The sequence below is a fragment of the Oreochromis aureus genome, linkage group 3 (genome assembly GCF_013358895.1).
Source record: "Oreochromis aureus strain Israel breed Guangdong linkage group 3, ZZ_aureus, whole genome shotgun sequence".
Taxonomy (NCBI): Eukaryota; Metazoa; Chordata; class Actinopteri; order Cichliformes; family Cichlidae; genus Oreochromis; species Oreochromis aureus.
In genome coordinates, this window is record NC_052944.1 from 105,796,206 (window position 1) to 105,917,642 (window position 121,437).

The window sequence follows — 121,437 nt, forward strand, 5'->3', positions numbered from 1 at the left end:
ACTCTGTGTTCTCTGAACTGTTCAAATATCTCTGTGTGTAGTCACACTGAGAGTTTTTACAAATTATCATCAGACTGAATAAAATAATAATTAGAGTGCAATAAAAACATTTCAGTCTCTAAAATCACACAATAATCATGATGATCATTTTGGCAGTGCTGATGCATGCTGGACTCCTGCCTCACACAACCTCAGTGAGGAGTTAATCCAAGTTAACTCCTGCAGGAGGAGAACGTGAGGATCATGGGTCAATCAGATGATCATGAAGGAGTCCACAGTTTTATGATTTAGCTGATGTCAGCACTGACAGCAGAACACAACATCATCATCATCATCATCATCATCATCATCTCCTTATTAAGTGGATTCAAAGACTGTTTGAATTTACAGATACAGCTTTAAAATACTATAAATATCAGATAATCATCAAACGAGCAAAACTGCAGATGCTGATCATCTAAATCCATCAGAGTTCATCACGACTGAACATTGAAGCTCTGAAGCTTCTAAACACATTTACACATCAGTGTGTTTGTAGCCGCTAAACTGGTGACCTAAATCTTCGCCACCACGTCTATATACATACAAGCAAAGGGGGAGAGAGTGAATCAGCGCTCGGAGTACGGACACTGGGCCGGCTTTAAACACACCATTTATTTTTTAAAAGAAGAACAGCCAGAATCACAAGTAGAGTTAAAATCCCCACTATACAATAAAAAAAAATAAATGTTCACAACCCGCTAAAAGTCCTGCCGGCAGAGATTAAAATACAATTAAAAAAATCAAAGCTAAATGGATGTCCTTTTTATAGGATAAAACGTCCCCCCCCCCAGAGTCCTCTATTCCCAGTGTCCAACACACACACTCGGGCAAATGTTCCTTAGCTGAAAGACGAGAAGGGGAGCTCCTCTTCGGGATGGGGAAATCTCGCCAGCAGAAGGCCAGGAGGAGGCTCTATCCCCACCTGGCGGCGTGACGTGTGCAGTCCAGCCGCTCTCCGCGCCCACACACGGCTTCCCTCATAACCCGGCCCTGATACAGGCAGAGGCGTCCCCTCTGCCTTCTGTGAATTTCACACATCGCCTCCCGCTGTTACTATTCTGTCCGTCGGAACTGGATCGCCGGAAGTCTCGCGACGCCTCACAGGCAGGCCAGTCCTTCTATACATGTGCTCGTCTGCACCCCACGTTCGGTTTCCTGTTCTTCGCTGTTCATGTGTCTCTCTCCCTCTCTTTGCGCTCACCATCTCCCTTAAGTCCGTTTGGCGGCCAATAGGTCACCTCGGGGCACGCCCCCACCTCACAGGTGCACGCAATTATCTGTCCAATCCACAGTGGAATAAAAAAGAATACTATACAGCAGGGGTCCCCAATCCCAGTCCACGAGGGCCGGTGTCCCTGCAGGTTTTAGATCTCACCCGGGGTCAACACACCTGAATCACATTATTAATTCCTTACCAGGCCTCTGGAGAACTTCAATACATGTTGAGAAGGTAATTTATCCATTTAAATCAGCTGTGATGGATCAAGGAAACATCTAAAACCTGCAGGGACACCGGCCCTCGTGGACTGGGATTGGGGACCCCTGCTATACAGCGACACAAAACACAGTATAAGTATGGGGATAAAATCATGCAATAAGAACATCAATAAACAATCATGCAATAGCACTATAACAATAAAACATGCAAATAAAATCACTATGTAGCAATACACAGTCTAATTCAAAACAAAATATGAAAACACAATTTTCCACTGTGTGACATGTTCAGCTCCAACTACACACTGTTTTTCTTTGATTTGAAGCTTCAGATTTATGGAAAAACGTGTGTTGGGATCAGCATGTTAGCCTGCGTGCACTCAGCTCCCTGTTTGTTGGAGAAACACATGGTTTACACAGGCAGAGGGTCAAAGGTCATGGGACAAACTAAGATCATTTAAAATATGAGGATTATTTTTAATGCTAATGAAAATCACATGCAGTCAGTGACTCAGTCTGGAGCTCCTGGACTGTGATTCCCCGAAATCTGTGATTCAGTTCTCTCCACTACTACGCCACTGCTACTCATGCATGAGGGAAACCTACCTGAAGCCAAGTGTCGTTCCACCCACTTGACCTCCGTCAGACTCTCAGCCAGGTTCCCCATAGCACTCCTTTTATTGTGATTACATGAATATGCATAGGGTCATTAACATATAACGTCTTACATAGGTATACATGTGAACAAAGAATACCTTGTCTGTGTGTGTGTGTGTGTGTGTGTGTGTGTGTGTGTGTGTGTGCGTGTGCGTGGGGTCAAAGTGTGACCCCATAAGCAACTTCCCTAAACCTGCTGGCCTGGAAGTCCAGCAGTTCATCTAAATAAAAGGCACTTAGAGTAAAACAGATATAGATACGTTTATCCCACCACAAAACAATAAGAGAAGGTACGACCTCTCCCATGCTCCCAGGATGTGGGTGTGAATGCCAGAACACTCTGGAATGCACACAAAGCCTTTGCAGACTATTAAGGATCACACATCCTATCACTGCACAATCGATTATACACCTCTAAGCATATATGGTTAAATATTTCTAAGCATAAATGACAATCAACAATACAAATCTGACAGGTGCACTGCTGGTGTTTCAGGGTCAGATGGTAATGTTTGCAGAACAATAAAGTTTTTCCAAAATTCTTCACAGCCAACAGAAAAAAATGAGTCCAGTGATCCTGTATTTTTGTTGCTGATGCTCATTATTGAAGCACAGAGACTCAGATATTAAATCACTAATACTGCAATAATATTAAAATACATAAATAACTGATACTGCAATAACAGTGTGACCTCCAACATGAATGTTTACAGCTTCAGGTCACAGAGGTGGGCCTGATGGTCACTTTCTAAAATGATTTTCCATCTTTATCATTTTTCAGGGCTGAAAACCAGATTTATTAAAAACTGCAGCCAAATCAGTTTTACTGAATCATATTAATGCTGATGGTGGACCGACATTAATGTGATACTAACACAATATTGACAAACATAACTCACTCAAATTTGGATATTATATTATAGAGTATTGAATATGATATATAATATATTATAATAATACTGAATATTTCCTGATCAAACAGGAAGTATGTTGCAGGAAAGGAGACCCTGTTTAATTACAGCATACTGACATGTAACACGGAGACGTTTACTCTGTTCTACAGTTACCATAGAAACACACACTATTGACAATATCAGTATTTCTCTGTTACCTGTAACACCTGACTGACTCTACAGCTGTGCTACCTGTAAGTGTCTGCAGGTAAATATCACATAATCCTGTTAATTACAGGGGATCAGCTGTGAGGCGTATTATAAAGAGTTTCACAGTGAGGGTCTGATACTGTGACACACATGGAGACTCGCCTAGGGGTCACCATGGCAACGGGTGAATAAAGAGCACAGCCTCCATTGGATGGTACCAGTGCAGCGAGAATGAAGGTGTAGGTAATGAGCATATTAATGTCGAGAGGCCTGATAAACAAAGTGACCAAAGACAAATAATCCCTGATGTTAATCCAGAATCACAGAGATTATTCTGCTGTTTACCAACTGCTGTGATGAACACGCCTGTTTATGATCAGTATGAATGTGAAAACTGTAAAACAGCTTGAACTTCAGGCCTTGGTCAGCTGCAGAGAGGTGATGAGAGGTGAGTCACATCAATGCAATCAGGACATATTCAGGGAAAACCTCATTTAAACACCAGCTTCTTCATTCTGCAGACGTCAGCTGACTGAGGTCAGAGTGGACTGACCTGCTTCAGTCTGTTTCAGATGTAACAAAGCTGGAAACAGTTTGTTGAAGCCTTTTAAAAATGACCAGAATTAGCTGATGTACAGAAATAACACCACGATGAGGCTGAAGGTATAACATCCACCCACCAACACACCCACCTGTTGCACACGCTGTGCAACAGGTGGGTGTGTTGTTACAACAGGTGGGTGTTACAGCCAGCTGTGAGGACAGCTGTGAGGCTGTGAGGACAGCTGGTTGTAACACCCACACACAGACAGTAGGTGACAGCAGAGTGTGAGCACAGACATCAGTGATGGAGGTGGTGGTGCAGTGACAGGTGGAGCTGTGACTGACTCATGAACACATGATCAGATCTCAGGGACCTGAGTGAGATCGTGTCTGCATCACAGAATTATAAAGACAGATGAACTTAAAATCACCATCACAGCCTCCTTTGTTCCTGTGTGCTGGCTCAGTGTGTGACACGTTACCCAGTCAGCACCTACACCTGTTTAAACAGAACCATCATGGCTGATTAACGTGTGGCAGGTACCTGACAGGTGGGTAGGTCATATTTTTATACTTGATCTCCTTAATTTGAAAGGTTATCAGAGACAGATGCTTTATTGATAACACAGGGGAAATGTTTGTGTTACAGCAGCATAAAAAAGGGAGGGGCGGGGCCATCTGCTGCGACCGGTTGGGGTGAGAGAAGGAAAACAGGATAAAGACATGCATCATGGGAATCCCCGGCAGCCTCTGTCTATTGCAGTATAACTAAGGGAGGATTCAGGGTCACCTGGTCCAGCCCTAACTATATGCTTTAGCAAAAAGGAAAGTTTGAAGCCTAATCTTGAAAGTAGAGATAGTGTCTGTCTCCCGAATCCAAACTGGAAGCTGGTTCCACAGAAGAGGGGCCTGAAAACTGAAGGCTCTCCCTCCCATTCTACTTTTAAATACTCTAGGAACAACAAGTAGGCCTGCAGAGCGAGAGCGAAGTGCTCTAATAGGGTGATATGGTACTACAAGGTCATTAAGATAAGATGGGGCCTGATTATTTAAGACCTTGTATGTGAGGAGCAGGATTTAATTAATTAATTAAATAATTAAATAATTAGTGTGTGACTGTTTCACTGGTTCAAGGAGAGATTTATATAAATGAGCTTTTATGATTTAATATATTATCTGATCAGGCCATTTGCTCCTGTTAAAGATAAATGTGCATCAAACTTTGTGGATATTCTTGAGTTCAACAGTTTAAACCTGTGTGTGACTTTGTGTCCTTGAACGGCCCTGACAGTCTGCTGTATTCCGTAATATTAACAGATCATTTTCCTACTAACTAAAATAAAGCAGCAGCTCTCTGAGGGGAGAGCTGCTGCTAACAGGTGAGTCTGTTACCTGGACTGAGTGAGCTGCTGTGTCACAGCTTTATCAGTGACACACTCAGTGTGTGTGTGTGTGTGTGTGTGTGTGTGTGTGTGTGTGTGATATGTCATAGTGCTTGAAACACACATGAAAATATATTAAAGGTTGATTCTTTTTTTCTTTTGGTTTGTGGAACAAAAATCAGCAACAAAGAAACGCTAGTACGTGCTGCCTTTATGTGCACCTGGTAAATTCAGGAATCTCTATATGGGCAGAAATCTGTGCCATCAGAAACTGAATTTGAATAAGTTAAATTTGAATTTGAATTACTCAGATTGAATCTGAATTGTAACTTGAATGAAAGCTTTTTAAAACTGAATTTGAATTAGTCTAATTTGAAATTGAATTTATGGTTTGAAAATGAATTGATTTGCTTTGAAACTGTATTTTATCCTTTAAAAATTCAGCTCTCGAATAATTTCAGATTCACTTCTCACCATTCAGTTTCAGTTCTACAATTCAATTTCAGTTCCAAAATTCAGTTTTTGGGACTTACATCCGGTTCGGTTCAAGCGCAGATTAATAGAACTACAGACTGATAGCGTTACTGAAGGAATCTACAGCGTCTTGAGCTGAATTAAGACTTCAGAAGTCATTCGTCATGTCGAATGACCAGCGGATAAACTCTCAGGTTGGTAATAAATGTATTACATGTATAAGAACAAGCGTCATGTTAACAATTGATAGCCGTACAGTAACCTTTATGCTTATTGTAGCTGTTAGCTAAAAACGCTAATTTAGCGTAGTTTGCCCTAAATTCAGCTTTGACAAACAAATATGATCGACTGTTTCTAGTAGAATTCCAAAGTTGTCATCTTGTACCCTGTCAGAGCCCTGTATGCTTGCAGAGACCCCTACAGTAGGGAAACATGCAAAACGCTGTCCAAACCTTTGTATTTTAGCTTTATTTATGTCTTACACAGCATCCCAACTCTTTAGCGAACTTAATAACTTTAGCTAAAGTGAATAGTTCGTCTAATTCATTAGTGCAGCATTACTGGATCACCTCATACAGCTCATCCTGATCTCATCCCCTCTGATGATGGAAAACAAGTGTATCATAGTGATGTGAGGAAGAATCTTCCAGACAACCCAGAGAGATTTTCTCTGTGTGCTAATGTTTTAGGAGAGCAGAGTTTCTCTTCAGGCAGATTTTACTTTGAGGTTCAGGTTAAAGGAAAGACTGACTGGACTTTAGGAGTGGCCACAGAGTCGATCAACAGGAAGGGACAAATCAGACTGAGACCTCAGGATGGTTTCTGGACTGTAGGGCTGAGAAATGGAAATGAGTACAAAGCTCTTGCTGACCCTTCAGTCCGTCTCTGTCTTCATCCTGGTCCTGAGAAGGTGGGGGTGTTTGTGGATCATGAGGAGGGTCTGGTCTCCTTTTATGATGTAGGTGCTGCAGTTCTGATCTACTCCTTTACTGGCTGCTCCTTCACTCACAAACTCCACCCATTCTTCAGTCCCTGTATCAATGATGGTGGTAAAAACTCTGCACCTCTGATCATCTGTCCTGTCAATCAAACTGAGTCGATCAACGACTGATTTTATTTGATGAACTGATTGATTTTTAATGAAGGAAATATAACCCAGCTGGAGAAACGGTTAAAAATAAGATAAGCTTTATAAGGTATTTGTTTAGTTTCAGAAACATTCTTTTATTTGTTTTATTTTATTGTCACAAGAAGTGATAATGTGAAAAATGTTTTATTTTCACGCTTCCTGCTGCTGGGCCTAGGAGGAGCTTTTATTTCAAGGCTAACAGGAAGTTGTGTGTTTACGTGGCGTAGTGTTAGTGTTACCATCCGAGGAAAAAAAAAAATCTGACGCTATCTTGATTAGCAGCAGAAACTGTCTCGGTTAAGGAAGCAAAGCTTCATAAAAGTTGTTAAAAAGTTAATAGTGTTCCACGTGTCTCGGTAAGCTAACTGATTTACCTTCTGTGTTTAATGATCGTAACGATGATGCTAATCATAGTAGTTGATGCATATTTGTCTACTGTATGTGTCATGTCAATGATGAGCGTTTGTGTTATGAGGGAACAAATGCAATTTGATAGCTTTTGTGCCGAATTTAGTGTAACGTATGTTCTGAAGAAATTTAAGCTTTAACATTTGTATTTCATTTGTCTAATAAATGTGTTACGTGTGTGTCTATTGCAACTATGTTGGTTGACAGAAGTTCTAACATGAGTTACAATTTAATCTGTTAACTGAAGAGTACTACACTTTTCCAGGATGTAAGTAATTGCAAATTGCAGTTATTGTTGTTGAATTTATGATTAATTTGAATGCTGAAATAAGTGATAGATAAGAGACTATAAACCTGTTTTTAAATACAGGTCAGGTCTTTTAGTGAGCTTTGAGCTCCACGAGAAAAGACCAGTGATTCCAATTGATGGCGAGCCATCCAGTGTGATTTCCAGGACCCAGATCTGCACAACCAGTCAGACGGCCAATGGTTTATCTGATTTCTGGTAGGATTACACCAGTCACCCCAACTGGGAACAGTGAACAGACAAAAAGAGTGCACTCTAGACTATAAAAACACTAAGTGTGAAACTTCACTGGACCTTTTTTTGCTGACTGACAGATCATTACAGGTCATTCCCTCATTCGATCTGTGTTTTGACTTGACTGACCCTCTACTCTATAAACTCCGAGGAACAAACTGAACTATGAGGTTGCAACCTAACAAATACTTTCAAAGGGATGATTTCAATGATTAAGGACAATGCATTTTATTTCTATTTTTATTTTAAGGGCCCTAGTTGTTGTTTTGCTGTGAAACTGTTACTGTTGAAACTAAAGTCACAGTTAACTGAAATTTCCGTGTATTATGATTATTCGCACTCATGTCCAGCTCCTCCCCGAACCTAGAGTGAGGTGTACTTACCCAGGAGCGGGTTACAGAAACAAATGAACATATTGAGTGTAAATCCTCTACAGTCTCCATGTTTCTATAGAATCTGATCATCAGGACTCTGATTCACACTTTGATTCTCATGGAGTTTGATTTGAACAGAAGAAAAGTTGAATCAGGAAATGTTCCCACTGATGGAGACTCGAGCTGAAGAGCAAATATCAGAGAATAAATGTCCAAAAGCTTCATTTACAATAAAGTTTGTTCAATGCTTTGAGTGAATCCAGACTCATGTGTGGCTGTTATATGGAGCATCAGAGTCCAGCTGAGTTATGTTGGATACAAACTGCTTATTTTGGCTCTGTGAGGATTTTTGTTCACTGAAAACTGATAAGACGGATAATATTCAAAGAACTCTGTAGAGATTCATGCATCCATGTTCTCCACCTGCAGGTGTGGAGGACAAAGGTGGAGCACAGACTGCTGCATCCTTCCAGTCACATCATTTTGATGATTATATTTCCATGTTGTGATGATTTGGGTTAAAGAGAAACAGAGTTGAACGGCTGCAGTCACAGCATGAATAAGATGCTGAAGCTGAGCTGTCAGTGAACATGTTTCACTCTGATTTGATTTGAAGAATATAAAGTGTGTGTGGCTGCTGACAGCTGCAGTCTCTGTTAGTCTGCATGTTCAACACACACACAACTTTCCCCCTGAGGCAACGATCCAGCAACAACACAACAGCTGCAGACACACACACACACACACACACACACACACACAAGTTCTTGCACATGCATACACGTGCACACACATACACACACATAGTGCCTTGTCTTTGTAACCAAGGGGGGTTTTACGTTGGGAGGTGCTTGTGTTGTGTAAACTGTAACTATCATGGGAATAAATAGCTGCGAGGACAGCTGCTCTTTGAAGGATTTGGGCTGGAGACAGGTGAGGAGCATTATGCTCCACCGCCTGGTTCTGACCAAAACTTCCCTCGTTAGCGAGTTAAAGACCGGTTGAAGATGTTCTGTCTTGTTTTCGTTCTTCATGTGGAATAAGTCTCTGAACTAGCGGGGCCTGTGGAAACACAGACACAATGTAAGCATTCACTGAACCTACAGCATCTACACCTGTGTGGCAAATGTGTGGTAAAGACACAGATAATGAAATTTAATTATTAATACAATATACATCATGAGAAACAAAAGCTGAAATTGATTTAGTTTAGTACTTTTCTCTGTCTGCTCTTTGATTATAAAGGCCTTAAATTCTGTGATATATACTGTAAATGATTTTCACAGAGGTCTTAAAGTAGTTAAATCACTGCTGATAGTCTGGTTGTTTACATTTTCACATGTTTTTGTGTTTGTAGGGCTGTTTGATGACGATTTGGACTCCTCTGGGAGATGAGGACACACCCACATCTGTTCCATACTGCAGCCATTGATGGTGTTACGGCTCAATCAATGCAGCCATTGCTCTAACACCGTATAAATGTAACAGGCCTCAGTGCTGGTTCTAACAGTCTGAGCTGCTTCCAGCTTTATTTGTGAAGAGCACAGCAGCTTACAAAACACGTAGCTAGCTTGTACAGCTGCGACGTAAAACTTTCATAAGCTAAGATGACCTTAACATAACGGGGCTACGTGCGGTGATGCTAACATTAGCCATGTTAGCACGTTACCTTCAACAGGTGGTCAGACTGAGTAAACAGGCACTCAGTCAGAGGTTGGCTCTCCGTTTCGCTGCAGGGTCCCTTCATTCTTCACATATCCGTGTTGAGCCGAGTGTAAATCCCGACGCTGAACGGCCTTTGTACAAGCACACACGCTTCTTAGCAGGGAGAAGCTATGAGCTAGAAAAATCCAGGCTGGCAGACAGCCTGTGTCTGTCCAACCAATCAGAGAGCTCCTTACATCCCACGGTGTGGCTAATTTGAATAGCCGCAGGATTTTTAAAATGAAGTTGTTAATCCAGCAGCTAATCTAAAAGTTAATCCCTGTGCGAACAGGAAAGGGAAATGGATTTTGAAATGCAGTTTTTTAAATTGGAATTCAAAAATGAATCTTATCATATAAACACTCGATCATTTTGACTGAGAGAACTGTAACCACTCACTGCTCACATTTTAATTTGGTTTCTGCCCAATTTTGCAGCTTTTGATATAACAGGCTCTGCGTACCTTTATTTTGAAGGCCTTCTGTGAGGGTGCAGCAACTCTGTCAGGAGCCTCTCCAATCCTCCTTTTCTCCTTTCAAACTGAAAAATCACTTCGGGTCACCAATTTGTTGTGTTCAAATGTTTTCAGAAGGAATTCAGGAGAAAAAGATTTAAAAAGATTTCCTTCAGCAGGTGAAATGACAAGTTTCCAGCTCTGGATCCCAGTGTGACAACAGTCTGCCTCACACCAAGGATCAGCCTGAAACAGTCGTACAGCTTATATACTGTGACAATAAGAAAAGATTATTCTGTCTCTCTTCTCCCAATATGAACGTGGCAGTCTGCTGCCAATCCTCCCCATTCAGTCCCTGTGACCTCATACACTGTAAAACCTCATTAGTTCCCACAACTTAAACAAACTAAGTAAAGCTGACTGAAGGTGACTCTGTTAGGACAACTTGTTCATTGCAAGTACACAGCTGGACACAACATCCTGGACACTGTTCTGCTGAACAACAAACAATTATGTTTCCATCATTGTTATTATCTTACAATGAAACAAAGTCGCAGATTTAATTATTCTGAAACTAAGTTTAGACTTTCCACAGCTTTGTTTTGTACTTACATCACTGATATAATCAATATAAATGTATTTATTGTTCAGTCTCCAGATCAAACAACACATTTGTTTTACATTCAAACACAGGAGCTGGAATGTTGTAATATTTTAAGGATGCTTGTTTCCAGTCCAGGCATCACTGCCTGAATGACTGTCATGGATCGAGCTGATCCAAATGTAAGTGCAGCAGAAAGTCTTTAACTTCCCTTCAGTACAGTGGCAGTGGATGTGGGCTGGAGATGCAATGACCTTTGACCTGCAGGTGACCATCTTCACTGACCACACCTTCAAGATTCAAAGATTCAAGATTCAAAGTGTTTATTGTCATGTGTCACAAGACAAAAGGCATTTCTCTGTGCAATGAAATTTTTTGCTGTCCACCCACAGATGCTGATTAATATATACAATAGAAATAGAAGACATATAAATACTTCTGTGACGGAGGACTCATCTCTGCTGGTGTCCTGCAAGCAAACAATCAGATTCTTTAGAACTTACTTTCTTTATTAATACACATATTTTTTCTTACATTCAGTTTGCCCCTGGTCAGTCTGGATAGCCCTGACCACCACCCCACACACGATAATATCCTAAAAGCATCATTTTAAAAAGGGCTCTGCAAACAATAACTTTTCATTCTGATGATCTGCAGAATAATTTGGCCACAAAACAAATTTCACTGTTCAAAAACTTGCAGACTTCACTATATACAGTGCAGACAGTGTGGACCCTCTAAACTAAGTCTGTGGGATATGAGCTTTGAATAAATGCAAACCAAACTGTTGTTGATTGTTTACTTACACAGCATGTCTTGTAGAGTTTACTGGAGTCAACAACAACAGCACAGAGCAGTCACATCTCAGGTCTAATAACAGAAGACAGGAAAAGATCAGGAAAGAAACAAACATGTTCTCAGTGAGGACATGTAAACACAGACACCTCTGTGACCCTGTAAACATACCTCAGCTCACCTTTGACCTCAGAGTTTGGTGCCCTCCTGCTGAGACGTGGAAGCATGTCTGCCATGGCTCCCACCAAGGTTGCTGCAGAGGAGGCGTCCATTACCTCCTCTGTATTTTTATTAGTTTAGTTTTTAGAGTATAAGTGAAGCCATTTTGCTTTTAGTTGGTGTTGTGCTGTGTTAACATGTGTCTTCTTTAATAAAGTTTTCCAGTCCATGGATACATTTTATTCCAGTCTCGCATCATATTATTGGAAGGGACATATGACCGCCGGCCAAAACTGACACACATGTAAATACAGGATTATAACATCAGATCAGGGATCATGTTGTTCAGTTCATGATGCTGTGTGTGTCGCCGTGGGAACAATCATCATAGATTATATGGAAAAACAGAAAGTTTCTCCTGTAGAGGAGGAGGAGGGTGGAGCTGCTGTTGATGCAGCATTCACTGAGACCTGTGATGTGTTTACTGACCTTTAACATTGAGAGTCACCACTTTCTGCAGCAGGACATATCCATCCTTACTGCTGACGGTGCAGGTGTAGACTCCACTGTCAGTGAGGTGGAGGTCTTTCAGGGTCAGACTGAAGTGGTCTCTGTGCGACCTCTGTAACCCTGGTCCTGTTTATCTGGCTGATTGTTTCCACTCTCATACACATGGACCTTCATGTGTTTGGGTTCAGTGAGTGTCCACTCCACTGTGACGTCCTGAGGAAGGCCAGGTGTGGTTTAAAAGGGCCACAGGACAGACTCCTCCCCCTCTGTCACCTCCACCATCCCCACCCCTACTGATTCAGTATTGATTTTAGTGACCTCTGATTGACGTGACCAGGTGTCATTACTGCAGTACCCACAGTACAACTGTAGTACACACAATACTGCGTCTCCCCCCATTATCACTGCACACTTCTTCAGCTGGTGATGAGCGCCCCCTGGTGTCACAGTGTTGATGACGTCATGCAAAGTGAAAAATAAACAGTGTCTGTTAATAAAAATCATTTGTTCATTCTCATGTTTGCATCATGTTTCTGTAAAATCATCAGCTGTTTTTATAAGAACAGAAACATGTTAACACAAAGTTTCCTCAGACTGAGCGTGTGACTCTGTGTGAACATCAGAGGACCTGTGACCAAGACTAAACACTGTTTGACTTCTGTGGACGCAGGATTGTCTGATGTCCTATAAACACATCACGACTGCAGAGGCTGAAGCAGCGCTCACACTGGTACACAGGTGTTCAGTGACATCACACAGGTGGGCTGTGACCTGAGCCATTACCTGCTGACAGCCCTTCACAGCTTCATATAACTGAACGTCTGAAGCTGTGTTTCATTAACAGCTAATAACACCGTGAGTCCTCAAAGGCTTCACACACATCACTGCACACATTTATACATCCTAGTTGAAGCTTGTGGATCATGCACGTTAATGATGTTTCAGCCTCAGAGGGTCATAACAGAGGGTCAAGGTGACAGCTGGAGGATTTAGATTTAAATAACAGCAGATGCAACAGAAAACAAGGTTATCATAGAACTCTACTGGTATGCTGTTCCTAAGCACAGGTCCTGCACACAACATAAAGTATTGAAGCTCTGTTGTTTTCCATCTATCAGTTTCTGATTACTCTGATTACTCCCTTGGCCTGCGGTTAAACTGGATTGGTGTGTAAGTTCCCAGTTCTTTCAACTTTACTGAAAGTTCCCCGACAGTCTGCCTGGACAGCCGAGCTGCAGGTACTTTGGCCTTCATCCACATGTTCATGAGTTTTCTTGTAACTCCAAGACAACATAAATGCATATAATCCAATTTAAACACTGTAATCATCTGAACTATACCAGCTACAGGAGACAATGTTTGATGTTGTATGTCTTCCATTTTCTAATAATTGCTCCCACAGTTGATTTCTTCACACCAAGCTGCTTACCTATTGCAGATTCAGTCTTCCCAGCCTATGATGAAAATTACAGGCCTCTCTCATCTTTTAAATGGGAGAACTTGCACAATTGTTGGCTGACTAATACTTTTTGCCCCATTGTACATCTCTATCTTTCACCACACTGACCTGCAGTAAATCCTTTCCAGCTACAGCTGTCTTTCCAGCCAATTCTCTACATTGCATGCCCAATAGAAATGCAGGGAATTGGCTACAGTGTTGGTTCGATCTGGTTGTAGAGATTTCTTCCTTAGTGTCCTTTCCTATAAAATCCCTGGATGTTTGGCAAGGCTAAGTTACCTCAAAACATGGCCTGTGCCTAAGAAAGCTCAGGATTTTTCCCCATTTTGAAAGATGGGAAGGAAATCCTGTACTTCCTGAAATATAGGTAGAGCAGAGCTCTGATAGGAGGATCCTTTGGTTAATGAAGATCTCAGAATCCCAAAAGCTGGATTTTGTCCATCTGCACGTAACATTTTCAGTGGAGGAAACATTTTGTCATTTCATCAGAGTGAAGAAATGTTCCTCCCACTGAAAACGCTCCAGATGAACAGAATCCACTTTTTTGGGATTTACTCACCTGGATGATTGAGCATCAAGCATCATCAAGCAAAGGAAAAAACAAAGATGATGTTCCTCAGGACGTCAAAGTGGAAACACCGAAACACGACGGTCCATGTGTATCAGAGCAATGAACACAAGCATCTCTTACAGGACCAGGATCACAGAGATGAATGGCAATCCTCTGAGAAATAAAGACTAACTAAATAAAGACCAACTTAGACCATGGTGGCTACACCTGCACCGTCTACTGTCTCTGTGTATTACAACACTCTCTGTCTTATGTATATAGCAAATATAATGATTGCACCACTTCTTACTGTATTTCTACCTTTCTTTTTTAGCTGCTCTGTCTTTATATTGTAAAAAGTGTGACTTGACCTGGAAAGCTCTGCACAAGAATTCCAATGTGCATGGACTGTTGGTCCTGTGTGCAAATGGCAAATAAGATCTTGAATCTTGAATCTTGAACACACAACAGTTCAGCTCCAAGTCAGAGAAACACTACAAAACAGGATGAAGAGCTGCTGGTTACACAGCAGAGGACATGATGGAGGATCAACCTCACTGATGTCTGTCTTTGTTCTGCTGTCAGTTCTGCAGGTGGAGATGGTGGAGGTGACCCAGGGGGAAAAGTCTGTCCTTCTAACCTTCAGAATCAAAGACGACCTGCCTGTGGATGTAACTCTGCTGTGGAGATGTGAGACTGTGACGGTCCACACGTATCAGAGAGGCCAATATCAGCCTGACATACAAGGGCGCACTGAGATGAACAAAGACCCACTGAGAACTAAAGACCTCAGTCTGACCCTGAAAGACCTCCGCCTCACTGACAGTGGAGTCTACACCTGCACCGTCTACAACAAGGATGGACACATGCTGCTACAGAAATCAGTGACTCTCAGTGTCAGAGGTGAGTGTTACAGCTGTTTGTCCACAGTAACTGAAAACAGGAGTGAAGATCTGAACTCTGTCCTGTGTATGAGTGCCTCGTACGTATGTTAAAACAAATGATTCATCTGGTGATTTTTGGCTAAAATAAACATTTTAATTGAAGTTAATTATTTGATCCCTGAGTGGCTCTCAGTGCTGCTGTTTGTTTCTACGCTGGTATTCATATCAGGGTCTGAACATTTAAACATTAAAGCTTCCTGTCTGATGAACACATGACAACATTCAGCTGCTTTTAAATCAGCACATTAACACAGAGACGTTCCAGAGACGACCACAAACATATTTTATTCGTTAGTTTTAGACTCGCTGCTGTTTATTAAACATACAAACAGAATCAAACATGGTGTGAGGACAGGTTTGATATTAGGTGGTCAGCAGGTACAGTGCAGGTGTCCTGTTATATTATCAGATATTAAAGCTTATGGAACAATAATACTGCTGTAAAGCTAATAAACTCTCTTTGTTACTGATGCTCATCAGGAAAACATACAGACTCTGTAGCCTCCTACTCTCACTGCACTGCAGTTTATACTGATATAAAAATAAATATATATATAAAAAATCCCCCCTCTCGCCCCTGTGGGTGGTCTGTCCTTCAAGCTCAGGTCCTCTACCAGAGGCCTGGGAGCTTGAGGCTGCTGTGCAGTATCTTAGCTGTTCCTAGGACTGCACTCTTCTGGACAAAGATCTCCAATGTTGTTCCCGGGATCTGCTGGAGTCACTCACCTAGTGCTCTGATTACTACTGGAACCACTGTTACCTTTTCTGCAGCTCTTCTCTGAGCCCTTGGTATTTCTCCAGCTTCCTGTGTTCCTTTCTTTTTGATGTTGCAACTACACACTGATCTCTAATCTGGAACATAACCAGCTCTAGAGCAAGTTAGATCTACAGCATCTGTTACCATGGCGATTTATCCCAGTAAGAGGTGAACACCTCCATCGTACAGAAATCCCAGAGTGGAGCCTGAAGTTACCTGGATAAGAACACATCCTGTTCATAGTACAGACCTCTGAGGGTTACACAGCAGAGCAGACTCACAGTTTGTGACACAGACACACAGAGACCGACTAAATAAACCAAAGACACACTTTAAAAGTTCAAGTCCATCAGAAACACAAACACAATCCAAACCCTGCTGGAAACACACAGAGGAGGCAACACAGCACAATAAACACACACAAGGACCATTAAAGAAAGTGGACACAGCTGAAGGTCATGATACAGGGAGGAAGTGAAACTCAGAGTAGAACTATCAAAATAAAACAGGAAATAACCCAACAGCAGTAACTGTAGATGATGGAGGATCACCATCACTGACATCTGTCTGTCTCTGTAAGGAGTTTTCCTGTAATGCAACTCAGATTGAAATAAATGACACTCAGACAGGTTTTACAAATTAACGTGCACGGGAGAGAACTGGACAGGCGCCGTTCCTTCGCTTGACCTCAGTTGCTCTCGTCCGCTCTCCCGTAACACTGCTCTTTTATTGTGGTTACATGAACATGCATAGGTTCATTAACATATGACGTATACCGTGTGTGTGTGTGTGTGTGTGTGTGTGGGGTTGAGATATGACCCCGTGAAGACTCCCCAAAGCTGGTGCCAGGAGTCTAGCGGTCCATCTAAACAAAAGGCACTTAGACTAAAACAGATATACGTATGTTTGCTATACCATATATCAGAAAGAGAAGATACGACCTCTCCCATGCTCCCAGGATATGGGTGTGAAAGTCAGAGAGCTCTGGAATGCACACAAAGCTTGCACAACGTAACTTCTCTAGTAAAAAGAGCAAACACATCTAGAAAACCTTAAACAAAATGTACTTCTAAACATAAACATAATAAAATCTTTTAACATTCCCTCCTGTTGTTTGATCTTTTCTCCTATATATATACATAACAACTCACTAACACTGTATCAGTCTATGGCCACTTGTAAAACATTTTTAGCCAGGACATCATTAATTAGTGGGTTTTGTGAATATGTTATATCCAAATGTCTATCTCATTATCATCTTCTTCATTCTGTGGTAGGGTGATGTAAGCATTAATTGAAGCAGTTACCATTTTTGACACCATGTTCTTCAAACAAGGTATGTATGACGCATGAAGTAAAAAGACACAATAACAATAGTAGAACACCAACTAAAACAAGTCCTTTAAACAGCAGGGATTTCCAAGAGCCGCTTAACAACCACGTGAGCCAGTCTTCTGTGTTTGTGACGTAGTCTTGTTGTTGTGCATCCCTGAGTTGTCTAAGTATTTTCAGAGCATCAGTCATGTTGGATGAGTGCACATTATCTGGAATGTACGTGCAGCATGTGTTGTTAAAGAGGACACATAGTCCTCCTTTTCCGGCCAGTAATATGTCTAGAGCCACTCTGTGCTGCATTACTGAGATTCTGAAAGCATCTATTTCCTGTGCCCACCCAAGGAAACAGGGCATGAAGTACTTTCTGTCCAGTGGTCCAGAGTTTGAATTCCTGTGGGACATCGGAGCCCCATATTCGATCGTGTGGTTCTGGACCGGTGTCAGTTGAACGCCGTCGTCTGTTGCGTTGGGGGGCAGCATGTAGTACGTTTTTGGTCCACACACCCAAGCTGTCCCCTGGACCCAGTATGTGCCACGCTTAAAAGTCATAGCTGCATTGTCCTTCCAGACTATACTGCAGTTCTTGGTTCGACCAAGTTTTGTCCTTCCGTATGAGAAGTCGAAACATATCGGGTGACGTTTTTCACTCTGCAAGAAAGCTGGAAATGTCATTATTCTTTTGTTTGACACGTTCACCCAGTGTGCTTCGTCACAGTCCAGTTTGTAGCTGTTAGGTTATTCACATCGTAGGTCAGCAGTGAAAACGCTAGGGCTCTCACTATAAACATGTCTCTATGTGAACAAGTTCCATTTATGACTTTCATGTGAATGCACATGCTGTTTCAAGTGACGGAACCTTCCCATAAATAGTTGCATGGACAGAAGTTGCAGGCATGTGTGAGCAAACAAAGTAGTTCTTTTCTGTCGTGCGGTTGTATACATATCTGTACCACGCATTGTTCATCCAGGGATGATTGTGGTCCTGCGTCATCTTGTCCAGGTGTGAGTTGTCATGTGTCCAAGCTTTCTTTGTTCGTTCCCTTGGCCACTAGGACTGTCAGAGTTAGTGAGATTAAGAGCGACTTCATGTTTACCTGGCTTACCTCACGTCTCAGGGGACTTAGGCAAGAAGAAAAAGTGCGGGATATACCCAATCGGCACTTCCTTCACCTGACGAATCACCCGAGGGTAAGGAAGTCAGTGTCCGGTTAGTCTATGCTCTCGCTCACTCTTTTACAGTGGCTTTGATGGATCCAGGACGGTCTTTCTGCTATTTTGCAGGCTGTTGGTGTGGTCAGGAGTACTTGGTAGGGTCCTTCCCAACGGGTGAGCTCCCATTTTCCTCTGGAGCACCCTTATCAGGATCCAATCACCTGCCTTCAACCTGCAAGATACTGGAGAAGAGTCACACAGCAGTTTGTTGTTCAACACAGTTTCTGTATTTTCTAGCAACTTTGCCATCCACTCTGCTAGAGTAGTCTCTCTAGCTGATTTGTTTACTGGTTCACTCAGTATTAGTAGTGGGAAAAGATCTTCCATGAATTATTTCAAATGGCGTCAATTTTTGTGAGCCTGCCTTGTGTTAATCTCATCCACATTTTCACTAGACCTTTACATTCAGCCCATAGTCTCCCTGTTTCTTCCATGCATTTTCTCAGTCTCTGTTTTATCGTGCCATTAGTTCTTTCCACTAGTCCGGCACTTTGAGGATGGTAAGCACAGTGGTGTTTGATGCTGAATCCTAGTGCTTCAGAGAACTTGCTGATTACTTCATTAACAAAATGTGTCCCATTGTCTGATCTTATCAGAGTGGGGATGCCATATGTTGGAACAAAATGGCTGCATAGGCAGTTTGCTACAGAAATTGCATCTGCCTTTTTCACAGGATAAATTTCTGGCCATTTTGAGAACACGTCTATAATCACTAGAGCGTATTTCTGAACCTTGGCTTCATTTAGTTCAATAAAATCCATGTGAATGGTATGAAAAGGATGAGGTGGTGTGGGAAAGTTACCTCTTCTAGGTCTGAGGTTTCCCTGTGCATTATGTTTCTGGCAAATCATGCATGTTCTGACAAATTCTTTTGCTGAATTTTCGAAATTTTGAGTAAAGAAATGTTTAGAGATTATATCTACCATCTCCCTCCGGTTGACACATGAGTGGAACCGTGTGTCACTAATGCTGCTGTTTTGTGTAGGGATTTTGGTAGTATTGGTTTACCATTACAGGTCATCAAATCATTTTTTAGCTGTGCACCACATTTTAACCATTTCTTTTGTTCTGCAGTTGGTGCGGCTTTTTGTTCGGTTTTAAGCACATCAAGTGGTATTTGCATTGAGGGTTCAGACATTAATGTGTCTATTGTTTGTTGTGCTGCTGCTTTTGCGGCTTGATCTGCGAAGTTATTGCCTTTAGTTACCTCTGAGTTGTCCTTCTGGTGTGCAGCACATTTACATAATGCTAACTGTTTTGGCAATGTTATCACTTCCAACAGTGCCTTTAAAAGATTTTCCATGTTGCACTGGATTTCCAGTAGAAGTAATCATACCTCTATTCTGCCAAATTTTTGCAAAATGATGTACTGCTGAAAAAACATACTAACTGTCTGTGTGTCTCTCTGTCTGTCTGCGTCCTTGACACAGTCAGCTCCTTTTATGGGCATGTAGTTCCTGTTACACATACCACAGGCACACATATTTCTTGTTTCTCCAGACTAACCAAACTCTTTGTTGAACTTTCCATATAGCGACAATAAGTGTCCAACATTTGAGAGTTGTCTCACATGTGTCAGGTAAGACAAATTGGCTTAGATTTAAAACTGAAGTCACTGCATGGGGCACTTTGATGATTAAAGTGTGTCCTAAAACAATGTCAGCTGACTTTTTACTGCCTCTGCTGCAGCTACACCGGCCTGCACACAACAGAGTCTAATTTGCAGAAGTAAAATGCAAGCAAACGTTGTTTTTCTCCAAATGCCTGTATTAAAACAGCTTTCATGTAACCTGCACTTCCATCTACATGTAAGTAGAAAGGCTATTTCCAAGTTACTGAATGCTTCTTCTTTCTTTTCTCTGTAGATACAGCACTACATATTTTCTTAAGGCATTTTGGACAATTTCTATTTCGTTTTAAAATAATTCATATATCTCATACATGTTACATATGTCAAACTTCTAAGTTGGGAAAAACTTTGCATTGCTTACAGCTCGTAGCTCACAGCTCTAAAACTAGGCATCAGTAATTCATGTGCCTAATCATTTCGTGTCACTGTGATCCACAAGTATGCTCACAAATTTGTTTTCCAAACCAACAAAACAAACAAACAAAAACAAGTTGCTGATGGCATGAACGCTTTACACACGAGTTGGGACACAAAAGAAAAAGAACTGCTGTCAGAAACAAAGCAGAAGTGTGAGGGAAAAAACTGAGATCACAGACTGCTGCATGTGTGAGCTTTTAATATCATGCAGCTTCTGCTCTGAAAAACAAAAAAATTAATACAAAATAAAGAGTGTGTAACTTGCTCATTAGCTTGGTAGTGTCCACATATTTAATTCAACTTCTCAGTCTCGTAGCTTTAGCTGTTGTATACAGGGTTTGGCTCATTAGTTGTTAGTATAGGTTTGCTCTTCATCTTAACAAAATCTCCTCTAGGATGACAGGTTTACAAGCAGGTCAAGTGTCTCTATACACCTGATTAGATTAGATTAGATTAGATTAATCTCTGTCTCTCTTCCACAGCATGTCTTTATCCTGTTTTTCTTCTTTCACCCCAACCGGTCGCAGCAGATGGCCGCCCCTCCCTGAGCCTGGTTCTGCCGGAGGTTTCTTCCTGTTAAAGGGAGTTTTTCCTTCCCACTGTCGCCAAAGTGCTTGCTCATAGGGGTCATATGATTGTTGGGTTTTCTCTGTATTTATTATTGTGCTATCTACTGTACAATATAAAGCGCCTTGAGGCGACTTTTGTTGTGATTTGGCGCTATATAAATAAAATTGAATTGAATTGAATTGAATTTGGTATTTTCTTTATTTTCTTCATCTCATATATCATTGTACTGAGTTTGAGCAAACCTTAAGCTTGATTCAGACTACTTTTAACAATCATTCACCTCATATCATAACTGACTGAGGTGCCTCTTCTTATTAATATTATTTCATTATTAATGTTATTATCTTTTTATATAACAGCAATAGTATATTACAATATTTTATTTATATTTTATTTTGCATCCATCGAGGGATGGGGGTGATCTGCAGTTTCACCCTTTCCCAAGCTGGAGACATTTTCCTTGGCTGAACAATGACACAACCTTAATATACCTTATGCATCTCTCTATTTCATTTAATATGTGTTTGTGTGAGTTATCTGGTTTCATGCATTCTATCCATTCTAGGCACGGTCGTCCTGCCAACTATGTTTCATTGTTAATACCAGTTTACAGGTTGTTATCCTTCTATTATCAATTTGAATACATTAGATAGGCTCTAATTTAATTTAACCTTTTGTTTATTCCACTTCATTCCTCTTTCCATGCTTTAAAATATTACAACTCTTGTGTATGCTTTGTTTTCTTTTTAGCATCCTTTTCAGTATTTATTTCTGCTTGGAGGGTTTCTTATAATTTAGTTATACATTTTCCCTCCCACGTGGGACATTTAGGTTTTCTTTGGATTTCTCCATCTATATGCACTAATTTGTCCGGCGCCTGGACATTTTTTCTCTAACCACTGCTCGTCAGCAGTGAGTTTTGAAGCTTCGTTACCCATTTTAATCCTTTACAACTACACAACTGCGGCACCTTCTCTGGTACGAGAATCGAGAGAGGTAGTTGACACGGCCTTCTACTTTCAAGCTATTCTTGAAAGCGGTGTCACCTTTACGTGATGAAACATGACCTGTTTCTCTCTTTTCACCAGTACTTGGGTGGCCAACAGCAAACAAATTAATGGAATAGTTCAGCCTCCTTATTGTGCTGTAAAATCAACTTATTCCATCAACACAAAAATAAAACAATAAATACCTTTATGCGCGCGCTAACTTTACCCACTACAGGGGAGCTACCAGTCCTAGACGAGCTCTATTTTATTTTTTGTTTACCCACTACGGGGGAGCTGCCAGTCCCAGACGAGCTCTATCTTTATTTTAAAATGCTACCAGCCTCTCTGGGCGAGCTTACACGGTTTTACGCAACGTGTCTCAGAGTGTCAATATTCACCTGGTTGCTGATTCACTGCCGGTCTCTCAGGTCCGCCTCATCGACCCCCACCGTCGTGGACCACTTCTAAAAACGCTGGCCAGAACCCGAATTCACGTCTCTGGTCTTTTATCCTGTACCTAGACAGGAGCTGTCGACAGACTTCAGCGCGGGCTTCTCACGACGTCAGGACTCGATGAGGTTTTCCCGTAGGATCACACAAAAGTGTTATGTTAATCCGGCTCGGAGGACCAAGAAATGTAAGGAGTTTTCCTGTAATGCAACTCAGATTGAAATAAATGACACTCAGACAGGTTTTACAAATTTTTTTTTTTTTTTTTTTTTTTAACCTGTCCCGTTTGGTTCTTTTGCCATCAGAATTATTGTCTAAAGGCGAAGAAAGATGCCCAACGGATTTACTTTACCAAATTGACCATCCCAGCCTTGCCGTAATGGTCTATTTGATTCACCTTTATTGTTTATTTTATTTTCACTTGCTGAATACGGGACAGACTTAACTGGGGGAAAAAAGGGAGAAAGAAAGAGGGAAAGAAAAACAGCGGGGAAGAGGGACGGGAAAAAGGGCAAAAACCAAAACCAACAGAATAAGCAGACAAAAAATACATATATCGATCATCTGGATCACCTGTTGAGAAAGAAAAGAAAGCAAGCAGAAGAAAACGAGAGTAATAAACAACATCACAATGATCTATGGGAATATGACAGTAAATACTAAATATTAAACATTATTGTGCAGCACGTAAGATCGACAGCGCACAGTGTGCTTTGAGGTAAGAGCCAAAAAGGGTGTAGTTTGTGTGTGATCACCTGTGTGTACACCTGTGAACATGAAGCGCTTGTTTTTAAAAGGTTCCTTCATGTAATGATCTGCTAGAGGGTGTGGGGGCCACTGCCCCGTCCTCCAGGGCATGAAGCAGGTTTGGAGGAGATCAAAACTCCAGACATCCAGAGGCCCCCAGAACACAAGAGACCAAGGAAGACCAACAGAGGGCAGCAGCGTCACTATCCCAGAAAGAGCTGAGGAGAGTCCCAGATGAGGGGTCACTCAGCAGCCGCGGAGCAGAAGCCAAGGGGTTGCAGTGACGTGCCCGTGAGCTCCGCCGGCAGCCAGCTGTGCCTGAGTGACCGAGCCCCGGGCCGAGGCCGAGGGCACCCGCCTCCAGTGGCCCGAAGCGAGCCCCAGGCTCCAGGCCCCGATAAGCAGCCGCCAAGGAGTGAGCGGTGTACCTGGGCGCCCACCCCCGGACACAGAGAACCACCAACGCACCGATGTCTGAGGGCGTCCACCACCGGCAGGGGAAGTGGTGGGTTTTACAAATTAACGTGCACGGGAGAGAACTGGACAGGCGCCGTTCCTTCGCTTGACCTCAGTTGCTCTCGTCCGCTCTCCCGTAACACTGCTCTTTTATTGTGGTTACATGAATATGCATAGGTTCATTAACATATGACGTATACCGTGTGTGTGTGTGTGTGGGGTTGAGATATGACCCCGTGAAGACTCCCCAAAGCTGGTGCCAGGAGTCTAGCGGTCCATCTAAACAAAAGGCACTTAGACTAAAACAGATATACGTATGTTTGCTATACCATATATCAGAAAGAGAAGATACGACCTCTCCCATGCTCCCAGGATATGGGTGTGAAAGTCAGAGAGCTCTGGAATGCACACAAAGCTTGCACAACGTAACTTCTCTAGTAAAAAGAGCAAACACATCTAGAAAACCTTAAACAAAATGTACTTCTAAACATAAACATAATAAAATCTTTTAACAGTCTCATGTTCTCCTCTCAGTTCCTGAGGTTCAGATGGTGGAGGAGAGAGAGAGTGAGGAGTCTGACATGCTGCCACTTATAACCAAATCTGATATTTGTCAGGGCGTCATGATTGGAGACTCACTGAACCTGAACAGATGAAGGTCCACGTGAATGAGAGTGGAAAACATCAGTGAGATAAACAGGAGCAGGTTCACAGAGGTCGCACAGAGATGGGGAGAGGTCTGTCCTGCTGCTTCGTCCAGAATAAGTTACTTAAAAAGGAGTGAAGAGCTGCAGAGAAGCCCGACAACATCATTATATTTAATCAAGACTTTGAAAAAAACATTTTACCAAAATGGTAAAAAACTGTTAACATAACTGGCTGCAGCTCTGATCACTGTTACTGATTGGTTCACTCAGTCCTCATTTCAATATTTTCTATATTTTAGAAAATAAAATGTCGAGAGTCACATGATGTGTTCAAGTGTCGGATGTAGAAAAGGGTTCATTGGGACTCGGATATAAGACTCACTCTGTTTGTCTGCTCCTCAGACAAAAATTAAACTTCCACACCTGGACAACCCAATGAATCCACAGGTCAGTGATGGAGCTCTTTACTTATTGATTATTAGTGTGCTAATCGTGGATAAGCTAGTAAGCTTGATAATTAGCTGCCATGCTAAGCGGACTTTGGTAATCAATTCTGTATGTTTTCGTATGTAGGTTTGCACTGCTTTTAAGATGTAAGCTAAAGGGTGTTAAATGTGTTTTATAAAGGACCTAAGTCAGTGAGCGATGTGTGTTTAGTTTACAGTAAGTTGTAATTCATGTTGTACATTCAAACTAGCACACTGCACTGTTCCTTAGGTGCCTATGAGCTCACATGGCCTGTAGCCGAGTCAGAAGCAAGCTTTTTGAGCCAGGGTTTATATCAGTACATGCACGTTACCTGATGCTGCTGAAGTGAAGCAGAGCAAAGTTACAGAGGTTTTATTAGAGACACAGCTGAGAGTTTTGTAATTTGGCATCATTTTACATTTCTTCACTGTTAAACAGCAGAAATGAGGCTTTCTTGTTGGAGGTCATTTTCGGGGGGGGAACGACGTAATAATAATAAGTAGGTCAAAGGTCAAAACAAGAGTACAGTTAAGTTAAAATTAATAGGTCAAAGGTCAGGTTAAACTGATTAAACAGGATCAGCAAAAATTAAACCAGGATAAAGAAATAATACATCAAACAAGGAAATAAATTAAAAGTTAATGAGAAATTAAAGGAGTTTAAATCAGGTTAAGAGTTAAATTTTAAGCCTTTGTTAGTTAAACTAAATAAAATAAGCGGAATAACCGATTGGGGGAAAAAACATTGCAAACTGCAAAGATGTTGTGATCAAAGCTCTTTTAAAATAGTTTGTACAGCATAAATAAAAACACATGTTTCAGTATATTGTATGTTGAGCTAAAACCACTGTAGACACTGGTAGTGACCTCAAATCATTGATATCATCAAATCATTGTTACTGAGGAAGGAGGAATTCTGCCTTAAACAGTAAAGTGTTCTTTAACAGTACGACACTGATAGAGTTTGTTTGTTTGTGTGTTTGAGAGTTCAGACTGAAAGGGAGCACACAATCGTGTGTGTGTGTGTGTGTGTGTGTCTGTGTGTGTGTGTGTGTGTCTGCAGCTGTTCTTTGTGTTGTTGCTGGATCGTTGCCTCAGGGGGAAAGTTGTGTGTGTGTTGAACATGCAGACTAACAGAGACTGCAACTGTCAGCAGCCACACACACTTTATATTCTTCAAATCAAATCACAGTGAAACATGTTCACTGACAGCTCAGCTTCAGCATCTTATTCATGCTGTGACTGCAGCCGTTCAACTCTGTTTCTCTTTAACCCAAATCATCACAACATGGAAATATAATCATCAAAATGATGTGACTGGAAGGATGCAGCAGTCTGTGCTCCACCTTTGTCCTCCACACCTGCAGGTGGAGAACATGGATGCATGAATCTCTACAGAGTTCTTTGAATATTATCCGTCTTATCAGTTTTCAGTGAACAAAAATCCTCACAGAGCCAAAATAAGCAGTTTGTATCCAACATAACTCAGCTGGACTCTGATGCTCCATATAACAGCCACACATGAGTCTGGATTCACTCAAAGCATTGAACAAACTTTATTGTAAATGAAGCTTTTGGACATTTATTCTCTGATATTTGCTCTTCAGCTCGAGTCTCCATCAGTGGGAACATTTCCTGATTCAACTTTTCTTCTGTTCAAATCAAACTCCATGAGAATCAAAGTGTGAATCAGAGTCCTGATGATCAGATTCTATAGAAACATGGAGACTGTAGAGGATTTACACTCAATATGTTCATTTGTTTCTGTAACCCGCTCCTGGTTAAGTACACCTCACTCTAGGTTCGGGAGGAGCTGGACATGAGTGCGAATAATCATAATACACGGAAATTTCAGTTAACTGTGACTTTAGTTTCAACAGTAACAGTTTCACAGCAAAACAACAACTAGGGCCCTTAAAATAAAAATAGAAATAAAATGCATTGTCCTTAATCATTGAAATCATCCCTTTGAAAGTATTTGTTAGGTTGCAACCTCATAGTTCAGTTTGTTCCTCGGAGTTTATAGAGTAGAGGGTCAGTCAAGTCAAAACACAGATCGAATGAGGAATGACCTGTAATGATCTGTCAGTCAGCAAAAAGGTCCAGTGAAGTTTCACACTTAGTGTTTTTATAGTCTAGAGTGCACTCTTTTTGTCTGTTCACTGTTGCCAGTTGGGGTAACTGGTGTAATCCTACCAGAAATCAGATAAACCATTGGCCGTCTGACTGGTTGTGCAGATCTGGGTCCTGGAAATCACACTGGATGGCTCGCCATCAATTGGAATCACTGGTCTTTTCTCGTGGAGCTCAAAGCTCACTAAAAGACCGGACCTGTATTTAAAAACAGGTTTATAGTCTCTTATCTATCACTTATTTCAGCATTCAAATTAATCATAAATTCAACAACAATAACTGCAATTTGCAATTACTTACATCCTGGAAAAGTGTAGTACTCTTCAGTTAACAGATTAAATTGTAACTCATGTTAGAACTTCTGTCAACCAACATAGTTGCAATAGACACACACACGTAACACATTTATTAGACAAATAAAATACAAATGTTAAAGCTTAAATTTCTTCAGAACATACGTTACACTAAATTCACAAAAGCTATCAAATTGCATTTGTTCCCTCATAACACAAACGCTCATCATTGACATGACACATACAGTAGACAAATATGCATCAACTACTATGATTAGCATCATCGTTACGATCATTAAACACAGAAGGTAAATCAGTTAGCTTACCGAGACACGTGGAACACTATTAACTTTTTAACAACTTTTATGAAGCTTTGCTTCCTTAACCGAGACAGTTTCTGCTGCTAATCAAGATAGCGTCAGATTTTTCTTTTTCCTCGGATGGTAACACTAACACTACGCCACGTAAAACACACAACTTCCTGTTAGCCTTCAAAATAAAAGCTCCTCCTAGGCCCAGCAGCAGGAAGCGTGAAAATAAAACATTTTTCACATTATCACTTCTTGTGACAATAAAATAAAACAAATAAAAGAATGTTTCTGAAACTAAACAAATACCTTATAAAGCTTATCTTATTTTTAACCGTTTCTCCAGCTGGGTTATATTTCCTTCATTAAAAATCAATCAGTTCATCAAATAAAATCAGTCGTTGATCGACTCAGTTTGATTGACAGGACAGATGATCAGAGGTGCAGAGTTTTTACCACCATAATTAGGACAGGGTTCGAAGTATGGGTGGAGTTTGTGAGTGAAGGAGCAGCCAGTAAAGGAGTAGATCACAGCTGCAGCACCTACATCATAAAAGGAGACCAGACCCTCCTCATAATCCACAAACACCCCCACCTTCTCAGGACCAGGCTGAAGACAGAGGGGGACTGGAGGGGAAGCACCAGCTATGTACTCATTTCCATTTACCAGCCCTACAGTCCAGAAACCATCCTGAGGTCTCAGTCTGATTTGTCCCTTCCTGTTGATCGACTCTGTGGCCACTCCTAAATCCCAGTCAGTCTTTCCTTTAACCTGAACCTCAAAGTAAAATCTGCCGGAAGAGAAACTCTGCTCTCCTAAAACCATAGCACAGTAAGAAAATCTCTCTGGGTTGTCTGGAAGATTCTTCTTCACATCACTATGATACACTTGTTTTCCATCATCAGACAGGATGAGTTTAGGATGAGCTGTATCAGGATCCAGAGTCACATCCACCTCATACTGCTGCACCCTCTTCAGCTCAGCCTCAAACAGCTTCTTCTTCATGAGTTTCCGGATTTTCTCCTCCAGCTGAGCCACAGCTCTCCCCACAGTCCCCTCAAATGATGGTGGATGAACTCTGACCTCTGTCCAGTCCTTGGTGGGTGGAGCAGCTTTCAGGGAGGAGAAGCTTTGGAGGAGGTGGAGGTGGTCTTCAGAGCGTGAGAGCTGCTCCACCTCAGAGCTTCTCTCCATCAGCTCAGAGATTTCCTGTTCCAGATCTTTGATGAGACCTTCAGCCTGTTTCTCTGTAGTTTCCTGTTTGTCTTCGATCTCCTTCATGAGCTCCTTCAGGCGTCTCTCAACAGACTCCATCAGAGCAGTGAAGACCTGAACACCTTCTGCTTTCTGTCTGTCTGCAGCATCTTTACTCATCTTCACCGACTCTGTGATCTCCTGAATCTTCAGTCGTCTCTTCTGGATCATCTGCTGAATCTCAGCCTCTGTCTTCTCCAGCTCTGCCTTCTTTCCTTCATATTCTTCTCTCAGAGGAACAAACTCGTGGTTCTTGTGGTCTAAAACAGAGCAGAGCATGCAGACACATGTCTGATCGGTCTTACAGAACAGCTCCAGAAGTTTATCGTGCTTCGTACACATCCTGCCTTCCAGGTTCTCCACAGCATCAATCAGCTGATGTCTTTTCAGACGTTTCACTGTCAGATGAGGCTCCAGGTGAGTCTGACAGTAGGAGGTCTGACACACCAGGCAAGACTTCAGGGCCTTCAGTCTGGTTCCAGTGCAGACGTCACAGGGAACTTCTCCTGGTTTGGCAGCTTGTTGCTCTGAGCTGCTGCTGCTGGCTTTCTGCTGAGCTTCACGTCTGAACTGAGCAACCATCTCAGAGATGAAGGTGTTGACCCTCAGCTGAGGTCTAGTGTAGAAAGTCTCTTTACACATGGGACACTGACAGCTCTGGTTCATGTCCCAGTGCTGACTGATGCAGGTTTTGCAGAAGTTGTGTCCACATGATGTAGAGACTGGATCAGTGAACACATCCAGACAGATGGAGCACAGAAACTGATCTTCAGATCGCAGATTGCTGGCAGCAGACATGTCTGCACTCTGAGGGAGAAAGAAAAGAAACATTTGATTCAAAATTCACTTTAAATTTCATTTTTAAAAAGAGAGAAACAAGCGTCGGTAGTCTGAGGAGCTTGGAAAGAAAAGCGTCTGGACTTCTTTAAGTTTCTTGAAGACGTTTCATCAGAGAAGCTTCTTCAGTTCTCAGAGTAACTGGTGGAGACCCAGCAACACACTCAGAGACAAACTGGTTCATCCCAAACACAAACTTAACATCGTAGTGTCTGCTGTACAGTGCAGCGTCCAGATGAACAGAATAACTTTGGGGATGAAGATAAATACAGTCGTTAGAAAGATGTGAAATTGTTTCTCTGACTGTTTCACAGAAGGTCCAAGATTCATCCTGATCATTTTATACTTGAATAAATCAGTTTGTTGGATATATTCCATCAATTACTGTGAAGTAAACTTCGACCTTGTTGGTGACTAAATACTTCTTATTGTAAGTCCAGATCAACGAGCCATTAATATTAAACAGTGATTGTTCCAATAGAAGTGACAGTGAGGAGGACAATGAATCATAAACCTCAGAAATGTGTTATTAACTGTTTGATCCAGTATATTAATGGCATTTATGAGAACATGTTTATTCAGTGGTGTCTGTATATTTGGTCCATTTGTGCGTCATTAAAAACTGTCCTGTTTTCTCTCACAGATACTGGAACATCACAGCTCCTCACAAACTCAGGATATGGAAGAAGATGAACTTTTCCAGTCACTCGCTGGGATACATCATTCAGTTATTCTGGATCCTCAGAAAACATTGATTTATTTTTGTGTTTCATATATTTGTTTGTCCAAATCAAAGGTGTATGTGGGGAAAATGATGTTTGTAGAGAAGAAGCCACCATGATAAAGCCTGTATGTGAAAATGAGATCAGTGGATTTTGTTGATCAAAATCACATTTAAGGAGGAATTCTGTCCTCCAGTTTGTTTAAATAAGCTTTGGGATTAAACACCATCATCTATGTTTGTGTCTGATGACATGTTTGATCCAGTTCAGCTTGAATATCACAGCTGATGTGTGAACTCTGACATATTTAAAGCCTCGATTATCAGGATGATTCAAACACATCTGTTTAAATAATGAGATTTATGTTTCCACACAAAGTTATAAAGTGCAGCATCGACTGTTTTCTGAATGATTCAGGAACATCTGTGACTCTTACAGGATACACTAAGTCAGATAATCTCTCTTTGTAAAATGTCTGAATGACTTTTTGAAGTACTGACCAAAATCTGCTGGTTTACAGTATCAAAGGCTTTATATCAATAAAGAATAAACAGGTGTTTTCACGTCTGTAACCCTTATGATCAATCAGATCCAGAATCAATCTAATAGGAACAGGAAGTGATGAATAACCAGGAAGTGTGGAGTCAGTCTGAAGTCCAGAGCACAGACTGAGTCCACAGTCCTGAGCAGAGCCACAGTGAGACTGAAGCAGCAGCTCGATGTTCCTACAGTGGATCTGTGGTTACATGAGCAGATCTCTATGGATCCAGTGTGACTGTGATGAGTCAGCATGAAGTGAACAGAGTGAAGATTTGTGTAGAAACAGGAAGTGTGATCAGCTGCACTCACCACTGTTGCTGAGAGAAACCTGATGGACTCCAGTGAATCTTCTTTTAGAGACAAACAGGACTCGACTGCAGCTCTGCTGCTGCTCTCTCACACGTTGACTTCTGCAAAATGACGTTGAACTTCTCGTCTTTGCTCCGCCTCTTCCTGCCTCTCCCTTTATCAGCCGGTCTGTACTCAGTGACTGTGTGCAGCGGGTGGGAGGAGTGAGGAGTGGTGTGTGGGTTCACACAGTAATGACGGCCTCAGGTGATCAGGAGAAACTCACCTGGATTTCCTTTTTCCACAGCAGACTGAGAGCTTCAGGTGGACCCTGAAGGAGGTCTCAGACACAGGTGGTAAAAGTACACACAGTCTGTACTGAAGTAGAAGTACTACTGTTAAAAATACTTCAAGTACTAATTCAACTTCTTTACTGAAGTAAAAGTAAAAAAGTCCTGGCTGTGAAATGTGAGAGAGTAAAAAGAGCTGATTGAAGAACATTTCTAACACATGTTTATACAAAGCTAACTGAACCATGTGCTACATCAACGTAATAATAAAATAATATTATTCACTTTATTTCTGTCTAAATTTGAATTCTAATAAATATTCCCAGCTTGAATCAGACAAGTTGAACATGAGCAGAGAAAAAGGAGGAAAATCCAAATATTCCTGTGTTCAGTTTTCTCCATTGTACAGACTGACTGTGCCTCTAAACAGGAACATGAGCAGGAAGAGGCTGAAGTGGATTCAGCAGGTGGAGGATGCCCAACATCAGCTGGAAAGATTTACTGTGACGTTTGTTTGCTGTTTTCGCCTCGTGCATGAGAACATCACCAAATAAACTCGAGTTTTTATTATTTCATTGTTCAAGAGCAAAAAGACTGACGGACTGTGTTTAAGGCAAACTCACAAATGTCACACATGAAATATTCAGTGTTTATTTGCTGGTTTGTTGGCAGCAGCTCCTTAAAGTCTGTCACACATCTGTTTGACCGTCTCCAGTTAATCTGAGCATCAGGCGGCTCAGCTGATCTCTGGTGTGTAGCAGCTGTGCTGTGGTCCCATTCCTCAGTGAAAGTAACAGCAGAACAAAAACTCTCTCGATCCACATGTTTGAGAAGAAAGCTTTTAAACAGATGAACACACTCAGTAAAGGAGAAAGAAATAAAGTAAATAAAGTAAAAAGTAAAAAGAGGAGCAACTGAAACAGGCTGCATGCTAGCTGACGCATGAGCACTAGAACTGTTAAACTTAATTGTTATGATTTTAGCAGCGAGTTACATGAAATACTGCATCAAAAAGAACAACACAGCGATCACAGACATGTTTATGCCAACAAACAAACATTAACCCAGAAAAGCCTTGAAAACAACCTGCTGTGGTTTGGAGTAGAGATTCCTGAATTTACCAGGTGCACCTAAAGGCAGCACAATTTAAACCGTAAATAAGGATGTAGGTGCGCAAATCCTTTTCAAGCATCACACCATCAGATGAGCCGGCTTACATTTGTTGCACTTCTACACCAAGTTTTACGCCAGCGTTTCTTCTTTGCTGATTTTTGTTCCACAAACCAAAAGAAAACAAGAATCAACCTTTAATATATTTTCATGTGTGTTTCAAGCACTATTACTATTTTAGATTAGATTAGATAAAACTTTATTAATCCCTCGGGTGGGTTGCTCTGGGAAATTCGGTTTCCAGTAGCACAGCACCAACAGAAGTTACAGAATGTGAGCTGAAATATACCAAATATATACATATACAGGGAGTGCAGAATTATTAGGCAAGTTGTATTTTTGAGGAATAATTTTATTATTGAACAACAACCATGTTCTCAATGAACCCAAAAAACTCATTAATATCAAAGCTGAATGTTTTTGGAAGTAGTTTTAGTTTGTTTTTAGTTTTAGCTATTTTGGGGGATATCTGTGTGTGCAGGTGACTATTACTGTGCATAATTATTGGGCAACTTAACAAAAACAAATATATACCCATTTCAATTATTTATTTTTTACCAGTGAAACCAATATAACATCTCCACATTCACAAATATACATTTCTGACATTCAAAACAAAACAAAAACAAATCAGCGACCAATATAGCCACCTTTCTTTGCAAGGACACTCAAAAGCCTGCCATCCATGGATCCTGTCAGTGTTTTGATCTGTTCACCATCAACATTGCGTGCAGCAGCAACTACAGCCTCCCAGACACTGTTCAGAGAGGTGTACTGTTTTTTCCTCCTTGTAAATCTCACATTTGATGATGGACCACAGGTTCTCAATGGGGTTCAGATCAGGTGAACAAGGAGGCCATGTCATTAGTTTTTCTTCTTTTATACCCTTTCTTGCCAGCCACGCTGTGGAGTACTTGGACGCGTGTGATGGAGCATTGTCCTGCATGAAAATCATGTTTTCTTGAAGGATGCAGACTTCTTCCTGTACCACTGCTTGAAGAAGGTGTCTTCCAGAAACTGGCAGTAGGACTGGGAGTTGAGCTTGACTCCATCCTCAACCCGAAAAGGCCCCACAAGCTCATCTTTGATGATACCAGCCCAAACCAGTACTCCACCTCCACCTTGCTGGCGTCTGAGTCGGACTGGAGCTCTCTGCCCTTTACCAATCCAGCCACGGGCCCATCCATCTGGCCCATCAAGACTCACTCTCATTTCATCAGTCCATAAAACCTTAGAAAAATCAGTCTTGAGATATTTCTTGGCCCAGTCTTGACGTTTCAGCTTGTGTGTCTTGTTCAGTGGTGGTCGTCTTTCAGCCTTTCTTACCTTGGCCATGTCTCTGAGTATTGCACACCTTGTGCTTTTGGGCACTCCAGTGATGTTGCAGCTCTGAAATATGGCCAAACTGGTGGCAAGTGGCATCTTGGCAGCTGCACGCTTGACTTTTCTCAGTTCATGGGCAGTTATTTTGCGCCTTGGTTTTCCACACGCTTCTTGCGACCCTGTTGACTATTTTGAATGAAACGCTTGATTGTTCGATGATCACGCTTCAGAAGCTTTGCAATTTTAAGACTGCTGCATCCCTCTGCAAGATATCTCACTATTTTTGACTTTTCTGAGCCTGTCAAGTCCTTCTTTTGACCCATTTTGCCAAAGGAAAGGAAGTTGCCTAATAATTATGCACACCTGATATAGGGTGTTGATGTCATTAGACCACACCCCTTCTCATTACAGAGATGCACATCACCTAATATGCTTAATTGGTAGTAGGCTTTCGAGCCTATACAGCTTGGAGTAAGACAACATGCATGAAGAGGATGATGTGGACAAAATATTCATTTGCCTAATAATTCTGCACTCCCTGTATAAATACAGAGTATACAGAAGGGATCAATAGAGTAAATAAGAATACAAGGGAATTCCACATTTCAAGTATTGTGAGTCTATTGCACCGTTGGATATTAACAAAAGTATTGCACCGTGAAAGGCACTACAGCTTTTTTTTTTACGCCAGCGTTTCTTCATTGCTGATCATCATCATTGTAAACTTCTAATGATAGAGAAACAGCTGCAGCACATCTGGCTGAGGTTAGTTAGCTGTTAGCAGAGGAAGGCCAAAGCAAAGCTGCATCTTCATCTTCCAACGCGTCGTACCATCAGATTATGCCTGTGTGTTTCCGTGTCAGTGCTTCAGTATGTATATATATATACATATACATATATATATATATACACACATATATATATATCCATACATATATATATATCCATAGGTCCCTCATCCTATTCATGTAACCCCTTCCGCCAGGGTTACTTGCGTAGTAGCATTCCAACAAGACCAGACTGACCAACCTGTGCACTGCCTGGATTGATTACAAGAAGGCCTATGACTCAATGCCCCACAGCTGGATACTGGAATGCCTAGAATTGTACAAGATCAACAGGACCCTAAGAGCCTTCATCAGGAACTCAATGGGGATGTGGCGTACAACACTAGAGGCCAACTCCAAGCCCATAGCACAAGTCACCATCAAGTGCGGGATCTACCAAGGAGATGCTCTGTCCCCACTGCTGTTCTGCATAGGCCTGAACCCCCTCAGTGAGATCATTAACAAGACTGGCTACGGATACCGACTACGGAACGGAGTGGTTGTCAGCCACCTCCTGTACATGTATGACATCAAGCTGTATGCCAAGAGTGAAGCGAGACATCGATTCACTGATACACACTACCAGGATATACAGCAATGACATTGGAATGTCATTCGGACTGGAGAAGTGTAGTCGGATGGTAACAAAGAGAGGGAAGGTAGTCAGAACTGAGGGGATTGAACTACCAGAAGGCAACATTGCAGACATAGAGGACAGTTACAAGTACCTGGGGATCCAGCAAGCGAATGGGAACCATGAAGAGGCCGCTAGGAAAGCTGCAACCATCAAGTACCTGCAGAGGGTCAGGCAAGTCCTGAGGAGTCAGCTGAACGGTAAGAACAAGATCCGGGCCATCAACACCTACGCCCTGCCCGTGATCAGGTACCCTGCTGGGGTAATAGGCTGGCCAAAGGAGGAGATAGAAGCCACTGACATAAAGACAAGAAAGCTCCTTACCATGCATGGAGGGTTTCACCCCAAGTCCAGCACCCTGAGGCTGTACGCTAAGCGGAAGGAAGGGGGCCGGGGACTGGTGAGTGTCAGCACCACAGTCCAGGATGAGACAAGAAACATCCACGAATACATCACGAAGATGGCCCCAACTGATAGTGTGCTCAATGAATACCTCAGGCAGCAGAAACCCAAGAAAGAGGAGGAAGGCGAGGAACCATCATGGAAGGACAGGCCCCTGCACGGTATGTACCACCGGCAGATAGAGGAGGTGGCTGATATCCAGAAATCCTACCAGTGGCTGGACAAAGCTGGACTGAAAGACAGCACAGAGGCACTAATCATGGCAGCACAAGAACAAGCTCTGAGTACAAGATCCATAGAGGCTGGGGTCTATCACACCAGGCAAGACCCCAGGTGCAGGCTGTGTAAAGATGCCCCAGAGACAATCCAGCACATAACAGCAGGGTGCAAGATGCTAGCAGGCAAGGCATACATGGAACGCCATAACCAAGTGGCCGGCATAGTGTACAGGAACATCTGTGCCGAGTATAACCTGGAAGTCCCGAGGTCAAAATGGGAGATGCCCCAAGGGTGATGGAGAATGACCGAGCTAAGATCCTGTGCGACTTCCAGATACAGACGGACAAAATGGTGGTGGCTAACCAACCGGACATAGTGGTGGTAGACAAACAGAAGAAGACGGCTGTAGTGATCGATGTAGCGGTTCCGAATGACAGCAATATCAGGAAGAAGGAACACGAGAAGCTGGAGAACTACCAAGGGCTCAGAGAAGAGCTCAAGAGGACGTGGAGGGTGAAGGTAACGGTGGTCCCCGTGGTAATCGGAGCACTAGGTGCGGTGACTCCCAAGCTAGGCGAGTGGCTCCAGCAGATCCCGGGAACAACATCGGAGATCTCTGTCCAGAAGAGCGCAGTCCTGGGAACAGCTAAGATACTGCACAGGACCCTCAAGCTCCCAGGCCTCTGGTAGAGGACCCGAGCTTGAAGGATAAACCGCCCGCAGGGGCGTGCTGGGTGTTAGTGTTATATATATATATACACATATATATATATATATATATACACATATATACATACACACATATACATACACACATATACATATATATATACATATATACAGGGAGTGCAGAATTATTAGGCAAATGAGTATTTTGTCCACATCATCCTCTTCATGCATGTTGTCTTACTCCAAGCTGTATAGGCTCGAAAGCCTACTACCAATTAAGCATATTAGGTGATGTGCATCTCTGTAATGAGAAGGGTGTGGTCTAATGACATCAACACCCTATATCAGGTGTGCATAATTATTAGGCAACTTCCTTTCCTTTGGCAAAATGGGTCAAAAGAAGGACTTGACAGGCTCAGAAAAGTCAAAAATAGTGAGATATCTTGCAGAGGGATGCAGCAGTCTTAAAATTGCAAAACTTCTGAAGCATGATCATCGAACAATCAAGCGTTTCATTCAAAATAGTCAACAGGGTCGCAAGAAGCGTGTGGAAAAACCAAGGCGCAAAATAACTGCCCATGAACTGAGAAAAGTCAAGCGTGCAGCTGCCAAGATGCCACTTGCCATCAGTTTGGCCATATTTCAGAGCTGCAACATCACTGGAGTGCCCAAGAGCACAAAGTGTGCAATACTCAGAGACATGGCCAAGGTAAGAAAGGCTGAAAGACGACCACCACTGAACAAGACACACAAGCTGAAATGTCAAGACTGGGCCAAGAAATATCTCAAGACTGATTTTTCTAAGGTTTTATGGACTGATGAAATGAGAGTGAGTCTTGATGGGCCAGATGGATGGGCCCGTGGCTGGATTGGTAAAGGGCAGAGAGCTCCAGTCCGACTCAGACGCCAGCAAGGTGGAGGTGGAGTACTGGTTTGGGCTGGTATCATCAAAGATGAGCTTGTGGGGCCTTTTCGGGTTGAGGATGGAGTCAAGCTCAACTCCCAGTCCTACTGCCAGTTTCTGGAAGACACCTTCTTCAAGCAGTGGTACAGGAAGAAGTCTGCATCCTTCAAGAAAAACATGATTTTCATGCAGGACAATGCTCCATCACACGCGCGTCCAAGTACTCCACAGCGTGGCTGGCAAGAAAGGGTATAAAAGAAGAAAAACTAATGACATGGCCTCCTTGTTCACCTGATCTGAACCCCATTGAGAACCTGTGGTCCATCATCAAATGTGAGATTTACAAGGAGGGAAAACCGTACACCTCTCTGAACAGTGTCTGGGAGGCTGTGGTTGCTGCTGCACGCAATGTTGATGGTGAACAGATCAAAACACTGACAGAATCCATGGATGGCAGGCTTTTGAGTGTCCTTGCAAAGAAAGGTGGCTATATTGGTCGCTGATTTGTTTTTGTTTTGTTTTTGAATGTCAGAAATGTATATTTGTGAATGTGGAGATGTTATATTGGTTTCACTGGTAAAATAAATAATTGAAATGGGTATATATTTGTTTTTGTTAAGTTGCCTAATAATTATGCACAGTAATAGTCACCTGCACACACAGATATCCCCTAAAATAGCTAAAACTAAAAACAAACTAAAAACTACTTCCAAAACATTCAGCTTTGATATTAATGAGAGTTTTTGGGTTCATTGAGAACATGGTTGTTGTTCAATAATAAAATTATTCCTCAAAAATACAACTTGCCTAATAATTCTGCACTCCCTGTATATACATACACATAAAAAACACCCAGCACGCCCCTGCGGGTGGTTTATCCTTCAAGCTCGGGTCCTCTACCAGAGGCCTGGGAGCTTGAGGGTCCCATGCAGTATCTTAGCTGTTCCCAGGACTGCGCTCTTCTGGACAGAGATCTCCGATGTTGTTCCCGGGATCTGCTGGAGCCACTCGCCTAGCTTGGGAGTCACCGCACCTAGTGCTCCGATTACCACGGGGACCACCGTTACCTTCACCCTCCACATCCTCTCGAGCTCTTCTCTGAGCCCTTGGTATTTCTCCAGCTTCTCGTGTTCCTTCTTCCTGATATTGCTGTCATTCGAACCGCTACATCGATCACTACAGCCGTCTTCTTCTGTTTGTCTACCACCACTATGTCCGGTTGGTTAGCCACCACCATTTTGTCCGTCTGTATCTGGAAGTCGCACAGGATCTTAGCTCGGTCATTCTCCATCACCCTTGGGGCATCTCCCATTTTGACCTCGGGACTTCCAGGTTATACTCGGCACAGATGTTCCTGTACACTATGCCGGCCACTTGGTTATGGCGTTCCATGTATGCCTTGCCTGCTAGCATCTTGCACCCTGCTGTTATGTGCTGGATTGTCTCTGGGGCATCTTTACACAGCCTGCACCTGGGGTCTTGCCTGGTGTGATAGACCCCAGCCTCTATGGATCTTGTACTCAGAGCTTGTTCTTGTGCTGCCATGATTAGTGCCTCTGTGCTGTCTTTCAGTCCAGCTTTGTCCAGCCACTGGTAGGATTTCTGGATATCAGCCACCTCCTCTAACTGCCGGTGGTACATACCGTGCAGGGGCCTGTCCTTCCATGATGGTTCCTCGCCTTCCTCCTCTTTCTTGGGTTTCTGCTGCCTGAGGTATTCACTGAGCACGCTGTCAGTTGGGGCCATCTTCGTGATGTATTCGTGGATGTTTCTTGTCTCATCCTGGACTGTGGTGCTGACACTCACCAGTCCCCGGCCCCCTTCCTTCCGCTTAGCGTACAGCCTCAGGGTGCTGGACTTGGGGTGAAACCCTCCATGCATGGTAAGGAGCTTTCTTGTCTTTATGTCAGTGGCTTCTATCTCCTCCTTTGGCCAGCCTATTACCCCAGCAGGGTACCTGATCACGGGCAGGGCGTAGGTGTTGATGGCCCGGATCTTGTTCTTACCGTTCAGCTGAGAACATATATATATATATATATACACATATACATATATACATATATACATATATGTATATGTATATGTATATATATATATATATATATACACACACACACACACACACACACACAGGAAAAAAGAACCACGTCAGTTCAACATTGTTCACAATGATTTATTTTAACCAGCTTTATTGTGAATCACACATTTAGCAGATTCCTTCTCTGAACACAGTGAGCTGAAATCTGTTCTACATTCAGTGGATAAAATTTGGATAAAATTTCAGTCACAACAGCCTTATATAATAAAATTGCATCCAAATTGGCATGCTTGATAAAACTCTGTAAAACTGGCATATTGATGCTAACAACAAGAAAAATGTACCTGCCATCCAAAGAATAAAAGTGGCTCAAGTGAACGCAGTGCTTTACCTTTTCAGAAAAGGTCAAATGACAAAAATAAAATTAAGATCCCCAAAAAATATAAATCCTGAAAAAAAAAACATTTGCACTGTGACATAGTTTTTGAACATCTTATTTTGATTCCAAAAAAATTGGGAAGATTATAACTAAAGAGTGACCAAAAAACATCCATAATTTAAATAAAAGGTTTCAAAAAGGATTGCACTAAAAAAAAAAAAAAAAAAAAACATACAGAAGATACTCTCCCATTTACACCTTAATGTGAATCTGGAAAGTTAATACAAAAACACAGTTTATGGTACAAACATTATTTATGAACAGGAATGTCAACACAATGTAATGCCGCAACTGAACCTTTTGATGAGCATTACATGTCACTTAGTCTAACACTTTAAGAACAGCCCTGTGAAATTTTGTCTACAATGAACAGAGGTCATTTTTCAGTCTTTGAACCTTGACAGAAAGGTTTCCTGGATCCAGCTCCATGAACACTTTTTGAAATGCTTCAAATGTGCATTTGAGATTCTTGGGGTATTTCAGATCCAGAGCATAGCACAGTCCCAAAAGATAGCAACAGGCTTTGCTCAGATTCCCAAGTTTGCCCAGAACAGTAACGCCTTCAATAACAATACCCACATCAGTAGGTTTGCCTGACCTGTCTTGATTCTGCAGCAGGTAAATCTTCATCACCTCCTCAGCCAAAGCCTCTTCAACAAAGACAGCATCAGCACCGTCCTTTAAAAAGAGAAACAACTGTTTTAAGCTCACATATTTCCAAACATTGAAACAAAAAGTTTCATTTGTATGACATCACCGGTACTCATAATATGTGGACACTGTGCTCCAAAATCTTTGAGCAAATGCTATTCTTTTGTATGCTTTGAAGTGTTTTTTTTTCTTTAGAACAGTATCTTAAAACTTTTCTATGATCTCACAAGCTAAAATAAACTACTAATATTCCTAAAACAGATTTATTGCACCAACCTCAAAGGTTTTGATTAAGGCACTTGGATCCTCTCCCAGATGGTCAATGAGACATCTGATGATGACTTCTTGTTTTTCTCGATGGAATTTCCACTCTGTAAAACAGGAAGTCTCAACTGAGGCAAAATTGGCACATTTAAAACATGACTTACCATTTCTAGCTTAAACATAACTATTTTTTTCTGTTGTTGACCTGTTTTCCACCCACCATCAAGGTAAGAACACCTGTGGAGGTAAAATATTGAACAGAAACCTAAGAAAAGCCGTTTTTAGTGGAAGGGCCTCTTCAATGCTGTGTTGGAACGTTTTTGTGGTTAGAAAATGCAATCTTCCTTACCTGAAGCAGAAGGTTTCACTGTGCCCTGTGGCGTTGTCCAGCAGCACCTTTCTTGGCTTGAAACAAGGACAGGAGTTTGGATGAATACAAGTCCAACGATGACATGAACTTTGGTTCAAGGTTCAGGGTCGTGATCCTATGAAACTCTGCACTGACCTGGATGGGAGAGGACAAAAAACCAAGGACAAAAAATCTGAAGGCCAAAATTCTGATTCAATCAAAAAAAAAATCTTTAAGTGAAACTACCATTTTTTGCAACCTGGACCTTATTTTCTAACATGCAAAAGATTAATTTACTCATCCAGACATAAATCCATATAAGTGGAGTTGTTCAGTATGCAGACTAAAGCCTTAACATAAAGTATTATCTTCCACTAAGCTTCTAAATTTTATGTTATGAATTGCTTGCACTATTTCCCTGTGAGATTGTATAATCTTGGAGGGAAGAGGCGGAGCCAGGTTGCCCTCTGAACCATCGTCTGCCAGGCAGCGATGCGAGAGGAACACACCGCTGAAGTGGCGCACATATTCAGAATCGCGTCAGCGGCTTTACAGAGAAAGCCTTTCAGCTCCTCTGGCAGCTCTGCTTCCTCCACCTTCCTGGAAATGACAAACGCTAGCAAGGCAGTGTTGTTAGTCACTGCAGCTGACTGAACAGTGCATTGATGTGCGCGATCAGTGAACCTTGCTATCAGCTGGTCAAGTTTGGCGGGATGGGCGGTCGCTGTCCAACGACCTTGGTCATTTTGGTGCCGAAAACTGAAGCGAGGCTCGGCTCTAGAGGGGGAACAGGCGGAAAACTCCGGTCTGTGAAGCCCTCCGTTTCATGCGAACTGTGAGACCTAGACAAGTGTGAGCATAAGGCACCCCATGTCTTAAAAGAGCAAGGACAATTCAAATGAAGACAGGGTATGGAATAGCCATGACCAAATGTACCATGTTTCACTCGATAATGTTTGAGTAGTGACACTTTTGATGACTCCTCATGTTTGCAGAGTTTACACTGCCATCTCATCACCTGTGACCTAAAAAATTGTGAGAAAATATGTCTCACAGTATGAAGATGACAGAATGGTGTATAACCATATTTACACAGTTTTTGTATGATTAACTGATTGAATAACCAATACTTACTACCAATTCAGGTGGAGGATACAACTTACAAATAAGTCAACATGGAACAAAGTACAATACTTAACCACATTGAAATAATCTGAATCACATCACCACGCTGTATAAATAAAAAGATAGTATGCTGACACTAGATGACAGACCATGAACTCATCAATATATTTACCGAACTGAAAAATTCTCAACATTTAGATTTGGCATTTGTATGACTAAAATAACCCACCACAAAACCAGTATAAATATTTAGGTGGTATCACCATCCACTACTCAGCTTGTATAAAACAATATCATATCATTCCAAAATTTAACACATCAAGTCCTCTGAGTAAAATTACCTGCTTTACTTTGTAGTTGATGCAGATTTTTTTCTCCTGGTGGTGAAGATGGTGCTGAAAAAATACAAATCAAAACTTTATCATTACAAAACATGTCACTGAGTAATCTGCCATAACATCAATCTCTTATAAGAAATTTTAGCTTGGATTGAAATAAACATTTATTTATGTAAATTGGGAGTAACTATACTGGAAATGATGGTACTTTTGGCTTGACCCAAAGGACCAAAGCTTTTTTTTTTTTCATTATTTTCTGGGATCTGAAAGGAAGTAGGGCCCCGAGTCTAAATTTACTTAAGGCTCCATAGTACTTTGGACCGGCCCTGGATGAGGTAATCTGCTGACCCGGGCGGTCCTCTCAGCGTTCTCTCATAAACTGGCCCTGTTCGGGACAAAGCTGAAAGCAGCGTCTTATATGCTCTGAAAGACCCCACATAGAACAAGAAAGCTAAGCAGCATGGTTGCTGCTATGAACTGTTCCGCGGGCAGGTCTTCTTAGTTATCAAAGCCATTGATGACGTCTGTTCATCTCCTCCTGAACAACCTGACAGAGTGAGTCAGGCCGCGTGACTACCGCAGCTCCCGCACCGCGACTCAACAGGGCCATTTTCTAGAAATGTCTGAGCACACCTGCTTTCACGTGGTTCCTAAAATGCCCCCGATTAAACGGTCAGGTCGCTGGTACCGGGACATTCCGGTCAAATTAACGCAGATAGCGACTCAGAACGTAAAAGGATAAAAGGGCGCGGTTTCCCGCCGCTTTGACTGGAAGACGGGTTGAAAACTTAAATTAACTTGCACAAACACGCTGCGAAAAGTGAGCCACCATGACAAACGCTTTCTTCAGAACATGTTATAAAAGAACGGTGTGGATAAAGACAGCTAATGTAAGAATTGGTCACTTACCTGAAAACGTTTCCAAGTCTGCAGTGGATGTGTGTCTGTCTCGTTCAACGTGCAGAAAATCTCCCATGAGGCCATGCTCCTCGCACGCGGTACATGCCAAAGGTCATTAGTCTTACTCAAAGTTTTAAGTTAGTATTGGGGGACAAAATTATATTGATTTTGAACCATTAATAATTAAAGTTCAAGACAATGATAAGTATGAATACCAGTGTCTCAGTTATTTTGAGTACTTTCTATGAGATATATTGAGTAGATTTAAATAATGCACCCTGTGTTTCAAATACAGAATTTTTTCTTTTAAATAAACTTGAAAAAAGGGCTCAGTTCAACTCAAAACCTGGTGTTGAAAATTTAAGCATTCTTTTCAGTATTTTCAACTCAAGATAACACTTTTGTGATTTTCAAAGATTTAATCAAGGTCATCTAACTTAGAATTATAATGATATTTACTAAGCCCCTGAATAATTTTTTAGGGTGTATGGGCCTGCATGAATAAACTTTCTGAATCCTTTATCATCTGCAACTGAAAATAGTTGTTGATGATTACTATACCTTTCTAATCCCTCGCTCTCTTTCTCTCTCTCTCCCTCCCGCTCTGTTCCTGTGCTACTGCGAGTGTAACTACCGCCCCTCCCCCCTCTTCCCAGCGCAAAGCACAAGGCTCACGAGTGACGCGGAAAAAAAGTGCGAGAGAGGGTGAGAGAAAGAAAAAAAACCAACGGCTCGCGATAAGGAGCCGGCTCGCGTCGTTCACCTCAAAGATCCGGCTCTAAGAGCCTTTTCGTTCGCAACCAACACATCACTAGGAAACAGGAACAAACAGAACAAAGACAAACATCACACCTCCAAGTAAGACGAGTCCTCACAAACACAGAGCTGATCTTATCATGACGGTCACTCCTGTTTTTAATGTGAAAACAGCTCACTCACAGCTGAGCTGTCAAACTGTCCTTCACAGGACTTCTGCTTTTCTGTAGTTTTAATAAATTAATTGTTTGCACATTTTTATCTTTTCAACTCTGAGACCACAGAGAAAAACAGGAACAAGACTTCTTAATCTGTCTTAAACTGACAGGAAGAAAATAGCAAAAACAACCTGCAGCTGTTACCTCAAATACAGTGGCTTGCAAAAATATTCGGCCCCCTTGAACTTTTCCACATTTTGTCAGATTACAGCCACAAACATGAATCAGTTTTATTGGAATTCCAGGTGAAAGACCAACACAAAGTGGTGAACACGTGAGAAGTGGAACGAAAACCATACATGATTCCAAACATTTTTTACAAATAAATAACTGAAAAGTGGGGTGTGTGTAATTATTCAGCCCCCTGAATCAATACTTTGTAGAACCACCTTTTGCTGCAGTTACAGCTGCCAGTCTTTTAGGGTATGTCTCTACCAGCTTTGCACATCTACAGACTGAAATCTTTGCCCATTCTTCTTTGCAAAACAGCTCCAGCTCAGTCAGATTAGATGGACAGCGTTTGTGAACAGCAGTTTTCAGATCTTGCCGCAGATTCTCGATTGGATTTAGATCTGGACTTTGACTGGGCCATTCAAAAAGTTCAAGGGGGCCGAATACTTTTGCAAGCCACTGTAAACTGTTTTTAAACTGAAATCCTAAAACAACAAAATGTCACAGCATGTAAACCTTTTACACTGAGAAACAAAGAACATGGATTTACACCACCCAGGTCCTGATGGAGGGCCTTCACTGCTGAGGCCAGTGAGAGTGATTGATCCATTTAATTCATTCATCACAGACTTGTCCATCTCCACAGAGTTGATCCAGCCCTAACTATATGCTTTAGAAAAAAGGAAAGTTTGAAGTCTAATTTTAGAGATAGTGTCTGTCTCCTGAATCCAAACTGGAAGCTGGTTCCACAGAAGAGGGGCCTGAAAACTGAAGGCTCTGCCTCCCATTCTACTTTTAAATACTGTAGGAACAACAAGTAGGCCTGCAGTGTGAGAGTGAAGTGCTCTAATAGGGTGATATGGTACTACAAGGTCATTAAGATAAGATGGGGCCTGAAAACTGAAGCCTCTTGGTGTGTCCCAATTCAGGGTCTGCATCCTTGGAGGAGGCGGCCTTCGTGGTCTACGTGGGCGTGTCCTCGAAGGCCAAGAAGGCCGGAAGTGGGAGACTTGTGAAATTCAGATTCAGACAAGTTTATTTATCCCTGAGGAGCATTTGAGAGACTGGCCTTGCCTGTGTGTACGGTCGGTACATACAAAACACAAACATCACATTGGGGAGACAGGTCAGGCTGGGTAGCTGGCCGGTCAGCCGCACGAGCAGCGACCAGGAACAGTGGAAAATAACATCCACAACATCAGGACAGACAAGGAGAAAAAAATAACTCCCCCCAGACTGAGCTCCAAAAGGGAGATCAGTTTGGGAACAGAAAAAAAAAAACACCTCAGCACATAGCACATGAAAAACTCTTAATACACCAAAGAAACACATGACAAGCAACAGGGATGGTAAAGGGTGAGAGACAGCCAGTGTAGACAGCACATCTGTGCCTGCAGCGTATGCGCTGGTCTCCATGATCCACCGTCAGCATCGGGAGGGGATAAGTGTCGAAGGCGTTTGGAAGTGGAGGGGGGATGAGTGTATATCTGCATGTGTGTGTGTGTGTGTGTGTGTGTGTCCAGAGTTCAGCTGAGACAGTGTCCTTCGCCCTGCCAGGCTAAGTAAACAGTCTTCCAGCCAACCCAGGTGGCCTTGCATAGAATGGGAAGAACAGTCTAAACACAGTCGTTATCAGGGTGTTTTTGTTCAGCTCCAGCCTTGAGATCACAGCTGGCACTGAAGGGGTATCCGCATGAAATGATGGTGGTTTAAACTTTAGTGCGAACAACTCATGTGAATTTCAAAGCTGTTCTAACAGTCTGACACTGGTCTCTCAATCTCCCGTTGGAGAGCCGTGAGCTTCTCCATGATGTGATCCAGTTTGCACTCAGAGGTCTTATTCTGAGTGTTCACGGCAGCCGTGAGCTTCTCCAAGATCTTATCCGTGCTGCACTCAATGAGCCCATTTTGAGAACTCACGACTCGTCCCATCGTTTCAATCCCAGCGGGCAGCCTTGTGGGGTTTGAACAGCCGATTCTGCTTTCTTTAATCTTTGATAAGCCAGGGCCAAGCCAGCTCTGATCAGCAAGAACCCTGTTATCATGGTTCAGAACAGGCAGGTGTCTTCAATGTGCTCAATACAGGCCCGCCAGGCACACGACCCTCCAGTTATGCCACCCGTCCATCGTGTATCCGGCAGGTCATGCATGATTGTTGCATGACCTCATGCAGCATAAATGTTCAGGAAACAACCAAAATACCATAGTGTGCCTGAGACCTGTCATTATATTTAATGTTTTCATTTCCTCATATGAGATAAAACTGAGATTTGAATCAAGAATGAAGATATCTGCATTAGTGTCATGATCCTGGGTTTTGTACCCAGTGCTGTCTATTATGTACCCAGTTTCCTGTTTGATGTTTCCTGTCTTATTTTGATATCCTGTTTTCCTGTGCCTTCTTTTTCCAAACTGTGTCTTTTCCTGACTCACTTATGTGCAGTTAAGCCTCAGTTTTCTTTAATTCTTGTTGTACTCGGACTGTTTAACTACCTGATTTTAACCCTTCCTTCTTCAGCCATCTGGATTTACTATCTCTGATAATAAAGGTTTATTTTGTGTTTAATAAATGCTGTTTTGTGTCCAGATTTTCCACAACAACTACAATTTATATATTCTCAGCCTGTCATGTGAGGGCTGTGTGCAGGCAGGAATGGTGGACCCAAAATGCAGACTCAGGGAACGAAACGAAACATGAACTCAAAGGGTAACAAAACTAGGACTACAAAATAAGCTCACGCAGACAGAACACACAGCAAGATGAGGGCAGATGGCGACACGGACACAGAGAAACACAGGGCTTAAATACACAGAGGAGCAATCAGGGAATGAGTAACAGGAGGGAAACACAGCTGGGGCAGATCAGGCCTAATGAAACAGGGGAAGCAAAACCAGATACATTAACATAAGACATGGACCTTCAAAATAAAACAGGAAACAGACTGAACTTATAGACACAGACTCACAAGCAGGCACTGTAACAGAGACGTGGGAACAGGGCAGACACACACTGACTGGACACAGAATAGAGGGAGAAACCCAAACCTGAGAACTACATAATCAAACATCAAGAAGAACTGGGGAGAAATTAGAAATGCAAAACAGAAACCAAAACCTTCACAAAAACAAACTAAGATAAGAACACCAATAAAAAGGTACAAAACTGAAACCACTGGTTCAACGACCCAGGTACCCTAACATGAGGACAATGTCTGCTCCAGCAGACTGTCTGGGTTTAGAGGCAACGATTCAATTTAATTGTATTTATACAGCAGCAAATCACAACAACAGTTAAAGCCGACCCTACAATAATCTAAAAGAACATCTAAGTAGCGCTGTCACTCAGCTCTGTGCTGTTTCCTTCCTCAGTAATCATCTATTTTTGTTGTGGCACGTCCTCCTTTTCTCTTGTGTTCCTGTTTTCATCTTCTTACCACTGCAAATCATTTTTTCATGTGACATCATAACTGAGCCTCCTGCTTAGTTCAGAGTCACTCGGGTAAAACAGCAATTTCAGTCACAGATCAGGGTGACTTATTAGACTCCTCACATATTGATTTAATTATTTATTTATTTTGCATTTTTTAAATTAATTATAAGTGACAAGTTTGTGCCAGCTGGTGTTTTCTGTTTATATTTAATGGACAAAGAAATTTGGAGGTGTGTCATAAATTATTTATCTGTATGTGAAACATGAGAGAAACTGTGTTTTAAAAAAACATTTTCTCAGCAGACATAGTCTCCACTGTAGTGTGGAGAATATACTGCTGATCACATGTACAGATCCCACATTAGGGACTCCACACACTGGCTGTGTCCCAATTCAGGGTCTGCACGCTTGAAGTACGCATTTCAAGTGTGAGTACGTCACCGCCACGCGACGACGGCTGTCCCAATTCAAAGTGTACTTCAAATGCATACTCCAAATGCGCCGTCGATTTCCCCAAATATCAAGCGTGGTCCGTGCACGCTTCGTGGTCCCATATATCCCACAATCCATAGCGGCGGTGGGTGTGGATAATTTTGCCGCAAAATACGGCAGAAGGGAGCGGCCAAGAGTGAACTGTCAAAAGTAAGTACTGAATATTATGTCACTTATTTATGTGCGAATGTTTAAGAACATTAAAACATTACTGTTGGCCACATGTCGGCAAAGTCATGTGACATTAGTGATGTTTGTACTTTCAGCGGTAACTTGGTTTTAAAGCCTCTACTTCTAAATATATATATAGTCGACCTTAATCTTACAGAGAATGTGATGATTTTATGGATAATTAAAGTCAGTCATATATCCACAAACACAACAAGCTGAAAGTCAGTGATGCTGCTCGGTTTGCAGTCCTGAATATGACGGCACAAGCAGGATTCACTGCACTGTTAATGTTAGCTATGTTATATTGCTGCCTCTGTTCGGTGGTGTCGAGCCAAACGGACTTTAACGTGTGTCTGAACGAGCTGACGGTTCACTCGTCAAGCTGAAAGAAAGATGCTTTAATCACAGGAGTCACACATGTGTCCACTGGACCATCTGGAACTCTTCTTGTTTAGCACTCGTAATAACACAAACACTAAATCCTCCTTCTCTTGTGCTGTTTTGTAGCAGTGTGTACACCTGAGACTGTCACCTGTCTGTCTGTCCTGCACTCTCTCTGTTTCTTTCTCTCTGATTGTGGAATAAAAGTATGAACATGTATTTATAAGTTACACTTGTGTTTGAATCCTGCAGCTTATCACACATTTGATTTCCATGTGTGACGACTGCAAGTGTCCAGAGTGAGGACAGACTGAGGGACCCACTGCTGCACAGCATCTGTGAGGCTTTGCACCCTGATGATCCACCAGGACAAACTCAGCAGTGTGTGAGGAAGAGGAGGAGGAAGAGCCAGCAGCAGCTGACAGATGGAGAGAATAGACAGACTGTTCCCTGTTTGTGAAGGACTGCTAGGAAAGTTTAAAATAACTAATTATCTGTCCTGAATCAGTCTTATTAGGTAATGTTCAAATAATGTTATCATCCCAGTGTTTTCAGTGTGGGAGAAAGTACTCAGGGCCTTCAAGTTACACACTATGAAAGGCAGCAACAAGTTTAATATTCAGAAACCTAAAGTATGTATCAGCAGCAGAATGGAGCTAAAAATAAATGTTTGTTTCAGTTCTATGAAGCTTTGAGTATTTTGGATTAGTAGCACTGCTGTGTTTGTTGCATCATATTGCTGTAATTGTTTATATGCTTTATATATTCTGAGGTAAGTTGATCTATAGTGTTACATCATATTCTATAAGGATGTTATGTGTTTGTAGACTTTCTGCCCAGTTTGACCCATTTAGCAGAAGTCAGCCTGTTTAAGGCTCTGATATCTATTCTGTATGACTTAAAGCAGTTATGACATGCTCTGATTTTCTCACCCAATAAAGGAATATTTCATATATCAGTCTGATCTTCATTCTATCAGAAACAGTTTTCACAGCTCGTACATTTGCTTTTTACACATATATGTAAGCATTGAGCCAAATTTAGTAATGCCAACATATTAAACAGACAATATTTGTCTCTTGTATTTAATACATCTATATATACACTGTCAGAGATACTTGTCTTTGAGTGAAGATTTAAGGTGATAGGAAATATAATTAACTGCTGCTTGCATCTTTGACCCAGAGTTCAAGCTCATATATATATATATATATAATCTGACAATACATATAATATTGTCCATATTATATTAACATTATCACAGTGAGATGACTTTAGTCTCATGAACAACATTAGCTAATTATTATTTACTAACTAATCTTGAAATGACTGTTCAGTACAGAAATGAAGCCCAACTATCATGTTTTACAGTCCTGTGGTCTCAACTAATCAAAGTGATGTCATGACAAAAATGAATGACCAACAAAACATTTTTTCTCCTTCATTTCTGTCACACAAAGCTGTATGAAACATTTCTCGCGGTTAGTATCATGGTTGCTAGGCAACCTGAACAGCGCGACGAAGGCTAGACCATCCTATTTCACAAGCCTCTCACTTCCGCACTTCCCATACTTGTAGTACGCACCGTACGTAGTACGCGTAGTGTGCGTACTTCAAGCGTGCAGACCCTGAATTGGGACACAGCCACAGTGTCCATAAAGCTTTAACTAAACCTCTGTCATGGCGGGGTAACAGTGGGATGGACCCACAAACAGACACTAGAGAGAGCAGCTGAAGTTTTAAACACAAAGCCAGCCTTTTATTGTGGCTGATGACACAAAGTGAACGGGAACAAAACTAAACTAAAGCCTAAACTGGAATGACTGACTATTAAACAGTGACATGAACACAACTCTGCACAGGTGTGTGAGAAAAACTGTGAAGAACATGAACATGAATATAACCTGAGCATCGTGAAAGTCCTGACGTGACGTGGTAGGAGGAGAACAGACGAGCTGACACTGAACAAAACAGAGGACTTAAATAAAGGGAAGTGGAAACACCTGCTGACAGATGTGATGATGATGTTGATGATGCATGGGGGTGGAGTCACTGGTGTAGATGGTGTATGGGAGAGGACTCAGCACACACCCCTGTGGTAAAGTCAATCTTTATTGTCACATGCAAAGTTTACATGTTGCATGTTACATGTACAATTACTTGCAGTGAAACTGGACCCCTACCGACCACACATACACAGCACAAACATTCACATAGTGAAGACAGGTCAGAGAGGTGGAATGGTAGGAAAAACAAAGGAAATTACCCACATCAGGTACAAGAGGAGGAAAACAGAACTCCACTCAAACTGAGCTCCTATGGGAGGCAGTTTATTGCTCTGAACACAGTGAACCTGCTGTTCTTGGAGGCTAAATGTGTGTTTGCTGTGCTCACAGGAGGCTGTGGGCAGTGTGCATGGTGGGGGTGACTGCAGTTCTCTCAAAGTGGAAGTTCCTCTGCTAATGAGATGTCCATGTTATCTGTATTTGTCCCGTTGCCTTTGTAGTTGGTGATGTTTCAGGCCCTCCCATACCTTCCTGGAGTCGTTATCAGAGAGGAGATCTGATAACTTGTTTGAAATGTCCAGTTTTGCTGCTCTGACGCCTTTTTTAAGGTCTGCTCTTGCTCTGCTCTACATGTCCTGGTCCCCAGATTTGTATGTAGAGTTGCCTTTAACATGCCTGAACCTGACTTGTCATCCAGGGTTTACGGTTTGTCGCACTTTTCTGTGGTGACAGTGTCCATGCAGTGTTTGATGTAACCCAGCACTGCGGTTGTGTGAGTCTCTAGGTCATCCTGTTCAGAGACACTCTGTGAGCGCAAAACAGTCCTGCAGCTGAGCCAGAGCTTCCTCAGAAAAGGTGTTAATGGTTCTGATGGTGGGCTTTGTCCTTTTCCTGAGTGTGTGTTTGCTGGGACAATGATGAACTTTAGCTTGATACATGATAACTACAGGCTGCGGCGCAGTAAAGTAAGCCCCGCCCTCACCAACCACACAGTGTGGCCACATGGAGTTCAGCCAGTGAAACACTTCATGTGTTAAACTTGTTAAAGGGGAAGTGATGAAGCTGAAGGCGTCTCGCTGCTGCTCAGACTGATGTTCACTCGTCATCCAGACACGATGAAGACTCCGTGTGTCTCTCTGCTCCTCGGTGAGTCAAACTCAGAGCTGCTGCTCATTTATTCATCAGCATTAAACTGAATGGAACCTCTACTACACACAGCCGGGAATGTGGGAAACTGTGATGCAGGACAGACACAGACACTAAATCCACACTGTGAAATCTAATTAGTTCCCAGAACTAAAAAAACTAATAAAATTGTTGCCTCAAAAAAACAGAGTAAAGCTTAAGATGATTATATTAGGACAACTTATTCATTAAGTGCACAGTTCTAAGAATAACTTGATGACTGTGTAACACTGATTGTTCACCCACTGACAAACATGTCAAGTTCTGCTACATTAAAGAACAACTTGTAGTAACTTATATTAATATAACACTGTATGCAAATGTGATTCAAAGAGAATAATTAACAACACTTCTTGTAATGGTGTTTAAATCAGCCCAACTTTTATTTTGAAATGTAAAACAACAGCCAACATCCTGGACACTGTTCTGCTGAACAACAACAGTTATACTGTCATCATTGTTATAATGTTACAATGAAACAACGTCTCAGATTTAATTATTCTTATTATTAGTTTATTATTATTAGTTTATTAAGTTTGTTTGTAGTTACATTACTTCTATAATCAAAATAAAATGTATTTATTGTTCAGTCTCCAGATCAAACAACACATTTGTTTTACATTCAAACACAGGAGCTGGAATGTTGTAATATTTTAAGGATGCTTGTTTCCAGTCCAGGCATCACTGCCTGAATGACTGTCATGGATCGAGCTGATCCAAATGTAAGTGCAGCAGAAAGTCTTTAACTTCCCTTCAGTACAGTGGCAGTGGATGTGGGCTGGAGATGCAATGACCTTCGACCTGCAGGTCACTGACCAACCATCTGTGATGGAGGACTCATCTCTGCTGGTGTCCTGCAAGCAAACAATCAGATTCTTTAGAACAACAACTTATTTGCTTTATTAAAACATGTTTTTTTGCATTTGCTATAGAACAGACCTCAGTTTAGACTCAATCTCAGGCTCCACCCCCACCAGAGAGGTGACATTCACTGACAGCTCTGACCACCACCCCACACACGATAATGTCATGAAAGCATAATTTTAAAAATAGAATAATTTGGACACAAAACAAATTTCACTGTTCAAAAACTTGCTGACTTCACTATATACAGTGCAGACAGTGTGGACCCTCTAAACTAAGTCTGTGATCTTTGAATAAATGCAGACCAAACTGTTGTTGATTGTATTTACTTACACAGCACGTCTTGTAGGATTAACTGGAGTCATCAGCAACAGCACAGAGCAGTCACATCTCAGGTCTAATAACAGAAGACAGGAAACCAAAGCGTAAAGGAAACAGCAACTAAAACAGTTTGATCTAAATTATGATTAAAGTTCAGATTAATATAAATGTGACAGCTACTAATATATTGTGGGAAGTAAACTGTAACCAACATAGTTCCCACTCAGCTGATGTCTTTCTGTCCAACAGCTCCTTTTCTAGACGTGTAAGAGTTTGATGTAATGTGAAAAGCTGCCACAAAGAATTAAAATAAATACAGAGGTTAAGAAGATGCAGTTCATGTGTTATAAAAGTGGGCTGAAAACAAGCCCCGCCCCTAACAGCTGGGCTCTTATCTGGTATCTGCTCACGTTTCTGTTTCAAACAATCAACAGAAAACTTCACTGAGAGATTTTATATAATGTTTTTAAAGCTGTGGGTTAATTTTTAAGTAACATGAGCCCAGAGGCAGCAGCAACGCTAGGCTAACACTAGCTAGCTAGCAAGTTTACAGGGCCGTTGCTAGCCATTTGGGTGCCCTAAGCACAAATGCTTTATGGTGCCCCCCCCCCGCCACTTAAAAAAAAACAAAAAAAACATTAATACTTTTGAATTTCTCAGTGGAATTTGTTTAATTAAATAACAACAAACATGACAGTTAAACAAATAAATAAGGTTAAAGGAGGTTAAAAATACTGTTACAAATAAATACTCAGGCCCCTTTGGAAAATTAAAATCAGAGCTGACATTAAAAGGACCTCTCCGCACAATTTCAACACGATCAGCATCTACAATGTGAGCTGGCCAAAGAGCAGGATCGGTTGAAGGGGCACACATGTCTCCACAGTGTCACTTTCTGATAGTCTCTCAGTGACAGGACTCTCAGTGGTACTTGTGTATGGAACTGTACCTGAACTGGTGGTTGATGGTTCTTGTTCTTCTTGGCTAGGGATTGTTGCAGGGTCTACAATGGCTGGTGGTTGATGTCCAGGGATGGCACTACTACTGGATGGTTCATCCTGTCCTTGAGATCCTCCTTGAACATATTTAAGCATTGACCCTGCATACAAGAGAAAATATTCAGGGATTTTACAGAAATACAATTTTGAATCTACAGTAGGCCTACGAAAAATTGCATTATAAGACTAATAAATTAAGTAAGTCACTGGTACATTTTAAAATTACTAACTATATTTTACATGTATAGATTTTCATAATGGCAAATGGCAATATAAACATGCTGTACATAATTTGATATAAATGCGCAAGTAGGAAATCTATATTACTGGAAGATATAGGTTTCATATTACACTGTAATATGAAACCTATATCTTATTTATGCCGCATAAATAAGATATGCGTCTTTATAGATATCCTGAAATGCAGCAACATACAAAGTAATCTTGTCTAATCTGATAATAATACTTGACTGCATCACTGACCTATCCCAAAGTTAAGGTTAATCAGTAGCATGCATGACGTTAGCCAGCTAGCAACCTGAGGAGGGAAATGCTAGTCTCACGATTGCTAACGTTATCTGAAAACCGTCAATTGAGTGACCATGATGAGTTGCTTTTAGTAGTCCATTCTATATTCATATCCACAACGTAAACAAACTACCCAACATCAATCATTTGCAACATTTGTTAACACAGTATGAACACTGCTAACAGGAGCTATCACAGAGTTGACGGACATGAGCGTGCAAGCAAGGGCTACAATAATGAACTTTTTTTATTGTTATTATTTAAACATTGCCTTACCGGCAAGCGACGCCTGAGTTTCATCACGCTTCCTCTTCTTCTTTCTTTTCTCCGCTCCCGACTCCTGTTGCCGTTTCGAGGCCATGTTCAAACAGGTGTTTACCAATACCGAATTGAGGCATTATAGAACAGACCACTGGGAGTGGGGGGCACCAGGAGGAGACTGGAGACAGGGCACAAAGCAGATTCACCCCTTTTCTCGGGAAAATTGTTTTATGTTGCTTTTGTATTGTTTAACCATATTAATGCATATGATATTTATAGTATTAATATGGTTTACTTTTTTTTTACGACGACCCTGATTTTTTTGGTGCCCTACCGGCCATTTGGTGCCCTACGCAGTGTGCGTTATGTGCGTTTGCGGAGCTACGGCGCTGCAAGTTTATAAACCTGGTGCTAAACTGAGAGAAGGCACAAAAACAGTTTGAATAAGAGTAAACATTTACTCACTGAGTCAGTGTATCAGGTAAAGATCCACAGCAGTGACAACAATGATCTCTTGAGCTGAAGCTTCTCCAGGTTTGCTCAACATATTCCAGAAAAAGATGGCGGCACCATAAACATGCGGACTGATCTGTGAGAGGAGGAGGATGGTAGTGACGTGGCATTTTCAAACCATATAGTCAAAATTTCCAGCTTACTTAGTTTTTCTAATTTAAGACAACTCAAATAAACTGAGTTGATCAGCTCTTTGAATAAAAAGTACAGGTAACTTACCTAACCTGAGATCTAATAACAAACTGATGAAAATTGAGTTCAGTCTACTTAATGTTTACCGTCGTTTAAGAACAGTTTACAAAAACAATGCCATCAGGTCATGAATTTAAATAAAAACTTAGGACTTTTATACACATTAATAATTCTCCAGTACACCAGAGTGACTACACACTAATAATTATGGTTAAACAAGCAGGAAAAGCATTTTAAAATACTGATTTCAGTGGTCTAGGACACTGTGTACATGAAAAGGTGTAAAACACAACACCTGGTGATTAAACCATAAACTAGTTTCATTAAAAAACATCCCTTTGACTACATTCAGTGTGGTAGCCTGACTATATGGAACTGCCATAATGAATTAATTAAATACACCAATGAATAATTAATTAAAATTGGAATTAATTAATTAAATAAATAGTTATGACACATGTAGTTTTAATAATTTAAATAATAATAATAATAATAGTAATAATAATTTAAATTTAGTAATTAATTATTGACACATTTAATTAATTATTTAATGATATTATATTATTTATTTCATTTTGCCAGTCCTGGCGTTCATCTTGAATTAATTTTATCTGTCAGCCTCACCCATCAAGGTAAAGAGGTGGGGTTAACACTTATCGAGTCAAAACTATTGCTTTGGTCTGGATTGGCTCCTTGCAAAACATGTCTACCGTCATTTTCGTGAAATCTCTCTCAAGTTGGTATTGGGTTGGGATATTTTAGACCTAGCAGATAATGTTGAAGCAGAAATTGCTCAGCCGGAGCATGTGACAAATAAAACTGAGGAATTTATTGAAATTCTTGGACTTATTTCCGCACTTTCCAACCAAGACATTGGTAACTGTCTGTGTGTGTGTGTGTGTGTGTGTGTGTGTGTGTGTGTGTGTGTGTGTGTGTGTGTAATAATCATGTAAACCAGGTGTATTAAACTATAACTATAAACTGTCTTGAAGCTAAAGTCCAGAGGATCAAACATAAACACACAGATACAGATATGTAGATGCAACATAGAAGTAAACACATATGTAAGACTGTTCATGTGCATAATGCTCCATTTTAACATAATACAATGTGATGCATGTTCAAAGGGAGATAAATAAAAAGAGAAAGAACTTGAATTTCCTCTTTTCTGTTTCACACACTGACTGTGTCTCAGTTATACTGGTAACACATCTCAACCACAGTTTCCACTCTCCTGTGCTTTTGCATGTTTCTGCTCTGTGAGTAAACTGAGCTCCAGCTTGTGCTGCCAGGATTTTAACCCTGGCTGACTCAGAGCCTCACACACATGTGGAGGAGCTCACTGATGAGCTGGGAACCATATTTAGCTGTGATTATGTTGACTGTGGAGAAACTGCTTTAGTGTGTGGAGCCAAACATGGTGACGATGCTCAGAGTCAAAGCTGAGAAACTCGTCTCAGTGGTGGAAGGTCACCTCTTACAAGCTTCAGGTCCACGTTAGTCACATCAGTTGACTGCAGGCTGGAAAATCTGATTTGGTTGTTGGTTTGGATCTGACAGGGTCTGGGTCCAGACTGTGGTCTGCCTGTTTGTGACCTCTGACCTTTAGTGACCTCTGACCTCCTGTTGCAGGTGTGTGTGTGCTGCTGCTGTCTGCACCGACTGTTTCTGCAGGTGAGTTGATGAAGTGAAAACAATCAGTGAGACTCCAACAAGAACACAAACACATTTACTCTGTGTGTGTGTGTGTGTGTGTGTGTGTGTGTGTGTGTGTGTGTGTGTGTGTGTGTGTGTGTGTGTGTGTGTGTGTGTCCTCCAGTGTCTCTGTCTGTCGGTCCAAACCTTCAGCAGTTCTTCAGAGGATCTTTAGTGTATCTGAGTTGTGTTGATGATGGACAGACAGCTGATGGATGGACAGTGAAGAGGACCAGAGGAGGACTCACTGAGGACTGTGGAGCAGCTCCAGGCTTTGGGGGGCTTCTTGGTTCCTACTGTGTTGTGGATCTTTCTGCTCCCAGTGAAACCTTCTGGTGTGAGGACTCCTCTGGACAGCAGAGTGACAGAGTCTCCTTCAGTGTCCAATCAGACACTACAGGTGAGATGTTCCAGCTGTGTCTCTGTCTCTGTGTGACTCTGCTCTCATTAACTCTGTTTGTCTCTGCTGGTCTGATGAAGGTGTCATCCTGGAGATCCCTGCACTTCCTGTGAGGACAGGAAGTGATGTCATTCTGCGCTGCAGACAGAGGAATGGTGCCACAGTCAAAGCTTATTTCTTCATCAAAGGAAGTTCTGTTGGTCCTAAACCAGAGCACATCATCACTAACATCACACAGGCTGATGAAGGTCTCTACTCATGTTCTACTGATGAGAGTGGAAAGTTTCCTCAGAGCTCTCTGAGGGTCAGAGGTCAGAACACTGACATCACTTCCTGTTTAAAAGCTGATGTAACATTGTGACCTGATAATAAACTGACTGAACCATCTTCATCATCTCTCCTGCAGATCCTCCCAAAATCATCCATCCTCCTCCTCCTCACTGTCCTCCTCCTCCAAGCACCTCCACAAACTTTGCTCCTCCTGTAGAAACTGGTCTTACGTGTCCTCCCTGTCCTCCTCCTCCTCCTCCTCCTCCTCATCCTTCCTCTCTCGTGGTCCCAGTTGTAGCAGGTCTGGTCTCTGGGCTTCTCCTGGTTCTGGTTCTGGGTGGAGTTCTGTTCCTCTGCAGTAAACTAAAAGGTGATAAACCTGCACAGAAGTAAAAGTCTTGTTCCTTTAACCCTTAAAGCTGACGAGAGCAGCAGCCAAGGCCCCATCAACTCTTTTAAAACCTGCTGCAGGATGAGTTGGAACAATAATGTTTGTGCGTTTGAAAACAGAGGAGTTGTGTTTACACATCACACATTCAGCTGGTCCCAGGTTTCCTTCCACTCATGTGTCTGCAGGAACAACAAGTTCACAGCACTTCCTACTGTCTAACAAACACCATCACGCTGTCAGCACCAACCATCACATGAGTTTGATGTGCACCATTACTCCTCCTGTGCTGATGTTTCTCTGTGTGATGTAGGAGGTCGGGGAGCAGACCTGTGGAGCTGTGGAGGTGACGGCTGTCTGAGACGGAGCGTCTGCCTCTGCTGTGAGTCTCCTTCATGTTTCTCCACATGTATTATCTGTGTTTCCACCACTGGAGGGCGCTGTGGGTTATTGATGTGTGGGAACAGTAACCAATCACTGCAGTCTGAATGCTTCTCTTTGGTCATGTGACCATTTGATCTCTGATCAGTGTGTTCTTCAGTTTCAGGCCTGTTTCTGCTGACTGCTGCAGGTGAGCTGATGTTCCTACACCTGTCTGTCCTCATCATGATCTCTGACCTTTGGTGACCTTTAGTGACCTCTGTCCTGTTGCAGGTGTGTGTGTGCTGCTGCTGTCTGCTCTGGCTGTTCCTGCAGGTGAGTAGAGGATGAAGAACAAACACTAATAAATGAAGGAGGAGGGAGAAAAGTCCTCTGGAGGAAGAGCCACAGACAGAGTCCTCCTTCATTACTGCTGCACTTAAAAATATTGTTACCACACTCTGCTCCTTAATCAGGAGGCTTTCTTTTTCTTTCTACCGTCTTGTCAGCTGTCAGCACTGCACAGTGTTTACCACCTGGAATGCACAGAGCTGATTGGCCGAGTAGTATCCCGTGGGATGCTGAACCACTACTGTAAAGACCAGAAAGGCTGTACCAGTTAAAACAGAAGTGGCCTCTCAGGTTTTGAATCTGTTTTGGTTGCAGGTCCAAGCCTGTGTGGGACAGCCTCTGGGTCTGGACCCAGAGCACAGTCCACCTGTTAGTGTCTTAAAGCCTGTTTGAGTTCACGCAGTGTAATATTCCCACAGAGATTTTCTAGTCTTACTGACCACTCAAAGTGTTTGGACTACAGAAATATTAAACAACCTAACTAACAGGGTTGTAACTCCCAGCAAAAAAAATAAATAAAAAAATGGGGAACCGCCCCCCAACCTCTGCTTCATGTTGCTTAATCGACATAATCATCTTTAATTTAATGCAAGTGTAAAACAAATGCACTGAAATCAATTTTTTTCTACAATAATTAAATAGATTCAACGTTTTTCTTCAACAGAATTGCAGACTGCACAGATTCGATCTTCCCAAAAGTACTACAGCTTACTAGGGTATATTAGATTTAATAGTTACTATATACAGTAATGGACTTCTATACATTTTACATCAGATTAATAATAATAATAATAATGGATTGCATTTCTATAGCGCTTTTTGGGTGCAAAGTGGGCGATAAACAAACGAGAGACGGAGTCGCGACAGAAAAGCCGATCAGCTGATCATTGATCAGTTTCATTATTGAAACAGGAGAGAGAGGGGGAGAGAGGCAGTCGCTCCATATATCAGTTGTTAAGCTTAAGGTGGGAACGCTTTACAAACATTAAGAGATGAACTCACACACTTGCTTTACTTCTCTCTGGGATAACTTCCTCAGAGATGAAATGCTGGTTTGGTAGCAAGGCTCCAAATGCTCAACCAGACCGCCGAGAGGTCTCACACGCCACAGCCGCTCTATCACGTGATGCATACTGCTCCGACGTGCTAAGGTTATGAGCTGAGTTACGCCGTGTCGCGAGTTTTCTGAGGTGCTTTTGTGATATTTCATGGATCGGATCACATTTTTTATTTCTCTCCGATATCCGATCCAGTAATTTAGGTCAGTATCAGACCGACACTGATACGTAATATCGGATCGGTCCATCTCTAGAACATACCAGACAGAAATCACCCAGCTGGGGCTAAAATCAACCTCCTTGCTGTGAGGGGACAGTGCTGACCACTGCACCACTGTGCTCTCTTCAGCTGATCAATACACTGATATCTGCACCAGTCACAGTAGTATCTACTGCACTCAGGTTCCTCTCCTGCTGAGACCTGATCCATGATGGGAGTTTCTTTTTTCTCTGATCTAAAACTCTGATGGTCCACAGTAACAGTGGAACCCCCACATCCACAAGTTTGGATCATCTGACTTGGAAACTTAGGGTCAAAGGTCAGAGCTGCACATAGATAACAGGTTATTACTGTGTAAGCATGAAATAATTCATGTGTGATTACAGTGTCTGTTAAACACAAACTACTCTGCAGCAACAATGACACACAATCCAAAGTGTGTGACAAATTGTGTCCAGCTGTGTGTGCACTGAAACAAAATCATGTTTAGAAGCAGAAGATTTTATACTCCTGACTCCTCCTCTCTGCTTCCTCGTCCTTCAGCTCCTCCTCCCTCTGAGCTCAGACTCTTCTGCCATCTAGTGGTCTTCTGTCCGTACTGCATCTCCACCGGTCTGCTGCTGTCCATCTGCTGGAGCAGGAAGAACAAACCAGCCGTCTCCATGGAGATGACCCAGCATGATGGAGGAGGTCAGGGATTGGACAGAGAGTATGATGATGTCACCACTGAGCATGCCTTCTGAGCTGCGGAGCCTGTTAGTGTTTAAGCTGCAGATGATGATTTTTCACTGCTGGTAAAGACTTCACTGGTCTTTAACTTCTTCTTCAAACTCTTCCACTGGACTGCTCCACATCAGCTCACAGTTGTTCATATTTGTTGTAAACTGACTTCTCCTCCCACAGTCCCACAGCCAGGAGTGTTTATGATGGAGCAGCAGGGCTTTGGAGCGTGATGTCACGGGGGTGGGCGTTGAAAGGATTTTGGCTCGATCCGCCATTTTGGGGGTCTAAAGCTCTTGAAACAAAGCGCAAGCGAAAAGGGAGCGAAGGCTGTGTGGTCGGCTGCAATGTTCGATCGCACGACCAGCAAGAGAATAAGCTTGAAAAGGGTTTATCTTTTCATTCTTTCCCAACCTGCAAGCAACATGAGGCAGCTCGTGTATCGATGTTACCAAACGAAGGCGTCTAGCCTGGATAGCAGCTGTGAGACGAGCTGATATCCAGCTCTCTTCCATCTCCAAATATCTGTTGGTGCTCCAGACATTTTCATTCCGGTAAGTTCTAAATATGTTCGTATCACTCTTTATAGCCTATTAGTTTTATTTTCGATGCGCTCTGAGGTCATAGCAAAGTAGAACAAACATCCTACTGAGTGATTTTGCAGAACTACCTTCTCTTTATAGAGTTGCTAATTATTTGGCATTATTGTAGCAAACCAGCCTATGAAATGGATGAAACACATCGTGACTGGGTTCCAGCGCTACACAAGGGACCTGCTTCAAACATACCACCATGCCAATCAGATTACTTCTTCCATGTGAGGGTGAAGAGGTGACCCTTCTGGATAAGATGGTGAAGGTTTGCTGCGTTTGGGGAACAGTGTGGTAGTAAAACCAGGGAAAATGAAACTTGCTCCTGTTAAATATTCTTAAGTCTTTTGCTGTATAAATAGTTGTATTTATTTTTCAAAAGATACAGTAAATAATGTTAGTAGTGGGTGATATCATGTAAACACTGTCATGATTTTATGTAAACATGTTGTCTTTTATAAACTATAAATGAGATGGATTCTACATTGTAACTGATGTGATTTTCTATAAAGTGGTTTTAATAATAAAAAAAGAGGCAAAAATTAGTTTGTTTCTTTATTAAATTTTTGAACAGTGGGACTCAGTCAGTACATATTCAGTAAATGCAAATTATTTACATGGCAGTGCACTTCAGGCATAAATCTGGACCCCTAGATAAAACATTATGGCATTATAGCAGTGACAACTCCTCCACAGTAGCAGGTGGGATTTTTCTTTTTTGAGGACAGCTCCTTTTACCTTTCACTACGGATGGTCTGTTTATGTTTTGATCAAGAGCCTTTTTTTGGGCAGCTGTAGAGGAGAAGTCTATCTTATGGCCAACCTCTGACTGTATCTTGGTCATATTGCCCAGCAAAACCCAGTATGCAGGTTCATCTGTAACAGTCCTTGTGCCACAGATCCGCACTGTTGCTTCTACATTAAACAGAAGAGCAGCGACATGGATGCAGGTCTCCACGACTCCGGCCATACAGGTGCAGTGGGCGGCTTCAACCTTCCCTGTGATGCTCACAGTGACCCATGGCTGCAATGCTGTTCATTCAGTCTTTGAGAGTGCAGCACCTGAAACACACACAGACAAAGTTAATGTAAAGACAAGAACTATGAGCCAAGGCCGACACAAATGTGTTTTATCTACTTTATCATAAATGTGACAGTGTTTAGAAAGTTAGCACATAGATGTAATTTTTCATTTCTTTATGTGTCCATCTATAGAACGCTGCATTTTATAGGGTAAATCTGCCTGTTCTCTGTCAGAAACCTGCCTGCAGAAAATGAACCTAAAGTATGTAATGCAAGGATGTAATCACTTTAGAGATGGAGAAAGCATAAAGTGACAATTATGAATCACTTAATATGATAAGGAGATTCTGCAGGTCATTAATATATAAAATTAAAATAAAATGTATTTTTAGTGACACAGGATACAAACACAGAAGCAAGATGTATAATTAGAATTATTTATAATAAATATGAATAAATCATTGCAATTTCTTTAACCATAAAGAATAACTAAATCCTTCAGGACAATGTCACATCAATGCACTGAACTCACTATGTTATCCCTCTAACAGCCTCCACATGTTCTCACTGTAATTTCCCCTCATGAATGAATTTATGCTGCACTAATCTGAATGTTTGCAGGGAAATCAATCACATTTCACTCGCAGTACTCGAGCTGACTCACCTTTGTTTGAATGACAACTTGTAAGTGCTGATTCCACAGACAAGGTACGACAATATGTCAGGCTACGTCCATAGCGGTTGGTCTTCATGGTTTCTACTCCACGGCCGTGTTTCATACGGCTCCACATTTCCAATGCACGCTATTTTCTGTAGGTACCGCTGCTTCTCCTCTGAACGCAATCGGTCTCCATACAGTCCATTCTCTTTTGAGCTGCTTTTAAGCATCTTTCTTGTAGTCGTTCGTAGACCCCGAAAATGGTGCCACGCTCCCACAATGCATTGCGGCGTGACGTCAACTCCAAAGCCCTGCTGCTGCAGCCACATTTATGGAGGGTCGGGAGTGCCAACATGAATTAAAGAAATACACCAATAATTTTTTTATTTAAATGTTTCATTAATTTCATTATTTATTTCCAATTTTCATTAATTAATGACAAATTTGAATAATTACAGATTTAATTATTTAACCCTCTGGGTTTGTTCAAAATCACGACCCTTTCAGCTTGTTCGTGGCCAACAGTGGCCTTACCTTACCCCCGATACCATGAACACCTCCATTCACCCATTTCACCTTTGCAGTGATATCAGGTTGCAGTTTAACAGTGAAAGGATGAAACTTGACATTTTCTGACACAGTATCTTGTTTCTTTCTAGATTACACGTCACAATTCAACACTTAGATACTTAAAAATAAAAGAAATAAAATAAAAAGTAAAAATAAAGTCAGAATTTTCTATCACAACATCCTGTTTCTTTATAGATTATACACTACAATAAGGACTTTGCTACTTAAAATAAATAAATACAATTACTGAGTTCTAATGCAGCATGATTACATTACATTCACATTACAGTTCACGTCACACTGATATAGATAAAAAGTACATGCATGATCATAATATTCTTCTCTGCTGTTTGCTGAAAAGCAAAAGCAGGGTCTGCTCTTCATCCATCAGCTGGTTTAACAACAGAGGCATCTGTGTTTTTACTCTGTGCTCCAGTCGGACTCTTTGTACTTCCTGGAGGAGCAGACAGAGGAGAGTCAGAGAGAGAGCATCAGATGGATCCAGGCTGGTCTCATAATGACACACATGTAACATCACATGTTCCAGTTTCACACAGAGAAGTGGGCAAAGCTTTGATCCACGTCATGTGATCCCACTCAGCCCTCGGGTGGTCTACACCTGATCATCGTGCAGAGACTGCAGCATCCCTGGACATGAGGACAATATTCCAGAGAAAAGCAGAGACTGCAGGGACAAAGCAGCTGTCTGTCACTGTGTTTGTACATGAATCAAACAGGAAGTGCTGCTGTGGTTATCACTGCAGGTTTAATGTCATATTAAACAATAACTGCTCCATACAGTTCATGCATAGATTATTAGTGCTGTGTTAATTACATGTTGATGCATTTTAACAGCAGCATTAGTGACATGATTGGAGTGAACATCCTGCTGTGTGTGTGGTTGTTGGCTGTGTGCAGTCACAGAGCTCTGGTGGACATGTGGAGTTTGGCTTCAGTGAAACAGTTTTTATACTTCTGTTTGTTTGGAAACCTTTGAAACTGGCTCATCACAAACTTTCAGGGTCGGGAAAAAACAATATTTATTTCTTTTATTTAGAATTTCACAGAAACAAAGAAGATTTTTTAAATAAGGAACGTAACATAAAACAACCTATAAGAACAAAAACCAACAAGAAATCAAAAATAAACAAGCGCGTGTACCATCTAGTTAATATACATGTATATGTGACCTCTATGTAGTGTCTTCTCTGGTCTGCATTCACAACAAAAAGGCAATGATTAGAATGCTCTCTTTTAATGGCGTGGGCAAGCAGCACAAGATCTCGCGGGAATCCTCCATTATTCTGAGGATTACATTTCCACTTGCAGTGCGATCGTATAGTGATAAATTTATACAACCAAAATAGAAAAAGCTCAACACCATTAACATTGCATGTTAAATTTCCGAAATGAAAGGAATACAGAAATATATTTCAAAGCTGTACATGAAACAATTTGAAATTCTCTAAACAGTGTGGCACAGTCACATACCTGCATTCACAACAAAAAGGCAATGGTTAGAATGCTCTCTTTTAATGGCGTGGGCAAGCAGCACAAGATCTAAATGGGAAAGCAACAACAGAGTTAGCTAACTATGCTCCCATTTTTTTCCTCTCTTCCCAATAAAGAAATCTCACATAAACGTGCACTCAATTCAACATAAAGACTGGAGAAATGACCCGCAACAAATGATGTATAAACAACAAAAAATAATCGGGTCAGATTGTATTACTTTAACAACCTGCAATATGATTTTTCTTCCCACGACATTTGCGCATTCCTTACCTCATGGAATCCTCCATTATTCTGAGGATTACCCAGAATCCCTTGCCCTTTGTGAATGTTGCAGGGTGACTTTTACAACAATAGGTGGCGCCAATGTCCCATTTAGCGGGATTTAACTTCGACTCTATTTAACTATGTTACATATACACACATATACATACACACACACACACACACACACATATACACACATAGCAGTTCAAAAACATGGCGTACAGAATTACAAAGATTCAAAATGTAATGTTTCCATTTATCCCAAATCTCAATAAATGTATCATATTGAAATCTGTTAGAGAAAGTAATTCTTTCCATTTTAAACAACATAAACAGTCTCGTTTCAGTCATTTAGTGATGGGATTTTCACACTTAGCCATTTCTTAGTAAAAGTCTTTGGGGCAGCCAGACTCAGAATACCATATAACAGCTTGGACTTTTTATCTACATTTACTGAGTATAAATATCCAAACAAAAGTTCATCCCAATTAAAGGGGAGTTGCAGACTAAAAATGGTCTGTAACTCCGAGTGAATCGATACCCAAAAAGTGTTGATCAATGGACAAGACCAAAACAAGTGGAAGTGTTTTATTCCTTGGGCCTCACAGTTTCTCCAGCAGCTGGAGTGATTAGAATAATGTTTACTTTGTGCAGGTGTAATAAAAAACCTACAGAGACTCTTCCAACCAAAACATCTCCATCTATTAGAACTAGAAATTCTCCACTGAAAGGCACACTGCTGATACCAGGTGTCATTTGAAATTACCATATTTGTTTCTCTTTCCCAACTTTGTTTAATGTAGATAGTATTCAGCTTCTTAACCTCCTGTAAACCCTTGTGCAGTCTAGAAATCACCTTGAGGCCAGGATCTGCATGGTAAGCCTTTACAAATATATTCAAAACAGGAAGAGAGAAAAGATCTGTTCTCTTAGGTATAAAGTTATGTAGATGATGCCTGATTTGAAGTAACCTGAAAAAAATCCGTATTGCTAACTGGTATTGATCTTTTACTGATTGGAAGTCCCTAAGAGTTCCCTTATCATAAAACACTCAATATGCCATTAAGCCTTGCCCTGCCCATTTTTTATATCTCACGTCTAACTTATTGTGCAAAAAAATCAAGATCATAAGCGCATCATCTTAAGATCCTGGCCTCTTCATTCCAATCATTCTTATTAAGAAATTGTAACCAGAGATTTAAAGGCAAGTTAATCTTTTGTATTTCTAAATTCAAATTTATATCTGCGCTTATTTTATGGCCATCTTCAAGATATTGTAATTGCTCCTTTAATTTTGACATTATTTTGCTTCTTTTAATATGATTCCCCAAGCCATTTACATTAAATGACACTACTTTAGTTACCTTATGAGGCATTATTGTATGACCTTATATGCTTTTAACCTCTGAACATATCGAAAAGTACACCCCTATGGAAAAAAAGAAAACAAAAAACAAAGAAAAAAAAACAACACTATAAAAAAAAAACATTGTACAACAAAAACATACAATCATGTTGACTTCCAGAAACAAATGCTATATTAGCTGTAATTGGTGAGGGAAAAGCTCTTCTATCGACTTGTGGAAGAGTGCCCTCTTCGGCATGCAGGCTGAAAGTGGTCTGTAGGGTCCAGCTTACTATGCATGTAAATGGACCGACTTTAATGTACTTTTATATGCCCTCTTTATGGAATTACCAAAATGTATAACTAAAACATCTTTATCAATATAAAGTTCGTAGTCTCAGTTCCTCTTAAGTCTCTATACTCTTGAGTTTACCTCTAATATGATGCTCCGTCACAAGCAGCCTGGTTATCCACAGTCATCTTGGTGCCTAAATACCTGGAGATGCTCCTTGAAACCCTGCTTTTGGATCGTGTTTCCACGTTTCTTCTTCGTACTTGTTTGCCAAGTCTGCTGTTTTATTTGATCCAAGAGTGTATCCCTGTCTTTCACAACGTCTACTGATAATCCTCTCTTCACCATGTCCATAGTCGCTTCATGCACCGTGTTGTACGTCGCGGTTCCATCCCTGTAGTAAAGGCGTCTGGAAGTGAATGTTATTCTCCTTAAGCACCTTCTTCGCTGCCGCATATTCTTTTCTTCTTCGTTGTATCTCCGGGGCATCATCATTGTCCACATATATCCTAGTGTCCTGAAAATCAAACCCCCTAGCCTGCCAGGCCTTCTTGATAATATCTTCTTTGATACGATAACTTGCGAGTTTGACAACAATTGAGTGTGGAGGGGCTCCATCAGGGGGTTTCTCAGCACCGGCCCGGTGTGCTCTTTCGATTCCCAACGCGGTGGGAGAAGAGAGACGCATTGTCTTTTCAAATAAAACCTCTAAAAAGTTTACAGATGGGAATTTGTCCTCTTCCCTTTCCTTTACGCCATATATTCTGAGATTCTCGCAACGTGACCTTCCTTCTAAATCCAGTAGCTTAGTTTCGCATCGCATCTGAAGATTTGCTAATTCCATTAGCAGCTCCTCCGAAACCTGAATTCAAGTCTCCACAACATCTATGTGTCCCTCTGCTTTATCGAGTCTTTTACCAATGCAGTTCACATTCTCCCTTATGGCATTAAACTGCCCATTTGTGTCTTTTCTGAAAGCACGCAATTCTTTTAATATCATATCCATCGTAGCTGGGTAGTCTTTCGCACTAGCATTAGCATCAGGTTGCTGGTCTTCTTCCATATGACTACTAGCTTGCGGCGAAGCATCTTCTTCCACTTCACTACGTTCTCTTACGTCCTTTTTCTTAAATTTTCTGGGCATTTTTATTCCAAAAACAAATACCCCACACTATCAATCCGAGCTTTTTCAGTTTCGAGTTATGCTGGGCTTACACTGTGCGATTTTTGGCCCATTTTGAGCCGATTTTTGAGTCGTGCGACCGTTTTGGTGATCGGCCCGAGTTTGGCCTTCATCGTGCGTCGTTCATCGTGTAGTATACGTGGGGTAACGAGAAGCGATTAACACCTCACGACCAGCTCCCAATCATCAATCGCTTGGTCGGGAGGATTTCAAACCTGTTTCAAACCTGTTTGAAATCCTCACAACCATCGTGAGGGTGTCACCACAGCCGCTCACACTGTGCACGCGCAAACACATAAACGTCGGTGAAAAGACGGAGCAGCACGGCTGTGCAGCGTGTGATCTGGACACAAGCGATGGAGGCACTTGTAGGACTTTGGAAAGCTCATCCGAGCCTTTTCGATGTGGCCTCACAAAATTATCACGACCACAACAACCGTGAAAATAGTTGGATTTACACTGCTGCTCAATCACAGCTGCCTGATCAATGTTTTTCATTAGCAATTTAGCAAAGTTGATGGTGGTGATGTGCGTGTCTGTGTGAGCGAGAGACAGATTTTCTGTTATAACCTTAATTTTTATGGACGCACAGTGTGAGCACTCAGGTCGCATCAGAGCATTGGGCCGTATAGTGTGAGACCCTGCATCGTGACCTATGAACTTGTAACCCCTGCGAGTCAATTGTACAGTTTGAGCAGGAGCTGAATCGCGCGACTGAAAAAATCGCACAGTGTCTGCCCAGCTTTAGATAAATTGGGGGAAAAAAGTAATAAGGTCGGGAGCGATTACCCTACACAGCCATCACAAGACCCGCCAGACTGGAAGTCCAAGGTTATCAGGTTTGAGTTCCGAAAAAACAATATTTCTTATCTGATTTAAATGATACAGATGATCTCTTCATGCACTTCTTGGACCTTTTTTATCACTGCTGCTGATTTTATTTCTTTTCCTCACAGTCCTGTTCTCATTACTTACATGAGTTCACAGCAAAAATGCCAGTGTTGATTTTTCAGTGTTAGTAGAATTCAACAGAGTTCCGAGTTAGTTCAACACTTAATCGAGTTAAAATAACACATCGGGAATTGATTCCTGAAAAGTGTTGGTGTGGATTTCAGTCGTTACTGCATTTTAACACTGTGGGTGTTAAATTAGACCACACCTTCATTTCCTGTGGAGCTTCGCATTTCAGAATCTTCAGTCGCCATTTTTTCTTGCTGCTGCGGTAAGTTTTATTCGGTTAAATATTAAGTTTTAGATTGATGTTAGAACAAGTAACATGATAAGTAGTTAAAAAAATTGTATTTATATCAAAATACATCATCTTTAAGTGTCATATTTGAATTTTAACTGTTTTTTGTTAAGCTAGGCTACTGCTAGCTAGAACTCTGCTACTTTCCTAATATTCATTTAGCATAATCTGGCTGTTGGCAGACTGCAATGAATATTACTTGTTAATATATGTCACAGGTTTTATTAAATGCCTTTTATTTATTTTCGCATTAAACTGCCAAAGCCTTAGGGTCAGTGGTCTCAAACTCGCGGCCCAGAGGCCACTTGCGGCCCACGTCACCCCTTCTTGTGGCCTGTATATTGAGGTGAAGAAGTATAATGCAATTTGGCCCTTGAAGTGACTTTTTTTGGTCATTAGCCAAAAATGATTTAATATGAAGGCAATAAGGGCAGAGTGTTACAGGCCCTCATGGGCAGTGTAGTCCGTGCTGCAGGTGTTCCAGATCAACTGGCGTTTAGATCAACTGGCGTTGGTCGAACAGATGTGTGGCAGTCTTGCGTTTCAGGAGCTGCTACCGACAAACCAGCAAAAAAAAAGGGCCAAATGTGTCATCTGTGAGGTTATCTCAAACACACTCCGTCAATCTTGATGCCGTTGAACAACAAAATGTTTAAAAATGTCACGAGTTTACCTGGTGATATCCTCATGCGCGATGCGATCGCAAAAACAGCAAACAATTAACACCACGCCAATGTTGTTCACAGGACAGCAAGAGTAAACGATCGGGTGACTCTTGTCGTCGTTATCGTCCCCCTCGCACGTTTTATTTCTCCGGTTTCAGCGTTTTTGCTTCACAACTAAAGCGAGCAGTTTACTTTGTGTGCACTAACATGGACCACTAGTCAACTAGCGCCACCTCTGGCCAAGTGCCACAGCCTACAGCCAGATCAACTTGTGACACACATCTGCACCATGTTTGAATTCGTTTCATGCACAATACATTTGTACCTTTTAATTGTGTCTGTTTGTGCGTCATGCAAATAAACCTTTGAAAAGAATGAAATGACACTAATATTTCACTAGTGTTGTCACATCACATGTCATTAGCGTAGTCTGTCTGTGTCTTTTCTCTGCGAACAAACATTTTAGAGTTGGTAGTTATATACAGTCTGTATAAGTGTGGTCAATCTAATAAACATTTGTAAGGAGATGTCAGTTACTGTGAATTTACAGCAGGTGATTAGTAATAAACAGTCAGACAATGACTCTGACAATCTCATTCAATCTCCAAAAGTTGAATCTGTTCATCTGGACGTAGCGTTTTGTGGGAGAAACGTTTCGTCACTCATCCAAGTGACTTCTTCAGTCTCAGCTGACTGCAGGTTTCCCCAAACCTTATAAACAGTACATTTGCATAATGACTGAAACCAGCCCACTGAAGGAACAATGGGCTGTGAGGTCATTGCCCAACGTTCTCAGTTTTTCAATGTTCAACATTTTCAATTTTGTCCACATGATGGACAGAATGTAACTGTGTGCTTCCTGCAGATGTACTTCTTGCATTTCTCACAAAAAGTGCTTGTTTTAAAACAGGAATTTTCCTAACTTAGATTTAAAACAAAAGATTTCTACGTCTCCTCCAGTCCCCAAAACAGATGACAAACCAATCGACACACCGGAGTCACTGACTTTCTTAAATCCACTCACTCTCACTGGCTCTGTTTGTTACTAATCACTTTGTAACTGCTGTAAATTCACAGTAACTGCCATCTCCTTACAAATGTTCATTAGATTAACCACACTTATACAGACTATATATAACTACCAACTCTCCAGCCATGTTGATGGATTGCCTATATTGGCTGGAAATATTCATTTCCAGAGAAAAGACACAGACAGAAGATGCTTACAGGATGTGATGTGACAACACCAATGAACTATTGATGTGTCATATATTTGTCCAAGGCGTATTTCATTGTTATGGGAAAAGAGAATATTAAAATCACTATGACCAATTGGAGTGTTGATTTCTGTGACTTTGTGTATATAATTTGGATGTAGGCCAATAATAAATATATGATATCATTTCATTCATTTCAAAGGTTTATTTGCATGACGCACAAAAAGACACAATTTAAAGGTACAAATGTATTGTGCATGAAACGAATTCAAACATGGTGCAGATGTGTGTCACAAGTTGATCTGGCTGTAGGCTGTGGCACTTGGCCAGAGGTGGCGCTGGTTGACTCGAGTCCATGTTAGTGCACACAAAGTAAACTGCACGCTTTAGTTGTGAAGCAAAAACGCTGAAACCGGAGAAATAAAACGTGCGAGGGGAAAGATAACGATGACAAGGGTCTCCCGATCGTTTACTCGTGCTGTCCTGTGAACAACATCGGCGTGGTGTTAATTGTTTGCTGTTTTTGCGATCGCGTCGCGCATGAGGATATCACCAGGTAAACTCGCGACATTTTTAAACATTTTGTTGTTCAACGGCATCAAGACTGACGGAGTGTGTTTGAGATAACCTCACAAGTGTCACAGATGACACATTTGGCGTTTTTTTTGCTGGTTTGTCGGTAGCAGCTCCTGAAACGCAAGACTGCCACACATCTGTTCGACCAACGCCAGTTGATCTAAACGCCAGTTGATCTGGAACACCGGGAGAACGTGTGGGACTGCCCCTCCCATTGTGTGTTTGAGCGCGAGAGAGGGAGAAAGTAGGAGCTGTTACCGAGGACAAATGGATAGTGATGGCAAATTTGATTCTTTTTACTGAATCGAGTTTTAATGAGTCACTCACCAAAGTGAATCGGGTTTTTTGAGTCATTTGAGTCACTGAGTCAGTTGACCAGAGAGTGCAAAAAATGTACATTTTCACTCAAACTTAATTTGTTTCTCTTTTAATGTAAATCCTACAGCTAAGATGAGTGATTCTTAAAGAAAACAACTATTTTACATAGCAAAAAAGAGCAAAAGAATTTCTAAAGGGAACATTTCTTTTGTTTATTTTTATTTTATTAGTATTTTCCTTACATGTGTCAAATATATATGTTCTCATCTAAATGTCCACTGAGCTGTGAGCCAGGGGGCGGTAGTGCGCCTTAACATTGGTTGCCAACCAAGAAGAAGAAGAAGTAGCTGCGAGCCAGGAGGGAGGGGGTGAGTGAGTCATGAGAGATTCGCTCGCTCTATGATTCAGCACAGGAGGGAGGGGGTTAGTGAGTCATGAGTGATTCACTCGCTCTATGATTCAGCACAGGAGGGAGGGGGTTAGCGAGTCATGAGTGATTCGCTCGCTCTATGATTCAGCACAGGAGGGAGGGGGTGAGCGAGTCATGAGTGATTCGCTCGCTCTATGATTCAGCACAGGAGGGAGGGGGTTAGTGAGTCCTGAGTGATTTGCTTACGCTACGATTCAGCACAGGAGGGAGGGGGTTAGTGAGTCCTGGGCCCGTATCCCTAAAGATTCTGAGAATCCCCTCAGAGAGCTCCTAACTTAACCTAAAAATTCCTTGCCAGGAGTTTTAGCTTAGAAGTGATTCCAGAACATTTTCAGTGAACTCTGAGCAAGGAATGGATGGAAAATCATATCTTAGTGAGGAGGTGTGGTTGACCCCGTTGCTAGGTATGAGTCATCATTTCAAAAGCCGTGATTGGTTGATCCTACAAGTTTGATGGAAATGAGCTTTTGGTGAGAATGAGCAAAGGATGTACCCTCAAATCAATAAACATAATTATACACTCTAATCTTATGCTGACTGTAATTGTAAATAATATTTCACATTCAAGAAAATATCTGGAAAATGAATAGTAAGCTGTAGGGGTTATAGCCTAACATTAGAATCTAAAATATGTGAAAACTTAAACTCATTACACCCTGTTCAAATAATGATTCGTGTCTTATTTGCTCATATCAATATCCTAGCTTGCATATTTTGTACTTTCACTCCCATATGGACCCCATTGAAAACAAGATGGCCTATCTCAAGGGGCTGTCCCTAATGAAGTAGAAATCACAACGTTACAAGTCCAGTGTGGTCTTAATGAGGGTAACACGGCTCAGCTTTTATCAATGTCTGTGATTGCTGGCTGGTCTATTTATAAAGGCTTGTTAACAAATATCCTACAAACACAGAAAATGGAGAAAAAAAGGACTCGCAAGCCGAACTGGACTGAGGAGCAAGGTTTGTTGCTGGCCCAGTTGGTGAACAAACATAAAGGTATCTCTCCTGCCTCTTCTGTTGGCCATTTTGTGCAGCTGCTTATGGGAACTCCTAAGTCCTCTTCCCTGCTCTTAGCAGATCTCGCCTTAGGAGCCCTTTTAAGCGCTAGGAATCTTGAGGAATAGCTTTTATATTAACTGGGATTATCGTGTCACTTTTGGGGGAAATTCTAAGAAAACGTCATGACTCTGAGAATGTTCTTAGAATTTGGCCGCTAGGAGCCACTTTTTGCACAAAGATTCTTTAGGGATACGGGCCCTGAGTGATTTGCTTCCCCTACGATTCAGCGCAGGAAGGGAGAGGGTGAGTAGCTCAAATGTGGTGTTAGCATGTTAGCAGAGCGATGCTACTGTGAACCGAGGAGCTATTGTCTTGATGTGAGCTTCTACTCAGGGTTTTTTCTTCCAGTTCAGAGCAGAAATGTTTTTGTTAAGATACTGGATGTTGTGTTTTTCTTCACAATTTGAATTATAAGCTAGATATATTTCTACTAATGAAATTAGCTTGCTAACAGCAACAGGGATGAGTCAGTGAGTCAGTTGCGCTTGTGAATCATGATTCACGAGTCAGTAAAGTGATTCTTGAGTATTGAACGATTCGTTCATGATTCGCGCATCACTACAAATGGAAGAAGAAAGCATGTAAATATAATAACCACTGCCACCAAAAGGAGTGCCTGGTTGTAAGAAAGCTGTTAAGACTCGACTGTACACTGTGTTCGCTGACAGTAAAGCTACAAGCCCGACAACCCGACGTATTAGCCAGAGGTCTCTTTACCACGGTTCAGAGCCGCGGACCTGGCCGAGGTAACAAGAGAGTACAAGCATGTGGAGGGATTGGCTTTGTTAGGGGCGATCGTGGCTCAAGAGTTGGGAGTTCGCCTTGTAATTGGAAAGTTACCGGTTCGAGCCCCGGCTCGGACAGTCTCGGTCGTTGTGTCCTTGGGCAAGACACTTCACCCTTTGCCTACTGGTGGTGGTCAGAGGGCCTGGTGGCGCCAGTGTCCGGCAGCCTCGCCTCTGTCAGTGCGCCCCAGGGTGGCTGTGGCTACAACGTAGCTTGCCATCACCAGTGTATGAATGTGTGTGTGAATGGGTGAATGACTGGATATGTAAAGCGCTTTGGGGTCCTTAGGGACCATAAAAGCGCTATATAAATACAGGCCATTTACCATTTAGTTCAGTGAGAGTCAAAAACTAATGTGTACACTTATTTCTGCATTTTTATTTTGTTAAATATGAACAAAATTACAGCAGAAGTGCTGCAAAGTGTCTGACCAGAAAGAGAGGACCATTGTGTTCATTTGGTAGTTCAATTAAAGTCATCGGTTAGTTAAGAGTGAGAGGGGGGGGAAATGTGTTCATATTTGCAGTTTTGTCTTGTTATACAATATTTGAAATTTAAAAACAAACAAACCAAACGCTACATTTTCAGGAATATTTGTGGGTGTTTTCTTTGTGCTTTCTGGTTTTTTTTTTTTTTTTTTTTTTTTTTTTTTTAACTACTTGAACACTTAAGTGGCCCTCCAATGAGATGACAGCTCATTTAAGTTTGAGACCCTGCCTTAGGTGAACTAGGATGCTTAAGGGTAACCTGAGAGTATTTTTACATTATAATGGCCCCTACATCTTGTAAATTAAGGGAATTATAGTGCGCATTTCTGTAGCCAGTAGGTATTTTTCTTTTTTTAGATTTAAAATTTTTCATGGTAAATTAAGCATTTTCTAGTCTAAAAATGAATAAAAGGGTTATATTAGGGTCTGTTAGAGAGTGGGGAGGGTTTTTATGGCTTAAAATATATAAAAAATAATAAAATAGAAATATGGTTTCTACTGACCCCTGCGATAATTGAGAGTCATGTTACACAGCTTATACTACTTACAGATGGACCAAGGATGTTTTTTCTTAACAAAATAAATTTTAGCTCAGTCTAAAGGGACTAGACATGCTAGATATTTTGCAAAGAAATGGTGTTATATGCTTGACCTTATTCTACTCTTGGAAGGTGGTGATATGCTGGTTCCTGCGAAGAAATGAAGAAATCAAAGTCAGCTTTTCAAGACAGCCCCAAGACTCTTCGCAACTTGTGTTCAAATGTGAGGCTGTTGTCAGGTGATGAATGCAAGGAAGAGGCACTCAACTGACATGAAACATGTCAAAGACAACATGAAGGTGACATTTCAACATAGGCAAAAAGTGGTTCAAGAACCTGCCACAGCTTCTACTGTCCTGGACCATTTCCCAAGATTTCTGGATACACCTGGCTTGGTAAGGCATAAAATGATTTAGTGACAGGTTTGTGGTTCCTTTGTTTGTTTTCGTGTTAATGTGTTGTTTCTGTTGTTACACTTTGTGTTTAAGATTGACCAAGACTTCACAATGCTGTTTGCTGGGGAGGGAGTGTCTGCTAAGTTCCTTGCAAAGTGGCCAACCAAGCCAAGGATCATCAGAGATTGCAAAAATCTGTGTCAGAGTACAGAATTGGATGAGCTGCTCATTTCTGCACAGCGTTACTCTGACGAGGGTGGTAAGTGTAAGTTGGAAATGGTAGATTTTGCATGCCTTTACAGCATTTGCTTAATTCCCACAACACAATATATCACTGGACCATACTGGTAAACCTTTACTACAAATTGGAATACAGCTGTCCATTTTTTAAAATCACATTGGGTTTCTGTTCATTTCTGTATGGTATGAAAACAAGATTACAAACATGTTATACCTGAAATGACATTTAATGTAGTTTGAACACAAAAAAAGTTATGTAATCTTACTATTGTTATGACTCGATATGCACTTCACTTGGTGGCCAGAGGATTATAAGTCTCTAGAAATGAATTTGTATACCAAGGCACTGGAAAACTGCCTTATTTGAAAAATTATCGGGTGCCTAAAATGTCATCATGGTATTACATAACGTGGAAAAAATGGCTGCTGTGGTCCTGTAAATGACAGTAATTGTGATGATCCTAATTTCTATTCTGTAGTTTGGGACTGCGAGGCGGCTGCCAGCTTTTGCTGCTTCACTTGTTACCTCCAACATCTAAGGGAGGGAAGTCTTCAAAGATTAGCACATCAGATGCTGCTCATCACCTAATGAAATTCATCAAGGTATGATTTTTAGAATTATATATTTCTCTTTTGATGAGAACAGATTCAAATTATCAAGGGCTGATATTTTAAGATGGCAAGGTGATCCAACATGCAGCAGATGTATCTGTCGCAGACAGGCTTGGTGTTGCAGGACTGACATGTCATTGTTTCTATTAAAACTAAATGTACACATTGAAACAAAAATAATTGTGCGCACAGAGTGAAACATTTTAATATTGCCATAATTTCAGGCAGCTATGGCTCAACATCAGATTACCAATTTTGTTTAATGTGAATCATTTGGTTTCTTTCACTCCCTCAGGTGGGAGGTAGCACGGAGACTTTTCTTAAGGCTGGCCATTCGTCCTGTGTGTTGGAGAAAGAAAGAACATCATCCAGAGTTTCTACATTGTCCTAGATCAAAAGGTCATTCCCTGTGTGACACAGATGGGAGTTGCAGGTTTTGACAAGGCAAAACATCTCAAGGCACATTTTTTATTTGCCGTGTCCTTTGACAAGCCATTGGACAACTTCTACACATTCATCCAGACCACCGTGTATGGCATTGATGTTGGCAGCGTGAAGGAGAGTCCTCGGGTCAGGGAAACAAGAGGAAATCTTCATTGTACAGTTTAAAGATATCCACTATTCAGCACTTTGACTGGAAATGTTCATCTGTTACATTTGCAAGATACACCACACAAGTTGCTCAGTGTTATTTAGACATTTGAAGTTCCAGCATGGTTTGTACCCAGGAAGGTTTTTACGTTTGACCTGTGGAGAGCCTGGATGTTCATTTATCTTTCACACGTACTCTGGTTACAAGCGGCACTTATTCCGAGCACATGGAGACTGTCTTCACTCTGAGGTCATCAATAATTTTGAGCCTGTACCTAACGATGGAACCTCTGTTTCACAGCCTGTAAATGTGGCTCATCCCATGACAATTACTACACAGGTTCCAGTTGAAAAAAGGCAAATACTAAACATGTGCAGCTCTGTTATTGCTCAGGTACAATCATTAGGAGTTCCTGAAAGTACTGTGCAGTGTTTAGTTGGTTCATTGGAGGAATTGGTTAGTGACATCCATGCACATGCAAAACAATCTGTTGTTGTCAACTGATACATCAAGAGAAACCTTAGAAAAAGTGGAGGATTGCTTTGATCAGCTTGAAAATCCATTTTCATGTCTTAACACAGAATCTAAAAGGATAAGACATTTTGAGCAAAAATGGAAAATAGTTGAACCCATAGAGCATGTTCTTGGTGTGCGTTTTGATTTAGAACAACAGGGACATACAGGCAAGTTCCTGTAAATGATAAATTCATGTACGTTCCTATCATGGGATCCCTTTCATCTATGTTTCGAAACAGTGAACTTTGTAGCAGTTTCCAAAAAACAAAACCAAACATGGAGGGATTTAACAGAGATTTAAATGATGGCTCCTACTTCAAAAATCACAGCTTATTCTCACAACAAGAACATGCTCTCCAGATCCAGCTCTACTATGATGATTTTGAAACTGCTAATCCTTTAGGCTCAAAAAAGGGGGTGCACAAACTTGGTTGTATTTTTTTTGTTTTGAGAAATTTGCCACCAAAGTTAAATTCTGTGTTGATGAACATTCGTCTTGTAGCCCTTTTTCATTCAGAAGACTTAAAAAAATATGGGTTTGATCCTATCCTAAAGCCACTTGTTGATGATCTAAAGATTTTAGAGACTGAAGGAATGCAAGTGCCCTTTTCAGCCACACCTGTGAGAGGTTCGCTTTTTCAGATTACAGGTGACAACTTGGCTTTACATAGCATTTTTGGTTTTGTTGAATCATTTAGTGCAAACTATTGTTGTCGATTTTGTTTAACTGATAAGACAGAGTTGCAGTCAGTTTTTAGTGAAGATCATGTAGGCTTAACCCTGCGTTCCAAAGAACTTCATGACAAACACTGTGGTGCCATTGAACAAAATCCTGCTTTGGCCTCAACATTTGGTGTAAAAAGAAATTGTCTACTCAATTCACTTCGGCTTTTCCATATTTCAGACAACTATGCTGTAGACATAATGCATGATCTACTAGAGGGAGTGGTGCAGTATGAGTTAAAGCTTGTGTTTCAGTACTTGATTAAGACCTCTTTGATATCCTTGAATTCATTGTCACAGAGAATTATAAGCTTTAACTATGGATATGCACAGAGAAGGAACAAGCCAGGTGGGCTAAAACTGGATGACAATAACAAAGATCTTGGGCTTAATGCTGTGCAGTCATGGTGTCTTTTGCGGAATAGCCCATTGATTTTTGGAGATATCGTTTGCAGAAATGATGGCCATTGGAACTTGCTACTTTTGTTAGTTCAAATTGTGAACATTGTTTTTTCACCCATTATAACTCACGGCATGACTTGCTATTTGAAACATCTGACTGCCGATCATCACAAGGCTTTCAAATCTCTCTTTCCAGAACGGAATTTGATTCCAAAGCACCACCTAATGATCCATTACCCATGCTGCATTAGAAAAATTGGGCCACTCATACATATGTGGTGCATGAGATTTGAAGCAAAGCACAAGTTCTTCAAAAGATCTGTAAAGAACTTTAAAAATATCACAAAAAAACATCAGAATCAATTAGCCTTTCAATTTGAAAATTTTTATTTTAAAAGATTACAGTTTGGCTCCATTAATGAAGTCTTGGGCAGCAGTTTAAAAGGCAGTGAAGCACTAAATAAAATGTTTGACGTTTCTTCTAGTGTTTCTACAACTTCCTGGGTCAAAAGTTATGGTACAGAATATCAAGTTGAGATGTATGTTTGTTCTGGTGTTGAAAATGAGATGCCTTTGTTCAGTAAGATTGTCAATATAATTGTTAGAAGAAAAGCATTGCAATCTCTAACTTGTAAGGTCTCAACAGTATATTTCAATGATCACTTAAATGCATTTGTTATTGAGGATGGATTAGATGTCTTTGCACTGACCTCTGTAGATGACCTCGTGTACTATAGACCTTATGATAGGCAATTTTCAAATGGCATTGATGACAAAATGTACATTGTCCCATACTGTAATTTTGTATAACTTGTTTACTTGTGGTGTATCTGAATACAAAGTATTTTGGAACGTTAATGTCTTGTATTTCTTTTGTAACTCCGTGAGCTCACAAGGTCAGAAAAGGAGTCCAGGAATGGATCTAAAGAAAGCAGCAGTACAGGAGGAGGTCCAGAGGTGCACAAGGAGGCCACCTTAAAGATCTGACACATTTAAATCAAGTCTGGTTTTATTTCCATCATACTTTTAGGAAGGATTGGATTTGTTATGTCACTGTAACATTCACATCATGTCAGTCACCTCCACACTGAACATTTCACACCAACTTTAACAACAGATGAAGAAGAGGAACAGAGAGGAGGAGGGAGGAAGAAGAAGGAGTTCCATCACTGACCTGTGGATTTCTCTGTGTGTTGAGTTTTGGCATTTTCACCTGTGGATCAGACAAACAGAGTGAGCTCAGAGTCCCGATGACCTTTCTATATCAGACACTTGAACACATCATGTGACTCTGAACATGTTTTTCTAAAATACTGTAAATATTGATCATCATGACTGTAAGAACCAATCAGTGACAGAGATCAGAGCTGCCAGGCTTCATGAACATGGCAGAGCTGTGCAGTGATTGTCCTAGTGGTAAAAGTGTTTTGCTGCGACTCAGAGCTCATCACATGACATCACTGAGACAAACTACATTTTCCCCAAACAAACAACAGGAAACAGTTTTTAGAGAAAGCTGTGGAAACTTTAGGAAACAGAATTTGATCCAGTGGTAAAGCTGTGAACATCAGACAGGCAGATGTCAGTGAGTGTGATCCTCCATGATCTCCTCTCTTGTGTAACCAGCAGATCTTCACTCTTAGCTTCAGTAAATTATTATGCAAGAAAGTTGAGACGCACCTTTGACTTTGAGTGTCACTACTTTCTGTAACAGGATGTTTCCATACTTCTTGTAGACAGTGCAGGTGTAGACATCACTGTCAGTGAGGTGGAGGTCTTTCAGTTTCAGACTGAGGTCTTTAGTGTTCAGTGGGTCTTCATTCATCTCCGTGTGGCCTCTATAAACTGGATCTTGTGACAGATGCTGTTTTTTGCTACTATCATACAAGTGGATCATCTTTTCTTCAGGACAAGTGAGTTTCCACTCCACTTTGACGTCCTGAGAAAGGTCATCGGTGACTATAAATGGTATCAGGACAGTCGTCTGCCCCTGGCTCACCTCCACCATCTCCACCTGGAGAACTGACAGCAGAATATAAATGAAATGAAACCTTTATTTGTGTCTACAGACAGACAGACATGAGTGTGATCCTCCATCATAGCCTCTGCTGTGTAACCAGCAGCTCTTCACTCACATTTTCAGTGACTGTGGACAAACAGCTGTAACACTCACCTCTGACACTGAGAGTCACTGATTTCCGTAGCAGCATGTGTCCATCCTTGTTGTAGACGGTGCAGGTGTAGACTCCACTGTCAGTGAGGTGGAGGTCTTTCAGGGTCAGACTGAGGTCTTTAGTGTTCAGTGGGTCTTTCTTCATCTCAGTGCGCTGTTTCTGATCTTGGCCCTTTAAGTGACACTGGTCTTTACCAATCTGATACTCATGGACCATCTTGTTTTTGTGTTTCCACTCCACTTTGACATCCTGGGTGAAGCCTTCTTTGATTTTAAAGGGCAGCAGGACAAACTCCTTCCCTGTGTCACCTCCACCATCTCCAGCTGGTACTCTAAAGAAAACAGAGGAGAACATAGTCAGAGAGACAACATCCTTTACATCTAGATGACTCATTGTAGAGACGTCAGGTCTGAACTTCCTGGAGCCAGGAGATTCTCTGACTGAGGCCAGACCCACAAAATCAGACACTTCCTTTGATAGATCCAAATCTTGTACTCAAGGACTCAGTATAAGATTTGGGGACCGATGAGCTACTAGAAGATGGATCTTCAAAGTCCTCATCCCCACAATGTTGTGCACCATCAGACTCTTCTCTCTCATTACATGAGCCAGTAAAATTTTGGCTTCTTCATTAGTTGGAAATGCTTCCCTAATTTTGTGATTGTTAGTCTATCTTTGTCATGGCCTTGAGCTGTTTGACCTAGGTTTTTAAGTCTTTTAGCAGTCATGTCATTTGTAAAGTTTTTATTTAAATATTCTGTTTGGTTCTTCATTTGTGTGTTTTAGTGTTTATGTTTTATAATTGTACTTTTCTTAAGTGTTTTAGTCTACTTCTTAGTTCTGGGTTGTATTAGAGTTGAGTTTTTCTCTCAGTGTTTCTTGTTCCATTTTTTTGTGTGTCTGCATTTCCATGTTTAGTTCTCACTTCTCACTTCCTGCTTTATTGGATAGTTATTCATCCCTTGCTCTTTACTGTGAGTTTTACTTCCCTCATCTTATTATCTGTTCTTTTACATCTGTGTCTCATTTTCCCAACTGTCTCTACTCCCCTGATTACCCTCTCTCTGTGTGTATATATAGTGCTGATTTCTCTCAGTCCTGGTCAAAACATCAACTCTACTTCTCAGTGAATTTTCTTCATGTACTTCTGCTGTATTTCTTCTATTTCTTTCAGCCCAGTGTATTTCCAAGTTCCATGTTCCGCTAGTTATGGTTTTCAATTTTCTTTTAGACGTCATATGTTCCCCTATTTGACTTTCCTCTAAAACAGCCTAACAAAGATTCAAATCCTCTCTTCATTTAGAGCTCTCTGGTTATTTGTGCCATAACTTCAACATTAAATATAAAACAAGCTCAAACTGAAAGAGCACAAAGAGCTATCAATTTAAAATATATTGGAATTAATAAACATTAGACGGTGACACAGTCCTACATATCAAACTGAGAAAACAGTCTGCTCTGATGGTGGACTTGTTCTGTTTTCCTACAGAGCACCACGTCATCTTCTTATATCAACATCTGCCAGTCTGTGTACAGGGAATGAGGAAACCCCGTTCATTTACTGAGATCAACAGCAGACTTTCCAGTGTAAGACTTCATAAATATGTGAACATGAGCTGACTCTGGAACAGCTTCTATACAATCATGGACTGTAAAACAGAGGCAGGAGCCACCCTCTCTCTCCTGCACTGTACGGCTCAACTCACATACAGCAAACCAAAAGGACATGATTACTGAAACGCTCTCACACACACACTACTGAAATTTTACCTCTCACACACACTACTGAAATGCTCTCACACACACTACTGAAAAACCAAGGCATTTCAGTTAAACAGGAAGGCGTTTCAGTTAAACAGGAAGGCGTTTCAGTTAAACAGGAAGGCGTTTCAGTTAAACAGGAAGGTATTTCAGTTAAACAGGAAGGCATTTCATTTGAACAGGAAGTTGTTTCTTGACAAGAAAACTGAAGGAAAAAGTGGTAGATTTCAAACAAACCACTACACAGATGTCTACTCAGCAACCTGCTAGTAGCCTAAGTGAAGCAGCTGCATTACTTAACAATATATAAGCCTCAGCATAAGTCAAAATTTAGAATAGCAGACGGGCATTATCCTGGTTAATTTTTTTATGTGCTTTTTGTCTTTTTTAGCAAAGAAAAAATATCTTAAAATCATTAATAAAACCAGGGAGAGAAGGCTTAGCGTTCCTCCATTTAGCACAATGGATATGATATTTACTCAAAAGTATGATGATGACACCCAATGCTAGATGATCCATATAAAAAATTTATGATGTAATTCAAATAGTGGCACATCATTAATATTTAGGGAAATCCATTTTTTTAAGTTGCACCATATCCATTGTGTGATAGGGCATAGAAAAAAAGATGTTCTAGGGTTTCATTTTCATCAGTACAAAAAGAACATTGATCCACCTCAAAACCAAATCTCTTTTTTAGTAATTCTGCCACAGGATTAATTTTGTTTATTACTTTAAGTGTGTTTCTTCAACTTTAGGTAGAATAGCCTATTTCATAAATTTTTAGTATTGTGGCGAGCTCAGTCACGGAGGAGACAAAGGTTTCTTTGGGAGCACCCGTTTATTTACAAGCAGCCCAGAACACTGCCGCTACCTCCCTCCTCAGCACGGCAACAACATAAAACAACAAAAAAAGGCGCTCTCTCACCGGAAACACAGTCGCCGAGAGAGCGCGTCACTCGTGACCATAACAACATGACAACAAACACATAACTGTAATAACCGAACAAACCCCGAACAGCCCTGGCCCGCTACAGTATGCTTTATCCAGTATATGAAATAACTCAATTAGAACCATGCAATGTAACCATTTTGTTGTAACTATGAAATATTTTGTCTTTGAAGAAACTACTAATAAATCTATTATTGCATTTTTATCAAACAGCTGACATTGCCCTAGCAATAAATTTGGGACCACAGATTGGAACTTATTGTATATCATAACATTTTTAATCAAACGAAGCAGAGGCAGTGGGACCAGTTCACAAAATTTGTTATATTCTCTTTGAGAACAGTTTAGACAATATTTTTCTGAGATGTTTCAATGTAATGGGTTTTATTCCTCCACAAAAATTTGAAAATAACTGTGTTAGCCTTATTAATGTTTTTAGAGGAGATATATAGAGAGTGACAAGGATAAATCAATTTGGAGATGCCTTCAGCTTTAGATACACTCAGAAAAATGAAACGTTGACTTTAATTAAAATTATTTTGTCAAGAGGTTGCACGAAATTGCATTGTGTTAGTTTAAAGCAAAAATCTTTAGTTCATCTAATTTTAAAAAATTACTTAAGATTAACAAGAGATATTTAAGACTACCTAAATCAAATTATGTTGTATGAACATAAATGATATATTTACAGGTTAGATAGTTTAGATTAGTTACTTCAACACATTTCTTATTTGTGGCAGTAAAATGTTAAATTTAAGTTAGATTAATTCAAATATTATATTTTCAGCCACCTTGTGCTTTACTAATTAGTTTTACATAAATCTATTTTGTCAACAGGTTCCACACAAATGAATTAAGTACATCCAACTTATTTTTTAAATTTCTTTTATTGCCAACACATTCAGTGAGCATTTGTGTAAACCCAGTCCAAAATAAAACACAACAGGTCACTAGGGTTAGTAACTAACAGTATGTAGACAGATGCAACATCAAGACTTTAAATTAAATGTCTGTATCTGCCAGAAATAGAAGAAAAAAACATTGAAGACCACATAACATGTTGATAAGATGACACTTGATTTACGTATATGTGATGCTAGTAAGGTCTGTGGAGTGCTTTTTCTTTTAGTGTCTAAAATGGATAGCAAAGTTGGTATTTGCAATGATTGCTTAGGGTCAGTCCAGTAACACAACGCCAATGAAGTGTTTTCCTTTAACAATGCAAAGTGAAGTGTCCACCTCAACAGCCACAATTAAAAAAAATTAATGTTGTAATAATAATAATAATAATAATAATAATAATAATAATAAATAGTCCACTGATATTAGCAATCAAAGAAAATTATATCACCATCCCAAATAAAACTTAAATAAAGCATGCCAGCATTATGGTCTAACAATAAAACAGCTTGTCAGCGTTCAGTTTTTTTTGCAACAGCACAAAAGTAACCATTTAACACTTGCCACCCTCAACGTTTATTTTACCAGTGTTTGGGCAAAAAACTTGGGTTGTAAACATTTTAACATGGAAACAATTGTTCGCTTTAAAAGTCCATAAAATATACATTCATCCTGCATTCCTAACTTACCCTTATTCTTAGTATGTATTGCAATTACCTTTACAATGCACACAATGTAACACAAACAGAATATGAACATATTTCCACCTCATAACAATATACCTTGAACGCTAATATACACACCACCCTTCAACATTTCTGGTGCAGTATCATCTCTCAATTAAATCCTTTAAATCTCAACACTTTTGATTGTCTCTTACTAGCCCCCCTCCCCCACAAGAGTAAAATCTCTCAAATTGTAGTAGTTTACAAACTTTTCAAAATTTCTCTTAAATGTAATTTTCCCTTTATCTGTCATTTTCAACAAATTACCGTTTTATTCCCATTCAGCCTCTGAAAACTTCTGTCCATCTGACAGAACATTCATCATCAAATTAAGGATTGGCTTATTCGTTCAGTTTATTCTTGAGTATCTGTACCTTGGTCAAGAGTCTGCTGACATACAGATGAAGGAAGAGCTTCTGAAGTACTTCAAAGAAAGCTTTCAGTCTCGAGGTTAACTGAGATTCAGTGCATATATCCCACCCATTAAGAGTGCACATGCAGAGGCCATGTTTTCCAGGTCATGCAGAACACCCTAGATGGTTATACCCACATCGGCTGGAGGAGTGCTGACATCAGCTTTTTCAATGGTGAAGATAGCAAGGGTAATTTGTTCCAGCTCCCTCTGAACAGTTGTAGCTGTAGCTTAGACACAAAAACAAAGAAAAATGGCGTCCAGTTAAATTTAAAAAAGGAAAAGAAAAAAAAAAAGAGCCAAAGCTACCCTTTAATGAAGTAAACACAATATTAGGAACATGCACCCCAGTGCGCTACTATTTTAGACTACAGATTCAACAATAAATATAAATAGTTTGGGTATACAAGAAGATTCCCCAAAACATTTAAACAGGTTCCATGCAAATTACAACAACAACAACAACACTACAACATGCAACAACATTAGTTATTCAAAATTTGGTTTAATACAGATAAAAAACTAAACTAAAATTACCAACAAATTATTCTTTGAAGAGGATGCTTGGGTCTTCATTCAGGTAAAAAGGTAGTGCCCTGAGGACACACTCCCTCCCGTTTTCAATAGTTTCCTTCTGTAGAGAGTGGCAGAGATACAGGAGAAAACAGATATACTTTAGGATGACACAAATTCACATTATACGCAAAATGAATGACATATTTACTGCACAGATAGACATGTACACAAGACCAACTAATCATCACATGGACATGAATAGTTAACCTGTTGGGTAGGGTTTCCACCACATTATATATGTCCATAATGGAGGTATAGACAAACTAATACATCATCGTTTTGCATTCAAAACTGATCTTTAACATAAAACATTCACTTATGGTTTAACCCGAAATTGAGGGATCAGATTTTACTTATGTTTAGGTAATTTTAATTTTCCAAAGTTTTGAGTACCAAACTTTGTCTTGCTTAATATAAATGTAAGTACACTGTGCAGCTACCATACACTAGCTGTTTAAATTTGAAAGTGATCTTATTAGCCATAATATTTTGCTACCAACAGAATAACGCACCTTTGTGGCTGGAGCCAAAGTTTGTCTAATTTTCTTCACTGCAGCACCTCCTTTTTTTCTTGAAGACTTTTATGAGCTGGTCAGTGTATTGGTCAAGTTGTGCAAAAAGCCTTGGAACAAGTGGAGCAGTAGTAATCCTCACAAATTCTGCTTCCACCTGAAAACATGTCAACAAACACAACATACTGTACTGTAAATATACATACTATATGTACACATATACATACTTTATAACTGAAACTAATGTAGAAAGACCTCATTAAAGCTATAATTTTAACACAAACATTTACACAAAATGCTAATGGAGCCATTACAGCTTTTATTGTTATATATCAAGTTCCAAAAATATTGATCACAGCTGATCTGAAAAGAATTTCATACCTCAGGCCCTTGAACTGCAACCTTTACAATGGTTCAGATCTGGAGAAGAAATAACAGGGGCATTGAATGGGTCACTAAAGAAAAATTAACTTATAAAACAGTTTTGTTTTTAAAAGTATAACAGTTCACATACCACATACAAGCTCAGCAGTACCACATACACCACATCAGTATAGGAGGGAGCAGGTAAAGGCAGGATCTGAGATTTATAAAATAAAACAAGAAATTCATTACTTAATTTCAAGAAGCAAATTATTGATTGAATTACAACTAAATAAAATACTACTCAGAAGAAAAGCAAGAGATTGACACTGCCATGTGCTAACTTTCTATAGAAGCAATTATCACCAGGACTGTCGACTTCCATTGTCTGCCCACTCATATGTCGTGAATAATTTTATTTAAAAAAGTAAGTGTGTGATTTAACAAACTGTAATTTATAACTATGCTGATCTGTATCACTCCTAGGAAACATGCTGTATTTACAGACCATTTTACATAATACAGATTACTGAGAGCATAACAATGGTGTCACAGTGGCTTTTCGCCCTCGACTTTTGGATTTTAAATGTCACTTTATGCTATCCTTGCTATCCTATTCGATATTTATGACTCTCGGATTACAGTAAAGGAATCCCAAGAAAGCAAATGAAAAAATAACCTCATGAACCCCTGTAGCTAATCCCTTAATAAAACCAAAAACAATAAAAATGTTTCTTACACAGTCCACAAAATAAGCATGTTAAGCATGTCCAGGACCCAGTAAAACTAATGTAGAACAAGCGCACGCAAACGATATAACATGTCTTATAAGACAAACGCAAAATATAACCATGCTCGACATGTAGATACTACACAACATAGTCAAAGAAAAAGTGGTCTTACCTCTCAAAGAAACAGCAGCTTGGCGCCAAAACAACGTTTTTAAGTTAAATTTGAAGTCTTGCGCATGAGCAGGCCCAAGCCGTGAAACCTTGTTGTTCTTCGCGGTTTCATTACAACTGTTTTTGCATTACTGCCACCTTGTGGATATACAAAGTATATCGATCCTAATTGACTTAACTTAAATGTTATGCCATAAAGTAACACATTAGTATTATGTACAGTGAATAATAGACACAATTACGTAGACTTGATTAGAAAAACATATGTTAACTTAACAAAAACATATATTTTAAGTAAAATGAAAATAAATAATTAATATACACTGAACAATCCACCTCATTCATTTTTTTGAGTGTAGGATGTTTCTGCCAATAATAGCGAGGTCTCTGGTTAACCACTGGCTAAGTGATTTCTTCATCTCCATGATACAGTTAGAAATATTAGTCTCTTCTCTGCTAATTGTTTTTTTTAGATATTATCAGCCCTATATATTTAACTTTAGGTTCAACTCTAACCAAAGCTACTGAAGAGTCAGAGCTTGTATGAATCGGGAGTAGTTCACATTTTTTGATACTGAGAGATAAACGAGAAGCATTAGAGAAAATTTAGTTTTCTCGACCACGTATTTCTCTTTAAAAAAAATAGATGTATCATCTGCGAATTGACTTATTTTGAAGTCTTTATTAAAAATTGATATTCCTTGTATGTTGTTAGAATTTTTGATTAATAGTGTTAACAACTGAGTTGCCAATATAAAAAGCTTAGGGGAAACAGGACATACTTGCCGAATTCCCTCTTGCACCTTGAATCCATTCCTTGATTCAAGGAAGCTAAAATATTGTTAAGTAATGTGGCTGCTTCACTTAAGCTACAAGCACAGCCGTCCCCAACCCCCAGGTCCTGGACCAGTACCGGTCTGTGATTCATTTGGTACCGGGTCACAAGAGTTGAGGCTTGAGTTTGAAATTTATTGTTTTCAGGGTATTTATCGTTTTTTTTTTTTTTTTAATATCGTTTATATTGTTAACTCTGTTTCCTTGGGTCTTTTCCCGTGTGTTATAATTAAATCTTCTTTTTTTGGAAGCGGTACTGGTTTTATTTTATTGTATTTATCCAAGACAACTTAAAGGCCGGTCCGTGAAATTACTGTCGGCCATAAATGGTACGTGGCGCAAAAAAGGTTGGGAACCGCTGTACTAGCAGGTTGTTGAGTAGACATCCTTGTAGTGTTTTGCAATATACCACTTTTTCCATCAGTTTCCTTGTCAGGAAAAAACTTCCTGTTCAGCGGAAATGCCTCTGGTTTCAGTGGAGTGCGTGAGTGCATTTCAGTAGTGTGTGTGAGAGCGTTTCAGTAGTGTGTGTGAGAGTGTTTCAGTAGTGTGTGAGAGGTAAAATTTAAGTAGTGTGTGTGAGAGCGTTTCAGTAGTGTGTGTGAGAGCGTTTCAGTAGTGTGTGTGAGAGCGTTTCAGTAGTGTGTGTGAGAGCGTTTCAGTAGTGTGTGTGAGAGGTAAAATTTAAGTAGTGTGTGTGAGAGCGTTTCAGTAGTGTGTGTGAGAGGTAAAATTTAAGTAGTGTGTGTGAGAGCGTTTCAGTAGTGTGTGTGAGAGGTAAAATTTAAGTAAGTAGTGTGTGTGAGAGCGTTTCAGTAGTGTGTGTGAGAGGTAAAATTTAAGTAGTGTGTGTGAGAGCGTTTCAGTAGTGTGTGTGAGAGCGTTTCAGCAGTGTGTTTGAAAGCGTTTCAGCAGTGTGTGTGAGAGCGTTTCAGCAGTGTGTGTGAGAGCGTTTCAGCAGTGTGTGTGAGAGCGTTTCAGTAGTGTGTGTGAAAGCGTTTCAGTAGTGTGTGTGAAAGCGTTTCAGTAGTGTATGTGAGAGCGTTTCAGTAGTGTGTCTGAGAGCGTTTCAGTAGTGTGTGTGAGAGCGTTTCAATAGTGTGTGTGAGAGCGTTTCAGTAAGGCAAGGCAAGGCAAGTTTATTTATACAGCACAATTCAACAACAAGGTGATTCAAAGTGCTTTACAGAGACATTAAAAACAAAATAGATAAAAAGCATGATTTAAAATTGATTAAGACAAGCAAACAAACAAACAAACAAACAACAGTAGTGTGTTTGAGAGCGTTTCAGTAGTGTGTGTGAGAGCGTTTCAGTAGTGTGTGTGAGAGCGTTTCAGTAGTGTGTCTGAGAGCGTTTCAGTACTGTGTCTGAGAGCGTTTCAGTACTGTGTGTGAGAGCGTTTCAGTAGTGTGTGTGAGAGCGTTTCAATAGTGTGTGTGAGAGCGTTTCAGTAAGGCAAGGCAAGGCAAGTTTATTTATATAGCACAATTCAACAACAAGGTGATTCAAAGTGCTTTACAGAGACATTAAAAACAAAATAGATAAAAAGCATGATTTAAAATTGATTAAGACAAGCAAACAAACAAACAAACAAACAACAGTAGTGTGTTTGAGAGCGTTTCAGTAGTGTGTTTGAGAGCGTTTCAGTAGTGTGTGTGAGAGCGTTTCAGTAGTGTGTGTGAGAGCGTTTCAGTAGTGTGTGTGAGAGCGTTTCAGTAGTGTGTGTGAGAGCTAAAATTTCAGTAGTGTGTGTGAGAGCGTTTCATTAGTGTGTGTGAGAGCTAAAATTTCAGTAGTGTGTGTGAGAGCGTTTCAGTAGTGTGTTTGAGAGTGTTTCAGTAGTGTGTGTGAGAGCTAAAATTTCAGTAGTGTGTGTGAGAGCGTTTCAGTAGTGTGTGTGAGAGCGTTTCAGTAGTGTGTGTGACAGCTAAAATTTCAGTAGTGTGTGTGAGAGCATTTCAGTAATAATGTCCCTTACGGCACCTCATAGGAATTAATAAACATTAGACTCTGACACAGTCCTACATATTAAACTGAGAAAACAGTCTGCTCTGATGGTGGACTTGTTCTGTTTTCCTACAGAGCACCATGTCATCTTCTTATATCATCATCTGCCAGTCTGTGTACAGGGAATGAGGAAACCCCGTTCATTTACTGAGATCAACAGCAGACTTTCCAGTGTAAGACTTCATAAATATGTGAACATGAGCTGACTCTGGAACAGCTTCTATACAATCATGGACTGTAAAACAGAGGCAGGAGCCACCCTCTCTCTCCTGCACTGTACGGCTCAACTCACATACAGCAAACCTGCACTGATTCTACATATGTCACATTCCCATGATGCATCACAGGCTGTTTGATTGGATCTTTTTCATTGAGGATTTGTAATGTGGACAAACAGATGTTACTCTCACCTTTGACACTGAGAGTCACTGCTTTCTGTAGCAGCATGTGTCCATCCTTGTTGTAGACGGTGCAGGTGTAGACTCCACTGTCAGTGAGGTGGAGGTCTTTCAGGGTCAGACTGAGGTCTCCAGTTGTCAGTGGGTCTTTCTTCATCTCAGCTCGTCCTTGTGGAACTTTCCTGTCTTCATGTTTCCACTCCACTGTGACGTCCTGAAGCTTGATATCAGTTGTAAATGGCAGCAGGACAGACTGAACCCCTTTAACTGTTTCCACCATCTGAACCTCAGGAACTGAGAGGAGAATATGAGACAGACAGACAGATGTCAGTGAAGGTGATCCTCCATCATCTACAGTTATTATAGTTTGATACTTTCATTGTTTTTATTTAGTGTTGGCCTTTTCTTTTGAATTCAGTTTAGTTTCTGTCAGTTTCCAGAGTGGGTTTGCTCCTTTCACTTTTGTTTTGATTGTGTGTAAATGTTTAGTTTTTGTTTAACTTTTATTACGTGAACTCTTAGTTTTAGTCTCTAAATTCTGTTTTGTTACTTATAAATCTATACCTATTTTGGACGGTGGACAAACAGCTGTAACACTCACCTCTGACACTGAGAGTCACTGATTTCCGTAGCAGCATGTGTCCATCCTTGTTGTAGACGGTGCAGGTGTAGACTCCACTGTCAGTGAGGTGGAGGTCTTTCAGGGTCAGACTGAGGTCTTTAGTGTTCAGTGGGTCTTTCTTCATCTCAGTGCGCTGTTTCTGATCCTGGCCCTTTAAGTGACACTGGTCTTTACCAATCTGATACTCATGGACCATCTTGTTTTTGTGTTTCCACTCCACTTTGACATCCTGGGTGAAGCCTAGTCAGGTCTGAACTTCCTGGAGCCAGGAGATTTTCTGACTGAGGCCAGACCCACAAAATCAGACACTTCCTTTGATAGATCCAAATCTTGTACCGGTTAAAGGACTCAGTATAAGATTTGGGGACCGATGAGCTACTAGAAGATGGATCTTCAAAGTCCTCATCCCCACAATGTTGTGCACCATCAGACTCTTCTCTCTCATTACATGAGCCAGTAAAAATTTTGGCTTCTTCATTAGTTGGAAATGCTTCCCTAATTTTGTGATTGTTAGTCTATCTTTGTCATGGCCTTGAGCTGTTTGACCTAGGGTTTTTAAGTCTTTTAGCAGTGAGTCTGAACATCAAACAATGGTTTTATGAACATTTTATGACTTTATTTGTGGGTTTAATAATTTAGGTATGGTAAAACTTAAGCTTATAATGTGTTAGACTTAGAAATGGTGCATTAATTTTTCATTCCTTTTACACACACATAGATTATGATTAGAATAAGTCCCTGGGTCAGAGAGTCCTGAACATGATATTCTAAACCAAATTTGAATCACTAGAAGAACAATGGATAACAATATTAGATTATCAAGGCTAGGGAGAGAGGTGTTTTGGTTTTCTGTCTCTTGCAGAGAAAGGAACAGACACCAGACGAGGACACGGAGATATGAGGACCCTTCACAGCAGAGACAGACGTAGGGACTCCCGAGACAGCAACTGGGGTCAAGTGTCATGGCGTTTGGGCTCCTTGAGAAGATGGATCCCATAAACACAGCAATAACCATGAAGGGGTTGGCCAAAATCTAGGAACACCAGACCAACGAGGTTCGAGAGGCTCTTGGCAAAAAGGGGGACACGGCGGTGACCCCAAAATACACAGATCTTTGTTTGAAATCGGGGCAGAATAATCCCCTGATCTGTGCAACGACTAAAGGATGGTCTAACCCCGGAGGTCGAAGAAAGAAGCTGAGAATCACCTAACTGGAAGACACTGGTAGCTGCAGCAATAAAATAAAGGTTAAAAGCCCCTCGGACAGGGGTTCTAGTCTGAGTACATTTGAGGGTATAAGGTAGCACCAAGATGGGGGTGGGAAACTGGAGCACCAAAATAAAGCTGTGGGGAAACTGGAGAGTGATGGGAGTGTCATCTGTAACTACTGTTATTGTTGTAATCATAGTTTTTCTTGCATTTGACCTGCGTAAACACAGAGGTCATTCTACATATGGTCCACCCAAAAAGGGGGACAGAGGGTCTCAGGACCAAGAAGAACTGGACCTTGTAACGCTGGAGTGTATGTTATAAGTGATCTCTTTTTAAGAGATCAAAAGGGGGAATTGTGAGATTATTCGGTTATCATATGTTACCTTATATCTGTAATCAAAGTAGTTGAATTATGATACTGCTGTAGATCATATTATACCCCTTAATATAGAGTGTGTGATCAGTATGTAGTTTTAGTTTGCATTATACTTCTGACTTAAAAGAGTCTGAAAATCATTAGATCTATTGGATTGACCTGTATTACTCGACACTGTTGAATGTGTTACACTGTTTCTTGACATTTCATACTGCTGAATCATGAAGAGAATGTTGTGTGCAGAGGACCTTGTGCCGATAATAGAAGAGACAGACCACATTCCATGCCCCCACCTTTACAGAGAGCAGAAAGACAGGGAGCCGAGGTCATAACTTAGGCGCCGTAAGAGAGAAAGAATGTGAATGTTTAGGCTTTTACGACTAGGTGGGGGCCACTAGAGGCTATAAGAAGCTGAGTAACCCGTCACCATTTTGAGACTTGCTGTGACCCTCTGCAGGCAGGTCTCCCCATCATGATGGTTCTTATGCTCTTAAATGTTGAATTGTATGGAAATAAAATATTGTTGATTGAGCATTTATACACCGAGTATTGTCCTTCCTTCAGCCCAAAGATTAAAAGAATTGGGAGTTTTTAACAGCAGTCATGTCATTTGTAAAGTTTTCATTTAAATATTCTGTTTGGTTCTTCATTTGTGTGTTTTTAGTGTTTATGTTTTATAATTGTACTTTTCTTAAGTGTTTTTAGTCTACTTCTTAGTTCTGGGTTGTATTAGAGTTTAGTTTTTCTCTCAGTGTTTCTTGTTCCATTTTTTGTGTGACGTTTGTTTGTGTGTCTGCATTTCCATGTTTAGTTATCACTTCTCACTTCCTGCTTTATTGCATAGTTATTCATCCCTTGCTCTTTACTGTGAGTTTTACTTCCCTCATCTTATTATCTGTTCTTTTACATCTGTGTCTCATTTTCCCAACTGTCTCTACTCCCCTGATTACCCTTCTCTGTGTGTATATATATAGTGCTGACGTCATCGTCTTATATCAACATCTGCCAGTCTGTGTACAGGGAATGAGGAAACCCCGTTCATTTACTGAGATCAACAGCAGACTTTCCAGTGTAAGACTTCATAAATATGTGAACATGAGCTGACTCTGGAACAGCTTCTATACAATCATGGACTGTAAAACAGAGGCAGGAGCCACCCTCTCTCTCCTGCACTGTACGGCTCAACTCACATACAGCAAACCTGCACTGATTCTACATATGTCACATTCCCATGATGCATCACAGGCTGTTTGATTGGATCTTTTTCATTGAGGATTTGTAATGTGGACAAACAGATGTTACTCTCACCTCTGACACTTAGAGTCACTGCTTTCTGTAGCAGCATGTGTCCATCCTTGTTGTAGACGGTGCAGGTGTAGACTCCACTGTCAGTGAGGTGGAGGTCTTTCAGGGTCAGACTGAGGTCTTTAGTGTTCAGGTCATAGTGAGGCATCTCAGTGCGGCCTACATAAACCTGATCCTGTTTCTGACTGCTGTCGTTACAGTGAACCATCTTTTCTTCAGGGTAAGTTAGTCTCCACTCCACTTTGATCACCTGAGGAAGCTCACCTGTAATTTTAAACGGCATCAGGACAGACTTCTGACCTTGTGTCACCTCCACCACTGCTGACTGGTAGTCTGTGAGGAGAACAAAGCAGAACATGAGCTGTACAGACAGAAGCAATGAGAGACGTCAGCATGACAGACTCAGTTTGGTTGAAGATCAAGGGGACTGAGATCCTCTGGCTCATCTATTCAAAAGAGTAGATCAGACTGAACATCCAGCCTTTTATAGCTACAGACATACAGAGTGCTATAATAGAATATTTTGCTAATAGTTAGTCATGCATAAATCTATTCTAAATCTATTATGTATGGAATTTCAGGAGCGGGACCACGCCTCCAAACACGCTCCTTCCGGCTGTCATCTATATAGGTTCCCCCCAGTTCCGCAAGCTGATCATTCTCGTTTACGTGCCCCACCCTCCCTCCATCCTTCTTCTCCATTCTTCACCTTCTTCATTTCTGTTTAGTACATGGGGATCTGCCAGGCCCGTGAGCCATCGCCAGTCCCCTTCGAGGCCTTCCCCAAACCGCAGCTTAATTCATGTCAAAGCATTCACTTTTACCTACTAAAACGCTGTCAAACCTAAAATGAGGACGTGGGCCCAGCTAGTGAAATGAAATATAAGGGATCAAAAAATAAAACTTGGGTAATGTTTAAACTTTGCCTTTAATTTTATGCATGCTGAGATAGAAAGAGGCACTGCTGAGACTGATTGTGAAATATGCCAACAATGTGCAGCCAGGTGTGTGCAGCACGGTGGCATGATGGTTAGCACTGCTGCCACTCAGCAAGAAGGTCCTGAGTTCAATTCCACCATCAGGCCGGGATCTTTCCGTGTGGAGTTTGCATGTTCTCCATGTGTTTGTGTGGCCTATCTCCCACAGCCTAAAGAAAGGGGATCGGTTAATTGACTAATCTAAATTACCCATAGGTGTGAATGGTTGTGTGTTATCCCTGTGACAGACTGGCGACCTGTCCAGGTTGTACCCTGCCTCTCGCCCTGTGACAGCTGGGATAGGCTCCAGCCCCTCTGAAAAGCATAAGTGGAAGCGAATGGATGGATGGGTGTGTATTTATACATGCACTTTGATGGAACATTTATGAAGCACAGAAAATGTTAGCAAGGGGAGAAAGAGAGAGTGGAAGCACTGCACATGCCCAAATGAGTTTATTAGGAAGGTTCAGGGTTCTGTTAGGGTTAGAAATCTTTGATATTGTATTTAAATTATTAAATAAAGCTGTTTTAATGATTTTCTTTATACACAATGCAAATGTGGAGCCTTCCTTCTATTGGATTTTGTACATATTGGAATTTTGAACTGAGTACTTCAAAAAGACTTTGCATAGAGCACTACTGCACCAACACTGTAAATAAACTCAATGAACTTTCATTCCTGACTCCTGCGTTTGAGTCCAGTCAGACAAACCATGACAGCTTGATCTCATCTGTCACTCATTGGAAACAGTAATACAGCTATGTACTTATGATTTTAACTAAATTACTGTATTAATGCAGTATTTTCAGTTCCATGTTTTCCTCTATAACCACAGGTGATCCAATCACAGGTAACAACACAAAACATTTAACAGGAAATATTTAAATCCTCTCTTCATTTGCTGCTCTCTGGTTATTTGTGGCACAATTTCAACATTAAATACAAAATATTTGTCTCAAAAAGTATTGCACTGTGACACAGTCCTACATATCAAACTGAGAAAACAGTCTGCTTTGATGGTGGACTTGTTCTGTTTTCCTACAGAGCACCACGTCATCTTCTCATATCATCATCTGCCAGTCTGTGTACAGGGAATGAGGAAACCCCGTTCATTTACTGAGATCAACAGCAGACTTTCCAGTGTAAGACATCATAAATATGTGAACATGAGCTGACTCTGGAACAGCTTCTATACAATCATGGACTGTAAAACAGAGGCAGGAGCCACCCTCTCTCTCCTGCACTGTACGGCTCAACTCACATACAGCAAACCTGCACTGATTCTACATATGTCACATTCCCATGATGCATCACAGGCTGTTTGATTGGATCTTTTTCATTGAGGATTTGTAATGTGGACAAACAGATGTTACTCTCACCTTTGACACTGAGAGTCACTGATTTCTGTAGCAGCAGGTGTCCATCCTTGTTGTAGACGGTGCAGGTGTAGACTCCACTGTCAGTGAGGTGGAGGTCTTTCAGGGTCAGACTGAGGTCTCCAGTTGTCAGTGGGTCTTTCGTCTTCTCTGCTCGTCCTTGTGGAACTTTCTTGTCTTCATGTTTCCACTCCACTGTGACGTCCTGAAGCTTGATATCAGTTGTAAATGGCAGCAGGACAGACTGAACCCCTTTAACTGTTTCCACCATCTGAACCTCAGGAACTGAGAGGAGAATATGAGACAGACAGACAGATGTCAGTGAAGGTGATCCTCCATCATCTACAGTTATTATAGTTTGATACTTTCATTGTTTTTATTTAGTGTTGGCCTTTTCTTTTGAATTCAGTTTAGTTTCTGTCAGTTTCCAGAGTGGGTTTGCTCCTTTCACTTTTGTTTTGATTGTGTGTAAATGTTTAGTTTTTGTTTAACTTTTATTACGTGAACTCTTAGTTTTAGTCTCTAAATTCTGTTTTGTTACTTATAAATCTATACCTATTTTGGACGGTGGACAAACAGCTGTAACACTCACCTCTGACACTGAGAGTCACTGATTTCCGTAGCAGCATGTGTCCATCCTTGTTGTAGACGGTGCAGGTGTAGACTCCACTGTCAGTGAGGTGGAGGTCTTTCAGGGTCAGACTGAGGTCTTTAGTGTTCAGTGGGTCTTTCTTCATCTCAGTGCGCTGTTTCTGATCTTGGCCCTTTAAGTGACACTGGTCTTTACCAATCTGATACTCATGGACCATCTTGTTTTTGTGTTTCCACTCCACTTTGACATCCTGGGTGAAGCCTTCTTTGATTTTAAAGGGCAGCAGGACAAACTCCTTCCCCTGTGTCACCTCCACCATCTCCAGCTGGTACTCTAAAGAGAAAACAGAGGAGAACATAGTCAGAGAGACAACATCCTTTACATCTAGATGACTCATTGTAGAGACGTCAGGTCTGAGCTTCCTGGAGCCAGGAGATTTTCTGACTGAGGCCAGACCCACAAAATCAGACACTTCCTTTGATAGATCCAAATCTTGTACCGGTTAAAGGACTCAGTATAAGATTTGGGGACCGATGAGCTACTAGAAGATGGATCTTCAAAGTCCTCATCCCCACAATGTTGTGCACCATCAGACTCTTCTCTCTCATTACATGAGCCAGTAAAAAATTTTGGCTTCTTCATTAGTTGGAAATGCTTCCCTAATTTTGTGATTGTTAGTCTATCTTTGTCATGGCCTTGAGCTGTTTGACCTAGGGCTTGTCCATCAAGGGGAACGGCATTTAAGCCAGGAGAGGACTGCTGGTCGTTTGCTGGATCGTTGTCTGCCACGCGTTAGTGAAAGTCGAACTTCAGTGCAAGATAAGTCAAGTGTTTTCTGTGAATATCGGTCTCATTCCTGTCTCCTGTCTACAGACCCCCTGGACCAACCCTCTCGTGTGAATCTGTGCGTCAAGTGTGAAAGAAGAGGACAGCCGTTGTGAATGTGGAGAGTTGGAGAACGAGTGTTTCCCCCCTTGGATTTCCCTGGAGCCCGTCCCTCACATTTCTGTACATAGCACTACCCCACACTCTCTGTATATACACATTGGTGACCTCTGTAAATAAATCCCTGTGGTCAGCTATTTCAGGAGTCCCGCGTTTGAGTCCCCTACATTGAACCTTAACATAACGATCCAGCCAGAATATGGACTCAGCGGACTCTGCCGCCCAGCAGCGCGCCCCCACGGCCGAGGAGGTTTTGGAATGCCACGAGCAAATGCTGCAGCTCCTCAATCAGCAGTTGCCCACTCTAACGCAGGCTTTTGCTCAGTGCATACCCCTGGTAAGCCCAGCAGCCTCTCCTCCCTCTGTCTCCTCACAGTTACCGGCTTCTGAGCCTTCGGCACCCGGATCTTTGGCTTTACCTCATCCCACTCCCTTGGAACCCCCGGAGCGAGCTTTGCCAACACCTGAACCCTTCGCGGGTGAGTTTCACAAGTGTGCTGGTTTTCTGACCCAAATAACCATGCAGTTTAGACAGTTACGGAGGACATATGAAACCGATGACGCTAAGATTGCCTTTTTTGTCCAGCTGTTACGCGGACTGGCTTTAAACTGGGCTCAAGCTGTTTTGAGAACGGACGCCAGCATCTCGTACCAGGATTTTCTTGCTAAATTTAAATGTGTGTTTGAGAGAGGTACTGGCGCTGACGCAGCAGCTCACCGTTTACTGAATCTTAAGCAGGGAAGACGAAGTATGGCGGAATACTCCATTGAGTTCTGGACGCTGGCCGAAGAGACCGGGTGGGGGCAGCCTGCATTGATAAGGACCTTGCTGAATAATGTGTGTGATGAGTTAAAGGGCGAACTAGTTATGAGAGAGTTACCTAAAACTTTGTCTGATGTGATAACGTTGTGTGTGAAGGTGGACGAGCATTTACGTGCACGCCGCAGAACTGAGGACTACGTTTCCCAGAGGTCTCTGGGCCGCGGCGAGGCAGCATCGGGCGGAAGCGCCACGAGTGGCGGAAGAGATTCAGAGTTGCACAACATGGAGGAGAGTGAGCAACCTATGCAACTGGGTCGCTCTCGCCTTTCACCCGAGGAACGGCACCGTCGGTGGAGGGCCGGTGAGTGTTTTTATTGCGGCCGTAAGGGTCATATCGCCAATGTTTGTCTGTCACTGCCAAAAGGCCGTGCCCGCCAGTAGAGAGGGGAATACGGGTGGGCGAGGTCTCTGTTTCACAGTCTCCTCCACGGCTCATGCTAGCAGCTAAATTAACGGTGCAGCTTCAGGTCCACGCTCTTAAGGCTCTAATCGATTCAGGGGCGGAACAGAACTTTATTGACGCTTCGCTGGCCCGACGATTAAATCTGAACTCCGAGCCTTTGCCACGGTCACTCCAGGTCATCGCCCTCAGTGGCCAGCGGCTTCCTAACATCACTCATATCACTGAGCCCGTTTTACTGACTCTCTCAGGTAATCATTCCGAGACCATACAACTATATGTGTTCCAAGCTCCGCTCACGCCGCTAGTTCTGGGTTACCCTTGGTTGCGTCACCATAATCCTGTTATTGATTGGAAAAAGGAGAGCATTGTGGGGTGGGGGGAGGCTTGTCACATGTCCTGTCTTAAAGCTGCCACCCCCTTTTCTGAACCGCTAACCAATTCTTCTCTCTCCGAGCCGCCGGACCTCTCCTCCGTGCCACCCGTTTACCATGATCTCAAACAAGTGTTTTGCAAGGATAGGGCACGTTCGCTTCCTCCGCATCGGCCGTACGACTGCGGCATTGATCTTCTTCCAGGCGCACCTCTCCCTACCAGCCGCCTATACAGTCTGTCTCAGCCCGAACGCGAAAGCATGGAAAGATACATCAATGAATCACTCGCCATGGGTCTCATTCTCCCTTCGACCTCTCCTGTGGCCGCCGGCTTCTTCTTCGTCACCAAGAAAGACAAGAGTTTACGACCTTGTATTGATTATCGGGGCCTTAACAACATCTCAGTGAAGAATAAGTATCCACTCCCTCTTTTAAATTCTGCCTTCGAGCTCCTTCAGGGGGCCACCATCTTCACTAAACTGGACCTGCGCAACGCCTACCATCTGGTAAGAATAAGGGAGGGGGATGAATGGAAAACAGCCTTCAACACTCACCTTGGTCATTTTGAATACCTTGTCATGCCGTTTGTTCTCACTAATGCCCCAGCTGTTTTTCAGGCACTGGTAAACGACGTACTCCGGGACTTCATCAACCACTTCATCTTCGTTTATCTGGATGACATTCTCATTTTCTCTCATTCTGTCTCTGAACACGAACGCCATGTCAGGCAGGTTCTCCAACGCCTCCTGGAAAACCGTCTCTTCGTGAAGGTAGAAAAATGTGAGTTTCATAGCCCCACAATCTCTTTTCTGGGCTATGTCATTGAACAAGGTGACCTGAGAGCGGATCCCGCCAAAGTTCAGGCTGTGTTGAACCGGCCCACTCCTTCCCATTGCAAACAGCTTCAGAGTTTCTTGGGTTTCGCTAACTTTTATCGCTGTTTCATCCGCAACTATAGCCAGCTCGCTCTACCCCTGACTCGTCTCACCTCACCTAAGGTCCCCTTCCGCTGGGATGAACTGGCTCGCCAGGCTTTCTCGTGCCTGAAGGAACGCTTTGCTTCTGCACCCATCCTCGTCCAACCCGACCTCAGTCAACCCTTCGTCGTGGAGGTGGACGCCTCGGACGCAGGAGTGGGGGCGGTGCTCTCCCAGCGACAAGGCGGTAAGCTTCACCCTTGTGCTTACTTCTCTCGTCGTCTCTCTCTCCTGCAGAAAGGAATTATGACGTGGGGAACCGAGAGCTATTGGCCATCAAGCTGGCCCTTGAAGAGTGGCGTCACTGGTTGGAGGGAGCTGCCCAACCGTTCGTGGTTTGGACAGACCACAAAAACTTGGAATACATTCGGTCCGCAAAACGACTCAACGCCAGGCAAGCTAGGTGGGCCCTGTTTTTCACCAGATTCCAATTCACAATCACCTACAGACCCGGCTCCCGTAATGTCAAACCCGATGCCCTCTCACGCCAATTTGCCGCCTCTGAAGACGCTGCCCAGGACGTCCCCATTTTTCCTTCCACGTGTGTAGTCGGGGCCCTAACCTGGGAGATCGAGTCAGCTATTCGAGAGGCTCAACGAACTGAACCAGACCCTGGTACGAGTTCCCCGGGCCTACTCTTTGTTCCCTCTACAGTCAGATCACGAGTTTTGCATTGGGCTCACACAGCCAAGTTCACCTGCCACCCTGGGGTCCACCGCACCGTTACCTTCCTCCAACGCTTTTCCTGGTGGCCATCTTTACCTAAGGACGTCCGAGAATACATTGCTGCCTGTCCTACATGCGGTCAAAACAAGAGCGTCAACCAGCCATCTTCCGGCCTTCTCCAACCCCTACCCACCCCTGGCCGCCCGTGGTCACACATCGCAATGGACTTCATCACAGGCCTCCCGTCCTCATCAGGTAACTCAGTCATCCTTACATTCATTGATCGTTTTTTGAAAGCTGCTCACTTTGTCGCCCTTCCCAAGCTCCCCACTGATCTAGAAACAGCTCGACTCCTGACAAACCATGTCTTCCGCCTCCACGGAATCCCCGCGGACATCGTCTCTGATAGGGGGCCACAATTCACATCACGGGTCTGGAAAGAATTCTGTAACGCCCTCGGAGCGCAGGTCAGTCTCTCCTCTGGTTTCCATCCTCAGACTAACAGCCAGACAGAACGAGCCAATCAGGAACTCGAGGCGGCCCTCCGGTGCTTGGCATCCACCAATCAGACAACTTGGAGTGAGCAACTCCCATGGATTGAGTACGCTCACAATAGTCCTACCTCCTCAGCCACCGGGGTGTCCCCCTTCAAAGCATCTCTGGGTTACCAATCACCTCTCTTTCCGGCCGTCGAAGGTGAGCACTTTGTCCCCTCTGTCCAGCAGCACCTACGGAGGTGTCGACGCGCCTGGAGAGCCACCCGGGCCGCCCTTCTTCGCACAGCTGATCGCAATAAGCGCCTGGCGGACCGTCACCGGACCCCCGCACCCACCTACGCCCCGGGACAAAAGGTCTGGCTGTCAACCCGATTTGTTCCGCTCCGGGCTGAGTCTAAGAAACTATCTCCCACCTTCATTGGTCCGTTTGTTATAGACTCTCTGGTAAACCCGATTTCTGTCCGTCTCAAGTTGCCCCGGAATATGCGGATCCATAACGTGTTTTATGTGTCTCAAGTGAAACCCTGCCTGTCCAGTCCTTTGTGCCCTCCTTCCAGGCCCCCACCATGATTTCTCTCAGTCCTGGTCAAAACATCAACTCTACTTCTCAGTGAATTTTCTTCATGTACATCTGCTGTATTTCTTCTATTTCTTTCAGCCCAGTGTATTTCCTAGTTCCATGTTCCACTAGTTATGGTTTTCAGTTTTCTTTTAGACGTTATATGTTCCCCTATTTGACTTTCCTCTAAAACAGCCTAACAAAGATTCAAATCCTCTCTTCATTTAGAGCTCTCTGGTTATTTGTGCCATAACTTCAACATTAATTAGAAAACAAGCTCAAACTGAAAGAGCACAAAGAGCTATCAATTTAAAATATATTGGAATTAATAAACATTAGACTGTGACACAGTCCTACATATCAAACTGAGAAAACAGTCTGCTCTGATGGTGGACTTGTTCTGTTTTCCTACAGAGCACCACATCATCTTCTTATATCAACATCTGCCAGTCTGTGTACAGGGAAAGAGGAAACCCCGTTCATTTACTGAGATCAACAGCAGACTTTCCAGTGTAAGACTTCATAAATATGTGAACATGAGCTGACTCTGGAACAGCTTCTATACAATCATGGACTGTAAAACAGAGGCAGGAGCCACCCTCTCTCTCCTGCACTGTACGGCTCAACTCACATACAGCAAACCTGCACTGATTCTACATATGTCACATTCCCATGATGCATCACAGGCTGTTTGACTGGATCTTTTTCATTGAGGATTTGTAATGTGGACAAACAGATGTTACTCTCACCTTTGACACTGAGAGTCACTGCTTTCTGTAGCAGCATGTGTCCATCCTTGTTGTAGACGGTGCAGGTGTAGACTCCACTGTCAGTGAGGTGGAGGTCTTTCAGGGTCAGACTGAGGTCTCCATTTTTTATTTGCTCGTTCTTCACTTCTGTGCGACTTTGTATGTAAGACTGGTTTTGGTCTCTCTGATAAACGTGGACTTTCTTGTCTTCATGTTTCCACTCCGCTGTGACGTCCTGAAGCTTGATATCAGTTGTAAATGGCAGCAGGACAGACTGAACCCCTTTAACTGTTTCCACCATCTGAACCTCAGGAACTGAGAGGAGAATATGAGACAGACAGACAGATGTCAGTGAAGGTGATCCTCCATCATCTACAGTTATTATAGTTTGATACTTTCATTGTTTTTATTTAGTGTTGGCCTTTTCTTTTGAATTCAGTTTAGTTTCTGTCAGTTTCCAGAGTGGGTTTGCTCCTTTCACTTTTGTTTTGATTGTGTGTAAATGTTTAGTTTTTGTTTAACTTTTATTATGTGAACTCTTAGTTTTAGTCTCTAAATTCTGTTTTGTTACTTATAAATCTATACCTATTTTGGACGGTGGACAAACAGCTGTAACACTCACCTCTGACACTGAGAGTCACTGATTTCCGTAGCAGCATGTGTCCATCCTTGTTGTAGACGGTGCAGGTGTAGACTCCACTGTCAGTGAGGTGGAGGTCTTTCAGGGTCAGACTGAGGTCTTTAGTGTTCAGTGGGTCTTTCTTCATCTCAGTGCGCTGTTTCTGATCTTGGCCCTTTAAGTGACACTGGTCTTTACCAATCTGATACTCATGGACCATCTTGTTTTTGTGTTTCCACTCCACTTTGACATCCTGGGTGAAGCCTTCTTTGATTTTAAAGGGCAGCAGGACAAACTCCTTCCCTGTGTCACCTCCACCATCTCCAGCTGGTACTCTAAAGAGAAAACAGAGGAGAACATAGTCAGAGAGACAACATCCTTTACATCTAGATGACTCATTATAGAGACGTCAGGTCTGAACTTCCTGGAGCCAGGAGATTTTCTGACTGAGGCCAGACCCACAAAATCAGACACTTCCTTTGATAGATCCAAATCTTGTACTGAAGGACTCAGTATAAGATTTGGGGACCGATGAGCTACTAGAAGATGGATCTTCAAAGTCCTCATCCCCACAATGTTGTGCACCATCAGACTCTTCTCTCTCATTACATGAGCCAGTAAAATTTTGGCTTCTTCATTAGTTGGAAATGCTTCCCTAATTTTGTGATTGTTAGTCTATCTTTGTCATGGCCTTGAGCTGTTTGACCTAGGGTTTTTAAGTCTTTTAGCAGTCATGTCATTTGTAAAGTTTTTATTTAAATATTCTGTTTGGTTCTTCATTTGTGTGTTTTTAGTGTTTATGTTTTATAATTGTACTTTTCTTAAGTGTTTTTAGTCTACTTCTTAGTTCTGGGTTGTATTAGAGTTTAGTTTTTCTCTCAGTGTTTCTTGTTCCATTTTTTGTGTCTGCATTTCCATGTTTAGTTATCACTTCTCACTTCCTGCTTTATTGGATAGTTATTCATCCCTTACTCTTTACAGTGAGTTTTACTTCCCTCATCTTATTATCTGTTCTTTTACATCTGTGTCTCATTTTCCCAACTGTCTCTACTCCCCTGATTACCCTTCTCTGTGTGTATATATAGTGCTGATTTCTCTCAGTCCTGGTCAAAACATCAACTCTACTTCTCAGTGAATTTTCTTCATGTACTTCTGCTGTATTTCTTCTATTTCTTTCAGCCCAGTGTATTTCCAGGTTCCATGTTCCGCTAGTTATGGTTTTCAATTTTCTTGTAGACGTTATATGTTCCCCTATTTGACTTTCCTCTAAAACAGCCTAACAAAGATTCAAATCCTCTCTTCATTTAGAGCTCTCTGGTTATTTGTGCCATAACTTCAACATTAAATATAAAACAAGCTCAAACTGAAAGAGCACAAAGAGCTATCAATTTAAAATATATTGGAATTAATAAACATTAGACTATGACACAGTCCTACATATCAAACTGAGAAAACAGTCTGCTTTGATGGTGGACTTGTTCTGTTTTCCTACAGAGCACCACGTCATCTTCTCATATCATCATCTGCCAGTCTGTGTACAGGGAATGAGGAAACCCCGTTCATTTACTGAGATCAACAGCAGACTTTCCAGTGTAAGACTTCATAAATATGTGAACATGAGCTGACTCTGGAACAGCTTCTATACAATCATGGACTGTAAAACAGAGGCAGGAGCCACCCCTCTCTCTCCTGCACTGTACGGCTCAACTCACATACAGCAAACCTGCACTGATTCTACATATGTCACATTCCCATGATGCATCACAGGCTGTTTGATTGGATCTTTTTCATTGAGGATTTGTAATGTGGACAAACAGATGTTACTCTCACCTTTGACACTGAGAGTCACTGATTTCTGTAGCAGCATGTGTCCATCCTTGTTGTAGACGGTGCAGGTGTAGACTCCACTGTCAGTGAGGTGGAGGTCTTTCAGGGTCAGACTGAGGTCTCCATTTTTATTTGCTCGTTCTTCACTTCTGTGCGACTTTGTATGTAAGACTGGTTTTGGTCTCTCTGATAAACGTGGACTTTCTTGTCTTCATGTTTCCACTCCGCTGTGACGCCCTGAAGCTTGATATCAGTTGTAAATGGCAGCAGGACAGACTGAACCCTTTAACTGTTTCCACCATCTGAACCTCAGGAACTGAGAGGAGAATGTGAGACACACAGACAGATGTCAGTGATGGTGATCCTCCATCATCTACAGTTATTATAGTTTGATACTTTCATTGTTTTTATTTAGTGTTGGCCTTTTCTTTTGAATTCAGTTTAGTTTCTGTGAGTTTCCAGAGTGGGTTTGCTCCTTTCACTTTTGTTTTGATTGTGTGTAAATGTTTAGTTTTGTTTAACTTTTATTACGTGAACTCTTAGTTTTAGTCTCTAAATTCTTTTTTGTTACTTATAAATCTATACCTATTGCCAGTCTTGGCAGCCGGGATCAGTCCGCCAGGGCCTCCGCTCCTGGCCGCCGCCCAGCACACAATGCACCCGACCCCTATGGCGCCTCCTGCGGGTGGTGGGCCTGCGGGAGGATGGGCCCATGTCTCCTCTTCGGGCTGTGCCCGGCCGGGCCCCATGGACTAAGGCCTGGCCACCAGACGCCGCCCTCGGGCACCCTCCCCGGCCTGGCTCCAGGGCGGGCTCCGTAACCCTATCCCGGCAGGGTAAACTGTACCCTCGATGTTCTCTTCATAAGGGTCTTCTGAATCGCTCTTTGTCTGGTCCCTCACCCAGGACCAGGTGACGCCGACTGAGAAAATTGTCAGGTGGTGGAAGGAATACTGAGGACCTCCTTAATCCCACTGACACATCTTCCGAGGAGGAAGCAGAGTCTGGGGATGAGGGAATGACCCGCCAATTTCCGGGGCGAGGTCACTGAGGCAGTTAAACAACTCCTTGGTGGCAGAGCCCCTGGTGTTGATGAGGTCCGCCCGAGTTCCTGAAGGCTCTGGACGTTGTAGGGCTGTCCTGGTTGACACGCCTCTACAATGTTGTGTGGAGATCAGGGCAGTACCCTGGACTGGCAGACCGGGTGGTGGTCCCCATCTTTAAGAAGGGAGACCGGAGGGTGTGTTCCAACTACAGGGGATCACACTCCTCAGCCTCCCTGGGAAAGTCTGTGCCAGGGTGCTGGAAAGGAGAGTTCGTCCGCTAGTCGAACCTCGGATACAGGAGGAACAATGTGGTTTTCGTCCTGGTCGCGGAACACTGGACCAGCTCTTTATCCTCTCAAGGATACTTGAGGGTGCATGGGAGTTTGCCCAACCAGTCTACATGTGTTTTGTGGACTTGGAGAAGGCATTCGACCGTGTCCCTCGGGTGTCCTGTGGGAGGTGTTATGGGAGTATGGGGTGTCTGGCCCATTGCTACGGGCCATTCGATCCCTATACAACCGTTGCAAGAGTTTGGTTTGCATTGCCGGCAATAAGTCGGACTCGTTCCTGGTGGATGATGGGCTCCGCCAGGGCTGCCCTTGTCACCGGTTCTGTTCATAATTTTGATGGACAGGATTTCTAGGTGCAGCCAAGTGGCGGAGGGCTTTCGCCTCGGTGGCCTCAGAATCTCATCTCTGCTTTTTTGGATGATGTGGTTCTGTTGGCTTCATCAGGTGAAGGCCTCCAGCTCGCACTGGAAGCGGTTCACAGCCGAGTGTGAAGCAGCGGGAATGAGGATCAGCACCTCCAAATCTGAGGCCATGGTTCTCAGCCGGTAAAGGGTGGAGTGCCCACTCCGGGTCGGGATGAGTTCCTGACCCAAGTGGAGGAGTTCAAGTATCTCGGGTCTTGTTCGCAAGTGATGGGAGAAGGGAGCCGGAGATCGACAGACGGATTGGTGCTGCGGTTGCAGTGATGCGGACGCTGCACCGGTCCATCATGGTGAAGAAAGAGCTGAGTGTAAAAGCGAAGCTCTCAATTTACCGGTCGATCTACACCCCCTACCCTCACCTATGGCCACGAGCTGTGGGTAGTGACCGAAAGAACGAGATCGCGGATACAAGTGGCAGAAATGAGCTTCCTCCAAGGGTGGCTGGCCTCTCCCTTAGAGATAGGGTGAGAAGTTCGGCCATCCGGGAGGGGCTCAGAGTAGAGCAGCTGCTCCTCCACATCGAAAGGAGCCAGTTGAGGTGGTTCGGGCATCTGACAAGGATGCCTCCTGGGAGCCTCCTGGGTGAGGTGTTCCGGCATGTCGCACCGGGAGGAGGCCCCGGGGCAGACCCAGGACACGCTGGAGAGATTATATCTCTCGGCCGGCCTGGGAACGCTTTTGGTGTTCCCCAGATAAGCTGGAGGAGGTGGCTGGGGAGAGGGAGGTCTGGGCTTCTCTGCTTAGGCTGCTGCCCCATGACCCAGCCTCGGATAAAGCGGATGAAGATGGATGGATGGATGGATAAATCTATACCTATTTTGGACGGTGGACAAACAGCTGTTACACTCACCTCTGACACTGAGAGTCACTGATTTCCGTAGCAGCATGTGTCCATCCTTGTTGTAGATGGTGCAGGTGTAGACTCCACTGTCAGTGAGGTGGAGGTCTTTCAGGGTCAGACTGAGGTCTTTAGTGTTCAGTGGGTCTTCCTTCATCTCAGTGCGCTGTTTCTGATCTTGGCCCTTTAAGTGACACTGGTCTTTACCAATCTGATACTCATGGACCATCTTGTTTTTGTGTTTCCACTCCACTTTGACATCCTGGGTGAAGCCTTCTTTGATTTTGAAGGGCAGCAGGACAAACTCCTTCCCCTGTGTCACTTCCACCATCTCCAGCTGGTACTCTAAAGAGAAAACAGAGGAGAACATAGTCAGAGAGACAACATCCTTTACATCAAGATGACTCATTGTAGAGACGTAGGTCTGAACTTCCTGGAGCCAGGAGATTTTCTGACTGAGGCCAGACCCACAAAATCAGACACTTCCTTTGATAGATCCAAATCTTGTACCGGTTAAAGGACTCAGTATAAGATTTGGGGACCAATGAGCTACTAGAAGATGGATCTTCAAAGTCCTCATCCCCACAATGTTGTGCACCATCAGACTCTTCTCTCTCATTACATGAGCCAGTAAAAATTTTGGCTTCTTCATTAGTTGGAAATGCTTCCCTAATTTTGTGATTGTTAGTCTATCTTTGTCATGGCCTTGAGCTGTGGTGGATTTTTGTTTGATATGTATAACTATGTAACTATATATACTATATATCTATGCACACTGAACATATATATTTTAACTTTCATGTGGAGTCTTAAGCACAAGACATTTTTGCTTCACCGAGGTTTATTAAGTCGGTACAGTAACAGGGCAGTTAATGTAGGGGAGAGTTCTCCTGAATAATTTACTCTCGGTAACTAACCTTCCCTAATACACACTCAACGTCTTTAACTCAGCACAACCAAAACAGTAACATTGTAATAGAGATCCTGAACACATCATGATAAAATATCATACAAAATAATCACACACACACAGACACACACACACTTTGAACCCACACTGAAGTGTTTTTATATATGTATTATATGTTATAAGATTGTGCCACTTGCTGTATAAGATTTAATAATTAGGATCAATGTGTGACCTTTGACCGTGTCATGACCTATTGCGATAAGCCAGAGCAAGGGGTACTCAGAGTCCTGACTGGCCTTTGGCCAGGACCTTGTCGCTACCTGACCCCAGCAGCTGTGCTGGGCGTGTGGGAAAGTTACCCAGCAGCAGGGGCGGGATACTGGTCCCTATATTAGGGGACCAGAGGACACCCCCAGAGCTCTTTTCCTCCTGCTGCTGCTTCCTGTCCGTCTCTGTGTTGCTCTGCTGTTTGTGCTTAAGGCTGTACACCCCGGGGTTTTGCTTTGCTTGCTTTCTGCTATGTAATTCTCTTGCTAAATGTCTGTATGTATTTTCCTGCTGTTCATATGATTCAGTGTATTAAACTCTGTTCTAAGAATTCTACTCTTTTACAGAGCATCTTTTTGAGTGTCTTGATTTTAATTGGATCTAAAAGGGTTGGATCTCCACATCATTGGTGGGAGAAGGTTGTCAGGATGGCTTTCAAAATTGGCGACCACAGAGCTGTTTGACCTAGGGTTTTTAAGTCTTTTAGCAATCATGTCATTTGTAAAGTTTTTATTTACATATTCTGTTTGGTTCTTCATTTGTGTGTTTTTAGTGTTTATGTTTTATAATTGTACTTTTCTTAAGTGTTTTTAGTCTACTTCTTAGTTCTGGGTTGTATTAGAGTTTAGTTTTTCTCTCAGTGTTTCTTGTTCCATTTTTGTGTCTGCATTTCCATGTTTAGTTCTCACTTCTCACTTCCTGCTTTATTGGATAGTTATTCATCCCTTGCTCTTTACTGTGAGTTTTACTTCCCTCATCTTATTATCTGTTCTCTTTTACATCTGTGTCTCATTTTCCCACCTGTCTCTACTCCCCTGATTACCCTTGTCTGTGTGTATATATAGTGCTGATTTCTCTCAGTCCTGGACAAAACATCAACTCTACTTCTCAGTGAATTTTCTTCATGTACTTCTGCTGTATTTCTTCTATTTCTTTCAGCCCAGTGTATTTCCAAGTTCCATGTTCCGCTAGTTATGGTTTTCAATTTTCTTGTAGACGTTATATGTTCCCCTATTTGACTTTCCTCTAAAACAGCCTAACAAAGATTCAAATCCTCTCTTCATTTAGAGCTCTCTGGTTATTTGTGCCATAACTTCAACATTAATTAGAAAACAAGCTCAAACTGAAAGAGCACAAAGAGCTATCAATTTAAAATATATTGGAATTAATAAACATTAGACTGTGACACAGTCCTACATATCAAACTGAGAAAACAGTCTGCTCTGATGGTGGACTTGTTCTGTTTTCCTACAGAGCACCACATCATCTTCTTATATCAACATCTGCCAGTCTGTGTACAGGGAAAGAGGAAACCCCGTTCATTTACTGAGATCAACAGCAGACTTTCCAGTGTAAGACTTCATAAATATGTGAACATGAGCTGACTCTGGAACAGCTTCTATACAATCATGGACTGTAAAACAGAGGCAGGAGCCACCCTCTCTCTCCTGCACTGTACGGCTCAACTCACATACAGCAAACCTGCACTGATTCTACATATGTCACATTCCCATGATGCATCACAGGCTGTTTGATTGGATCTTTTCATTGAGGATTTGTAATGTGGACAAACAGATGTTACTCTCACCTCTGACACTGAGAGTCACTGATTTCTGTAGCAGCATGTGTCCATCCTTGTTGTAGACGGTGCAGGTGTAGACTCCACTGTCAGTGAGGTGGAGGTCTTTCAGGGTCAGACTGAGGTCTCCATTTTTATTTGCTCGTTCTTCACTTCTGTGCGACTTTGTATGTAAGACTGGTTTTGGTCTCTCTGATAAACGTGGACTTTCTTGTCTTCATGTTTCCACTCCGCTGTGACGCCCTGAAGCTTGATATCAGTTGTAAATGGCAGCAGGACAGACTGAACCCCTTTAACTGTTTCCACCATCTGAACCTCAGGAACTGAGAGGAGAATGTGAGACACACAGACAGATGTCAGTGATGGTGATCCTCCATCATCTACAGTTATTATAGTTTGATACTTTCATTGTTTTTATTTAGTGTTGGCCTTTTCTTTTGAATTCAGTTTAGTTTCTGTGAGTTTCCAGAGTGGGTTTGCTCCTTTCACTTTTGTTTTGATTGTGTGTAAATGTTTAGTTTTGTTTAACTTTTATTACGTGAACTCTTAGTTTTAGTCTCTAAATTCTTTTTGTTACTTATAAATCTATACCTATTGCCAGTCTTGGCAGCCGGGATCAGTCCGCCAGGGCCTCCGCTCCTGGCCGCCGCCCAGCACACAATGCACCCGACCCCTATGGCGCCTCCTGCGGGTGGTGGGCCTGCATGGGAGGATGGGCCCATGTCTCCTCTTCGGGCTGTGCCCGGCCGGGCCCCATGGACCAAGGCCTGGCCACCAGACGCCGCCCTCGGGCACCCTCCCGGGCCTGGCTCCAGGGCGGGCTCCGTAACCCTATCCCGGCAGGGTAAACTGTACCCTCGATGTTCTCTTCATAAGGGTCTTCTGAATCGCTCTTTGTCTGGTCCCTCACCCAGGACCAGGTGACGTCGACTGAGAAAATTGTCAGGTGGTGGAAGGAATACTGAGGACCTCCTTAATCCCACTGACACATCTTCCGAGGAGGAAGCAGAGTCTGGGGATGAGGGAATGACCCGCCAATTTCGGGCGAGGTCACTGAGGCAGTTAAACAACTCCTTGGTGGCAGAGCCCTGGTGTTGATGAGGTCCGCCCGAGTTCCTGAAGGCTCTGGACGTTGTAGGGCTGTCCTGGTTGACACGCCTCTACAATGTTGCGTGGAGATCAGGGGCAGTACCCTGGACTGGCAGACCGGGTGGTGGTCCCCATCTTTAAGAAGGGAGACCGGAGGGTGTGTTCCAACTACAGGGGATCACACTCCTCAGCCTCCTGGGAAAGTCTGTGCCAGGGTGCTGGAAAGGAGAGTTCGTCCGCTAGTCGAACCTCGGATACAGGAGGAACAATGTGGTTTTCGTCCTGGTCGCGGAACACTGGACCAGCTCTTTATCCTCTCAAGGATACTTGAGGGTGCATGGGAGTTTGCCCAACCAGTCTACATGTGTTTTGTGGACTTGGAGAAGGCATTCGACCGTGTCCCTCAGGGTGTCCTGTGGGAGGTGTTGCGGGAGTATGGGGTGTCTGGCCCATTGCTACGGGCCATTCGATCCCTATACAACCGTTGCAAGAGTTTGGTTTGCATTGCCGGCAATAAGTCGGACTCGTTCCTGGTGGATGATGGGCTCCGCCAGGCTGCCCTTTGTCACCGGTTCTGTTCATAATTTTGATGGACAGGATTTCTAGGTGCAGCCAAGTGGCGGAGGGCTTTCGCCGGTGGCCTCAGAATCTCATCTCTGCTTTTTGCGGATGATGTGGTTCTGTTGGCTTCATCAGGTGAAGGCCTCCAGCTCAGACTGGAGCGGTTCACAGCCGAGTGTGAAGCAGCGGGAATGAGGATCAGCACCTCCAAATCTGAGGCCATGGTTCTCAGCCGGTAAAGGGTGGAGTGCCCACTCCGGGTCGGGATGAGTTCCTGACCCAAGTGGAGGAGTTCAAGTATCTCGGGGTCTTGTTCGCGAGTGATGGGAGAAGGAGCCGGAGATCGACAGACGGATTGGTGCTGCGGCTGCAGTGATGCGGACGCTGCACCGGTCCATCATGGTGAAGAAAGAGCTGAGTGTAAAAGCGAAGCTCTCAATTTACCGGTCGATCTACGTCCCTACCCTCACCTATGGCCACGAGCTGTGGGTAGTGACCGAAAGAACGAGATCGCGGATACAAGCGGCAGAAATGAGCTTCCTCCGAAGGGTGGCTGGCCTCTCCCTTAGAGATAGGGTGAGAAGTTCGGCCATCCGGGAGGGGCTCAGAGTAGAGCAGCTGCTCCTCCACATCGAAAGGAGCCAGTTGAGGTGGTTCGGGCATCTGACAAGGATGCCTCCTGGGAGCCTCCTGGGTGAGGTGTTCCGGGCATGTCGCACCGGGAGGAGGCCCGGGGCAGACCCAGGACACGCTGAGAGATTATATCTCTCGGCCGGCCTGGGAACGCATTTGGTGTTCCCCAGATAAGCTGGAGGAGGTGGCTGGGGAGAGGGAGGTCTGGGCTTCTCTGCTTAGGCTGCTGCCCCATGACCCAGCCTCGGATAAAGCGGATGAAGATGGATGGATGGATGGATAAATCTATACCTATTTTGGACGGTGGACAAACAGCTGTTACACTCACCTCTGACACTGAGAGTCACTGATTTCCGTAGCAGCATGTGTCCATCCTTGTTGTAGATGGTGCAGGTGTAGACTCCACTGTCAGTGAGGTGGAGGTCTTTCAGGGTCAGACTGAGGTCTTTAGTGTTCAGTGGGTCTTCCTTCATCTCAGTGCGCTGTTTCTGATCTTGGCCCTTTAAGTGACACTGGTCTTTACCAATCTGATACTCATGGACCATCTTGTTTTTGTGTTTCCACTCCACTTTGACATCCTGGGTGAAGCCTTAGAGAGTGATATTATACCCCTTATGTCAAAAATATTCATGAGCTTTTTGAGTGTTAGTTTCTATGAATTATTCATGAGCTCAGTAAGTAATTAAATTATGATAATTAAATTATGATAATTAAATTATGATATTAATAAAAATATGATATTCATAAAAATTATGATTTTCATAAAATATGCTAGTTCATTGCTTTTCTTCCCCCAAAAAATAAGAACTAATTGCTTATTTTAGAAAAGTTTTTATATCAAATAGCATTCTTTTATTTTTTTAATCCATTAAAAACTTTTTCCTTTTTCCCCTAAAGAAACGCCATCTGGTGGTGGGTCAGCGCATGACAGCGCATGAGTGCACAGGGCGCGCACGAGCGCGCCTGTGTGTCTAGGCGCGCGCGTGCGCGCCTGACTCGGGACCGTGCTTCTGTGGGGGCTCCGTGTTTATGGGTGAAAATGTGTTAAACCAGTATAAATGTGCTTAGTTAAACTTGTGCTTTTGTAACGTTCAGAATGGCCAGACATACAGGGTGCATGCCTTGTGGGAAAAGTTTATTTCAATTTATATGCATTTGTTTAATCCGAACAAAGAAATTTAAAATCAAAGTCCGAGTCGCAAAAACTCTCGCGACCATAAACGCCATGCTCCCAGCGACTTACACAAAAAAAAAAAAACCTCTGCGGTTTCTCTCCAAAATACGCAAAACAAAAACCCTAGAAATAACCTGTAGGGAACCCCCGTATACCCAAAACCTTATACTCGATAACAGGGCAAATCCTGAAACCAAATCCTTAGTCTTTTATTCTCAAACCCCGCTCCGTGTCTAAGTTCTTACTCGCGATCCTTAGGCACATAACCGCAAATCCTCCTGAAAACAAAACAAAACAAAAAAAAACCTCCGCGGTTTCTCTCCAAAAATACGCAAAACAAAAAACCCCTAGAAATAACCTGTAGTCAACCTCCTATCCCCAAGCCTTATATTCGATAACAGGGGCAAATCCTGAAACCAAATCCTTAGTCTTTTATTCTCAAACCCCGCTCCGTGTCTAAGTTCTTACTCGCGATCCTTAGGCACATAACCGCAAATCCTCCTGAAAACAAAACAAAACAAAAAAAAAAAACCTCCGCGGGTTTCTCCAAAAATACGCAAAACAAAAACCCCTAGAAATAACCTGTAGTCAACCTCCTATCCCCAAGCCTTATATTCGATAACAGGGCAAAATCCTGAAACCAAATCCTTAGTCTTTTATTCTCAAATCCCGCTCAGAGTCTAAGTTCTCCCTTCGCTCCGAGCCGCACCGGCCCGCAACCAGAGCATTCTCTTTTTCCTTCTTGTTCGTTCCCCTGCTCACCCTCGAATGCTGCCTACCTCGTTTGAAATTTGCGCCGGAGATCCACTCCGCCTCCCAGGTGCCGCCACTCAGACCGAATACCCATTAATACCCCCTTCGCCAGACCGCTTAAAACAATTAGCGGTACTCAGACCGAATACCCATTAATACCCCTTCGCCAGACCGCTTAAAACAATTAGCGGTACTCAGACCGAATACCCATTAATACCCCCTTCGCCAGACCGCTTAAAACAATTAGCGGTACTCAGACCGAATACCCATTAATACCCCCTTCGCCAGACCGTTTAAACAATTAGCGGTACTTTTACCTGTGTGCATATCAATCATACCTGGTAAACCTTACTGCCCCGCTGACAATTACATAACAAACGGGTGGATCCGTTCACACCCCGCTCACCCAATCGGATACAGGGCCGATTTATCTTCTCAGCGATAGGTCTATTCTCTCACCTGCATCAGGATAAATAATCTCACATTTCAAGTTGAATTTAACAGTTTTTCCTCTCAGAAAAACAAGTTTTCTCCTTTTTCACAAAACAACATGGCCACCAGACCTACCAACCTCACTGTGGTCTCTCAGACCCCGTAACCAGCTACAGAGCCTCTGCCAAGCCAGTGCAGCTCAAACGGCTGCATCTCTGTAGGGTCCAGCCTGCATCTGCTATCCCTTTGGAGGAGAGATTCCCTCTCAACACCGGGGGATTTTGGGGCTATGCTTTCAGCCTCCCGGAGAGCCAAATCTATTTCTACCAGCTAAAAGCAGGTGAAAGTTTTGGCCCGCTGACACCACGGATTGCTTTTAGCTCGTCTGACTGGGCTGTTTTGACCCTCATCGCGACCCCTGAAATCCAGAAGAGCCTGCAGGATACGAGCTCCCAGCAACCGCGAACAAGGGACCAAGAAACGCAGACGCCTCGTGTTTTCAAAGGGGTCCATGAGTTTCCACCATTCACCCAACAACACCGGCCTTTAAACGCGGTGAGAAAAACCGTGACATATGCGCAGTGGGAGACTAAGAGCACACCGTTTTGCAGGTGGGTCTGTAAGGCCAGTCGTCAGACAGCAGAAAATGCCGGCAAGGATGAGTTCGTGCTGGAGCTACGAACACCCACTCAGGCGTTTTCAACACATTGCTTCGGATTCCCATTCAAGACTGGCTAAAGATGGTGGGGAAAAGAACGGTAGAATTTTAGAGCTTTTAAGCTAAGTACACGCACCTCTGAGTTGGTGCTGGTTGGAAATAACCCCGCAGTCAAAATAACCCTGCCCCCTCATCCGGTCCCCTTACCCCGCCTCCTCCTCCCAGTGCTTTTTAAAAGCCGTAACGACCCTCTCCTCCACATCTTCTGTAAAAACAGCCATGAGTCACCACAGCTCTGGAACTCACTCTGCTCTAACCCCAGCATCCTTTCGGCCAGCAGCTGCTTCTACTCCAGTCGGGAACCCCGTGATGGATCTTGCTACTCCACCCCAGAGTCCCCACCGGGGGTCATCATCTCCGGCCATTATGCGTGCAGATTCGCCGCTCCTGCCTCCATCACCTCAAGGTTGGAACTCGCCCCGCCACCCTGCTCTCGGCTGGCAATCACCCGAACAGACCCCGGTAAACAACCCAGTCTCCGGTGTCTCGCTCTGGGCTTTGGGGGACCCTGTGTGCCGGGCTCTTTTCAGAGAGCCTGAAGACAATGCCCCCCACCCTGGGGTGAGCAGTGGACAATCTTCATCCCTGGACATTGACGAGGCCGCTACTCTACTCCCCACAGCCGTTTTTGAACTTATAAAACTAACTCTCAAGTACCTTGTCATGTCGCTACTCCAGAAACACCGACAAGACGTGTGTCAAGGATGCGCAGTCTCCCACCCCTCACAGAGACGCCATTCTTGTCTTTTCCCGTTGGAAAAATATTACTTTTTCAAGTACTATGATGAACTCTGCAAAAGAGTATGGAACGGACATTTCACCAAGACATTATTACAAATTTTACGGTTAGAAGGCTTTTCACCACCACCCCCGAGCAAGTCAGAGGTGTGGCCCAGGCGTATCTCTTTGAACTCAGAGGCGCCCCGCGATATAGAGGGCACTCTGCAAGAAATCGATGCCAGTGTCACTGAAGTTACTCATACAATAATTGATCAAGTGTTAGATGACAATTACTCACTGTGGCTGTCCTAGTATTTGTTTTTCTTTTCTTTCCTATTATTTTTCTTCCTGTTAAGTTTTTGTTTGTTTGTTTTTACTAGTTTCAGATGTAATGTTTTTTTTTTTTGTTTGTTTTTTCATTACATCAAATAAATTGTTTTTGGAAAAACGTTGTATCAAATAAAACTTTCTTGGAAAATCATTGCAAGAATCAAACTCGTTATTTTTGTTTTTACTAGAATCAAAGTGCAATGTTTTAATGACAACAAATAAAATATTTTCATAAAGTTGTTACATGAGATAAGTAACTGCTCGATCATGAAATAAAACCATAGTTAAGCATAACTTCAAAGAACACACATGGCAGAGCAGATTCTATTGAAACGGGCATATTACGACCCATCTCACCCGGTAGTTTCTGTGGAGTGCAAAATTGATTAAAAGCGTGCAGGATGAAACTGGTACAAAGATTAACGCGCAAACAGCCCAAAACTTCCTCGCCGGGCAGGATGCGACACCTTACACCGAGTCTTGCACGCCTGCGCTTTCCGAGAAACCGTGTGTTTGTCCCCAGACCTCTATATCAATTTCAGGCAGACTTGTGCGACATGAAATCGTTATCAGAGCATAACGATGGCTATCAATATTTACTTACAGTTATAGATGTTTTCTCTAAAAAGCCTATGCAAGAGTGTTGAAAAACAAAACAGGAGTTCAGGTCACTAAGGCTTTTGAGGCTGTCTTAAAAGACAGCCAAATTCCTCAAAAGCTACAGACAGATAGTGGTAAGGAATTTTTAATTCCAGTTTTCAATCTTTAATGAAAAGCATGGTATAAATCATTTTGCTACAGGGAGCGATCTAAAAGCCTCAGTCTGTGAAAGGTTTAATAGAACTCTTAAAAGTAAAATGTATAGATATTTCACTGCTCAAAATACCCGTAGATATATCGATGTGTTACAAGATTTATTACAAAGCTATAACACTAGTTATCATCGTTCCATAAAAATGGCCCCGAATCAAGTAAAATCAGACAATGTAGCATTAGTATTTCAAAACCTATATGGCACTTCGTCTCGTTGTAGAAAAAAGCCCATGAAATTTAAAAAGGGAGATCTTGTCAGGCTCTCTAAAGTTAGAGGTGTCTTTGATAAACGTTATGAGCAAACATTCACAAGCGAGGTATTTACGATTGATCAATGCATACCTAGAGACCCTCCTGTTTATAAAATCAAAGATTACGATGGGGAAGAAATTATAGGTAGTTTTATGAGCATGAGTTGCAGAAAATCGCTCTTTGCAAGGATAAGCTTTATCACATAGACAAAATTCTCTCAAAACGTAAACAGAGGGACAGCTTTATTTCCTGGTGAAATGGAGGAATTGGCCTGAAAAGTTTAATAGCTGGATTAAAGCCAGTGAGCTTAAAAACCTGACATAATGAACTCCGTACATCACTCTCACCCCGGCTAGCCTTTGTAACGGTTCAGCATGACTCTCAGGGCGCAGGGTTTCTACGTCACACTACCATCAAACGCAAGTCTGAATGTTTTTAAAAATAACACAAGTAGCTCCTTTCGTGTGGATTTGGCTCACCATCTCAATCTCGATGGGGCCTGGGAGGTGGCTCTCACTGAAATTTCATATCCCTATACATGGCTTAATATCCCGAATGATAAGGCTTATTTTGAATGGAGGAGGAAGGGCGATGCTGAGCAGCGGCCTGATGAGGTGGTTAAGACAAAAATACGCGCGGGGTTTTACGAGGATGCAAACACGCTGAGAGCAGAAATCGAAGCATGCCTTAGACGTATCGACTCGGATATATATCTAAAATACCACCCCATTGTTAAAAAGTTTGAATTCACCGCTGGGGGCATATATCATCTCAGGTTTTTTCCTCCTCTGGCATATATGCTTGGTGTACCGGCAGGTCTCTGGCAACGGTTTGAGCGCAAATTTGCCCCGTATCCTGCAGATATAAAAGCGGGATGTTATCATCTATTCTGTTATTCAGATATAGCAGCCTTGCAGCTGGTAGGTGATAGCTATTCGCCCCTGCTGCGTACTGTCAGAATAGAGGGTAATTACGGAGATATCGTTAACCTTTGCTTTAACAAACCAGACTACATTCCTGTTGCTCGGAAACACATAGAAAATATCCATATTGAAATCAAAACTGATCAGAACGAGCCTGTAAACTTTACCTACGGTAAAACGATAGTAAAGCTACATTTCCGCCCTGTCAAGGA

The 121,437-nt window shown here is 42.1% G+C and overlaps 5 protein-coding genes and 3 long non-coding RNA genes across 10 annotated transcripts; 2 read left to right on the top strand and 6 right to left on the bottom strand.

Moving 5' to 3' along the window:
- Positions 1 to 27,374: 27,374 nt before the first annotated feature.
- On the bottom strand, positions 27,375 to 31,454 carry LOC120438614 (E3 ubiquitin-protein ligase TRIM21-like). Of its 2 annotated transcripts, XR_005612018.1 has the most exons (3): positions 31,341 to 31,454; positions 27,696 to 29,739; positions 27,375 to 27,397 (listed from the first exon to the last, which is right to left on the bottom strand). XR_005612018.1 is itself a non-coding variant. In XM_039609022.1 (2 exons), the coding sequence occupies exon 2, from the start codon at positions 29,728 to 29,730 to the stop codon at positions 28,072 to 28,074; it is 1,659 nt and encodes a 552-aa protein (XP_039464956.1). In that variant the 5' UTR covers positions 29,731 to 29,739; positions 31,341 to 31,454; the 3' UTR covers positions 27,468 to 28,071. The 2 variants fall into 2 exon arrangements, 1 of the variants encoding a protein (XP_039464956.1); XM_039609022.1 differs by lacking the exon at positions 27,375 to 27,397 and having other exon boundaries at positions 27,468 to 29,739.
- Positions 31,455 to 42,230: 10,776 nt separating this feature from the next.
- On the bottom strand, positions 42,231 to 43,465 carry LOC120438686. Its single transcript, XR_005612043.1, has 3 exons — positions 42,965 to 43,465; positions 42,435 to 42,523; positions 42,231 to 42,340 (listed from the first exon to the last, which is right to left on the bottom strand). It is a non-coding gene; the product is annotated as an uncharacterized LOC120438686 (long non-coding RNA).
- A 9,041-nt stretch (positions 43,466 to 52,506) lies between these two features.
- On the top strand, positions 52,507 to 62,020 carry LOC120438636. The gene is made up of 9 exons (XM_039609062.1): positions 52,507 to 52,632; positions 57,981 to 58,022; positions 58,168 to 58,443; positions 58,524 to 58,754; positions 58,850 to 59,083; positions 59,415 to 59,483; positions 59,643 to 59,672; positions 59,756 to 59,797; positions 61,634 to 62,020. The coding sequence occupies exons 1-9, from the start codon at positions 52,578 to 52,580 to the stop codon at positions 61,831 to 61,833; spliced, it is 1,179 nt and encodes a 392-aa protein (XP_039464996.1). The 5' UTR covers positions 52,507 to 52,577; the 3' UTR covers positions 61,834 to 62,020.
- Positions 53,041 to 54,848, bottom strand: LOC120438711. The gene is made up of 3 exons (XR_005612070.1): positions 54,806 to 54,848; positions 53,869 to 53,932; positions 53,041 to 53,525 (listed from the first exon to the last, which is right to left on the bottom strand). It is a non-coding gene; the product is annotated as an uncharacterized LOC120438711 (long non-coding RNA).
- An 8,409-nt stretch (positions 62,021 to 70,429) lies between the features above and the next one.
- On the top strand, positions 70,430 to 81,000 carry LOC120438605. Of its 2 annotated transcripts, none has more exons than XM_039609013.1 (5): positions 70,430 to 70,472; positions 76,713 to 76,975; positions 77,069 to 77,240; positions 77,695 to 77,818; positions 78,123 to 81,000. In XM_039609013.1, exon 5 carries the CDS (start codon positions 79,128 to 79,130, stop codon positions 80,868 to 80,870), a length of 1,743 nt encoding a protein of 580 aa, XP_039464947.1. In that variant the 5' UTR covers positions 70,430 to 70,472; positions 76,713 to 76,975; positions 77,069 to 77,240; positions 77,695 to 77,818; positions 78,123 to 79,127; the 3' UTR covers positions 80,871 to 81,000. The 2 variants fall into 2 exon arrangements, with proteins under 2 accessions (XP_039464947.1, XP_039464946.1); XM_039609012.1 differs by having other exon boundaries at positions 77,069 to 77,234.
- A 113-nt stretch (positions 81,001 to 81,113) lies between these two features.
- LOC120438665 lies at positions 81,114 to 82,520 on the bottom strand. The gene is made up of 3 exons (XM_039609136.1): positions 82,234 to 82,520; positions 81,741 to 82,082; positions 81,114 to 81,273 (listed from the first exon to the last, which is right to left on the bottom strand). The coding sequence occupies exons 1-3, from the start codon at positions 82,448 to 82,450 to the stop codon at positions 81,227 to 81,229; spliced, it is 606 nt and encodes a 201-aa protein (XP_039465070.1). The 5' UTR covers positions 82,451 to 82,520; the 3' UTR covers positions 81,114 to 81,226.
- A 5,015-nt stretch (positions 82,521 to 87,535) lies between these two features.
- On the bottom strand, positions 87,536 to 89,488 carry LOC120438684. The gene is made up of 5 exons (XR_005612040.1): positions 89,339 to 89,488; positions 88,587 to 88,652; positions 88,454 to 88,492; positions 88,073 to 88,229; positions 87,536 to 87,618 (listed from the first exon to the last, which is right to left on the bottom strand). It is a non-coding gene; the product is annotated as an uncharacterized LOC120438684 (long non-coding RNA).
- A 2,893-nt stretch (positions 89,489 to 92,381) lies between these two features.
- On the bottom strand, positions 92,382 to 113,050 carry LOC120434901 (titin-like). The gene is made up of 10 exons (XM_039603579.1): positions 112,837 to 113,050; positions 110,084 to 110,416; positions 107,758 to 107,791; positions 105,652 to 105,983; positions 105,030 to 105,344; positions 99,040 to 99,372; positions 98,451 to 98,732; positions 96,208 to 96,426; positions 93,180 to 93,440; positions 92,382 to 92,872 (listed from the first exon to the last, which is right to left on the bottom strand). The coding sequence occupies exons 1-10, from the start codon at positions 112,871 to 112,873 to the stop codon at positions 92,469 to 92,471; spliced, it is 2,550 nt and encodes an 849-aa protein (XP_039459513.1). The 5' UTR covers positions 112,874 to 113,050; the 3' UTR covers positions 92,382 to 92,468.
- Positions 113,051 to 121,437: the final 8,387 nt, after the last annotated feature.

Coding starts and splice junctions, on each gene's coding strand:
- LOC120438614 (XM_039609022.1), bottom strand. CDS start 29,730: ATGTCTGCTGCCAGCAATCTGCGATCTGAAGATCAGTTTCTGTGCTCC.
- LOC120438636 (XM_039609062.1), top strand. CDS start 52,578: ATGTTCACTCGTCATCCAGACACGATGAAGACTCCGTGTGTCTCTCTG. Junction 59,084..59,414: donor CCTCTGCAGTAAACTAAAAG/GTGATAAACCTG, acceptor TGTGTGATGTAG/GAGGTCGGGGAGCAGACCTG. Junction 59,484..59,642: donor ACGGAGCGTCTGCCTCTGCT/GTGAGTCTCCTT, acceptor TGTGTTCTTCAG/TTTCAGGCCTGTTTCTGCTG.
- LOC120438605 (XM_039609013.1), top strand. CDS start 79,128: ATGTACGTTCCTATCATGGGATCCCTTTCATCTATGTTTCGAAACAGT.
- LOC120434901 (XM_039603579.1), bottom strand. CDS start 112,873: ATGCTGCTACAGAAATCAGTGACTCTCAGTGTCAGAG. Junction 105,345..105,651: donor AGTGACTCTCAGTGTCAGAG/GTGAGTGTTACA, acceptor TTCTCCTCTCAG/TTCCTGAGGTTCAGATGGTG. Junction 93,441..96,207: donor CCTGAACACTAAAGACCTCA/GTCTGACCCTGA, acceptor AGACCTGACTAG/GCTTCACCCAGGATGTCAAA.
- LOC120438665 (XM_039609136.1), bottom strand. CDS start 82,450: ATGGTCCATGAGTATCAGATTGGTAAAGACCAGTGTCACTTAAAGGGC. Junction 82,083..82,233: donor AGTGACTCTCAGTGTCAGAG/GTGAGTGTTACA, acceptor TTCTGCTGTCAG/TTCTCCAGGTGGAGATGGTG. Junction 81,274..81,740: donor AGTGACACTCAAAGTCAAAG/GTGCGTCTCAAC, acceptor TCTGATCCACAG/GTGAAAATGCCAAAACTCAA.